Source organism: Monodelphis domestica, chromosome 4, assembly GCF_027887165.1.
Source record: "Monodelphis domestica isolate mMonDom1 chromosome 4, mMonDom1.pri, whole genome shotgun sequence".
Classification (NCBI taxonomy): domain Eukaryota; kingdom Metazoa; phylum Chordata; class Mammalia; order Didelphimorphia; family Didelphidae; genus Monodelphis; species Monodelphis domestica.
This window is the reverse complement of record NC_077230.1, coordinates 441,024,248-441,164,199: the sequence shown is the minus strand read 5'-3', so window position 1 is coordinate 441,164,199 and position 139,952 is coordinate 441,024,248. Positions and strand designations below refer to the sequence as shown.

The following is a 139,952-nucleotide window of genomic DNA, read 5'->3' as shown; positions in this document are numbered from 1 at the left end:
TTTTGTAGCCCTTTGGGCATAGTTCCAAATTGTCTCTACAGTGGTTTCATCAGTTCACAACTCCACAACATATTAGTGTCCCAATTTTACCCCTTCCCCTCCAACATTTACCACTTTCCTTTACTGCCATATTGGTCAACCTGATAGGTATGAGGTAGTACCTCAATGTTTTAATTTTCATTTGTCTAATCAAGAGTGATTTAGAACATTTTCATACGATTATTGATGGCTTTGATTTCTTCATCTGAAAATTGTTCATGTCCTTTGACCATTTGTCAGTTGGGGAATGGCTTATATTATAAATTTGACTTCGTTCTCTATACATTTGAGAAATTAGATCTTTATCAGAGACATTTGTTATAAAAACTTTCCCTTCTCATCTTGGTTACATGAGTTTTGTTTGTACAAAGCCTTTTAATAGAATCAAAATTCTTCATTTTACATCTAATATTCTCTAATTTTTGTTTGGTCATAAATTCTTCCCTTCTCCAAAGATCTGCCAGGTAAACTATTCTGTGTTCCCCTGAATTAGTTATGGTATCACTATATCTAAATCATTCATCCATTTTGACCTTATCTTGGTATAGGGTGTGAGATATTGGTCTATCTCTTCTGCCATACTCTTTTCCAATTTTCCCACAGTTTTTATTAAAGAATGAGTTCCAAAAGCTGAGCTCTTTGGGTTTATCAAACACTAGGTTGCTAAGTTAATTTAACCCTTTTAAATATGTATTTCATCTACTCCATTGATCTACCATTCTATTTCTTAGCCAGTACCAGATTGTTTTGATGATTGCTGCTCCATAGTAGTTTGAGATCTGATACTGCTAAGCCTTCCGAATCCTTCACATTTTTTTCATTAGTTCCCTTGATAGTATTGACCTTTTGTTCTTCCAGATGAATGTTATTTTTTCTAGTTCTATAAAATAATTATTTGGTCATTTGACTGGTATGGCACTGAATAAATTAATTTTGGTAGAATTATCATTTTTATTGTATTAGATTGGCCTATCCATGAGCAATTAATGTTTTTCCAATTGTTTAGACTTTGTGTGAAAAGTGTTTTGTAACCGTGTTCAGATAATTCCTGTGTTTGCCTTGGCAAGTATATTTCCAGGTATTTTATATTGTTTAGCGTGATTTTAAATGGAATTTTAACTCTTGCTGCCAGATTTTGTTGGGTGTAGAAATGGTGATTTATGTGCATTTATTTTGTATCCTGCAACTTTCCTAAAGATATTTCAACTAGTTTTTTAGTTGATTGCCTAGGATTCTCTATACCATCATATCATCTGCAAAGAATGAGATAGTTTAGTTTCATCTTTGACTACTTTAATTCCTTCAATTTCTTTTTCTTTCCTTATTGCTAAAGCTAGCATTTTAAGTAATGTGGTGATAACAGGAATCCTTGATTCACTCCTGATCTTATTGAGAAAACTTCTAACTTATCCCCATTACAGATAATACTTGCCGAAGGTTTTAGGTAGATACTACTTATTTTAAAGAATGACACATTTATTCCTATGCTTTCCAGTGTTTTTAATAGGGATGGCTTTTTCTGCATCTATTGAGATGATCATGTGATTTCTGTTAGATTGTTTATTGATATGGTCAATTATGCTAATAGTTTCCTTAATATTGAACCAGCCCTGCATTCCTGGTGTAAATCCCACTTGGTCATGGTGAATGATCCTTGTGATATATTGCTGTAGTCTCCTTGCTAGTATCCTATTTAAGATTTTTGCATCTATATTCATTAAATTAGTCTATAATTTTCTGTGTTTTTGTTCATCCTTTAGGTAGAACACTACCACATTTTAGGTAACACTACCATATTTGTTTCATTAAAAAATTTGGTAGAATTCCTTCTCTGCCTATTTTCCTAAATAGTTTGTATAGTATTGAAATTAATTGTTCTTTAAATGTTTGATAGAGTTCACTTGTGAATCCATTGGCCCTGGGGATTTTTTTCTTAGGGAGTTCATTATTTAAAGGTTGTACTTCTTCTTTCCTTAATCTGGGCAATTTGCATTTTTTGTAAATATTGATCCATTTCACTTAGGTTGGTAGATTTATTGGTATATAATTGGACATCATTGAACCTGCTCTTTTCCCTTTCACTCTCCTTCCTCACCAGGGTTTTACTTTGTATCACCTTCAGTTCCCCCCTCCTATTACTACCTCCCTTCCCTTGTCTTATTCCCTTCCATCTTCCCTATAGGGTAAGATATCTCCATGAATATGCCTGTTATTCTCTCTGAGCCAGTTATGATGAAAGTTAAGTTTAAGCATTGCCCACCCACTACTTTCATCCTCCCCTCAACTGAAATAGTTTTTCAGGTTTCTTTAGGCAAGATAATTCAGCCCATTCCATATCTCCCTTCCCTTTTCTCTCAGTACTATCTTTTTCACTCCTTGATTTTTTTTTCATATCATTATCATCCTTATCATCTTATTTCCCCACTTTCTGTCCATGTATATGGTCCTCCTAACTGCTCTACTACTACTAAGAATTTTTAAGAATTACAGATATCCTCTTTTCATATAGCAACACACACAGTTTAACATTATGATGTCCTTTAAATTTTCTTTTTTACCTTTTTAGGCATCCCTTGGGTCTTGTATTTGGACTCCAGATTTTCTGTTTAGGTTTAGTCTCTTCATCAGGAATGCTTAGAAATATTCTATTTTATTGAATGACCATTTTCCCCCATGAAAAATATACTGTTTTGCTGGATAGGTAATTCTGGGTTGTAAACCTAATTCTTTTGCCTTTTAGAATATCATATTCTATGCCTTTCAATGCTTTAATGTGGAAGCTACTAAGTCTTGTGTGAGCCTGATGTTAACTCCATATTTGAATTGTTTATTTCTGACTGCTTGCAGTATTTTCTCATTGTGTGTGTGTGTGTGTGTGTGTGTGTGTGTATGTGTGTCTTGAATTTAGTTATATTCCTGGGAGTTGTCATTTGATGATTTCTTTCTGTAGGTGATCTGTGGATTCTTTCAATTTCTATTTTACTTTCTTGTGTAAGAATATCTGGGCAGTTTTCTTTGATAATTTCTTGTATTATGTTCTTTTTTTTTTTTTTTAGCATGGCTTTCAGGTAGTCTTACCTTGTTTCTTCTGGATCTATTTTCCAGACTGGTTGTTTTTTCAGTGAGATATTTCACATTTTCTTCTGTTTTTTTTCCCATTGTTTCTTGATGTCTCATGAAGTCACTTGCTTCTAGTTGCTCAATTCTAATTTTTAAGGAATGATTTTCTTCCATGAACTTTTGAGTGTCCTTTTTCATTTGGCCTATTTCGTCTTGCATTGCTTTAATTTCTTTTTCCCCTTTTCCCATCACCTCTCTTAAACCTTAAACCTCTTGGTTTTTGAAATTCTTTTTGAGCTCTTCTAGAATCTAAGTTATATTTTTCATATTTCTCTTTGTGGCTTTGCATGTGTTTGCTTTGCTTCCACTGTCCCCTTCTGTGCCTGAGCCTTGCTCTTTGTCTCCATATTTTGATTGGGTGAGCAACTAGGTCTAGGCCTAAGGAACATGAAAACTCAAAAGAATGAGAGGCATTAGCAAGCAGTTAATTTGGGTCATGACAAAGGAAACAATGAAGTTAAAGTGATAACTACATAAGAAAATGGTAATCAAGGCACTTATAATATCTAAAACACTTAGGGTACTACTTAAAGAACTATATCATGATTAGGGCAGTGAATAGAAGCACACATAGACAGAGAAAATGATATCCAAAAAAAAATCAAGGTATAAAAATGAGAAATGGAGAGAAAGTTAGGGATAAATGAGGGAAAGTTAGGGATAAATGATCTCACATGAGGAGGCATGTAAGAATCAATACAGTGGCAAGGGGAAGGTTATGTGTGTGTGTGGGGGTGGCCAGTACCTGAACATTAGTTTCATTGGAATTAGTACAAAGTGGAAACAAATCCACACTGGGCTAGGTGTAGAAACCTATCTTACCCTACAGGGAAATAAGGGGAGGAGGGGCATAGACAAAAAAGTGGGTGCACTTGGTGAGGGATAATTAGCCTGACAGGAAAAGGCTGAGAGGAAGAGAAGGTTAAAGGGGATAAAATAAGCTAGAGGGAAACACAGTTGGCAATTGTAACTGAATGTGAACAGGACGATCTCACCCATAACACAGAAGAGATTCAAAGCCAGAATCCTACAGTGTGCCGGCAACAAGAAACGCATTTAGGGCTGGGAGACCCACACAGAATCAAGGTTAGCAGTGGCGCAGAATCTATCGGCTTCAGCCAGTTACAAAAGCAGGAGTAGCAATCATGATCTCTGACTAACCAAGGGAGAGCCAAGGAAGGCAATGACCTCTTGGTAAAAGATGCCATCGACAAGGAGGTAATATCAATATCAAACATATGCACCGAATGGCCCAGAGCATTTGGCAGCAGATTCCCAGCATCCCTGCAGGGCACAAGGAGCTCTTTGCGTCTCCTCTCTCTGTGTTCCCTTAGCACCCATGTCACGGCTCCGGGTGGCCTTTCTCAGTGTCCAGCACATAGCGTGCAGATCTTCTCGGCTCTTTCTGTCCCAGCACCAGCTCTTTGGCTCCAGTTCAGTTGGAAGCGGGGTTAGCTCCGAAGGCGGGCTCGTGAAGGCCTCTCTAGTTCTCATTGGCTGACGCTTCCTGTCAAGCAAGAGAGGGCGTGACTGGACCGGGCAGGTGAAGGCGGGGAAGAGCGAGATCCCAGTCAAATCTCTCATTGGTCTTTCTGAGCGTCATTCCGAGTACTTTAAAGCTTCAGGGAGGGGTGGGGAGGCTTGGAGAGAGGGGGGTCTGCTTCGGAGCCTCCCATTGGCCCCTGCGATGGCCACGGGGCGGGGCGTGCGACGACGTGCTGACGTTGCGCGCGCGCGCTCCCTCGCCACGTCCATTCCTCCTCTCCTGCCGTCCCTCGCGCGTAGGATTCAGCGCCAGAGGAAGAAGCCGCCTTCAGGTGAGGAAGCCTTTGGGGCCGCCATCTTGGGCGGAGCCGTGCCGTGTCGAGCTGGGCGGCGGGAGGCGGGCGAGGAGCCCGGTGGCTGTGCCCCGGCGTGCCTTCAGGGCTCTGCCGGGCCCGAGGTCCGGTCCCCTCTCTCGGGCCCAGACCAACGGCCACAGCGCGCGCCTCAACGGCGGGGTGGCGGCATTCCTGCGCATGCGCGGCGCTGGCCGCTCGGGCGTTTAGGTCTCAAAGGCGCCGTTGCGCGTGCGCGGCTCCGCCCTCTCCGGGCAGTTTGGAACTTGAGGTTTGGAGGCGCGCGCCCGTGGCGGGGACCAAGCTGAGGGACCGAGGCCGGCTCCGGTGCGCAGGCGCAGAGGCGGGGGGGCGGCCCCCCTGGCCCATCGGCTCTGGACCCCAAGCCCCGCCACCCGAGCGTAGTCTAGGAGGGCCGGGGGAGCCGCCGCCGTTTCATCTCCCCCCTCTCCCCGCAGCTAGAATCCGGCCGCCGTCCTGGGCCTCCCGCGCCCAGCCCGAGGTCCGAATGGCCGCCAATGTGGGTGACCAGCGCGGTGCCGAGTGGTGAGTGGGGCGAGGCGGGTGTCCTCCATTTGCGCCCTAACCGGGACCCCCGGCAGGAAAGGGGCGGGGGCGCGTGTCCCCCATCTCCACCCCGGAGTTGTGTTTGGGTCCCAGCCAGGCCGGAGACCTCAAGGAGGGTGGTGAGGAGAGGGGCGGCACAGATGGTTTGGACGGGCAGGGGACCCGATCTCCTATCCCCTGTGAAATTGAGGCCCAGAGCTGGGGTTGGAGGCTCCTTGCTGCTCTAAATTCTATAAGTCTATGAGGTCATTTCCTGTCTCCGTAGGGCAGCTCAGTACAGTCTGGGGAGTGGGCCAGCCCGGGAGAGCAGCATGGATGCGCCCATGCACGAGAATCCCGAGTGGGAGAAGGCCCGGCAGGCCCTGGCCAGCATTAGCAAAGCCAGTGCCACTGGCAGTTCCGCCAAGAACAGCAGCAACGGCCAGGTGGCTACTGCTCAGGTGAGGCTCTGATTGCTCCCCCGAGTGCTGGGCAGGATTGTCTTGTGGAGGGGAGGGGGTGAGGCTCAGACCTGTTGGGTTTGGGGCTCCGCTTGGCCCATTGGCCAGGTCTGAGAATTGGGCCAGACTTGTGGGCAGTCAGAAGACTCCGTCTCTGCTTAGCGGTTTTAGTTGGCTCTGTCGAGGGGAGGTCAGGAGGGGAGAGGGAGTGCCAGGGGAATGGTGGAGGGGCACACATGTAGGACTTGGTTGTTGTCCTCAGAGAGCCTCCAGTCCCGGGGAGCAGAAGGGGAGCGCTCCTGGGAAAACTCCCAGGCACAGGGGTAGGCATGGCATTTGGAGGAAGTGGGGTAGACGCTCTGACCTTTTTACTAAAAGGATGAGCCCTGGTGGCAGGAGTGGAATCATCCTTGCCCCTTCCCCTCTTTTCCCCAAGTGTATTTCCGAGCACCTGGGAGGAGGGTGTGTGTCTGTGTCCCTCACTCTGTGCCCTGCCCCCCCACCTGTGTCCCTTCAGTATGTGGCTCAGGCCGATGCAGCCGCGCTCCAGCAGCAGCAGTATTACCAGTGGTACCAGCAATACAACTACGCCTATCCCTACAATTACTATTATCCTATGGTGAGTGCTGGGGTCTGGAGGGAGGAAGGGAGGGAGGCAAAGTGGAGTCCATGCTGGCATCCCCACTGACCCCCGGCCTGTCTCTTAGAACATGTACCAAAGCTATGGCTCCCCGGGCCAGTACAGCCTGACCACCACCTATGCGACAGCGGCACCACAGCAGGCAGCGACCCCTGGGCAGCACCAGGGAGCCCTCACCCAGGTAAAGCCTTGGGGTCTCAGGATCCCATCTCTGCTTCCCAGGAGTCCTGAGTTAAGAATTTGGGCTCTGGGCTGGGATCAGTCAGGCCATAGTTTCCTTTCTGGAAAGGACCTCAGTCTTTTTTCATTCAAATCCCTCATTTTCCAGATAAGGAGACCAAGTCACAGGGAGGTAAAATGATTTTCCCAAGATTGCAGAGCAAGTAAGGGCAAAATTCCAATCTGATCCTTCTCCCTATTCAGGGCTTTTTCCCCCTCAGTGACTCTGGGAGAGGGGATGATGAGTCTCTGTTAATCCAGCTTTGGCTGCTGTCTCCTCAGGATTTTAAGGGACTCCAGAGCCACGTACCAGAGCCAAAGATTAAGATAGCAGGGCTCTGGATCACATGGTGTAATGGAAGGAGGTCTGGGCTCAGTGCCAGAAGGCCTGGCTTAGAGCCTGGCCTCAGGCATTTATTGGGCTCTTCTGCATTCCCCAGTAAAAGGGGGTTTGGGCCAGGTGACCTCACGACACTTTTAGGGAACTATGAGCTAGCTAAATTTCTGAATGGGAGATCCCTTATTGATAAAATGGGGGCCCTCTTTGCTCTACCCCAGGGTTCTCTTGTGCAAACTTGAAAGCACTCCATCCATTGATAGTGTCATAGATAGAAGCTCTCAGTTCTCAGTCACAGGGAGCGGCATCCTCAGGTTACCCAGCTCCATATGTTTGTATTTCCTGCCTCTTCTTTGGTTTGCTTATCTGTCACGAGGCAGCGATTGAAACCGTTGGTCTCCAAGAGCCCCATCAGCTTTGATTTGTGAAACGGAAGATTGCTCCTGCTTGGGTGGCTCTCCTCCCTTACTCACTCTGCTGCAGCACCCGTGGCTCTTGACCATGGAGAGACAGATCTCTGACCCTGAATACAGACAGACAAAAAATGATGTTTACTTTCACTCACTTTTTATTGAAATGTAGCATTTTCTTCAGCTAAGAATTTTGAAGGCAAAACCCCCAACAATCTTCTAAGAAAGGGATGTAGGCTTTACCAGGCTGCCAGCGGGGTCCATAGGCTTTCTCCCTCAAGCCAGATGCTTAGAGCAGTGGTGCCAATTTCAAATAAAAACAGATCTTTGTGGGTCACATGCTGACTTAGAAAAAGGCAAATTAACATTATGTTATATATCTTATTAATCACTTCCCATTTAGGTTTTCTTCTGTTTCATGCCGCATTCCTAATTTTTGAGGACTAAGTGGCCGGGGCCAAGTTTTGACATCTGGTTTAGTCCATAGCTTTGGCTTTTTAGGTACCCTGCAGTGACCACATGTCTTGTCTTGGTAGCCTCCAGTTCCTGGCATGGAAGAAACGATGTCCTACCCGACCCCTCCTCAGCAGTTACCAGCAGCCCAGCCCCCTCAGCCACCTCCACCCCCACAACACTCAGGCCACAGTCTGGGAAGTGGGGCTCAGCCGGGGTCCTCCTCAGCTCAGCATGGGCAAGCTAGCCCAGTGACGAGTCAGGCGTATGGGCAGCACAGCTACTCAGAACCTCCCAAGCCCAAGAAAGGGCAGCAGCTGTGGAACCGCATGAAACGTGAGTTTTTGGAGGCTTCTCCTTGGGCCAGTTTGGGTGAAGAAGGCCATAATCAGACCATAGCGTGGTTACTCAGACAGTTTAGGAATAGGCAGCCTTTGCCTGTGAGAACCCCAAGGATGAGTGGTATGAAGGGAAGAAAAGCCCCTGGGTTTGGGTTTGAGATTTGACTGCCTTGAGATCTGCTTTGGTACTAGGTGTGTTCTGGGCCCCTTCCTGGAATTGTCTCATTCCCTCATAACCCAGGGCCAAGGCTTGCCCTTCTTTCCCATTTGACTGAGACCCTAACTGGTGTGTTCTTTTCCCTTCTCTTCTCCCCTCCTCTTTGGGAGCTCTGGAGGTTTGTCAAAGGAGAAAGGCTACCTTGGCCCTTATTGTTGCTGTTTCCCCCCTTTCCCAGAAGCCCCAGGGGCAGGCAGCGTCAAGTTCAACATCCAGAAACGGCCCTTTGTGGTCACCAGCCAGAACTTTAGCTCTAGCTCTGAGGGACAGCACAGCAGCTTTGGGACCCAGGCCAGTACGGAGAAGCCACAGAGCCACAGGTGACCTTTTTGCCCAGCTCCCAACCCCGAGCCTGCCCTAGGGCCTTGCGGCCTCTCCAACCTGCCCCCTTCTTCCCGTGAGTGTAGGGGAGGGTGACCTGGAGGGTCAGGGCCAAGCTGAGCTCCCTTTACCCTTCTTCCTGCCCCTCCCCTGCTCCCTCTCCAACAGCATGCCTCCAAACAGGAACTTCTCAGGGAAGCCAGAGGACTGGCCCCAAGACATGAAGGAGTATGTCCAGCGCTGCTTCACCGCCTGTGAGTCTGAGGAGGATAAGGACCGCACGGAGAAGCTTCTCAAAGAGGTCCTGCAGGCCCGGCTCCAGGACGGCTCGGCGTACACCATCGACTGGAGCCGAGAGCCGCTGCCGGGGTCAGTGGAGGCGGGCTGGGGGCAGGGCGCCCGCCTGGGCTTTCATCTTCACTCCTTCCCGCTTGCCTTGCTCCGGGTGTCCTTGGGGAGAGCCGTGCACGAGTGGGCATCCGAGTTGGGCAGCGTTTCCTGAGGGGCAGGACATCTTTTTAGAGGACATCTTGGGCCTGCCTCCATCAGGCTGTGCATGTGTCTGTCCGAGGACCTCCCTAGTGAAGTCTGGTCTTGGGGAGGCAGCAGCCTACCCGAGAGGGTGGGGGGATCCATAGCTGAAGTGGGGGGGAATGACTTTTCTTCCCTCTCCCTTTAGGCTGAGCCGGGACACTGTGACGGAGAGCCCCAAGAAGAAGCGGTGGGAAGCCTCGTCCATCCTTCACCCCGCCCGGGGTGCCGGAGGCACACCTCGGGGAGGCGGGACTCAGCCTCAGCGGGGGGCAGGGGGCACAGGGAGCGCTGGCCGGGGCCGAGGCAGCAGCTTTGCCACCAAATTTGGGAATCGGAACGTGTTCATGAAGGATAACAGCTCTTCCTCGAGCACAGGCTCTCGGTCCCGCTCCTCCTCCCGCTCACCTTCCCGGCATTTCCGCCGCAGGTAACAGGCCGGCTCGGGCAGGAGGGGTGGGTCTAGCTGGTGAGAAGCCCCGTTCTAGGGCAGAGACTGACCTGGGCCTGATCCTGCTGCCTTCTCCCTCCCGCCCCATGTCTCCCTGCAGCGACTCACACTCAGACTCTGACAGCTCCTATTCGGGCAGCGAGTGCCACCCAGGGGGCCGGAGGAACCCGGCGCCCAAAGGCCGGGGCGGCCGGGGCGCCCACATGGACCGGGGCCGAGGGCGTGTGCAGCGTGGCAAGAGGTGAGGCCTCACCTGGTTATTGAGGGGCCTCCCTGGGGGCTGGGGGCGGGAGCAGAAGCGAAGGCTGGAAATGGGGGCGGCCCTGGGACATCCAGCCCATGACTGGACTCTGCCTTCCCGCCTCTTCTCCCAAGTTGGGGTCCAGGCAGCCTCCCTGCCACGTGGACACATGCTCCTCCGGGCCTGGGGCTCGTGCCGGTTGTCCGGCAGCGGGCACAGAGAGGCAGGGGGACAAGAGCTGGGTTTGCTTGTGTCTGACGGTCCTCCTCTCGCGCAGGCACGACCTCGCCCCCGCCAAGCGCAGCCGCAAAAAGCCGGTGGCTGCCATGGAATGCGAGGACCCCGAGCGGGAGCTGAAGAAACAGAAGCGGGCGGCTCGGTTCCAGCACGGCCATTCTCGGCGCCTGCGCCTGGAGCCCCTGGTGCTCCAGATGGGCAGCCTGGATGGCGGGAGCGCCGACCCCGACTGGAACGAACTCAAGATCGTGGGCACCTGCCCAGACATCACCAAACACTACCTCCGGCTCACCTGTGCGCCAGACCCCTCCACCGTGAGGCCTGTGGCTGTAAGCGCGCCTTGCCCCCTCCCCGAGGCCGGCCCCCTCCTCTCCCCTCCCCGGGATTCCCCCCTCCTCATGGCTTCCTCCTCGCAGGTACTGAAGAAGTCTCTGTCTATGGTGAAGTCTCACTGGAAGGAGAAACAGGACTATGCATTCGCCTGTGAACAGATGAAGTCTATTCGCCAGGACCTCACTGTGAGTCGGGGGCGGCCGGGCCGAGGGGCCGGGCAGGAGGGAAGCGGGGCCGTCGCGGTCGCGCTGCAGCCTTTTCCTCCCTCCTCAGGTGCAAGGCGTCCGGACAGAGTTCACCGTAGAGGTGTACGAGACGCACGCTCGAATCGCCCTGGAGAAGGTGAGGGCGGCCCCCGGGCCTTGTCTTCCCGTGCCCTTCCCCCGCTGCTCCTGTCCTCTGACCCGGGCCAGGTGCCCACTTGCCCTCCTTGTCCTCTTCAGGGTGACCACGAAGAGTTTAACCAGTGCCAGACGCAGCTGAAGTCGCTGTATGCGGAGAACCTGCCGGGCAACGTAGGGGAGTTCACGGCCTACCGGATCCTCTACTATATCTTTACCAAGAACTCAGGGGGTGAGCGCGGGCCGGGAAGGGCTGGGCTGGCGGGCCGGGGAGCCCGGAGAGAAGGCGGGGTGCTCATTCCTTCTCCTCTTCCCTAGACATCACCACAGAACTCGCTTACTTGACCCGAGAGCTGAAGGCAGACCCCTGTGTGGCCCACGCCCTGGCGCTCCGGGCAGCCTGGGCCCTGGGCAACTATCACCGTTTCTTCCAGCTCTACCGGAATGCTCCCTGCATGTCTGGCTACCTTGTGGACAAGTTTGCTGATAGGGAACGGAAGGCTGCTCTCAAGGCCATGATCAAAACGTATGTGAGGGCCGCCCAGTCCCCCCACACCCTCATTCCTGTGATCGCCCCCTCCCGTGTGCTGCTCTTCATCTCGCCTCCCCCCATCCCTGGCTGGCCGTCCTGTCCTGTTCCCCGGCTCATCCTTCTCCTCCTCTTCCTCCTCCTCCTCATGAGGTCCTTTTGCATCTCCCCCCTCTGTCCTCCTGTCTCTTCTCTTCCCATCTTCTCCTCTTGTTCCTTCCAAAGCCTCCGTTCGTGTCTGTCCCACGTGGTTCTGGAGTTAGTGTCAAAGCATCGTCATTAAGCGGTTCCTGGGCAGAGTCAGCCAAGGCCCAGGACCTGATTGGGGGGAAGGGCTATGTGCCCCCCGCCTGCCCCCGCCTGAGGGGCCCTCGTGAGAGACTCCAAAGGATCTCATGAGCTGCCTGGTCTGACCCAGACCCCCAAAGCAGTCCCCTTGAACCCCCTCCATGCGTCCTTCCCTGAGAAGTGGTCGTCTAGCTCTGGCCTTCCGAGAGGGCTCAGGGTGCTGGTGCCGCGGAGCTGACGTCTGGCCTCACGAGGCCTCTTAGCAGCTTCTGCCCGTTGCTCCCCGCCCCCCCCAGTGCCTAGCAGAACCAGCCCACTCCCCTTCCTGGGGTGACCCTTCGGATACTTGCAGGGGGCTCCCCAGGACTTGTGTGTTTCAGGGCAAACATCTATGGCTTGGCTAATGGTCCTCCGGGGTCGCCCACCTTAGGCTGTCCTTCCAGTGTGGCTCCCCGAAACGCACCCAGGACTGACTCCAGGTGGGGGCCGACCAGGGCAGAGGAGAGCAGGTGTATCCCCCGCCGCCTCCTTGCTGGATGTTGTGCCCCAGATGGCATGCGTGGTGTTGGCTGTCAGACCCCTCTTGGCTCCTGGGGAGCTCCAAGGCCAGGAAGACCCCAGATCTTTCTCAGATGGACTGCTGTCTGTCTGGACACACCTGCTTCCTTCACTGTGGACCCAAGGGCAGGACTGCCCCTCATCCCCCTTGATCAGTCTTGAACCTAGACTGGGGGGGTTGTGACAGCTGCACGGCTCGGCCATTATTCATCCACCTCCTGGGTTGGATTGTTGAGCAGCCGCGTCACGGGAACTCGAGCGGAGCAGGGGCTGGGGGTGAGGAGCTCACGGACAGGTCAGGGTTCCTTCAAATTTCCCCTTGGACCGCTGGCTATCTGTGTGACCTTGGGCAAGTGACTGACCCTCCCTGGGCCTCAGTTTCCTCATCTGTAAAAAACGGAAAGGTTGGATTAGACAGCCCCGAGGCTCCTATCTAAAGCTGTGCATGCTGAGCCTTCCAGAGAGCCAGCCAGCTGCTCGTGCCTCAGCAGGCAGGCAGCACCTTCGCGGCAGTGACTCAGCCAGCCCGAGAGAGCCCTCTAGGAAGGAGAGGGCGGCGGGGTCGGAGGTTCGCGTTCCTGGGCTCGCTGCCCGCCGCCCGCTTTTGCCCGCTCTACTGGCAGAAAGCCTAAGCCACTGCCATCCTTTGTCGTCTCCAGAGCCAATGGGGCCTTCATCGGCTCCGTCCTCCCCCTCTTCCTCCTTTCGGCCCACTGTGGCTAATGCCCTTAATGTGGTTCTTTAGAAAGGGGTCTGGCGAGGTTTCATATTTTAGTTTAAAAATGCAAGTGAGGAAGGAGGACTGGCTACGGGCCAGACCCTGTGCAGGGCACCCAGCCACCAACTTCTACCCACCCTCGGTCCCCGGGGAAGCTGCTGTTCATCCTCCCCTTCTGCAGATGGAGAAACTAAGGCAGACCTGAAGGGACTTGCTCAGGGTCACACAGTAAGTCACTGCGATTGGATTGGAGCTCGGCCTGGTGCCCTGGGATGCCCCCTGGTTGCCCATGTGAAGCAGCCAGAAACTGGGGTTGAGACCCTCTAGAGAGGCAGCCTTAGACTGTTGAGCAGGGGGGGCCTTGGCTCATCTGGGCGCAACGCCCTCTTGTCTTTGCCTTTCCGTGTCAGAGCCTCTCCGGAGAGGCCTGTAGGGGTGCCCCTAACGAGAGGGGCCTCCGCTCCAGGGCTCCCCAGGCCTCTAACGGAGCCCGGCAGGAGCCCCAGGCCAGGTAGCCATTAGGCCGCCACCTCGCCCCTCTGGTGCACCGGAAGGCCTTTCGCTGGCCTGGGCAGGGTGGGGCACTTCACTGCCTCCAGAGTCAGAACCCCGCCTATTGGGGGGAGGGCAGGGCAGGCGCAGCCAAAGCCCCACAAGTAGCTGTGCGCAAGTGCACATTTGAACCCAGATCTTGTGGCCGAGGCGAGGCCATAGCCGGGGAGCAGTCCGGGGCTTATCTGGGTCTTCCTCGGCCCCTGGACCTGTGGTCGCTGTTTGTGGCTTTCTTGTGAGTTGACCGCGTGTGGTCTGTAATGTGTGCGAGGCTGTCTTCCTGGGGCTGGTGTGCATGCGCGAGTGTGGCCAGCCCCCTCCCCCCCCTCCCCCGCAGCTGCCTGGCCCCGCCCCCAACCCCGCTTCTTCGGCAGCTTGTCTCTCTGCCCCTTCCCCATGTCTGCCTTCTCCCAGCTCCACGGCCAGAGCTGTGCCCTCTGAGGGCCGGGAGCCTCGGACTCCTGGTTCCTTAGCTCTGTTCTGTCTTTGCCCCCCAATTCCCCCACCTCCCTGCACAGGTAAGTGGGAGACGAGGGCGCGGGGGGGTGGGGGTGGGGTGGCCGAGCCGTGGGCTTGGGCGGGGGGCCGGGTCCCTCAGCTGGGACCGGAGGGGGGCGGGGCGGGGGCGGGGCGGCCGCCGATCTCCCGCGGGTCCCAGGGCCCGTCTCTTCCCTCCCCCCTTCATCCGTGTCTCCTCTTGTCTCCATAGCTTCCGCCCGGCGCTGCCCGTCTCCTTCGTGCAGGGGGAGCTGGCCTTCGAGGGCGAGGCCGCCTGCCGAGCCTTTCTGGCCCCCTTGGGCCTGGGCTACATGGGGCCCGACAACACCAGCATCGACTGCCGGCTCAGCGTGGCGCAGCTGCCCACCTTCTGAGCGCCTGCAGGGGGCGGGCTGGGGCCGGGGCCGGGGCCAGCGGGGAGGAGAGGACCGAAGGGCCCCAGCACAGCGTTTACTGGTTTAAACTGGTTTCTATGAGCCACAGACTGGGATGTCCCTGTGGGAGAGGCCCGGCCGGAGCCTTGGCCCCCTCCCCCCCGACACCCCAGGGATTTTGTACAGAGAATTTTTCTACGTTTTTATTTTCCTGCGGGGGCGGGGCCGGGCGGGGCGGGAGAGGGGCGGGGCCGCGGGGGCTGTGGGGCTGTCTGCCCGGGTCTCTGCCCTGCACTAACACTCTCTCAGCGTTTTCTCTCTTTCTCTCCTGAGCTCGTCCCAGGCGCCCGGCCGGTGCCCCGCGCCCCCCCACGCAAGGCGGGGGCTGGGGAGAAGAAGGAAGAGGGGGGGCCTTCAGCCAGCCGTCCCCCGTCCTCCGCACGGCCCACCCGCCTCGAAGAGACTCTTGTCGGCCCTTCCCCCAAGGGGGAGGGTCTCACCTTGTCTGGGGGGCTGGGGGGAGTTGCTTCAGACTGTACGCCTGCCCCCCCCGCCCCGAAACGCTGCTGCAGCCAAGAGGACGCCAACGACCGCCCAAGTCACCGCCGTGGGAGCCGCCGGGACCAGAGTCTGATGCATCTCAAGTTGTATTAAGTTGTCTCCGTGTCTCCCCTCCCCGCCTTCCCAGTGTCTGTTTGATTCCTCCCCTCCCCTCCCCCTTCTGGTTCTGCACAGGTAAAAAGGTCACCCCTCCCCCGCCTCATGGGTCACCAGGTCGCATCATTTCTTCCTTTGATATTTTATTTTTTAAATTATTTCTTCCCTCCCCCTTTCTTTTCACCCCTTCTCCCCTCCCTTTTCTGCCATGTAACTCAATAATGTGCAATGAGATCCAAAACAGCTGGACTGTCAGGCTGCCTTTCCTTTCCAGATGTTCCCGCCCCCTCTGCCCCCTCCTCTCCCCGCCCCTTCCCGCCCCCCTCTTCCCTCTCCCTCCTTCCCTGCCACCGAGGAGTGCTGAGCACGGTTTGAGAAATAAGAGAAAGTTAATTAAAGCGAAAAGAAGAGAGAGAGAGAACCCGCGCCTCTCCTGGCTCTGCTTTCTCGCGGCCCCCCACGGAGCACAGCGCCAGCCCCTCCGCTGCCTGGCTGCCCAGCTCCGCCCCTTCTTGGGCCCCCGGCAGGAACAAGCACGCAGGGCTTCCGAAGGGCACTTTAGCCAAAGTGAGGTGGGGGCCCAGAGCCTGGCCGGGGCGCTCCAGGACCTGCAGTCCCTGCGCCTCCAGCTCCCGCGCCAGGGCCCTGGCCAGGCCTCGGAGGTCAGGGCTCGGGACGGAGTAGATGACCCTCGAGTCCAAGCAAGCCAGACCCCCGAAGTGCAGCTCCTCTGGGGGGTGGAAGCCGGGGGCCCGGACTAGCCGTCTCAGTGCCCCGGCGGCTGCGGCCACCTCCCCGGGCCCTGTCAGGCGCAGCAAAACCAGGGTGAGGTGGAGGGCGTCGGGGTCCACGAGGCTGCTGCCCAGGGAGGGCTCCGCTGCTACTAGGCGAGCCTGGGCCTTGGCCACTGCCTGCCGCAGCCCCGGGTCATTTATCGGTAGGGCCACAAAATGCGTGGGGCGCAGCCCAGGGCAGCATTCCCCTTCAGCTTCGAGTAAAGAGCTGCCGTCGAGGGACCCTCCCTGGCTCTCTCCACTGCTGGTCGGGGTGGGGGCCTCCCCTTGTGGGCCAGGTTCCGGGGCTCCATCTTCCCCCTGTGGGCCGGCCTCCGCAGCTCCTTCCTCTCCCGGGCCGCAGGGCTCAGTCTCTCCGGCCTCAGTGGCTCCGTCCAGAATGGTGGTCCAGCGGCCGGCCGCCGAGCCGAAGACGAGGTCGGTTCGGGAGGCGCGGTCCCACACGAGACGGCCGCGGTGTCGGAAGTAGCGGATGCGGTGCTGGGGCACGGCCAGTACGCCGGGGCCCAGCGCGGCCAGGTCCTGGTCCCAGCAGAAGGCGTTGAAGGGCTCCTCCAAGACGCCACGGAAGCGGTCCACGTAGCCCACGGAGAAGTCGTCGGGGTCCAGCTGCGGGTCCCAGAGGATGCGGTCGATCACCGCCCGAGCCGTTCTCATGGGGGCTTTCTTGCCCCGGGGCGGGCCCGACGGCGGCTCTGGCCCAGGCTCGGCCTGGGCTCCGGGGTGTGGGAGCCGGCAGCGGGCACCGAAGTGGCAGCGACCCTCCTGGTAGAAGCGGCAGGTGGGCGCCGGAGGCCCCGCCTCCTCCATGCCACCGTCTGGGGACTTCGCGGCCGGGGCCCAGGTGTCCCTTCTGCCCTTCCGGCTCGCTGGCCACGCCCCTCCGGAGGCCCTTAAAGGGGCCTCTCCCATTCAGCCAATTCAGGGGTGGGGCGCTCCCTGTACGGGAAGCCGGGAGGAGGCTCCGAAGCTGGAGCGCCAGACTTGCAGGCAGGAAAACCCGAGTTCAAGTGTGGCCTCTGACACTCACTAGCTGGGTCACTCTGGGCAAGTCATTGAACCTCTGTTTGCCTTAATCTACCGGAGAAGGAAACGGCAAACCACTCGAGGATCTTGGCCAAGAAACCCCCAGGGCGGGCAGTCGGGGGCTCAGTGGTCTAGAGAAGGGCCGTCCTGGGTTCCAATGCCGCATTGGACACTTCTGGCTGTGTGACCCTGCGCAAGTCACTTAACCTCCATTGCCTAGCCCTGGCTGGTCTTCTGCCCTGGGACCAATACCCAGTAAAGACTCTTAAGACGGAAGGAAGGAAAGGGAAGGGGAGGGAGGGAAGAACCCTCACCGACACGGTGGTCCACAGGATCACCCAGAGTCCGAGGGGACTTAACGACAACAAATAGGAGCACGAGGGGCTACAGTTGCCACCACCCTGGAAAGAGCCCAAGCGGGAAACTGAGGCCCGGAAGGGACCCAGGCTAGTCACCCCAGCTCGCCTCTCCTCCACCCTCCCGGCCCGTCACTGAGGCAGCGGAGACACCTGGTTGCTATTTCTTTATGTATAAAATGGGGGCAGGGCTGGGTGGGGTGCGGGGGGGGGGAGATGGGCGCTATACATGGGGCGTCGTAGGAAAACTTGGGGTACCCGGCCAGGCCGCGGTCCGGCCGCTCCGCTACAGCCCGATCACTTCGTCCAGGTCCTCCACCGAGCCGAAGGCAGGCTGGGCGGTCAGCAGCCCACCGCTGGGGGCCCTCGGCGCGGGAGCGGCTCCGGCCAGGGCGCCCCGATCCATCGCTCCCAGCACCTCGTCCAGAAGGGAGGGTCCCAGATCCAGGTGGAAGGACAGAAAGGGATCTCCGGCCGGCGACCGGGACTCAGGCTGGCTGTCCGAGGGCCGCGGAGGCTGGGGGGCGGCGGGGGCGGCCAGAGGGGGGCGCGCCGGGGATGGGGCGGCCGAAGGCGCCGGAGAGGGGCTGGGGGACGGGCCAGGGGGGCCCCCGCCGCCGTGGCGGCTCAGGAAGGACGTGTCCCCGAAGGCATCGCCCCCCCGACCCACGTGCATGGTGTGCCGAAAGTCGCCCAGCGGGGCGGAGATGGCATCTCGGTCCAAGCGCTTCTTGGGCCCGGCCGGGCCCAGCTGCTTCAGGATGGGCATCTGGGGGGAGGGAGGAGGGGCTCAGCCCAGGCCTGAGGGGCCCCCAGTTCCAGGCTTCCTTCAGCAGGATGCCCTCGCCCCCCCTCCACGTGTCCCTTGCACCCCCCCCCCCCACCATGTCTCTGCTCCTCCCACCTGGATCCCGCCCGACTGGTTCTCCAGTGCCAGGGGAGGGCTGGGGGTAGAGAGCCCCTCTCCAGGGCCCCCCTCCCCCCCAGGCCCACGTGGCTTCCCCGCCCACGCCTCTGCCTCCCCTTACCCTTTTGGGGGGTCCTCGGGCTTGGCCAGCCCCGCTCTGCTGGGCCCGGGCCCCCTGGAGTCCGCCACCGGGGCAAAAGCAGAGCCAGGCGTCCGAGCTCCCAGCCCTTGCTTCCTCGGGGCCCTGGGCAACCCCCTAGGGAGCCAGGCAGCCGAGCCCCCCGGTACCTGCCAGGTCCAGGCTAGGGTCAGCCCCAGCGGGAGCGGCCCATGGCAGGGAGGCAGGCTACGGCGGGCCGGAGCGGAGCCGACGCCCAGTCTGGCCCCCGGCGGGGTGGGGAGGGTTAAGGCCCTGGCCCCTCCTCCCCTTCCCTCCCTCCCCCCTCCCCCTGTCAGCCCCAAAAGTTTGGCTCTGGGATTTAAAGGGCCAGCTGTCCAGGAATTCCCCCTGGGGTGCCGGCTGCCCTCCACTCCGGCTGAGGGCAAGGGGGAGGGGCTGGAGCGTCTTCTGGGACTCCGGGGTGAAGGCTTGGGAGCTGCCGGAGGAGCCCCTCCCCTGACCCCCTCCCCCCTCCGCTTCCCGGCCTGGAATTTCCTGGAGCCTGGGCTGGGCGGGTAATAGGGCCCAGATTCGGCGGATGGGGCTGGGGGCGGCCTTGGGCAGGATGGAGTGGGAGGAAGAGGAGGCCTTCCCGGACTGGGAGCCGAGCTCTCTCTAGCCCGTGGGCATCTTCCCGGCCCCCCGTGGGCCCGGGGTTCCATGGCCCACCTCCAGCCTCTTCCTGGAAGGCCCCAGGCTTCAGCTCGGGAACTCCCCAGCGTCCCCTGCCCTGGCTTCGGAGCGTGGGGAAAGCCGGGAGAGCCCTTGGATTCAGCTCCAGCCGGGCCACTCACTCCTTAGCAGGGCGCACCTCCTTTTCTCAGCCTCAGTTTCCTCCTTTGCGAAGGAGGAATCGCAGGGGCCTTTCCCAGCTCCATGCCGGCGCCCCGGCCTCTGGCCCCCCGTACAAGTTACTCTCCAGAGCCTGCCCGCCACTCTTCCCTGAGGCAGCAGCCCCAGGGGTCAGCCCTAGGAAGGAAGGGCTGTTCCCCACCAGACATAGCACTTAATGGAGGCTGGAGACCCAGCAGCCTCCCTAGTCGGGAACCCCAAAGCTGGCTCTACTGCAGCACCTCTGCCTCCGACTGGGCACCAGGAGGAACCCACAGCATTTGCTTGTTGATTGATAAAGCCTGTAAGGCTGAGCAATGGGGGCTACCCAGCTAGAAAAGGTCTGAGGTCAGACTTGAACCCAGGACCTCCCATCTCTAGACCTGGCTCTTGAGCCACCCTTTGGAGCTGATAAACTGTCCTCAGCCCCTAATCCTTGAAGGGGCCTCAGACCCAGATGAGGATGGCTGGAGGGACAGATGGACGCCAGAGTTTAGGACATTTCTCAGTACTTTATGAAGCTGAGACCTTGGCCGGGACCTTGGACATGGGGGGGGCCCAATAAGCACTCCCCTGCCTTCAGGCAGCCCCTTAGGACTCCTTGAGGAATCTTGCACCCACCTCCCATCCCCAAGGCCAGTCTCTGCACCTGGTTGGCCCCAGGGTCATTAGGGTGTTGATCCCCTGGCTGCGGGTGGGCTCCCTGGGGACCCCCTTTGGAAGAGAGCCCCTGAATATGGGTGGAATTCCTCCCTCCAGGCTTGCCACGCTTCAGCCACGAGTCCCCCCAGGGCAGCCACCACCAAGCCGGCCAGGACCAGGCGAACCAGGTTGGGGACTGTGTAATCCTGGGAGGTGACACCTGCTGGAATTAGGCTGTTGTTATTGTCTGAGACACACGGAGACCCCAGGGCCAGCCTTGGATGGCACATGGAGGCATCCCATTGGAGGAGGCAGCCTTTCCCCTTCCCAAGACTGTGCACCCAGTTCCCTGGGCCTGGGAACCCCATGAGCTGGGAGGCTTGAATGGCTCACCCATTGGGATGTCCACCTTCTCTGGGGAGATATGGGGGTGTGTGGGAGCTCCTGGGAATGGAGAAGAGAGAAAGGGAAGGCTTGGGGCTTGTTCAGATCCTTTGTTCTTCCCCTCATGGTCCCTGGGAAGGATTCCAAGTCCCACACCCTCCTGTTTACGGATGAGGAAATGAAGGTTCCGGGAAAGGAAGGTGTGAAAGCTGGTGACGTGGCTCGGATGGGGTTTGAACTGGATTCTCCAGGCATGAACCATTCCTAACCCTGTCTAGCCACTCCTCCAGCCCTTTCCCTGTCCCTGGATGCAGCTCCCTAGCAATGACAGCTGAGAAAAGGTCCTTCCTGGAGAATGAGTCAGGGGAACCCTTGACCTGAAACTCACCAGTTGGGGTGGCTCCCTCTGTTGGAGACTGGGTTCGAGGGACTCCTGGGAAAAGGGAAAGGAAAAGGTGTTTCTCTTCTCCCTCAGCTTTGCCGATTCAGAGCTGGATGGGACCTCAGAGATCAAAGCCCAGCTCCTTTACCCCCATTTGGAACTTGCCACCAAATCAGCTAACAAGTGGCAGAGTCAGAATTTGAACCCAAGTCAGATTCCAAAAATAAGGCTCTTCCCCCTCTACCCCATTCCTGCTGGGCCATCCTGAGCCTCCTGCCCTCAATTCTTGGCCCAACTCAGTTTGAGTCACCTCTGATTCACTCGTTTCAATTCAACCCAATCACAGTACTTCCTCCTGGTCAGGAACAGAGCATCCTCCCCATTCTCGGAGGCTCTGGGGTCCCGTCTTTGTCCCTAGCCTGTGCAGAGCCCTTTGGCACCCCAGCCTTGCTCTTTTCCCCATCCAGTGGGAGAGCACTGGAGAAGGGCTGAGCTGGGCGCCCTTTACCTGTAACCTTGAGCTCCAGGGGATCGCTGGGAGCTGTCCACAGGTAGGGAAAGTGGCTGTCGAAGGCGTAGCACAGGTACGTGCCGGCGTGGTCTGCCGCCACGGTGAGGATGGGGAAGCGGGCCGGAGACTTCCCCTCCTGGGTCCTCCAGATGCCAGCTCTCCCCTCCTTCGCTACGGCGAACATATTAAAGCTGAACTGGGACTCGCAGGAGAAGGTGACGCTCTTCCCCCAAAGTACCTCGGGGCCAGGCTGGACGGAGAAGGAGGGTTTGCCATACACGCCTGGGAAGGAAGAGGCTCCGTGTTAGAGGGGAGCCCCTCCTCCGGGTGGCTTATCTGTAAGGGTGGCCCCGGGGGGTTTGTGCGCCAGCCCAGGCTCCAGCTTCCTCTTCCTCTGGCCAGGAGCTGCCCCCAGCGCTGCCCCCTTCTCTGAGGAGCCCCGTGCTCCCCTCCCCACCCCTGGCCCCAGCGCGATCCCCCTCACCTGTCACCACGAGCTCCAGCTGGCTGCTGGGCTTTGACCAGTAGCTCCCGTTTCGGTAGGAGCATCGGTACTTTCCGGCCACGGTGGCTGATGCACTGCCCAGAGAAAATCGCGCCTGGGGCCTGGGCCCTGGAAGACCAGGCTGGTCCCTGTAGTCATCGGAGGTGCCCAGTCGCTCCAGGCGGTACATGTCAACCTCAGGGACACCTTGGCACCACAGGATCACATCTGCCCCCCAGGCGACCATGGAGCTGGGCTTTGCCCAGAGGACGGGTCTGGGGAGTGTAACTGGAAGGAGATCCGAACCCAGAGCTCCATGGGTGTCTGCCACTCCTCCCTGCCCCGCACCAGCCTCCCCTGCCAGCTCAGCTCAGTTCAGACCCCCAGGCCTCCCTCCCTCCATCCTGGGCTGGGGCTTGTCAGGGCTGATCAGGGAGAGCCCAGGGGACTCTGGGAGGGGCCACTCACCCTGATGTGCTGTGATCCTCAGGCTCAGACATAGCCCTGTGGGAGAGGAGCTGGTGAGGGTGAGACTCCCTTTCCGGGGGCTCTGACCCCTGGGCCCTCGGGGCCTCTAAAAGTCATGGCATGCCCGAGCTGGAAGGGACCCTAGGAGTATGGAGTCTCACTGCCTTATTAGTGCGCAGAGCCCGTGGTAGCACGGCCGGAAAGTGACAGCCAGGACTGGACCCCAAGTTTTGGCTTCTGGGCAATCCCCCTCACAATTTCCTTCCTAGCAGGCCCCTCCCCTCCCGGGAAGCTCTCCCATTCTCGGGGCCCCAGGACTCACCGAAGGAAAGCAGGATGGGGAGCGAGGAGTCCATGGTCCTGGCCAGGGCCTCCAGGGAGGTGTGAGGACAGATGGATCCTCCACACCCTGAAGAGGCTAAGCACATTGGGGCCCAGGGGCAGTCCTAATCCCTTGGAAGGGGGGCATTTATCTCCCTGCTCAGGGTTCCCCCACTTCCTCCTGGGATGGCCATTGGCTTCCTCCTCGGATGTGGTGGGTCTGCCCAAACAGATGGAACTGTATCTTCAAGCTGCTCCTTCCCCAGGTCTTCCCCATAGTTGGGGCCTCAGCTAGGAAGCAGGAAGACTACTGTGTGGCCTTGGGCAAGGTCTTCTTTGCTCCTGGCCTCAGTTTCCTCCACTGCACTTCATGTCTTGAGGACTATTTGGACCTAGAAGTCTGTGATTATCTTTACTTGAGTTTTTTTCCCTACCTTTTCCTGGGTTCCTTATACTCCCCTCTTCCTCCCCTTCCCCTGCCCAGATCTCCTTTCCTCTCTTGTCCTCTTGACATCCTTCTCCCTTCCTCATTCCTGCCCTCCTCTCCTTTCCCTCCAGCTTCCCTCCCCTCCCCTCCATTCTGCTCCCTCTTCCCTTCCCTTCCCTTCCCTTCCTTTCATCTCCCTTCCTCTTTTCCCCTCCCCTTCTTTCCTCTTCCTTTCAGGCTCTCCCTCCATCTCCTCCCCATCCCCATCTTGCCCCCTCCTAAGACTTCCCTTCCTTTCAGGTCTCCAGCCCTGATTGCTTTCTGACTCACATCTCCATGGGCTCCAAGGGAACTTGCTGAGAGAAGGTTTTGTCTAAAAGAGGGCTTAGAAATGATCAAGTGTAAGGGGCACACACAGCTGGGCAACACAGTGGTTAGAGCACCAGGTCTTGAGTTGGGGGGGGGACCTGGGTTCAACTCTACCCTCAGACACTTCCTAGCTGTGTGACCTTGGGCAAGTCACAACCCCAGTTGCCTAGCCCTTGCTTCTATTCTGCCTTAGAATGGACACTAAGACAGAATGTAAGGGTTAAAAAAAAAAGATAATTAAATCTAGCACAGTTCTTTTACAGTCAGGGCAACCAAGGCTCAACCAGGGAAGCAAATGCCTCAGAATTATTCACTAGTCCAGGGCAGAACTCACCAGTATGTTAGGGAGGGGCCCAGCAGGTCTTGGAGAAGTGGGTGGATTCTGGAACTAGAAGATATGTTAGGGATCTCCCCATTTTACATATAAAGAGACTGAGGTCCAGAGAGGGGAAGATATTGACCAGAGTAAACTTGTAGAAAACTACTGACAATTTCCCCTTGTGCCACGTCTGCTTCCTTTCCAAGGCGGACACTGCCTTTCCCCAGATCCTGCCTGTTCCAACCCTTAGGTAAGGCTCTGCTTCCTTGGACAAATACATTCCTCCTGGGCTGGGGGATGACATTGGGTGAGTGGTAGCCGCTGAGGAGGGGCTTGTTTAGAGATGGCCTGCTTTCTGCTCTATGCCTGGTCTCAAGGGGGCTGCTGTGGACCTCCTGGGGGATTCTCCCTCCATTTTTCATCTCTGATGAGTCTAGCCTTCCTTTGATGGAACTGAGGAGAGCTCAAGGACCTCCCCTAGCTCCACCCCCTCCAGAACTGGCCCCAGCCAGTTTTCCCTCCCACCAGACTGGATCTAGAGGCAGGAGCCAACTTGCTTCAGGCCAGTTGTCAACACTGCCCCTGCTGCCATCTTCCTCCATCCCAAGCAGCCTCGAGTTTGGCAGTGGGCCACTCCTGGGACCATATAATTAAAGCCTAGGCATGTTGTCTCATGTGACAGCCACACGACTCCTCACCCCACTGGGCGAGATGGGAAATTTTCCCAGAGGGAGATCTCCAGGACCACAAAGTCTCCTAGCGTCCTAGGAGTAACCCTGGCATGGAGGAGGGATATGCTTCTACTTTTTGCTTTGAGCCTTCACTTAAGTGCATCCCATTCACACAAAGCAAATTACAGAGACTATCATTGACTTTAAACATGAAACATGTATTTGTACTAATGTAAGCATTAATGTATAATGAGAAGGCAAAAGCAGGAAGGAATACTTACTTGATAGAAGGCCCAAAAGGGATATTCTAAACAGAATGTTTAAACCTTTGTCATACTCTTTAGGCAATACAGTATCTATGGGGAAGCATAGGCACACTCAGAAACCTAGCAATGACAGGCATGAATGGGGAAGCCCATGCACCCAGAGCAATTCATAACTCTGGACCACTGGCCTTGTTTTCCATCTCTTTAGGAACTGGTCTGCTCGATTCGTTGCCTATTGGGCAAAAGATATTTTTAAAAATTCTATCATCCTTCTGGTCTTCAAAGTTCTATTGGACAAAGTGACTTAACATTACTCTCAGCTACAAGAACAGGGAAAAGCTCTTTTAGCACATTGATACCCTTCATAGCATGCTGAGAAAATGTTAAGCTCTTTTAGTGATAAACGGTTCCCTTAAACCAGAGAATTATTAAGCTCTCTCAGATTTGCTTTGGGACTCTGAAAAGTTTTTCTCTCTAAATGTGCAGCCTTCTCCCAGTTAGCTCTTTCATTAGCAAAAGATTCTTATTTTATCCAATCAACTCTGAGCAAAGCAGATGCAATCCTCCTTCCTACCCTCTCCCTCTCTTCCCTCCCCCTTTTCCCTCCATCCCTTTCTCCTTCTCTGTCTCTCCCTGCCCCCTTCCCTCCAGGGAAGACAAATCTCTGAAAGATTCCCCATCTGTGAGGTTGTAGATAGCATTTGATAGTGAGCTTGCTTTTCCACATTCAGCTCAACGTAATGCCTCTCATCACTGTAGATTTTCTTTGCCAGTTTTGACCAGCTGTCAGTTTCTGCCTTCTGTGCATATGCAGCTCCTGACATCATCTACAGTGTCCTCTGACCCTACTCAGTTTGATCTCTTGCTTCTAACTTTTATCTACTTGTCTCTTGCTTCTCTTCTCTGACTTCAAATGCTTCCAATCAGGACCTTCTCATAAGCCATGATCCATTACTATATGTTCACATGAAGCTAAAAAAAAAATCCCCTTTTTTGTCAAGTAGGACCTCAGTTGTCCTTGCATAAATATCTTGCGGTTCTCAAACATTTGCTTGATTTGTAATTTATCACATCCTTCACTCTTAAAAACCCTGAGTGAATGAGCTGATAGACCACAACACAGTACAACCATTTCAAACGTAGACATTGTTCTGCCTTCATGTAGCTCCTCTCAGTGGGGCAATTCTCTCTCTGGTCCTCAACAGTTTATCTGAGACATAGTATTTGTTTACCATTTGACTTTTATCTATTGCTGTTCATCCTTATATATATTTATGTGGCCTCCCTCATTAGAAGCTTCTTGTATCATTCTCTGCCTTTAAATCTTTGGTGTCTGGTGGAGAGCAGACATTGTATGAATGCTTCTCCATTGTCTGATTGATGAGCCATTGATATATGACTATAGAATGTACAAGGTTCTTTCCATCCTAAAACAATTGACCTTCCAAGGCTTGAAGATAGGAATGACCAGGCAAGCCATGGGATCTCTGAAGATGCCAAAAGGAGACTGTCTTATTTGGGACCAAATGAGAAGGGAAGAAGCCCCTTCCATCCCTCCTCTCCTCTAGGGACTTCACTACTCCACTCTATCCCTCCATTGCCCCCTAATGTGACTCATCGTTGGGAAATTCTCCTTTATCTTGGGCTGAAATGTTTCCTTGTACCATTCTTTCTCTTCACTGCTCAACTCTGCCAAAGGGGCTTCCTCCTGGGACTGAGCAGAACAAGCTTGCCTTTCCTATCCAGAACAGTCCTTCTAGTCTTCTGAACAGTGGTTAGAGTCAGTCACGGCATTATAGAAAGATCACTCAATTGGACCTCAGAGACCCTGAGGTAGAATCTGTTTCTGCTACCTACTCCCTTTGTGATCTGCAGAGATCCCAGTTTTGTTTCAAAGTTTCAGAGCAAAGCTATGTTGGCCGCCATTGACTCTGGTCTTGGGCTCTTCAGAAGGCAGTCCAGGATTTATGAGCAATGTCCAACAATAAATAGGATGTAGAAGATGTGAACAGAAACCATTCTGATGAGAAGCAAAATGGGAAGCTGCCTTGAGGGACAGATGTGGATGCTGTGAGTAATTATTGATCACTTATCAATCTTGTTTGAACCTAGCTTTATGTGCCTAGAAAATTGTCTAACCTAAAAAGCTTACTCTAGAAGTAAGATTGACCTCAGAGAAGCTCCAGGAAAAGTGGGATGGTTATAAAGAGTGCTCAAATTCCAGCCAATACTTGTTTTGTGAAATTGATTATTGATTACCAATGATCGATTTATAGTTGAGAGATTGTGATGTTAATTATCATAATCATAATAACTAGTATACAGAGTATGTAAAGATATAGACATAACCTGTCTGTCTATCTGTCTATCTGTCTATCTATCTATCTATCTATCTATCTATCTATCTATCTATCTATCTCTCTCTCTCTCTCTCTCTCTCTATCTGTCTATCTGTCTGTTTATCTATCTATCTATCTATCTATCTATCTATCTATCTATCTATCATCTGTCTACCTGTATATCTGTATATCGGTCTACCTGTCTGTCTGTCTATTTATCTATCTATCTATCTATCTATCTATCTAGTAACTGTGTCATTGTAACCAGTTTTAAGGCTTTGAAGCTTCAGAGTACTTTAAAAAAATTGATTTATTTAGTCAATTTAGAACATTATTCCTTGGTTACAAGAATCATATTCTTTCCCTCCCTTCCCTCCCCCCACCCTTCCCATAGCTGACTCTCAATTCCCCTTGGTATTACATGTGTCCTTGATCAAAAGCTATTTCCATGTTGTTAGTGTTTGCATTCAGATGATCATTTGGAGTCTACATCCCCAATCATATCCCCATTGACCCATGTAATCAAGCAGTTGTTTTCCTTCGGTGTTTTTCCTCCCACAGTTTTTCCTCTGAACGTGGATAGTGTTCTTTCTCGTAGATCCCTCCAAGTTGGTCAGGATCACTGCAATGTCATTAATGGAGAAGTCCATTACATTTGATTATACTTCAGTGTATCAGTCTCTGTGTACAAAGTTCTCCTGGTTCTGCTCCTTTCACTCTGCATCAATTCCTGGAGGTTGTTCCAGTCCCCATGGAATTCCTCCACTTTATTATTCCTTTGAGCACAATAGTATTCCATCACCAACATATACCAAAATTTGTTCAGCCATTCCCCAATTGAAGGGTATCCCCTCATTTTCCTTTTTTTTTTTTGCCACCACAAAGAGTGCTGCTATGAATATTTTGGTACAAGTCTTTTCCCTTATTATCCCAGAAGGGCTATGGCTGGATCAAAGGGCAGACAGTCTTTTAGTGCCCTTTGGGCATAGTTCCAAATTGCCCTCCAGAATGGTTGGATCAATTCACAACTCCACCAGCAATGCATTAATGACCAGACTTTGCCACATCCTTTCCAGCATTCATTACTTTCCTTTGCTGTCATGTTAGCCAATCTGCTAGGTGTGAGGTGATACTTCAGTTGTTTTGATTTGCATCTCTCTGATGATAAGAGATTGTTTTCATGTTTTCATGTGCTTATTAATAGTTTTGATTTCTTTAACTGAAAATTGTCTATTAATGTCTCTTGCCCATTTATCAATTGGAGAATGGCTTGATTTTTTGTACAATTGGTTTAGCTCTTTATAAATTTGAGTAATTAGACCTTTGTCAGAGGTTTTTGTTATGAAGATTGTTTCCCAATTTGTTGCTTCCCTTCTAATTTTGGTTGCATTGGTTTTGTTTGTACAAAACCTTTTTAATTTCATGTAATCAAAATTATTTATTTTACAACTTGTGATTTTTTCTAGCTCTTGCTTGGTTTTAAAATCTTTCCTTTCCCAAAGATCTGACATGTATACTATTGTGTTCACCTAATTCGCTTATGGTTTCCTTCTTTATATTCATGTCATTCACCCATTCTGAGTTTATCTTGGTGTAGGGTGTGAGGTGTTGATCCAAACTTAATCTCTCCCACACTGTCTTCCAATTTTCCCAGCAGTTTTTTATCAAATAGTGGGTTTTGGTACCAAAAGTTGGGATCGATGGGCTTATCATAGACTGTCTTGCTTAGGTCACTTGTCTATTTCATTGATCCTCCTTTCTGTCTCTTAGCCAGTACCATATTGTTTTGATGATTTCTGCTTTATAATATAGTTTGAGATCTGGGACTACAAGGTCTCCTTCCTTCACATGAAGCTTCAGAGTATTATTGCACAAATCTGATGTCAACCCTCAATATCAAACAAAATGAAATGTCAGTTGAGGGAGATAAGGAAGATGGATGAATGGTGATTCAGTCTGGTCACAAGATTTTTTCCTATGCTAGATTCCAGTGGTACAGGGAGTGGCAGAAAAGGGATCTTCAAGACAATGTCCAGAGGAAAAAATGGATTCTTACAGGCTTGAGGGCTATAGGTTACCTTCAACCTGTTTTAGCTTATCTATGGAAATGGTTTTACCAGGATGTGGCCCCTATGCATGCTACAACTCTGGAAAGTCCCTGGTTTGGGAGAGCACTGTGGGGTTGGTTCTTTTAAATTATTTTTTCAAAAAAAATTTTTATTGCATATTTAGTAATCACTACCACCACTGCCACAAAATTTCAAATAAACAAATACATTAAAAATTATGTGCATGACTAGAAACCCCACATTGTCCATAATTTGTTTAAAAACATGTAAAGTATATATGTTTGCTAATATAAATATCCTCCACTTTTGAGCTCATTTTTTAATGAAAATTTTATTTAATTAGATGATTTAGAATATTTTTCTATGGTTACAAGACTCATATTCTTTCCCTTCCCTCGTTCCACCCCCCTCCCATATCTGACCACTGAGTTTAACATGTGCCATTGATCAAGACCTATTTCCATATTATTAATATTTGCACTAAAGTGATTGTTTAGAGTCTACCTCCCCAATCATATCCCCATCTACCCATGTGATCAAGCAGTTGTTTTTCTTCTGTGTTTCTTTTCCCACAGTTCTTCCTTTGGATTGTGATACCTCGGGGTTCAAGCCTCCCTTGGGGGTACATTCCCTTCCTTTCTCATTTATTTTTTTAAAACAGGATGTGGATAGTGTTCTTTCTCATAAGTCCCTTCAAATAGTTTTAGATTATTGTATTGCTACTAGTAGAGAGCTCCTTTTGAATTTGTTTTACTTGGATTTTTTTTTCTTTTGATTTTGTGGCTGTTTTCATTTTAATGTAATCATAGTATGTATTATGCTTATTCTCTTTTCTTCTGATGTATTTTCTTTATATTTCTAATATTTGTCATTTCTGATAACATAATACAACCCATTACATCCAAATATCACACTCTATTCAGCCATTTCTCCCAGTTACTGCATTTGTGTTGTTTCCAGTTATTTTCTCATTACAAACAAAGCTTCCATGAATATTTTCATACATACACAACTTTTTACCTTGTCAATAATGCCCTTAGGGCCAAATCCTAGTAATGGGATTTAATCTCGTTTTCTAAAAAACAATTCACAGCTGCTCTAGCAATGTAATATTAGGTCTGTTCCTATCAGCATTTGATATGATCAACTTAACCCATCTGGTTCTCAGTCAACATACATTACCAACTGGATTGGTTCTTAGGCAGCAGATACAATGCATTGCCAGGATTATACTTTTTCCCAAACCAAGTCTTTCCAGTTTGAGCATACCCTGTGGAACTTTTGTTCCAATGCCACAGTCCCTCAGGGATGCAGGATTACCTCCACAGTGTGGTAAGTGTTAAAATAAGACTTTTGGAGAATATTTATGTTCTCTAAACCATTGTTTTCCCACCGAAAATTATGTTTGGATTGTGTGTATGCTTGGGTTTGGATCAATTGCTAGCCTCATGGAAGTGGGGAAAGGGGGAATTCTCCAGCTACCTATCATATTGAACTCATCTAAGGTTCTATTCTTCTCCCTAACTTCTTTCTTATTAATTATTTTTTGTTAGATTTATCTGGTTCTGAGAGAGAAAATTAAAGCCCCCCCTATTATTTTTTTAATCTATTTTCCACCTGTATTTCATTAAATGTTTCCTTTAAAAACCTGGATGATATAACTCTTGGTGTATATAGGTCCACTATTGATAATGCTTTATTATCCATAGTACCCCCCAACATAATATATAACTTCCAATTATTATCGGATTTTCAGGTTTTTTTTCAGATTTTTTTCAGATTATCCAATTATCAGTTTTAGCCCCAACTCCATCAGAGATTATGACTGCTATCCCTGCATCCTCTGGATCTTCTGAGGCATATTATTTTCTATTCTAGCTATAAAATTAAAATCAACGTACAATAACTATTTAAAAGATTTATTAATGATCATTGGAAGCCCCTCATCTTCACTCTATGGATATTTCTCATTTTCAGTGTGTATCTTGTAAACAACACATTGCCAGGTCCTGGTTTTTTATACTTTCTTGCCATCCATTTTCTTCCCATGGGAAAATTAATTCCATTTACACTCAGTGTCATAGTTACTAGGTGTGCATCTACTCTGTTACTCTTCACTGTTTGTCCCTCTTTTCCTTATTTTCCACAGTATCTGCTCGATGTCCAATTTCCTTGGGCCAACATGGCTTCAATTCACACCTGTGAGACAGATTCTTTCAAGAGGGTGTTGGCCTATTTGGGTTTTCTAGTCACTGGGATGATGAAGACTCATGGTCAGATGGTCATATAGCATAATTAAGAACCAAACATAAATCTAGTTTGGGGCAGGGGGAAGCATTTTTTCGATTTTATGTAACCACTAAATTGTATTAAAAAATCTATTCCAACTGTGTCAAGAGTCTGATTACTGAGGAACAATTGATTACTATTGTTGGTAGCTGCCAGCTTTGCCAATAAATAGATAAGCTCAGACCTTTTGTGCCTCAGTCTCTCATTATATGAGATTTATTTTGACACTTTTGGGTGCCCTCAGGTCTTGTTTTGGGTCTATCTAAAACTTGTGTTGTGGGTTCCCCAAGCTAGATTGACTTACCTGATGAATACAATTCTAATTGGTCTTCTCTTGGACACTGCCTACTCCCTACTGTTCCAGGAATACTGGCACCTCTGGTGTGAGGATTGCCATGCCCTTTTTGGGGCTGCTCATCCACTTTTGGAGTCTGCCTCTCACCCAACTCTCCCGTGGGACTCCTTGAAGCTATAACATGCCCAGTGACAATATGGTAACCCATCTCCACAGGTAGGCTAAACCAGGTTGAAGGTACCCTACAGGTCTCAAGCCCATCAGTGAGTTAGGGGATGTTAACCCCAGGCTTGTGAAGACTTCCCCCAGAAGAATGGGTGGAGAAGAACAACTGGTTCCAAAGGCCACGAAGGCAGCTGAAGCGTGTGCTATGGAGCTTGGTCAGACCCAGAAGAAGCCAAAGTCATCCCCTGTGCCTCAGACCATCACCGGTCACCTTGACTTTTGTTTTGCCACTGAACTTCAATGACTTTGGATGAAAGGGTGAGGCTGGCACCTTTGTACAACTCAGCCTCACTTAAATCCAATTCAGGGCAAACCAAGATTTCACTCTGTGATATCATTGGCTCTCTTTGAAAACAAAGAGTAACACTATTAAGTACCTACTGTTTGCCAGACACTATGCTAAGGGCTTTATAAATATGTTGACCTCATAGGTTGGCATGCCTTATGGACCATTAGCACACTGGCCTATGATCCAGAGCCCACCAGGTGTCTAGGCTCTGGGGATCCCTGATTTCTTCTGCTTCCCATTTCTTCTCTGTCACATCGATGGGGCTTTAGTGTGAAAGGAAGAAAGAAATGTTTAGCAACTTGGTCAGTCCACATTTTCAGGCCCCTGGGTGATCCTTTTGTCCATGCTTTACATCTCCCCTGGCTACATTTCTACTTGGAGAATCTCAGTCCCTTTGGGAGTCAGGAGGATTAGCCATCTTCCTCCTTCCCTTCTCCATCAGCCCCTGCTCCTTTGTGGGACTCCAACCAGCTACAGCAGCCAGGGCAGAGGAAAAGTGACATCCCCTTCTCCCCTACCCAGTCTGACTCATCTGGCCATTTTGTTTTCCCTGATTCAATCTATATCATGTGACTGGAGGGAAAATAAGAAGGCTAGGATTCCAAATCTTCAAAGGGAGGCTTTCGTTTATTAGTTCTTGAATTACTTCTGGCACATCTTGGCAAAGTGCTGCTTGGTGAAAGGGCCAGTTGAAAAGATGCTTAGATGCCTTCTTAGCCAAAGAGATAAGGCTGAAAAAAATTATTTTACATTTTAGGGGAAGTGAAAGGTATTGCAAAGATTTTATTTTAAAGTAAGATTTAGTTGTTCAATTTTTTAAAAATTAATTTTGGTTAAGTTTTAGTTTATTTAATTTGTTTATAGAAAAAGAATGCTCTTCATGACTTAAAAAAAAAACCCTTACCTTCCATTTAAAAATCAATACTGTGTATTGGAGCCAAGGCAGAAGAGTGATAAGGGCTAGGTAATGGGAGTTAAATGACTCTCCAAGGATCAGACTAGCTGGGAAGTATCTGAAGTCAAATTTGAACCCAGGACCTCCTATCTCTAAACCTAGCTTTCAATCTACTGAGCCACCCAGCTGCCCCTTAAATGTTCTTTAAAAAATAGTTTCCTCAATACACACAAGAGTCTATGGTTAACAGAGGAGAGTCAGTGAAGAGAGTAAAGGCAGATGAAGGCAGAGTGAAGCCAAAGAGGAATAATTGAGTTCAAATTTGTAAAATAGAGGGAAAGATAAAATGAAAAATATTATGATCCAATAAATGAATTTCAGGTTCATAAACATGAAAGTCAGCTCCTTGGGGTGATGGCAAGGTCAAGAGTGTGTCCATATTTTTAATTTGAAATTTTGTATTTAATTAATTAATTTAGGATATTTTTTCATGGTTACATGATTCATGTTCTTTCCCTCTCATCTCTCCCCCCCCCCCGCCCCTCCCATAGCCAATGAGCAATTCTACTGGGTTTTACATGTGTCATTGATCAAGACCTATTTCCATATTATTGATATTTGCACTAGGATGATCGTTTAGAGTCTACATCCCTAATCATATCCCCATCAAACCATGTGATCAAGCAGTTGTTTTTGTTCTGTTTCTACTCCCACAGTTCTTCCTCTGGATGTGGATGTCATTGTTTCTCATAAGTCCCTCAGAATTGTCCTGGATCGTTGCATTGTTGCTGGTAGAGAAGCCGGTTACATTCCATTGTACCACAGTGTATCAGCCTCTGTGTACAATGTTCTCCTGGTTCTGCTCCTCTCGCTCTGCTTCACTTCCTGGAGGTCGTTCCAGTTCACATGGAATCCCTCCAGTTCATTATTCCTTTCAGCACAATAGTATTCCATCACCAACATATACCACAATTTGTTCAGCCAATCCCCTCATTTTCCATTTTTTTGCCACCACAAAGAGCACAGAATGTGCCCATTTCTGTATGTAGTTGGGGTGGAGGGTAGAAATCGGATGCCACAAGAACTGACTATTTATTAATGAGGCAAAACATTCTTGATCCTAACTCAGCTTTCTTTGAACGAGGGAGTGGACATTGAGCTTGAAACCTGGAAGAACTTGAAACTGAGAAAATCTTTTTATGGCTGAGATCTTATCGAGGGAGAAAGGCTCACTCTCTTCCTTTATCCCAGGACAGCAGAGGAGAGCAGGACTCAGTGGTGCTTCTAACTTCTTAGAGATGGACCAGGGAATGCCTCTTGTCTCTCCTGCCTTCCTTGAGAGGCAGACCTTGCTGGACTCAGGTAATTGGCGGCAATCTACTCCCAGCTTCTTTTTAGGTTCAATTGTGAGTATTATATTCTTAACATTATGGTTAAGAATTCTATTTTCAGTACAAGCAGTAGGTGGTGCTGGCAACCAAGGCAGTTTGAATTGCCAAGCTTCCCTAGGGCTTCAAGAATTTGTGCCTGGCTCTGGGCTGTTTAATTCTTTTAAAGCTGCCTTGGGTCAAAGTGTGGGGAGCATCCATCCATGTTCATCTGGGATAGAAAGCTAAAGACCTGGATAGCAGATACTTAAGGGGAAGCCAGGAAGCCCTCTCCTGGCTTAGGGCTAAATTTGGACAAAGGCAGCTATTAAAGAACAGGAAAGATGAATGCTGGGATGCATTCAAACTTTATAAACTGCCAAACACTATAGATCAGAATGTGGTTTATTTAGATGGTTGCCTCAACATTGGAAAGTATTAAAATGTTGATTGAATTTAAAAGTGGGTCAGGGTCCTTCTTTTCCTTTCGGAAAACCAGCTTTCCCCTGGGCTAGCCATCTTTAAAGTGAGCATGGTGTAGCCAACAGTCCAGAGTCTGGGGTCTAGGTCATATTGGAATGGAATGTTGGCTCTGTGTTACAGGACCTCAGGCAAGTCACAGCCTGGCCTGGGCCTCAGTTTTCTCCTGTTCATCGATGGGGTTGGACTGAGTGGTACTCTGAGATCCCTTCTAGTTGGGAGACTGATGGAATCTCTGCCTTCTCTCCATCATTCAGTGCCACTATTCTGTCTTCCTTACATCCACCTCCATCTCACAGGTGAACATTTAGCATCTGACTTTTGGGAGCTGCTCTGAGCCAGGGCAGCCCAGCCCCGAGAGCCCAGCCCTTTGGGGTTCCAGGATGGGGAGGGAGAGGTAAGTTGCCAGGAACCCCATTTTCAAATCAGCCCCTTCTACAGCGTGTGAGGATTACAGTATCTCCCAAGTCGGATGCTCCCTCTAGTGGTCCCTGGCAGGTGTCTCTGCTCTGTGGGCTTCCTCTGTCTATCCTCCCTCAAGCATCAGGGACGGGATGGGATGAAGAGAACCCAGGCACCAGGTATTATACACCACGTGGCTCATCCCATTCAGTGTCTCATGCCCGGCTAATCCCTAATCTGAGACTCTGAATCTTCAAACATCTGTTTGGCTCTCATTTGACTTCTTTGTTTATTTTTTTCTATTTTTTCTGCCAAGGAAAGGGCAGGACAAAAACACTTGATAAGGATTTTGTATAGGGGATAATGAATGAATGAATTCTAGCCACATGGCCCAGTTTCATGACATCCTCTAAAGAACCAGTAAATGTAATTGGGGAGTCACTCACTCCCTTTCAGCAAAATTGGTAGGAGCATATGGAGTGGGGGATGTGCCTCAGGACAGGAAAATAGCAGATGCTATGAGGAGGAGGAGGAGGAGGAGAAGGAGGAAGAGGAGGAAGATGAAGAGGAGGAGAGGAGGAGGAGGAGAAAGGCAACTGACCAAGGAACTTGACTTTTGTTCCTGGCAAAATTCGTGTGTGTGTGTGTGTGTGTGTGTGTGTGTGTGTGTGTGTGCATACATGGATAGATACAGATATAAGCTATAAAATAGCTGGTGAACACCTAGCACCTAGGAGTAGTGAAGGAGATGGAAATTTGATGGCTTCATCCAGGCCAGGTCTTGGTCACCCTCCCTCACATGCTACTGGACTGGCTAGAGGGCAATGCTGTGGAGAGAGTTTATCTTGGTTTCAGCAGAGATTTGGCAATATCTCCCATGATCTTGCAGAAAAGAATGGAGAGATCTAGGCTCAGTGACAATCCAGTTTGGTGGGTTCAGAGTGGGTTGAATGGTTAGACACAAAGAGGACTCATGGAAAGTTTGATATCACAAAGGAGTGCCCCAGAGATCTGTGCTTGGGACAGAGGTTGTGCAGATTGGATTTTAGCTATCTCCTGATTGTACCAATGAAGATACTTAGCTCTTACTTTATAATGAAGCTAGAATTGTAAGCTACAATCTATTTTTAGATTTTAACTACAAAAAGGTGTTAAGTAACTATAAAAGGTGAACTTAACAAAAGAGGATTTAAGCAACCCAAAAAGATAAAATCTAACCAGAGAAGGTGAGAACTAAAGAGTGGGCAGCCCTGGAGAAAAGCATTTGCTGTGATTGGTAGACCTGAAATTTAGGGGAAGTGACACAAGAGAAAAAAGATCTTTTAAATAGAGGAAACAAAGACTGTAAACCTTAAAATTTCCCAGACCCTACTTTATAAGATTGGATTAAGACCATTCCCCATTTGGGCAGTGAACTCTACTTAAAGCAGGAATGTGAGAATTCTACTTTATCTACTTGGGTCTGCCCTAGGGGAACATAAAGTTGTAAACTCTTTTCTGAACAATGAAAAGTACTTAAACCCATACTTTTCTTAAGCTAAGTACCTATAAAGGTCAAGCAACTTGTGAATTTACAAGGAACAAAGAACTGGAAAACTTACTCAGAGCTTTCCTGGTGTGAATTACTCAAAAATCCACACCTTCTTAGGTGTGGACTAAGAATGGGCGGTCCTTTAAAAACATCTACAGTGATTGGTAGATGTAAGGACTTAGGGGAGGTGACAGAGGAGATTTTGCCCTTAAAAATAAGAGCTCAGGGAAGAGCTGGGAGGTCATTCTGAAACATTCAGATGGAGGAGGGAGCTGGTGAAAGCAGCTGAGATGCTGCTGGCCTGGTGTCATTAGAAATCCTTGTTTAGTTAGACCTTGTGGTGAGTGTTAAAAAAACTGATTCTTTTCTTACTCTCTCTCTCCTTCTTTGATTACTCATTGTATTGTTAATTAAAAATCTCTATAAAACCCAATTGACTTGGGTATTTGAATAATTGGGAATAATTCCCTGGCGACCACCTTATATTTGATTTTAAAACCCAAGACACTGTAGTGAAACATATTTCTGCGGTCAAATTTACTCACCCTCTCTTATATCTATCACAATTTATATCTTCCACTATTTTAATCACTACAGTTTAAGACCTCAACTATTTTAAATCTCACAGTTTATGGCTCCCACTCTTTTATCTACAACAATTTAAGCCCCACAACTATTTTAAATCTCACAAGACTGAAGAAAACAGTCAGTCCCCTGGGCTTGGAGTGAAGGATGGAGGAACAACTAGAAGACTGCCACCCAGACTTCTTTAAGACTGTCACCATCTGTGAGTGAAAAGCTGACTTAGGCCCATCGTCTTGAGATTCTCTTCCCTTGGCTGTGACTTAGAAATTCTAACTGGTATCAGAAGAAGCCAGAGGTTTTTTCTCTCTCTCATTCCTTAATATCTTCCTTCTATTGTAAATATTGTAAATAAACTACCATAAATTCCATTTACTTTAGTAATTCATTTTGGGATTTAGAAATTAAATCCCTGACAACCACATTATATATATATATACACACACACACATATATATATATATATATACACACACACATATATATATATATTCAAGTCCAACCACAATTTAAATTTAACAAGGTGTTTAGCATTTTTGTTAATGATTTGGATCAAAGCACAGTTCATGGTGATGATGATGATGATGATGATGATGATTATGATTGCTAGAAGGTTTGCAAAACACTATCCACTATCTCTCATCTCATCCTCACAGAAACTGTGTGAGGTAAGTGCTATTTTTATCACCATTTGATTGTTGTTGTTTAAGTTGTTTCAGTCCTATAGGACTTTTTGTGGTCCCATTTGAGATTGTCTTGGCAAACATACTAGAGTGGTTTGCTATTTCCTCCTCCAGATCATTTTATAGATGAGTAGACTGAGGCCAACAGGGTTTAAGTGCCTTGCCTAGGGTCATACAGCTAATAAGTGTCTGAGGCCGATTTTGAACTCAGATCTTCCTGACTCCAAGCCCAGTATTCTATCCACTTCACCACTTTCCTATCCAACATTTTACAGATGAGGAAACAGAGGCATAGAGAAGTTGTGAGTTGCTTAGTGTCTCATAGCCAGTAAGTGTCTGAGGCAGGATTTGAATCCCTTGCCTTCCTGACTCCAAAGGCTGTACTCCATACACTCAGCTAATCAGATCTGCAAATGGCACAGACTAGTGAGAGATAATGAACAGTTAGGATCCCAGAAGATCTCCACAGGCTACAATGCTGGGCATGATCTAAGAAGATAAATATCAAATCTTAGCTTTGAGTTTTAAAAAAAATAAAGTTTGAGATGTGGGAAGGTGTAGCTAGATATTGTTTTGTCTCAAAAAAATATCTGAGGTTTTTTTTTTGTGTGGATTGCCTACTCAATCTTGGTCAAGACTCTGCCATGATGGGGAAAACCCACTATTGTGAGCTTGGTCAGAATATTCAGAACAGGGAGGGTAACAGTGCTTCTCTGCTCAGCTTCAAGACTGTGCTCTGTCTGTAGCAAAGGAACTGGGGATGAAGAGCCTGGGGAACAGAAACCTTGTGTTATGGGGGAGAGGAGGACATGAGAACTGTCTTCAAGGCCATCATAGGGAAGAGAGCTTAGAACTGTTCAGCTCCATGCCAGGGAGCAGAACCAGGCACCATGGAAGGGGGCAGGGGGTGCTGAAAAGAGCTGTGCAGTGGCAGATTTTGATACAAGGAGGAAATTCCTAATGATGAGAGATTTCCAGAAGGGGACACAGGCAGCTTCAGGTCATGGATTCCCCTTCTACTCCATTTTTGCAGAGGGGATTCCTGATCAGCTGTGGGCTGGAGCAGAGGCCCCTTCCAGCTTGGGATTCTATGAGCTTGGGTCAGGCAGTTCATTTCCTTCCTGGGATGCTCTTTGCATTCCAAGGTCTTCCAATGATAAGCAATTTCCTTTTTAAACACTTGCAAACTCAAATTCTGGGGACCAATTCTCTTCTCTTACCTTTTGATCCACTCCCTCCCATCTCACACTCTTGCCAATGAAGTCCTGCCTGGGAGAGAAGAAGGGAGGCAAAAAGAAGGTGGCACTGACAGCTGGGGTTTGGGGTGATAGCTGAGGCACTCAGATAAATGAAGTGATCATTTTCTGGGCTTGATCAGGAAGACTTGAATTAAAATCTTCCCTCAGACACTTGCTAGCTCTGTGACCTGCTCAAGTCACTGTAGGACTTTTTGTGGCCACATTTGAGATTTTCTTGGCAAAGATACTAGAGTGGTTTACTATTTCCTCCTCCAGATCATTTTACAGATGAGAAGACTGAGGCCAACAGGGTTTAAGTGCCTTGATTCTGTCTGCCTCAGTTTCTTAATCTTTAAAAAGGGAATAATAACACCTACCTACCAGGGTTGTGAGGCTTAAATGAGATTAACCTCTATAACATGTGTTTCTAATATTAAATTCTCATTATTATTCTCATAATTATGTCACAGATCCTCTCTCCAACTTCAGAGAGGACAGGAAAGAAAGTCTGCAAGTGACAGAGCCTGAGTTTGGGAAGTCTAATCTTTCCACCAGTCCTCCTAGTTCTGGTTCTTCTCCCTGATTCCATCAGACCCTCTAGATGGAGGGATAGGAGTGGGATTAGGAGCATGGCAATGTGGGTCAGGGGTATGGAGGCATCACCTTCAGATCTCTTGTCTCCAACTGAGGCCATGTTCTGGGTTATAGGAGAACAGTTCAATACAAAGGATGAACAGGAAGCTGGGAGACCAAGTAGTTAGATTCAGGTCTGTTTGGACAACAGCTGTGAAAGGAGCTGTATGTGTATGGGGGAGAGGGGTGGATGAGGTGGCGATGGTATTATGGGCCCTCCTACCTGTCCTGAGCAGTCCAATCTTAGTTGTGGGGATGGGAGAAGGAAGACAAACCAGGGTTCAGCATGTGGTGGCAGGCTCTGCTGTCTCACAGTCTTGTCTCCTCTAGGTCTCACAAACTCATACAATTTCTTATTAGAAAACTGTGAAACAGGGGATGAGATTTCCTTGTTACCTTCACTGAAGTGTGTCTTACTTCCCAAGGGACCCTGGTCTCTCCCTCTTTGGATCCTGAGCCCTTGAGCTTCCCTCTGTAAGGAACTGCCTTTTAGGAGAGATTCTGAGGAAGGATAGTATAGCCAAAGGTGGGCAGCTGAGGAGGGGATGGAGAGACCAGTGGAAAGGCCGGTGAGGGTTAGCATGAAGAAGAGAAAACTGAGTCATGGAGGAGGATATCACAGTTAATTTCAAACTCTGGCCTCAAGCCTCCCCCAACTCCAGTCAAGAAAACCTGTCTAATCTGCCTTCATCTTTCCTATTGGTTCCCCTCATGACCCTGTTGCCACTTTGGTACAAGTCCTCATCACTTCAGTCCTGGATTGTTTAATAACTACTGGGATGGGGAGTGTGGTGGTGATGGTTGTTGTCTGCCTGGCTCAGGGCTCTCTCAGCTCCAGTCCATCCTCCACTCATCTCTCAAAGCAATCTTCTTAAAGGCAGGTCTGGCCATGTTACTTCTTCTATTCATTAAACTCCCGTGGCTCCCTATCACCTCTGGGATTCACTGTAAAATACTCTGTTTAGCATCCAAAGCCCTTCATAGTTTGGCCCTCTCCCATCATTTTTAGTCTCCTTAACTTCTTAATTTCCTCCATTTACTCCATGATTTAGCCTCTCTGGCCTCCTCACTGTTTCTTTTTTTTTAAACCCTTACCTTTCATCTCAGAATCAATACTATGCAATGGTTCTAAGGCAGAAGAGCAGTAAAGGCTAGGCAATGGAGATTAAGTGAACTGCCCAGGGTCACACAGCTAGGAAGTGTCTGAGGTCAGACTTCTCACAGTTTCTTGACCAACTCTTTCCATTTCCAGATTCTAAGAATTTTTACTGACTCTTCTCCATGCCTAGGATATTGTGAAGATTGGATTTAGCTATCTCCTGATTGTAGCAATGAAGGTACTTAGCTCTTCCTTTATTGGAAAGATTGAACTGTAACCCACAATCTATTTTTAGACTTTAATCCCCCAAAGGTAGTACTCAGTATTTGAAGTAGACCCACCCATTTTAACTACAAAAAGGTGTTAACTAACTACAAAAGGTGAACTAACCAAAAAAAGTGTTAACTAACCACAAAAAGGTGCAAATACCCATTTCATGCATTGAGTGGGAGGTCTGCAACCCACATGTGAAAGAGTGGGCAGTCCTGGAGAGGAGCATCTGCTGTGATTGTTAGATATGAAATTTAGGGGAGGTGACACAAGATCAAAAGGTCTTTAAATAGAGGAAACAAAGACTGAAAAAAACAGTCAGTCACCCAGGCTTAGAGTGAAGGATCAGTCACTGGGAGCTGGAGGGTAGACAGACACTTGAGGAGAGACTGGAAGACGGACACTCGGACTTGGGTGTGGAACTGGACCCCTGGAGGAGTTTGTGCAGGACACCTCAGACTGCTTTCCTTTTAGATGGTCACTGTTGGTGAGTGAAAGGCTGACTTAGTGACCCACCTTTCTGGATATGTGAACCTCCAAGAAAAGGCCTATCATCTTGAGACTCTTTTCCCTGATTAGGGTCTTAGAATTTCTACCTGGTCTCTCTCTCTCTCTCTCTCTCTCTCTCTCTCTCTCTCTCTCTCTCTCTCTCTCTCTCTCTCTCTCTCTCTCTCTCTTTCTCTCTCTCTCTCTCTCTCTCTCTCTCTCTCATTTCTTAATATATTCCCTCTATTGTAAATAAAACTACCATAAATTACATTTTACTTTAATAATTCATTTTGGGATTTAGAAATTAAATCCCTGGTGACCACCAATTAATAATATATTAAGCCCAACCACAATTAAATTTAACAATACTCTCTTTCCTCATCTCTATCTCCTGGCTTTCCTGGCTTCCTTTAAGTCTCAGCTAAACTCGTATCTTCTATAAAAAGCCTCTTCTCGTCCCTTATTAAAGCTAATGCCTTCCCACTGAAATTATCCCTAGTTTATCTTGTCTATATCTCATTTATACATGGCTGTATACATGTTGTTTCCCCCTTTAGCCTTTGAGCTCCTTGAGGGCAGTGGCTGTCTCTTTTCCTTTCTTCATACCCCCAGCACTTAATTCAGTGTCTGGTATGTAATAAATGCTTATTGACTGACTCACTCTTCTACATTTTAACATTCATGGGTAAAAGGAAAAAAATATTCATGTGGTTCCACAGGCCAGGCTTAGGGGTGATGGTGGAAGATCCATGGAGGCAGATTTAGTTCCAGTAAGGGCAGCATTCCTAGCATAGTTAGGTTTCTTTAGGTATTGGGATGCTTTCAGACATAGTTCTTGCAGATGGCACATGACAGCCAGTTAGTAAGATTTCCAAGTGGCTTTCTACTCAGGAAGGAGCTGGTTAGGAGGTCTCTAGATCTGGATGGATGATTCCTTGAAAAACTTCTCTCAGAAAGATGTCATCTCTCAAGACGAGCTCTGGTGCACTCCTCCAGAAGATTTCCTCCTTTTTTCATAGGCTTTTTGCATCCCAAACCTCTTATGAAGATCTATTTGTATCCCAAGATTATTCTTCCTCCCCTGGCTTCTAGTCCTTAGAATACTGGACATTCAGAACTGGAGGAGACTATGGATGTTTGATAGCCTAATTCTTCTAGACTTGGGTGCACTCAAATTCCAACATGGGACCACTTGGACAGGGGATATGGAGGCTTGAGGGGGTGTTGAGCCTTTGACACTGGTATATGTTGGCATCCACCCATGAATTGAACATGGCAGCTATTCAGGGATGGTCTTTAGAGCCAGGCTGTGTTCAGCCTTGGCCATGAATGACTCAATGAACAATTTCCAGGACATATTTCTGAGTCCTGTAAGCAAGGTTTGTGGTCTTCTTGGCCCTCTTCCTTAAACATTTGGAAAATGTTTTCAAAACCCTTATCTGTATGGTCTGTGGAGGGAATGGGTATATGGGGTAGGGGAGCATCTATGCAGACAGGACCAGTGGTGACAAGATGAAGAACAGAAGGGAAAGGGGTAATGCTTCCAAATCAGCCTCTGGAGTACTGCAGCTGAGGGCTCTGCATAAATTCAGAGGAGAGAACACTGAGTCTGGGAGCAGGGCCTTTGATTGTCCCCTGTCCCAGTCTGTGAATAAATAGCTGTCTTCAGAGAGACAGTGACAGGTTTGGGTGATTTGAAAAAGGGAAAGGGGGAAAATCCACTTCTGGGCACTGACAGGGGTGTATACTGCTGGCTAACTGTGGCCTCTCCTACATCAGGGTACTGATCTCTGTATACAGGAGGAGATTAGGGAATGTTTGAAGAGCAAAGCCACTTATTCTCTCAGAGCTTCAGTTTCCTCGCCTACAAAATAAGAACAATCCCATTGTCATTGCCTGGCTCATAACTTGTGAGGAAATTGCGAAACCCTATGGAAGGAAACAGGAGCTTACAGGTTGTTCTCTATTTGTCAGCACCATGGCTAGAGGCAGCAGCCACAGCCCGTTACACATTTGTCTGTTCTGTGGCCAAAGCTGGGCTTTCCCAGAATTGCTGTGTCGGTGGACTGGGGAGGGGGGGGGGGGAAGGGTCACTATTTTAGCTAAAAAGTTTGAGGGTTATATGGGCTATTAACCCAATTGTCTGCAGATAAATAGGCTAAATGTTCAACTAGGTAGATGGCACAGTGGATGGGGCTCCAGGCTGAGAGACCTGAAGATGTGAGTTCAAATATGGCTTCACTTACTTACTAGCTGTGCGATCCTGGGCCAATCTTTTAACCTATTTGCCTCAGTTTCCACATCTGTAAAATGGGAGGTAATAATCACAACTCAGGGCTGCTGTGAGGATCAAATGAAATTTCAAAGTGCCTGATACATATCAAATGCTCTGAAAATCCTCTGTCCCTTTTTCCTTTCCTCTTTCCCTCATTCTTTCCTTTGTTCCTTAATTCTTTTCTTCGTTCGTTCCTCCCTCTCTTCCTCTTGAGGTGTAGGGTTGTTGGTTTTCTACAGGGTCTTCAATTATGAGGCCTTTTAGAAAATGCTGGTTGTATTTGGAGGTATTTATTGCCTCATCCTCCAAAGGGCTTGTTTAGGGGGCCACTGAGAGGCTCAGTGGATTGGGAGCCAGACCTAGAGAGGGGAGGTACTGGGTTCAAATTTGACCTCAGACCCTTGCTAGTGTTCAAGCAAAGGGGATGACCCCTTGTATACACTAGTTGGATGACCCTGGATAAGTCACTTATCCCCATTGCCTAGCCTTTACCACTCTACTGCCTTGGAACCAATACACAGTATTGATTCTAAGATGGAAGGTAGGGGTTTAAAAGAACTTGTTTACGTTCCCAGAGATTGTATGTTTGGGGGCTATTTTTAACTTCACTTTGGTTAAAGGCAGATACAATAAGTGTGTGGGTGTGTGAAGGGGAAGTGGTTTCAGTGGTTTCCCAAACCATCCAGGCAAACAGGTTGTGGTTTCTCCAGGGGGAGGGGGCTATTTCCCAGGGGATACAAAGTGTACCAGAGGGAAGGCAAAAAGGTGCAAGAATAATCACTTCATCAGTCCACCAACAAAGTAGAAATAATTAAGCTCTTACTATGTTCCAGGGCCTGGGTGAAGAGTTGGCCCCCACCAGTCTCTGGCTTCAAGGAACTCCTCTAGGAACAGGGAGACATTATGTAAATGGGCAGGTTCATAGGAGATACATAGAAATATATATATATATATATATATATATATATATATATATATATATATATATATATATATAGAGAGAGAGAGAGAGAGAGAGAGAGAGAGAGAGAGAGAGAGAGAAGGGGGGAGGGAGGAAGAGAGAGAGAAATAGAGGGAGAGACAGAGAAAGAGAAGGGGAGGGAGAGAGAGAAAGAAAGAGGAAAAGGGAGAAAGAGAGGGAGGGAGAGAGACAGGGAATGCATTAACAGCTGGAGAGGGCTCAGGAAATGCCTCCTGAAGAAGTGGGCTGTGATCTGAGCCTTGAAGGGAGTCAGAGAGCTAAAAATGAAGAAGAGGAGGGAGAGAATTCCAGGCATGGGGGGCTGCTAGTACAAAGATTCCATGCTCCTTACTGAACAGAGAATAGTACATAATAAATGCTTAATAAATGCTGGGCTGGTCGAGTGTTGACTGAAATAAAGCTCTTCCCTTTGCCACCATCCTTCAGCAGCCGCTAAAGGCCCCCAACATTGAGAAAGGGAGCCTCCACCCTGTCTTTGGAGCCTTGCAGTGAGGGAGGGCCACTCCTTCACCCCACCCTTCTGAGGCAGCTGGCTCCACTTTGAGAGATGAAATGTTGAGTTTAGAAAAGAGCTCGGTCTCCTGTTTGGTCATAATGAAGAGCTCCTTAAATATGGCCGGAATGGTGGGCTGGAGTCAGACTGTAGAGGGTCCTGCAGTCTGTCCTGTAGATCAGAGGTTCTAAATCTTTTCCATGTTGAGAAACTATTCCTGCTGCTGCTGAATCATCTCTTAAGTAATTCCCCGACTGATAGGGCTCGGTCATTTTCAAGCCTCTTTCCTCCTTCCTTTGTCCTGACAATTCCAGGAATGCTCCCTAATGCTGAGCAGCCTCTAAAATTGAAATGATTGAGATCGAGTTTGTGAGCCTTGTCTTGTCTGGGAAACAGGAATGTATGGCTAACCAAGTTTGTCTGGAGGGCAACATGGTGGCATCCTTGGGTCCTCCACTGGGATGAAGGGGGTGAAGGGAGAAGGTCACTCATTTCTTTTTTTTTTTTTAATATATTTTATTTGATCATTTCCAAGCATTATTCGTTAAAGACATAGATCATTTTCTTTTCCTCCCCCCCACCCCCCATAGCCGACGCGTAAGTCCACTGGGCATTAGATGTTTTCTTGATTTGAACCCATTGCTTTGTTGATAGTATTTGCATTAGAGTGTTCATTTAAAGTCTATCCTCTGTCATGTCCCCTCAACCTCTGTATTCAGGCAGTTGCTTTTTCTCGGTGTTTCCACTCCCATAGTTTATCCTTTGCTTATGAATGGTGTTTTTTTCTCCTGGATCCCTGCAAGTTGTTCAGGGACATTACACCGCCACTAATGGAGAAGTCCATTACGTTCGATTATACCACAGTGTGTTAGTCTCTGTGTACAATGTTCTCCTGGTTCTGCTCCTCTCGCTCTGCATCACTTCCTGGAGGTTGTTCCAGTCTCCATGGAACTTCTCCACTTTATTATTCCTTTGAGCACAATAGTACTCCATCACCAACATATACCACAGTTTGTTCAGCCATTCCCCAATTGATGGGCATCCCCTCGTTTTCCAGTTTTGGGCCACCACAAAGAGCGCAGCTATGAATATTTTTGTACAAGTCTTTGTGTCCATTATCTCTTTGGGATACAAACCCAGCAGTGCTATGGCTGGGTCAAAGGGTAGATATTCTTTTGTCGCCCTTTGGGCATAGTTCCAAATTGCCCTCCAGAATGGTTGGATCAGTTCACAGCTCCACCAGCAATGAATTAATGTCCCTACTTTGCCACATCCCCTCCAGCATTCATTACTTTCCTTTGCTGTTATGTTAGCCAATCTGCTAGGTGTGAGGTGATACCTCAGAGTTGTTTTGATTTGCATCTCTCTGATTATAAGAGATTTAGAACACTTCTTCATGTGCTTGTTAATAGTTTTGATTTCTTTATCTGAGAACTGCCTATCCATTTCCCTTGCCCATTTATCAATTGGAGAATGGCTTGATTTTTTGTACAATTGATTTAGCTCATTATAAATATGAGTAATTAAACCTTTGTCAGAGGTTTCTATGAAGATTTTTTCCCAATTTGTTGTTTCCCTTCTGATTTTAGTTATATTGGTTTTGTTTGTACAAAAGCTTTTTAGTTTGATGTAGTCAAAATTATTTATTTTACATTTTGTGATTCTTTCTATATCTTGCTTGGTTTTAAAGCCTTTCCCCTCCCAAAGGTCTGACATGTATACTATTCTGTGTTTACCCAATTTACTTATGGTTTCCTTCTTTATGTTTAAGTCACTCACCCATTTTGAATTTATCTTGGTGTAGGGTGTGAGGTGTTGATCTATTCCTAGTCTCTCCCACACTGTCTTCCAATTTTCCCAGCAGTTTTTATCGAATAGTGGATTTTTGTCCCAAAAGCTGGGATCTTTGGGTTTATCGTATACTGTCTTGCTGAGGTCGTTTTCCCCCAGTCTATTCCACTGATCTTCCTTTCTGTTTCTTAGCCAGTACCAAATTGTTTTGATGACTGCTGCTTTGTAATATAGTTTGAGGTCTGGGACTGCAAGGCCCCCATCATATGTGTTTTTTTTCATTATTTCCCTGGATATCCTTGATCTTTTGTTCTTCCAAATGAACTTTGTTATGGTTTTTTCTAAATCAGTGAAGAAGTATTTTGGTAGTTCAATGGGTATGGCACTAAATAGATAAATAAGTTTGGGTAGGATGGTCATTTTTATTATATTGGCTCGTCCTATCCATGAGCAGTTAATGTTTTTCCAATTGTTCAAGTCTAGTTTTAGTTGTGTGGCGAGTGTTTTGTAGTTGTGTTCATATAGTTCCTGTGTTTGTCTTGGGAGATAGATTCCTAGGTATTTTATTTTGTCTAAGGTGATTTTGAATGGGATTTCTCTTTCTAGTTCTTGCTGCTGAGCTGTGTTGGAGATATATAGAAAAGCTGATGATTTATGTGGGTTTATTTTGTATCCTGCAACTTTGCTAAAGTTGTTGATTATTTCAATTAGCTTTTTGGTTGAATCTCTAGGATTCTTTAAGTAGACCATCATGTCATCCGCAAAGAGTGATAACTTGGTCTCCTCCTTGCCTATTCTGATGCCTTCAATTTCTTTATCTTCTCTAATTGCTACTGCTAGTGTTTCTAGTACAATGTCAAATAGTAGAGGTGATAATGGGCATCCTTGTTTCACTCCTGATCTTATTGGGAATGCATCTAGTTTATCCCCATTGCAGATGATATTAGCTGTTGGTTTTAGATATATACTGTTTATTATTTTTAGGAATGACCCTTCTATTCCTATGCTTTCTAGTGTTTTTAATAGGAATGGGTGTTGTATTTTATCAAAGGCTTTTTCTGCATCTATTGAGATAATCATGTGGTTCTTGCTAGTTTGCTTGTTGATGTGGTCAATTATGTGGATGGTTTTCCTAATGTTGAACCAGCCCTGCATCCCTGGTATGAATCCTACTTGATCATGGTGAATGATCCTTCTGATCACTTGCTGGAGTCTTTTTGCTAGTATCCTATTTAAAATTTTTGCATCTATATTCATTAGGGAGATTGGTCTATAGTTTTCTTTCTCTGTTTTTGACCTGCCTGGTTTTGGAATCAGTACCATGTTTGTGTCGTAAAAGGAGTTTGGTAGAACTCCCTCTTTGCTTATTATGTCAAATAGTTTGTATAGTATTGGGGTTAACTGTTCTCTGAATGTTTGATAGAATTCACAGGTGAATCCATCAGGCCCTGGGGATTTTTTCTTAGGAAGTTCTTTGATGGCTTGATGGATTTCAATTTCTGATATGGGATTATTTAAGAATTCTATTTCCTCTTCTGTTAGTCTAGGCAGTTTGTATTTTTGTATATATTCATCCATTTCTCCTAAATTGGTGTATTTATTGCCATATAATTGGGCAAAGTAATTTCTAATGATTGCCTTAATTTCCTCCTCATTGGAGGTGCTGTCCCCCTTTTCATCTTTAATGCTGTGAATTTGCTTTTCTTCCTTCCTTTTTTTAATTAGATTGACCAGTACTTTGTCTATTTTGTTTGTTTTTTCAAAGTACCAGCTTCTTGTCTTATTTATTAAATCAATAGTTCTATCACTTTCGATTTTATTAATTTCTCCCTTAATTTTTAGGATTTCTAATTTGGTTTTCTGCTGGGGGTTTTTAATTTGATCGCTTTCGAGTTTTTTCAATTGCATTTCCAATTGATTGATCTCTGCTCTCCCTTGTTTGTTAATATGAGCTTTCAGGGATATGAATTTGCCTCTGATTACCGCTTTGGCTGCATCCCAAAAGGTTTGAAAGGATGTTTCGCCATTGTCATTTTCCTTGATGAAATTATTAATTGTTTCTATGATTTCTTCTTTAGCTAAACAGTTTTGGAGTATCATATTGTTTAATTTCCAATTGGTTTTAGATTTGGTTTTCCATGTACCATTACTAATCATTATTTTTATTGCCTTGTGATCTGAGAAGGCTGCATTCATTATTTCTGCTTTTTTGCATTTGTGTGCTATGTTTCTGTGACCTAATGTATGGTCAATTTTTGTGAATGTGCCATGTGGTGCTGAGAAGAAGGTGTATTCCTTTTTATCCCTATTTATTTTTCTCCATATGTCTATTAATTCTAATTTTTCTAAGATTTCATTCACTTCTTTTACCTCTTTCTTATGTATTTTTTGATTTGATTTATCTAAATTTGATAATGGTTGGTTTAAGTCTCCCACTAGTATGGTTTTATTGTCTATTTCTTCCTTCAATTCTCCTAGTTTCTCCATTAGAAATTTGGGTGCTATATTATTTGGTGCATACATGTTGATTAATGATATTTCCTCATTGTCTAGAGTCCCTTTTAACAGAATATAATTACCTTCCCTATCCCTTTTGATCAGGTCTATTTTTGCATTGGCTTTATCAGATATCATGATTACCACTCCTGCCTTCTTTCTATCAGTTGAGGCCCAGAAGGTCTTACTCCATCCTTTAATTCTGACCTTGTGGGTGTCAACCCGCCTCATGTGTGTTTCTTGAAGACAACATATGGTAGGGTTTTGGATTCTAATCCATTCAGCTATTCGTCTACGTTTTATGGGTGAGTTCATCCCATTCACGTTCAAAGTTATGATTGTCATTTGTGGACTCCCTGGCATTTTGATTGCCTTCCCTAATTCTAACCTTTTCTTCTTCGGCTCTACCTTTTAGTCCAGTGATTTACTTTGAATCAGTCCCCCTTGTCCCCTCCCTTGATGTTTCCCTTTTTAGTCCCTCCCTTTTTGTTCCCTCCCCCTCCCCCCTCTCTTTCCCTCCCTTTTTGTTCTCCCTCTCCCCCTCCCCCCCCTTGGTTTTCCCTTCTCCTTACCCTTGTTGGGTAAGATAGAATTCAAGATCCCAATGGATCTGGATGTTTTTCCCTCTCAGAGTTGATTTCCCTGAGATTGAGGTTTAAGTAAACCCCCCCCCTCTCTTCCTCTCCTTCTTATAGGAGTTTTCTTCCCCTCCCCTTCCCCTGTGAATCTTTGTGTGAGAACCATTATTCTATTTGGTCTTTCTTTACCCCCTATTTATACATTACATTTTCCCCACATATTAGTATACATAGGTTGATATAAATGTAGTCCTTATAGAAGAGAGTTTGAGTAAAAGAAGATAACATTTTTCCCCTTTCCTTAATATTTACCTTTTCAGGTATTCCTTGCTCTTTGATTTTCGGTATCAAACTTTCCACAGAGCTCTGGTCTTTTCTTTGCAAAAAGTTGGAAGTCTTCTATTTTGTTGAATGCCCATACTTTCCCTTGGAAGTATATAGTCAGTTTTGCTGGGTAGCTGATTCTTGGTTGGAGACCCAGCTCTCTTGCCTTTCTGAAGATCATGTTCCATGCCTTACGATCATTCAGCGTAGAACTTGCAAGGTCTTGTGTGACCCTGATTGGCATTCCTTTATATCTAAATTGTCTTTTTCTGGCTTCCTGTAGGATTTTTTCTTTTGTTTGATAGCTTTGGAATTTGGCAATTTCATTCCTGGGAGTTGTCTTTTGGGGGTTTAGTGTAGAAGGTGTTCTGTGAGCTCTGTCAGTGGCTGTATTGCCCCCTTGTTCTAGAATCTCTGGGCAATTTTCTTTGATTATATCTTGTATCACCATGTCCAGTTTGGTGTTTATTTCTGGCTTTTCTGGGAGTCCAATTATTCTTAAATTTTCTCTTCTCCCCCTGTTTTCCAGATCTATCACCTTGTCGGTGAGATATTTTATGTTCTCTTCTAATTTCTTGGTGTTTTGGCTTTGCTTTATTAGTTCTTGCTTTAAAGCCTGGTTTTCTTTTACAGTTTGGTCAAACTGGTTTTGTAGATGCGTGAATTTCTTTTGCATCATTTCCCACTTTTCCTCCCAGAGGGCTTCCATCTTTTTGGTCCTTTCTGATTCAAATTCTTCATGGGTTTGTGGAGAGTTTCTATTTCCTTTGGAAGATTTTGGAGAATTTTCTTGTATATCTTCTTCTATCTGCTCTGTATTTTGTATTTTGGCTCCATAAAATGTGTCCAGAGTCGCCCCTTTCTTCTTATTTTTCTTGGTATTTTGGGGCTTCTGTGCTTCTGTGGAGTTTGTCATCTCTGAACGTGGAAGATTGGCTTTTCTTGTCTTTGTCTGGTGATCAGAGGCTTTAGTCCTGGGCAGATGTTGGTTCTATGAGCGTTCCCTGGGTTAAACTGAATATGCCTCACTGGAACTGGAATGGAAGGGTCGGACCACGAGGCCACACTCTCCCCCTGGCTCGATTTCCGGAAGTTGCCTTCAGAATCCCTGGCCGTGAGGCTGTTTCGTCGGCCTGGGCTGCCGCTTCCCCAAGCTCCGAGAGCACAGACTTTCACTGAGACTTGGATAGCAGGATCCAGCCCGTGAGGCTGTCTTGCCCGCCCTGAGGGTTGCTGTTGTTTTGACCAGCTCTCTGCAGCGGAGGCCCCAGGCAGTAACTTTCACCCGGACTGGGACTTGGGTAGAAGACCCTGAGGGTTGTTGTTCCTCAGACCCTGCTCTCTGAGCCCGGCGCGGCTGCCGCTTCCGGGAGCCTTGGACTCTGCGCTCCTACCCCTGAGGTCCGAGGGATCTCGGGTTCTGGCTTTTAAGGGGAGCCGTACCTTTTGAACCGGGTCCAGGTCCAGGAGGAGGGTTCCCAGGGTCTGTGCTGTTGATCGTTTTGAATTTCGGCGCCTTAGGAGCTTCTAGTTTGAGATCGGTCGGGAAGGGTTTTCCGGAGATCTGAACTTCAGCTTTCTCTAAGCCGCCATCTTAACCGGAAGTCCGGTCACTCATTTCTTCATTTAAACCCTGGAATCCTAGAGTGGAGCATAGATATGGCTGTCTATCATCATGAAAGGATCAGGGAGGGACCATGGAATATTAAGCAGACCTCCTCAGGAATATCCAGGAGGGCTGGATGGAATATTGGGGAGGGCTAAACGATGAGCTTCCCAAACTGTATTTAATGACTCAAGATGCTAAATGAATTTGTCTCAGAGTTTTCTGCATAGTTAAAGCCAGGAGGGTTGATGAGGTCACCAAGAGAGGAAGAGTATCAAGAGAGAAAAAGGCAGGCAAGTAGGTGAGAACCAAGAGAGAGAAGTGTCAAGCAATCAAAGGAAGGCAAGCATATCCAGGAGGGAAGGCTGATTAAGAGTGTTAAAAATGAAGAGCAGAGGACCCCCTACGTAGCTCAGTGGATTGAGAGCCAGGCCTGGAGATGGGAGGTCCTGGGTTCAAATCTGACCTCAGACACTTCCTAGCTGTGTGACCCCGGCCCAGTCACTTGACCCCCATTGCCTAGCCCTTACCACTCTCCTACCTTGGAGCCAATACACAGTACTGATTCCAAGACAGATTGTGAGAGTTAAAAAAAAAGTCATTGAACTGAATAACAAATGGTTCACTGGCGAACCTCTGAGAAGCCAGTCTAAGGTTCGGTGTTCTGCTCTCTTTGATACTACAAGAAACAGTGGATTGTGCTAATTAATTAGTTTCCCATTTAGGGAGGACTATTTTGTGCCCATTTCCAAGTCACACCTAAACTATCCAAGCCTCAGGGGGGGAATGAACTGAAGATGGAGGAAGCCTTCTGCTCTGAAGCTTACAGAATCCATGAAAAATCTCTATGGCTCTAGAACTCCCATCCCAACTAGTCTTGGTCCTCCTCTTCTCAGGCAGCCCCTTCCTTAGTCACATCCTTCTGCAGGCAAAACACCATGAGACCCTGTTTGGCTAACTCAATATGAATAATCGTAAGAACTTGCCGTCACACTCTGCTCAGGAATCCTCTCCCAGATCCTCCTCCTGGCTTTACTGACTGTTCTTGTCCCACTTTCCCATGGATAAAGGGAAGCACTTCCTGGGATCAGATTTTTTAGTCAGGAGTCAAGGAGTTGGGTGCCAATGGTCTTCCGGCCTCCTAACCTCCACTGGGGTCTCCCAGCAGCTGCTGGACCACCCACTCACCTCTGGCCTCAGGCTTGGCTCTTGTTCCTACTGCCTCAGCTCCCTTGTCATCGACTCTGGATTAATACAGCCCCATTAGGTAAAGGGCTCCAGTGGCACAGCCCTGACCATCCTCTGTTCTCTTCTCGGTTCCCAACCTGAACCCATGGCCAGGCTGGGAAAAAAGAGAGATGGCCTTCTATCTACTGCGTCATCTACCAGCCTCTGTCTTTCTGCTAGCTCCTGGCACATGCATATCCTCATGGTGCTCTCCTTTGCCACACACTTGTCTACCCTTCTCCCTCTCAGACCCAAGCTGTCATTGGGGTTCAGCAGGCAGAACCCCAATCATTGTGCTAGAGATGAGATAAGGTAGTTGAGGAAGCAGGAGCAGTCTTTCTGGGGCTGGTCTGAGACCCCTTCTGGGTGCATCTTCTGTTGGACCTCTTGCATGGGCCTGGGCTTCCAGAGACCTTCCTCTGAGGAGGAGGAGGAGGAGGAAGAGGAGGAAGAGGATGAGGAGGAGGAAGAGGAAGAGGAAAAGGGCGGCTCTTCTGGTGTCCATACAGGGTACCTCTGAGTACCAGGAGAAATCGTTTCTGCTAAGATCTAGATAGAGTCTGTGGTGAGGCGAAAGCAACCAGTGACAATGCTTGCCACATCCTGAGGCTCACCCAAGCCCAAGCCCAAGCCCATGCCCTCCCTAGGGCTGGCCCACCCAGGACAGGGCAAAGAGAACACATCACCCTGATTCTCTGGTTTGGATATGTCCAGGGAGATAAGGAAGACATTGGAGAGGTGGATGTGTGAGTTTATTTATTTTCAACCTTTACCTTCTGTCTTAGAATCAATACTATGGACTTTGTCTTGGTTCCAAGTCAGAAGAGCAATAAGGGCCAGGCAATGGGGTTATGTGACTTGCCCAGGGTCACACAGCTAGGAAGCATTTGAGTCCAAATTTGAACCCAGGACCTCCCATCTCTATCCACTGATCCACCTAACTGCCCCCTCCCTTCTCTCTCTTGACAGGAAATGTCTGTCAGTGATATAGTTACCAGCCAGCCCAGAGTATAGGGATTATGGAAGGGGGAGAGAGAACTAGAGATGGTGGGTAGGAGTAATGGGGAGAGTGGGGAGCTCCATCTTAACAGAACTTCTCTGTCTGTGTAACAGACTATATCTGGCTCCCCTACATTATCTCCAATTCTCATCCTGGGGGCAGTCCTGGGGGAGGAACCATAGGTGTGTGGTGCCCTGAGGGGAGAAAGGGACCCTTCCTTTGCTGCTGAGCTCTAGGAGAAGCTCCCTCACTGTCCTGGCCCCAACTTCTAGCAGTAGCCAACAGGCACCGGAAATTCCTTCAGAAATTCCCAGGCCTTTTGGGCAAGAATAGAAAACTGGAGGGATGATTGATTGTGCTGAAAGAGCAGCATGTGTCCAGGCTTGGCTCTACAAGAACTGCCAGAGTGATAAGAAGATGGTCTGTTTGTGGGGTAGCATAGCTGACCAGAGCCTCCAGTTTGGCTTTAGTTTGTGGTTTGGGGGATGTTTCTTTTTTTAAAAATAAGAACAAATTCAGGCTGGCCCAAAGTCCAGATTAATTTCTGCTCCTGGTATAGAAAAAAGTCAAAACTAGAAAATACTAAAGCTGAATGGAAATGATTATTTAATCATATTAGGTTTATTAATCAATGAGTAAATCAATCATTAATAAAGCTAATCAATAATATTAAAATATTCTATAAAATGAAAGCTACGCTGGAATGAGGCCTGTATTTCTCAGTGTAACTTTTCCTCAAAATAAGCCGTCTTCCATGACAGAATACCATGCCATGAGCTGTGTGCCACTGACATGACACCACCACGGTATTTAAGTGTTTTTTACGATCAATTGGATGCTGCCTCATCCTTTCCATTGGCTTCTGATCTCCCAGGTGCAATCACTGAAGCTCCCTATTACCTGAAGTCAGAATCTGAGTTGTGTAATGTTTGCTACTGGGTGGTTGGTGTGTTTTTCCTGTTTTGAAACACACCAGGTAAAGTGGTTTTCTTTTCTCTGTAAAAGGAAAACTCCCCCCTTACTTTGATCTTAAACAGTAAAGATCTTTTAGTGTGCAAAAAAAAAGAAAAGAGAAAATGAGCTGTCCAGTGCTGAAAGTCTTCCAGTATATGTTGGGTGAATACTTGAGAGGAGGGAGGTATTGTAGAAGGGTTACTGCTAGAACATGGATGGAGCCTAAGCAGCTGTAGTACATCAATCAGAGGGGCTGGATGGTGTTGGTGCCGGGGCATAATTGAGGTGTGTTGTGGCTACCTCTGGCTCCAACATGGTGGCCAGATTAGGCTCAGTGAGGGTCCCATTGGCATTGGATTTGGTGACTGGACACTTGGGTGCCTGCCTATCATTGGTCTTTTTTTTTTTGTTGCCATAGAAGGATGTAGATGCTTCCTGATGGCTTCACAGCAACCCACACAGGAACAAAGAATCTTGCCAAGCCAGTGAAGGTTCGAACTACCTCCCCACCATAGTCTCACTCCCCTTCAAATCCCAGAGGTCATTGGAATCCAGGGATCTCTTAGAGACAGTAGGGTGGGCATGGAGCTTGTTTTCTTACTTCCATGGTTCTATGTCTACTGGACTCCTTCCCTTCGAACATTCCCTTGGTCCTATTTTATTTGTATCTTTTTAAATAAATCCTTATCTTCCATCTTAGAGTCAATACTGTGTATAAGTTCTAAGGCAGAAGAATGGGTAAGGGGGTTAAGTGACTTGCCCAAGGTCACGTTGCTAGGTTTGAGCCTAGGACCTCCCAACTCTCTGGGCCATGACTCTCAATCCACTGAGCCATCTAGCTGACCCTATTCCCTTGATCTTATTCCATGAACATAACAGAGCCTTGGCAAAGCTCAACCTGGGACTCCAAAAGGGTTCCATAAGCATTGGCCAGGTGACCAAATAAAACGGTCCTATTTGAAGACAATGCCTGGACCTGGTCACTCCATGTTTTTGGATCTCTTTGGAAAAGGACTTCTCATTTTTGGCTCTCCTACAAATGCTGGAAAATTTCTTGAGGAAGCTACAAGTAGTTAAGTCTATAGAAAGAAGGGTCCTTCCCGGGGGAAGAGTGAATCAGAAGCAGAGAAGAACTCAATGGAAAGGTCACCACCAAGAACAGGGTTAGCTGTGGGGGTAATGGAACTTGGAAGCAGGAAAGGAGAGGGACATAGGACTGCATGTTGGCAATGGAGCAGCTATGCTGGACCCCCTTCCAAAGAGAATCCAGTGTGTGCACTTCTTGAGGGAAGAAACTCCTTTGTATGCCTGCCTCCTTCAAAGCAGATGGGTCACCCCTTTGTCATGTACAGTCTTTATTGTCTGGGGCAAGTGGAATGACCTAGACATAATAGGACTTGAACCCAGAACTTCCAGGCTCCAAGGATGATCTATGGCCTGTTATTCTACTCTGCAAAGCCTTGCAGTATTGTGCCCAGGAGAAGCTTACTAAATGGGGTTTTCTTCAAGGCTCAGCCCAAGTACCAGCTCCCCTACACAGCCTTGCCCAGGTATTAGCTTTCCATCTCCCAATGGCTTTATATATATTTGAGGTCGACTTCTCTGGGTGCACTTGGCATTTCTTCCCCATAGAATAGCCGAGATTGCCCTCTTCTCCATCCAGGTGGAGACCTTTAGCTATCCACAGGTTTGGGACTCCCCCTCACTCCTGGCTCCCTCCTCCCCCAACCCATTCCACAGCCACCTTTACAGGCTTTGGGCCTCCCTGCCACTTCTTCCGTTGCCACCTCCACACCCTCCCTCTCTTTCCTTTCCCACAATTAAGCCTTGCTGTACCATCATCTCCCTCTCACCTCATTTGCCTTGGGTTGAACCCCTGTCAGTGGCCTTTGTGGCCCTGGCACTTAGCACAGCGACTGGCACAGGGTGGATTCTACTTTTTTTAAACCCTTACTTCCCATCTTAGAGTAAATACTGTGTATTGGTTCCAAGGCAGAAGAGTGGTAAAGGCTAGGCAATGGGGATTTGAACCCAGGACTGCCTGGCTCTCCAACTACTGAGTCACTTAGCTTACCCCCAGAGTAGAATTCTTAATGTTTTTTAGCTGGCATGGCCTCCACTGGAGACCCCTAGGAAAGGAGGCAGCAGGATCCAGAGCAGTGTCTGAGAGAGCCCGGGCAGGGGTACGTCTGGAGTCTCTGTCTGGATAGTACTCAGACCCCATGAACACTTTGCTGGTAACCTCTATGTCGTTGCCACTGTTTGGGTTCATGGGGGCCAAGTCATGGCCAAGAGAAGCTCTTCCTGGGAAGTAGGGAGAGGATCTGGGACTGGGGGACAGGAAGACGGAGGCTGCCCTGGGAAGGAGGCAAGTCCCCTGGCTTGGGGACGGGAGAGGTGGCCTGGCAGATTTTAGACGATCAAGCTTCAATGAGATATTTATGACCTAGGAGGAGAGGGGTTACAGAATGCCATCAAGAAAGGCAGTGATGGCTTCCAGGCCTTACATGTGTTCCTGTCATGCCAGGAGATGGTGGACATGTTTCTTAAGAGCTGCCATACTAATAGAAGCGGAGCTTGGCCTTGATATCTGAATAACTTGGCTTCTCAAACAAGATGTCCCCTGCATCCCTCGGTGTATCTTTCTTGGTGTACCAGTCCTCGGCCATCAAAATCCCCATAGCAACCAGAACCAGAGAAGCCAGGCCAACTCGGATGATTTGGCCAAGGGTATGCGAGTCGGAATATAAGTCTGGAGAGACAAAAGAGCCCTGGAGAGTTAGAAAAGACAGCTCCGGGCTGCTGGTGACCCTCGAGGAGGCCCCCTTCTCCCCAGACTGGGCCAGCTTCCCCAAAGTTTCCAGCCACAACTGGTTCTTGAGCCAAGCGGAGCATGCCTGATCCCTCCTTCACACGTCCTGCAAATGCTCAGAGATAGCTTTTCTTCCCCAGGCTAAAAATCCCCAATTCCTTCAGCTGATCCCCATTTATCAAGTTCTTTTACCATCCAGGCCATCCTCCTCTGGACACTGTTCACTTCTTAAACTGTGGCAACCACACATGACACAGCCCTCAAATTGGTCTGACCAGGGCATGGCAGACCCACTCCCCTTCTTTGGGACACCATGTCTAGATACGATAGCCCTAATATTGTCTTCACTCTCTTAATGTCCTGCCATACTCCTAACTCATTTTGGGCTTGTGGTCCACCAGAAACCCCAAATCTTGATCTCCCCAAAAGGAATAAGCATCCAAGCAACATGTCCTCCCATTTTTTTTAACCCTTACCTTCTGTCTTGGTTTCAATTCTAAGACAAGAGCAGCAAGGGTTACGCAATCAGGATGAAGTGACTTACCTAAGGTCACACAGCTGGGAAATGTCTGAGGCAAGATTTGAACCCAGATTCCCCCAACTCCCAGTCTGGTGCTCTATCCCTTGTACTACCTAGCTGCCCAATATTAAACAGCCTTATAAAATTGATGTGTTTTCTTTGAAGTACATAGCACAGGCCACCTAGGCATACATCTCTTCTAAACAATATCTCTAGCAGCCAGAGGGATAACTATGGGGTCAGGAAGACCTAGAACTTCTGTTCTTGGTGCTTACTTACTAGCTGTGTGACTGTAGGCAAGCCAAACGCCCTCTCTGTTCCCTAGGCAACTCTGTAAGAGTGTAAGTCACAAACTGCATATCTGTACCACTGGAAGGCATTGCTGTACACTGGGAAGGAGTTCTCCCCCCAGGAAAATTACAGGTTTAGATATCCATCCCTCCCCAAGCTCCAAATCTTTAAAGGGAGCGCTCATTGTTTCAACCTGTCTAGATCTCTTGGGATCTTATCTGCCATGCTAAGCATTAAGCATCCCTCTGAGTCTTGAGGCACCCACAAGCTTGAGAAAGAATACCTTCTATCCAAGCCATGCTGGAATGTCAAACAGGACCACAGCAAGATCCCCCCGGGCAGCCCATTACGGAACAACTTGAAGCTGACATTTATCCATGCCTGACTACTTTCTAAGTCTGCTCAGTCATTCCTCCTGAAGCCATGGGGCTGCCTTGTCATCCAGACCCTCTTTCTCCACCTTGCCCATGGAATGGAAGAAGCCACCAAATCAAAAGCTTTCCTGATCTCCAGGGACACCCAGCTTAGGTCATTGCCCTGATCTAGAGGCTACGAATCTCGCCAAAAAAAGAGATGAGCTAAGTATGGCACGACCTGGTGATTCACTCATCCTGGCCCTTGGTGATCACTCCTCCCTTCTATGTGTCCTCACAAAGCACACTTTTCACAACACATTCTAGAACTTTGCAAGAAGGTTCCAGGCCCACCTGGTGCCCTCCCACATTCCTGCTCCCCCTCTGGTCCTCTCTATATGATAGCTGATTGTTCTTCATCCCTGTTCTAGCATCCCTTTTCAGTGATCTGTTTTATGGTCATCTTTTGTTTTCTCTGCCAAGGCAATTAGAAAAAATAAATGATGATGACCAATGGGAAGTTGGGGTCCATGATTGGTAGGGTGAAAGCAAGAGAAGGCTGAGCTTCCCTAGTGCCAACAATTATGGGATTTTAGTAATAATAATAATAATAATAATAATAATAGTCAAGTGAGCAGAGCAAAGAGAGCCAGAGACTCACACCTGCAGCATTTTGCCAAAAGCACAAGCTCCGAAAAAAGAGCTCTGTAGTGTGCGTTTATCCAGATTTATCTCCCGAGCCTCCATATGTAAAATGAGGATGTAACTTAAAAGGATGCTGGGAACGTAGCTCAGCTGTGGCAAATTTTCCATCTGCACACTAGATGAGTCCCCCAATCTGGCCCTAACAGTGACGACTGGGGACCATTATGGCTGGCTGATGTATCTGTCAGAGCTCCATCTCCCATGGTTCTGTTGGTGACAGCTGATGGGGAAGATCCCAGTCCCAAGCTCTCTGCTCCATGCTGTCTTCTGTCTTTCCTCTCTTTTGGGGCTTATCTGGACTTCCTTTCTCTTTGAACTGGATCTGATTGCCTGGAAGTCAGTCTTAGCCTGGAGCTCTCAAAGATGGGGACTCAGTGTTATGAGCCAGGGACAGAATTGGGGATGGGGTGTCTCAGCCTCACTCCCTGAAGGAGGGTGTCTACCAGCCCCTGGATGCCCTCCCCTCCTTGAGCCAGGAGAGGAAAATGGGAAGGAATCCTTATCTCCCACCCCTCAAGCTCAGACCCAGGAGCAAGTAAGGGCAGCAAGAGTCTCCATTCCCTCCCTGAGACATCTGAGCCCTGTGGTGATCCCTGGGGAAGGTGGGAGCCTCTGGGACTTGCCAGAACCATTTTGTCTACAGAGGCAGAGAGGATCTGCCATGGCCTTAGGCTTCCTTGGCACCGATGGTTCCTGGGGCTTTCACCTATCCATCTAACCTCCTTTTTCTCAGTCTCTGCTGCTGGCGCATCACTACACTCTCTGCTAACCAAGGCTCTATCCAGTCCTGGGCCCTCTTCTCCCTCTTCATCATCTGGCTTGGGCGATCTCATCATCTCTATGAAAATGACTCCTAGTCTAGCCATCCAGCCCTAATCTTGGAGCTAGAGGACTGCTGGCATCCTGATCTGGTTGTCTTCTGGGCATCTGAGCCCAACACTTCCAAAACAGAGCTCCCTTTCCCCTTCCCTCTCCAAACTGCCCCCTTCCATGTGCAGGGAGCTACTAGTCACGTTCCCATCTCTTAGTTATCTATGACTCCTCCCTCTTCCTCAGCCCCCAAATCCAACCAGTTGATGATGTCATTTGTTTGTATCTACTTCTGTCTCATCTTCTAACAGGACAGGAGAACCTGATGGACAGAGCCCTGGCTTTGGAATTAGAAGATCTGAGTTCAAATCTTGGCTCAGCCAGCCACTCACTACCCATAGGAGCTTGGGCAAGCCATTTGACTTGTATCTGTAAAATCAGGGGCAGGGACTCAGGATCCATCCGCTTAGCCCCCAGCCTCTCTCAGGCCTCCATTGCCTCTTGTCTCAGGAGGCCCTGGTTCATATCTGACCTCAGACACTTCCCAGCTGTGTGACTCTGGACAAGTCACTTCACCCCCATTGCCTAATCCTTCCCACTCTTCTGCCTTGGAGACAATACACACTATTGAGTTTAAATTTTATTAGCTGCATAACCCTTGACAAGTCACTTAACCCTTGAATGCCTTAGTTTCCTCAACTGTAAAATGGGGATAATAATAGCCCCTGCCTCCCTGGGTTACTGTGAAGATAAAGAGCCTGGCTTAACACTTGTTTTTTCCTTCCCCTTCTCCTTCTATGCTTCCTAATGGGGGGAATCATGTCAAAGGAGAAGGGGCTGCCTTGGGAGATTCCCCTTCATTGAGAGCCTTGGGCAGAGGCTGGATGTCCATTGACCAGATTTGGACTTAGCTACACCAGAGTCACCTGAGATTCTCTGATTCTGAGGTCTTAAGAATTTAAGTCAGGAGCCAACTGGGTAGCTCAGTGGATGGAGAGCCAGCCTGAGAGATGGGAGGTCCTGGGTTCAAATCTGCCCTCAGACATTTCCCAGATGGGTGACTCTAGGTAAGTCACTTACCCCCCTCACCCCTCCATTGCCGAGCCCTGACCACTCTTCTGCCCTGGAACCAATACACAGTGATGATTCTAAGACGGGAGGAAAGGACTTGAAAATTTAATTCAACCAACATTTGTGGGCAGGGACCATGCCGGGCACTGGGGATATGAAGGAGCAGCCCCAGGTCACTCGTGCCCTCCAGGAGTGTCCATTCTTCCAGGAAGGTTGGCTGGGAGAATTAAGGGATGGTGGCATGTGCACAAGCTGGTAAATGCAAAGGAATTTCAGGAGCCCCCACAGGTGGGTCAGGCATGGCTCCCTGTAGGAGGTGGAAGCCCCTGCAGGGGAACCACTGGGGCCTTGGGAATGGGGATGGGAGAGAGCCTGCTGAGCTCGAGGAACAGCAAACCGGCAAGTTTGTCTGGAAGACAGAATTGGTGAAGCCAAAAGCTTGTAGAGGGCCTCCCAACAAGGCCACTGAGTCAATTCTGTAAAGGAGTATTATGCCCATTTTGCAGATGAGGAGCCTGAGGTCCAGAGGCGTGAACATGATTTGTTTCGGGACTGTCCAGTGAGGATGTGGCGACAGTGGGATTCGGACTTCCTCGCCTCGGGGTCCAGACTCCTTTGCTGGGGTCATTTGCTGTTACAGGAAAGCCATGAAAGTCCTGCAGGCCATTGGGTGGGCCCCTTCCTCACCCACATCCTCCCTTAAAGGTCCCACTAAAGCTCTCAGCTCCTCAGGGCCCTGGGCTGGCCTGGAGGCCATACTGAGTCCATGGGGCCAAGGGAGGCATCTACCCGCTAGAGTAACTGCCTGGGATGTCCTGCTCAACCGGAATCAGTGAATGAATGAACGAAACATTGAATAAGAGCTGTGAGAATTAGCTTGCTATCCTCACTCAAATGGATCAGCCTTTATTTGTGACTTAATGAGGATCAGTGATGAGATCAGTGAGTTGAGTAGGATAAAATTAAGTTTGAGTTGGTGAATATTATTGGACTGCTGCGTGTCCCAGTGGACAGAGCACTGGACCTAGAGTGAGGAAGAGCTGAATTCAAATCTGGCCTCAGACACTTACTCGCTGTGTGAACCTGGGTAAGTCACTTCACCCTGTTTGCCTCAGTTTGCTCATCTGTGAAATGAGCTGGAGGAGGAAAGGGCAAACACTCCAGTGTCTTTGCCAAGAAACCCCCACATGGGGTCATGTAGAGTCAGACAGGACTGAACACCAACAATGTGGTTAGGTCACGTGTAGTAATGATTATATCACTTCCATGGGTTGTATAAGATAAATGCATTAATTAGTCCTATATTAACTTGTGTTAGAGGCAGAGATTTGCCAGTCCTTCCTGCTCTGCTCCTTGCAGAACAACGCTCCGAAACCCACAGCTGCCTTCTCAGAAATGTTCATTCCGTCCTTGTGTGCTGGAATACAGATGAGTGGAAAGGCCCCTTAAGGATGCTGCCGAAGGACCAGTGGTTGATGGACATCTCCTTTAGCCAATCACAAGAGACCCCACCCTTCTGAAGATGACATCATGAATTGTATTGCCTTGTTAGTGACCCCCTCCCAAGGGCCATACAATAAACAGAGGCATCCTGGACCTCGAGGAAAGTCTTGGATTCAATTGATCAGGGATTACTGGTCCCCCGAATAAATTGATGCATGCTCAGAGCTCTGCCTCAGTTGCATTTTGTTAAGGTTTTGATATTTTTTTTTGTGGCTCACAGAGCTTACTAGAGGGGCAGAAAGCTGGTGGGGGGTGGGAGAAGTGCTGTTGATCCTCTTCTCTGCTTGGCTACCTTGTTCCAGCCCCCAGGGCACCCTCTGTTCCCCTCCCCTGATTTGCTTCTCAGATTGTTGAATTCTCCATTATGTTCCTCAACCATCTTCAGGAATGGTGGTCTGCCCCTCTGCCTGCTCTCTTTCATCCCTTCCTTCCACTATCCCCTCTTCTCAGGATAGGGAGAGATGGGGAACATCCATGGTAGATAGGCAGAGCCTGGGGTGCCTCCTGTTCTGGGCCCGAGAGTCACTCCTGTGCTGCTTTGGGGAGCACTGGTCCTCTGGTGCCCTGACCCTGGGGCCCAGACAGGGCTCTGGCAGAAGAACTCCATGAGAATCAGAGAAACCCATCCACATGTATCTTGGTCCTGGGCTCTGCTTAGAAGCTTAGGGCCAGGAGAGAGCTGGGTAGCTGGAGCTCTTACTCATCTGGGGAGTCTCCTCAAGAAGCGCTTCCTTAGATTCGTCCTCCTGCCTCCAGCTGAGCTCTGGGACCCTTCATGGAAGATCAGAGATGTAGCTGTGGAGTCACAGCAGGTCCTTAGTCTGTCCTAAGCTGCCCCCTCTCAGTGGGGCCCAGCCCAGGTGGTATTAGATGCTGCCATCTCAGACTGTCTCCCATGCCCCATGGCCTGAGCCCCCCACTCCATGTCAAGCCCACATTAAGTCACCATAAGAACCTTCCTTTCCTCCAGTGTCTCCTGCCCCCAGAGGGGACCTGGGTAAGAGGAAGCATCTTAGGCCTCCATCCCAGACTCTTTATCTCGTTCTAAGCTGTTCCTTTAAATGCCTAGAAAACTTTCAAATCCCACACCCTTGACTTAATCCAGGGAGCAACAGGGTTGGGCTGTAGCAGCCAGGGAGAAACAGCAGAGAAGCAGCCATAATGGTTCTCAGCACTAAGGTTTAGTGAGATACGCAGTCTCCAGGGTCACCAGCTCCAGGCAGAAGGCCAGTGGTACAAGTGGAGAAGAGGAGAGGATGTTCCCAGCTGGGAATGAAGAGTTGGTTTGGGGTAAGGGCAGGGTTTGGCCACACTGCTTGGCCTTTCGAAAGCATGGTGGCAGTCGCAGTGGGGCACCCTCCATTGTTCCTCCTCCTTCCCAGACCTAGGAAAGGGTCCTCTGTAAACTTGACCCCAGACACTCATAATCATTCAGCTCTTAACCCTGAATGAGTCTCCTTCTCCTACCCCAAAACTGTCATCTCCCGATCATTTAGATCATGGGATCATGAATTGAGAAATGGAAGGGATCCCAGAAGTCATCTCCTCCATTCAAAGAAGAGGAAATGGAGACCGTCAGAGGTGAAGCATCACATAGGTAGGTAAGGGGCAAGATCTATATTCTGCCCTGGCTCACCTGATTCAAGATGGTGCTTGGGTCTTGCACAAATGAATGGATTCCCAGTGTCCCATAGATTAGTCAAAGATGCCCACTACTTAACCTCTCTCCCTGGGGTCCAGCTCATGACCCTTGACTCCAGGATTCCTCACTGCCACCTGCTGGAAGCATCCCTGCTGACAAGGGGGTACTGCTCTCAGCAGCACTGCCCTGGACAAATGACCATCTAGTCTCAGCTGAAAAATGACTAGTGACAGACATCTTGGTAGAGAGGGAGGGACCTTTGAGTGAATCCCAGCAGCAGGATTTTGGAACCTCAGTTTTCTTAGCTGCAATATAAGAAGGCTGAACTCTCTTGGAAGTAGATCTCTGCCCTGTCCTCATCTGTGGAAGGCAAGCATCCTCCTCTCTCCCTCTTCCTTTCCTGGGACAACAGGGTTTATGCACACAGAAGGTGCTTAATGTGTGGGTGTTGTTTGGACCCAGATTGGAATGAAGTGAAGGTAGCAGAGCATCTCTGGAGAAACCAGCTTAAAAGTTAGGCCAGTGGAGATAGTGCCAGAAGAATCCCAGGGATTTGGCATTCTTGAAAATGGGCAGAAATGGGCATGGTGGGACAGTCACCACATCACAATTCTGCAAATACTCCCTAAGTAATCCTTAGAAGCCTCTGTTGATGATTGAGTCCATGGGGCAGAGTCATCACCAGGGTAAGGACTTCCTGGGACCAGGGTCAGGTGCCCCTTTCTAGGAATGGGACCAGAGGTTGGGCCAAGGGGAAGTGACTTGCCAGCAGGTCATGGAAGGGAGATAATTGACCCCAGGAAGGAGGTGATCACCCCTGGCTTGGTATAGGGTAGATGTCTGACATCTGCAGTTGAACAAGGTTTATGGTTCACCCAGGGAGGAGTTACAGAGTGTTACAGAGGGAGGGCCCCAAAAGGCTGGTAGGGAACCAGGCAGGGCTTAGACAAGGGCCCTGTCCCTGCCTGCATTGTTGTGGGACTTTCCAGGGCTCCTGGCTACATTATAGTTTCTTTTCAGCATCAGCTGGATTTTCTTTGAGAGCTTCTTTCTGGGCTTGATCTCTGTTGTTCCAGTCCTCTGCCAACAGAACCCCCAGGGCAGCGAGCACCAAAGCAGCTAGACCCATCTTGATGAAATGTGTCATCTTGTACTTCTGGAGGATAAAGCCTGAAGAGACAAAAGCACACAAAGAACTGCATGTTGGGAGGGAATGCTCAGAGCTTCCAAACCAGTCTGTCCCTCAGTGAGAATCCCTCCTGGAGAATCAGTCCCTGGTCAAGAGCTTTCCAGTCTCAATTGGAAGACCTCTGAGGAGGGGGACACATCACCCACCACTGGATCCCAAGGCAGCACCTTCCACTCTGGGACAGCTCCCATTGTTAGAAAGTCCATTGTTAGAAAATTCAACCGAAGTCTGCTCCTTTACCCAAATCCCTTCAGATACTTGAAGCCATCTCTCACATGCTGCCTGAGTCTTCTCAACATCCAACATCCCTAGTTTCTTGCATGGTTCCTCAGAGGGCACTAGATCTTTCCTGGCCCTTCCTTCGCTTGATGCCCCCCTCCTCAGCATGTTTTTAATCTTCACTCTTTTGACTCTTCCTGAAGGACTGGCCCCCTGAAAGACTCAGGATCTGCTGCTAGGTACACCTACATTTTGGATCTAAGTGCAGGACTTCCCATAATATCTCTGTTAAGCATCATTGGCCAGGCCAATGACTACCCTCCAACATGCTAACTATCTCTCCCAGGTTTGTGGTAACCTAAAATTGGATATGTCTGCATCTAAGTCACTGGGGAAATAACAACAATAAATAGCAGAGAATCAAGGCCAGATCACTGGGGCACTCCTCTAGAGACTCCTTCCAAGTTATCATTGATCCATTGTTGGTGGCTCTTTGGACCCAGTCTTCAGACCTTTCTGAATCCACTCAACTGGAGGCCCTTCTACATGGACCTCCGGAGAGTATGGGCTTGCTTTATCAAATGCTTCACTGACATCTAAGCATTCCAGGACTTTGGGACCTCCTTATTTTCCCCTTTGATCCCCCTATCAAGAAAAGGAATCTTTAGTCTGGCATGACCTGCTATTGAAGACATCTTGACCCTTAGTGACCACCACATCCCTTTCTAAAAGCTCACAAAGCACTCCTTTCATAATGCATTCTAGAATTTTGCCAGGAAATTCTACTCTTATCCCATATCCTCTCCTCATTTCTGTTTCTCACTGCAATGAGTCTTTCCTCCCTCCTTCTGGGTATGGATTTCCTTTGTGTTCGCAGCAGCTTCTTAGTCCTTGAGATTTGCTATCTCTCCCTTTCTGACTGGGTGCAGAACAAATGTGCTGTTATTGACTCACCTTCAAGAAATTGAAAAGCTTCTTCCCACTCAAAATCCTTTGGGCTTGGGATTCAGCCTCCTTCCTCTCTGTCATCATTCTGGAGTACTCTCATAGACTTAATGAAGGACCCTCAAACAAATCCCTTCATTAGTATCCTCCTCTCTCATGATCTATAGCTATAATCTGCCCCAGCAGCCCAGGCATGGTTCCAGAATCACCCCAAACTGGGCTTCTTCCTTATTTTTATTCTTATTTTCTTAAACCCTTATCTTCCATCTTAGAATCAATACTCTGCATTGGTTAAAAGGCAGAAGAATGGTAAGGGCTGGTAATAAGGATTAAGTGATTTGCCAAGGGTCCCTCAGTTAGGAAGTGTCTGAGACTGCATTTGAACCCAGGACCTCCCATCTTCAGGCTTTACTCTCTATCCACAAAGCCAATGAGCTATCTCTCCTAATGAAATCGGATATAGGAAATATCTATATCTATCTATATCTATATCTATATCTATATCTATATCTATATCTATATCTATATCTATATCTATATCTGTATCTGTATCTGTATCTATATCTGTATCTGTATCTGTATCTGTATCTGTATCTGTATCTGTATCTGTATCTGTATCTGTATCTGTATCTATATCTATATCTATATCTATATCTATATCTATATCTATATCTATATCTATATCTATATCTGTATCTGTATCTGTATCTGTATCTATATCTGTATCTGTATCTGTATCTGTATCTGTATCTATATCTATATCTATATCTATATCTATATCTATATCTATATCTATATCTATATCTCAAGCCTTACCTTCCATCTTGGAAACAATATTGTATATTGGTTCTTAGACAGAAGAATGGTAGGAGCATTTTTTTAAACCCCTTTTGTTCCTATTTGTTGTTGGATAGTCACATCTGATTCTTGGTGATCCCATGGACCATAGTGTCTCTGAGAGTTCCTTCCTCCCTCCTTCTTTTCTTCCTTCTTCCTCCCTCCCTTCCTCCCTTCCATCTTGGAGTCAATACTACATATTGGTTCTAACACAGAAGAGTGATAAGGGCCAGACAATGGGAATTAAGTGACTTTCCCAGGGTCACACAGCTAGGAAGTATCTGAGACCATATTTGAACCCAAGACCTCCCATCTCCAGGGCTCACTATCCACTGAGCCACATAGCTTCCCCCTTCTTCCTTGATTTTCACCCCAGAAATGACACATCTTCTTTCTTCTCCTCAAGAACCCTAGTACTTCTTTCTATTACCCTCTTCTCTAACTGGAGATCTCACCTTCTATTTCACCAAGATAACTTCTGTCCAAAGCTCCCCCTTCCTTATCTTCTGTAGCATACTTTTACTGTCCTTCTCCCCAATATCCTCTATTCCCTTCTCTTCTCTTCTTGATGCTAAGAAGGAGGTGGCCTTCTCTTTGTTAAGTGAAACTCTTCCACTTGTGCCCTAAATCTTATCCCTCCTTTCTCCTTGGAGCTGGTCACCTTTAGTTGCTCTTCTTCACCTTCAGTCTCTATCTTCAACTACTTTTCTGTTGCCTACAAACACACTCCAAGCCATATCAACTTTTAAAAAAACATTAAAGGGGCAGCTATGTGACTCAGTGTATTGAAAGTCAGGCCTAGAAATAGGATGGTCCTGGGTTCAAATCTGGCCTAGACACATCCTAGCTGTGTGATCCTGGGCAAGTCAATAAACCCCCATTTGCCTAGCTCTTACTACTCTTCTTCCTTAGAGCCAATTGGTTCTAAGACAGAAAGTAAGGGTTAAAAAATCCTAAGTTCTGATTTCCTATCCTTCAAGTTATTGACATCTATCCTCCTTTTATTCTTTGCTACATGCTTGGAAGTCCCTCCTGCCACTTCCTCAGTTTTCACTCACTGTTTAATTCCCTCTCATCTGCTCACTCTTTTGCTGAAACTGTTCTCTGAAAGACTGGTTATCAGCAGTCTCTTCCTTGAAAAATTCAATGTCCATTTCTCAAGTTCTTGCCTTTGCCACCTTAATTGGAACCTGTTGACTGCCCATCCTCACAATCCCAACCCCTGACTCCTTCTTTTCCTCTCAAACTCTCTTTTCTTGGTTTCTTCAACATCCACCCCCCCTCTTTCTTCTCTGGTCTTTCTGCTTCTACCCACATTCCTTTCCAGAATTCTTATCTCTTGTCCCCTTACTGTGGGCTCCCCAGGACTCTGTCCAGGGCTCTTTCCTCTTCCTTCTCTATTCATGACCTTCTCAGCTCTCCAGAATCCATGAAGATCTCTCCCACACTGGTATGTTTATCTTTAGTCTCTCTCTTGAATTCTAGTCCCACATTTTTAGTTGCTGTCCAATGTCTCACTGGCATCTCAAAGTCATTGAAATGGAACTCATTATGTCCTTCTTCCAAACTTCACTGTTTCCACTGAGAGTACCATCATCACTCAGTCCCCTGGGTGGGTCACTTCAGGGTCCTCTTGGACCCCTTTCTTCTCCTTCTCTCTCACCTTGGTCACCCTCCCCCCATGTAATATAAATTCTGTCACTGTGACACCACTTGAATCCATCTCCTCTCTATTTACAAATGGTCCAGTGCAATTTCTTTAAAAGGTAATCAGGAAAAAGATGTTCTAAATCCCTCCTGATTAGAGAAATGCAAATTATAAAAACTCTGAGGTATCATCTTATATCTATCTGATTGGCCAAGATGACAGTAAAGGAAAATGATGAATGGGGGGGGGGGGGGGATGTGGCAAAAGTAGGACACTAATGCATTGTTGGTGGAGTTGTGAAGGAAGGAAATTTGGACCTATGCCCAAAGAGCTATGAAATAGGGCATATTCTTTGATTTAGTAATACCACTATTAGATTTGTATCCTAAGAGATAAAAAAGTAGGAAAGGACCTTCTTGGACAAAAATATTTATAGCTGCTCTTTTTGTGGTGACAAAGAATTGGAATCTAAGGGGATGTCCATCGATTGTGGAATGGCTGAACAAACTGGTATATAATGGTGATTGAATACTATTGCACTATAAGATATGCCTTCAAAAAGAGTTGGAAAGACCTACATGAACTGATGCAGAGTGAAATAAACAGAACCAGAAGAACATTTTATACTCTAACAGAAATATTGTGGAATGATCAATTATAAAAGATTTGGCTACTCTCAGTGATACAATGATCCAGAACAATTCTGAGGGACTTTTGACAAAGAATGCTATCCGCCTCCAGAAAAAGGACTACTGGAGAAGGAATGCAGATGAAAGCATACAATTTTTCACTTGTTTATTTGGGTATATGTTTTGCTTTTATAAGATTATTTGCTTATAAAAATTAATAATGTGAAAAACAAACAAACAAATAATGACTTCTGTATCATGATGATGTTTTATAATTGAGGATTTAATTTAAATTAATTTTTGAGAATAAAATGATACAATTGAAAGAAAAAAGGTAACCAGCAAGGGAAGCTAGATAGTATAGTAGAAAGGGTCTCAGGCATGGCAATGGGAGGTCCTATGTTCAAATTTAGCCTCAGGGCTTGTGAAGATGAGACTTAGCTATCTCCTGATTGTAACAATGAAGTTACTTAGCTCTTCCTTTATAGTGAAGCTAGAATTGTAACCTACAATCAAGGTGTTAAGTAATTACAAAAGGTAAATTAATCACAAAAAGGTGTTAAGTAACTACAAAAGAGTGGGCAGTCCTGGAGAAAAGCATCTGCTGTGATTGGTAGACATAAAAATTTAGAGGAGGTGACACAAGAGAAAAAAGTCTTTAAATAGGGGGGAAAAGACTGAAAAAAGACAGTCAGTCACCCAGGCTTGGAGTGAAGGGACAGTCAGTCACTGGGCTTGGCTTGAAGGATGCAGGAGAGACTGGAAGACCAATACCCAGACTTCTTTTAGACTATCACTGTTGGTGAGTAAAAAGCTGACTTAGTAACCCTACCTTTCTGGAGGTGTGAAGCCTCCATGTAAGGCCCAACTTCTTGAGACTCTCTTCCCCTGGATGGGGCTTAGAAATTCTAAATTGATATCAGAAGAAGTCAGAGTTTTCTCTCTCTCTCTCATTCCATAATATCTTCCTTCTATTGTAAATATTATAAATAAACTACCAAAAATTCCATTTACTTTAGTAATTCATTTTGGGATTTAGAATTAAATCCCTGGTGATCACATAATTAATAATATATTATCAATCCAACCACAATTAATTTTAACAGATTGGAGTCAAGGTAGTGGAGTAGACATACTGAAATTTGGAACTACTCTGAGAATCCTCTCAAACCAACCTTAAAATAGCACCTCAAAATGAATACTGAGTATTAGAATCAATAAGGGATTGGAGTGAAGTAAGTTCCTGTTGAAAACAACTTGAAAGGTAGGCAGAGAGGGTCTATTTCACTGGGGTGATAGGGGAGAGACAGGCACTAAGGACTACTACTCATATTTACTGCTCCAGGTTTTGAACCTGGGCATGGGCTAACTTTGAAACCCTGAGTTCTAGCATAAGTCAAAAGCAGAGAACCTTATGCCCTTGAAGTTCCATGCTCTGGAAAAAGCCTGCAGTGAGGCCCCCAAACCCTAGTTCAAAGCAGTCCTCTGTGCCTGGTTCTGTCAAGCCTAAGGGAGGTAAGACCCAGCACTCGTGTTCAAGACTGTGGTGAGGCTCCAAGTGCCAGTACAATCAATCCAGTGTGCAATGTCCCTAGCATGTATAACACCACAGTGAGGCGCTAAGTCCCACCACAAGGTAACTCACAGTACTCTAAGCCCCTTAAGCTTAGAGGAGTTCCTAGAGGAGATTGAATCAGCAGGAGTAACAGTTATGATATCAGATCAAGTTAAAGCAAAAATAGATCTAATGAAAAGAGATAAGGAAAGAAATTACATCTTGATAAAAGGTACTATAGACAATGAAGTAATATCAATACTTAACATATATGCACCAAATGAGATTGTCTCCAGACTTTTAAAAGAGAAATTAAATGAGTTTCAGAAGGAAATAGACAGTAAAACTATACTTGGAGGGGGTCCTCAACCTTCCCCTCTCATAACTAGATAAATCTAACCAAAAATAAATAAGAAAGAAGTAAAGGAAGTGAATGAAATTTTATAAAAGTTAGATTTAATAAATATCTGGAGAAAATAAAATGGTGGAGAAAAAGAAATATATCTTTTTTCAAAAGCACGTAGTATGTACACAAAAATTAACCAGATAATAGGGCATAAGAACTTCTCAATCCAGTACAGAAAGTCAGAAATAATAAGTGCATCCTTTTAAGATCATAATGCAATAAAATTATAATCAATAAGGGTTCATGGAAAGACAAATTAAAAATTAACTGTAAATTAAACAATATAATTCTAAAAAAGGAGTGGGCCAAAGGACAAATACAGAAACAAATAATTTCATCAAAGAGAATGACAATGAGGAGACAACACCTCAAAATTTATGAGACATAGACAAAGCAGTATGTAGGAGAAAAGTTATGTCTCTGAACTCTCACATCAACAAAATAGAGAAAATGTAGATCAATGAATTGGGCATGCAACCAAAAAAAACTAGAAAAAGAACAAGTTAAAAATCTTCAAATAAATACTAAATTGGGAACCCTAAAAATCAAAAAATAAATTAATAAAATTGAAAGTAAGAGAATTATTGAACTAGACTAAGGGTTAGTTTTTATGAAAAATCAATTAAAATAGATCGAGCATTGGTTAATTTGATTTAAAAAACAAAAGAAGAAAATCAAATGACCAGTATCAAAAATGAAAAGGGTGAATTCACCACCAAAAAAGAGGAAATTGAAGCAATCATTAGGAGTTATGTGGCCTAATTATATGGCAATAAATCTGACAATCTAAGTAAAATGGATGAATAGTTACAAAAATATAAACTACTGAGATTAACAAAAGAAGAAGTAGAATTCTTAAACAATCTCATATCAGAAAAAGAAATTGAACAAACTATCAAAGAAATCCCTAAGAAAAAATCCCCAGGGACAGATGGATTGACAAGTGAATTCTATCAAAACCTTAAAGAACAATTAATCTCAATATTATACAAACTACTTGGCAAAATAATCAAAGAAGCAGTCTTACCAAATTTTTTTATGACACAAATATGGTGCTGAAAGCTAAGCCAGGAAGAACAAAAAGAGAAAAAATTATAGGCCAATTTCATTAATGAATATAGGTATAGAAATCTTAAAATACTAGCAACAGGACTACAATGATATATTACAAAGATCATTCATTATGACTCAGTGGGATTTATACCAGGAATGCAAGGCTGGTCTAATATTAGGAAAATTATCAGCATAATTGACCATGTCAGTAACCAAACTAACAGAAATCACATGATTATCTCAACAGATACAGAAAAAGCCTTTGACAAATTACAATATCCATTCATATTAAAAACACTACAAAGCATAGGAATAAATGGACCATAAGTATCCATCTAAAACCCTCAGTAAGCATCATTTGCAATGGGGATGAGGTAGAAACCTTCCCAATAAGATCAGGAGTGAAGCAAGGATGCCAACTCTCACTGCTGGTACTTAATATTGTACTAGAAATGCTGACTAGCAATACGAGAAGAAAAATGAATTGAAGAAGCTAAAGTAGGTAATGAGAAAACTAAATGCTCAGTCTTTGCAGATGATATGATTAATCCTAGAGGAACAACTAAAAAACTGGTTGAAATAATTAATAAAGCAAAGTTGCAGGATACAAAATAAACCCACACACATCATCAGCATTTCTATATGTTACCAAAAAGTGTTGATTCTAGCAGCAAGTGTTAGAAAGAGAAATTCCATTTAAAATAGCTCTATACAGTATAAAATATCTAAGATCCTTGGGAATCTACTTGCCAAGACAAACAAGAATTATATAAACACAATCACAAAAAAACTTTTTACAAAAATGATGTCAGATTCCAACAGATGGAAAAACATTAATTGCTCATGGGTAGGCTGAGCTAATATAATAAAAATGACAATTCTTCCTAAGTTAATTCACTTATTTGATGCCATACTAATCACACTACCAAAATTATTTTATAAAATAAGTAATAATAAAAATTCATCTGGAACAACAAAAGCTCAAAAATATCAAAAGAATTAATTTTTTTTCAGTGTAGGATAGTAGCCTAGCAGTACTGGATCTCAAACTGTAGTATAAGACAGTAATCACCAAAATAATCTGGAATTGTGTTGACATAGATGGGTGGGTCATTGGAATAGATTAGGGGTAAAGCACTTTAGCAATCTAGTGTTTGATAAACCCAAAGATTAAAAACTGCCGAGAAAACTGAAAAACAGTATGGCAGAAACTAGGTATAGACCCTATCCCTTGAGAAGGTCAAAATGGGTGTAAGATTTTAACCTAAAAAGTGATACTGTAAATACATTAGGAGAACATAGAAGAATTTGCCTGTCAAATCTATGGAGAATGGAAGAATTTATTCCAAATAAGAGTTAGAGAACATTAAAAGATATAAAATTAATAATGCAGACTATATTAAATTAAAAAGGTTTTGTACAAATGAAATTAATGTAATAAAGATTAGAAGAGAAACAACAAACAAGGGGAAATTTTTATAGCATATTCCTCTGATAAAGGTCTCATTTCTCAAATATATAGAGAACTAAGTCAGATTTATAAGTTACCAATTGAAAAATGATCAAAGGATATGAATAAGCATTTTCAGATGAAGTCAGAACTATCAATAATCATATTAACATGTTCTAATGTCCCTCTTGATTTGAGAAATGCGAAATAAAACAACTTTGAGGTACTACCTCACCCCTATAAAATTGGCTAATCTGATAATAAAGGAAAATGATAAATGTTGGGGGTGGAGCTGCAGCTAGGTGGCTCAGTGGATTGAGAGCCAGAACTAGAGATGGGAGGTCCTGGGTTCAAATTTGGTCTCAGACACTTCCTAGCTGTGTGACCCTGGGCAAGTCACTTAACCCCTATTGCCTAGCCCTTATCACTCTTCTGTGTTAGAACCAATATGTAGTATTGACTCCAAGACGGAAGAAAGGCAGGAAGGAAGGGAGGGAGGAAGAAGGAAGAAAGGAAGGAGGGAGGAAGGAACTCTCAGAGACACTATGGTCCATGGGATCACCAATAGTCAGATGTGACTATCCAACAACAAATAGGAGCACAAGGGGTTTAAAAAATTTTTGGAGGGGATGTGACAAAATTGGGATACAAATACATTGTTGGTGGAGTTGTAAACGAATCCAACCATTCTGGAGGGCAATTTGGAACCATGTCCAAAGGGCTATAAAACAACACACACCCTCTGATCCAATAATACCACTACTGGTTTTGTATCTCAGATATATTTTTTTAATGGGAAAGAACCCACTTTTACAAAATATTTTTTTTTGCTCTTTTCATGGTGGCAAAGAATTGGAAACTGAAGGGATGGCCATCAATTGGGGAATGGTCAAATAAATTGTGGTGTATTGTGGTGACCCACTCTTATTATGTAGTAAGAAATGATGAACAGAATGATTTCAGAAAAAGCTGGAAAGCCCTCCATGAACTGATGCAGAATGAAATAAGCAGAACCAGGAGAACATGGTACACAATAACTGCAGTTAGCTACTCTTAGCAATAAAATGATCCAGGTCAATTCTAAGGGACCTATGACAAAGAATGCTCTTCACCTCCAGAGGAAGAACTGTGGGAGTCAGAAAGCAGGTCAAAGCATGCGACTTTTCACTTTACTTTATTTAATTTTCTATTTGGGGGCTTTGGTTTTGTAGGATAATTCTCTTACAAAATGAACAACATAGAAATATGTTTTGCATGATAATACATGTATAACTCATGTCAAATTGCTTGCCAGCTCAGGGAGTGGGGAGGGAAGGGAGGGAGACAGACAATTTGGGTCATATAACTTCAGGAATGTATGATTACAGGTAATTGGTAAAATAAAGTATCTTTATAATAAGAAAGAAAAAAAGACATGGAGGCTGATACCACCAATCGTACCCCACTACTGTGAGGGCATGGCCAAGAACACAGCCTCTTACTCCATAGCTTCTCCTCCTTGTATGTGTCTATTAATAAAATATATGGTAATATAGTAATATAGTAATGTAGTATAATTGGTTGTTTCTTTACCCAGATGTTTCAGGGAAGGTGGATTTTTGCCTTCATCACAGAGAGATCAGGTGAGCTTGAGATAAATCTAATTGTAAATTAGTGTAGAAGCCAAATCTTGGCTCAAGAGTTAGAAACTGAGCAAACTGGGGGCTCAGACAGATAATGATGGGCTCCTGATTTTGCCCAGAGTATAAACTTTCTAAATTAGTGGAGCAGAGCAGATAGCTAGGTGGCAGTGGAGAGAGTGGTGTGCCTAGAGTCAGGAAAAGTCCTGTTCCCAAGTTCAAATCTAGCCTCAGACACTTACTGACTACGTGACCCTGGGAAAGTCACTTCATCCTGTTGGCCTCAGTTTACTCCTCTATAAAATGAGCTGGAGAAGAAAATGGCAAACTGCAATAGGATCTTTACCAAAAAAACTCCAAATCAGTTCATTGAAGAGTCAGATACATGACTAAATAACTGAAGGATGGTCAACCAGTCCTTTGGGAGAGGTGACCCATGCTTTGATCCCATCCCCTTGTCCTTTGTATTACTGCTAGTCAGATACTCTTTGAGCCAATCCTCTTGGTGTCTGATCTCATTTCCCTGCAGCAATGGGGGGAAAGCTCAGACCCAATGACCCCCCCCTTTCATACTTATCAGGACAGCCTTGCTCCTATTGCCAAAAGTTGTCTGTAAAGGCAGCAGGCAGTTTGAAAGGGCCACACATGTTTTTGCCTTGCCTCCATTTCATGTCATTCTCCTGAGTTTGCCTGACTCAGTGGATTTTCTTTGAACATCCCTTTGAGGGAATGGTAGGATGGAGCAAAGGCGTTTTAAAGGAGCTGGAGACTTGGGCATGTTGGTGGGCTTTCAGGAAGGAGTCAGCAGAGGGAGAAGAATTGAAGATTAGAGAGAAGGGATGATGTGGGAAGTGGGTAGAGAATCACTGAGGGAGGAGTTAAAGGATTGTCTGGCTGCTGTGAAGGCTTGATTAACATTAGACATCAGATTTAGGGGAGACCTGAGCAGCTCTCTGGTGTGCCATGAGGAGACACTAGAGGACTTCAGGGAAGGTGTTAAAATTCTGTTTTAAAAATTAGTATTTTTCTGTGTGACCCTGGGCAAGTCACTTGACCCCCATTGCCTAGCCCTTACCACTCTTCTGCCTTGGAGCCAATACACAGTATTGACTCCAAGATGGAAGGTGAGGGTTTAAAAAAAATTAGTATTTTTAAAGTAGTAACAGTAATACTGTGGAATGATGAACTGAGAAAGACAGCTACTCTCAGCAATACAATGATCCAGGTCAGTTGTGAAGGACTTGGAACAAGGAAGCTCTCCACCACCAGAGAAAGAACTGGTAGACTTAGAATGTAGATCTGAACATACACTTTAATTTATCTGTGTTTTTAATTTGTGTTTTGTGATATTCGGGGGGTGGTTTTTGTGAGTATTCTTTCACAACAATGGCCAATATGGAAACAGATTTTGCATGATCATCTGTGTAGAATCTAGATCAAATGGCTCACCATCTCCAGGGGATGGGGGGGAGGGAGGAAAATTGGGTCTTATAATTTTGAAAACTGTTTTTAAAAAAAAACCATTTTAGGGGGAAGCTGGGTAGCTCAGTGGATTGAGAGCCAGACCTAGAGATGGGAGGTCCTAGGTTCAAATCTGGCCTCAGACACTTCCCAGCTGTGTGACCCTGGGCAAGTCACTTGACCCCCATTGCCTAGCCCTTACCACTCTTCTGCCTTGGAGCCAATACACAGTATTGACTCCAAGATGGAAGGTAAGGGTTTAAAAAAACCCATTTAATTAATTAATTTAGAATCTTTTCCCATGGTTACATGATTCATCTTCTTTCCCATTCCTTCTCCCTCCCCTTTCCTGTAGCCAATGAGCAATTCCACTGGGTTCTACATGTATCATTGATCAAGACCCATTTCCATATTATTAATATTTGCAATAGAGTGATTTAGAGTCTGCATCCCCAATCATATTCCCATTGAACCATGAGACCAAGCAAATGTTTTTCTTCCGAGTTTCTACTCCCACAGTTCTTTCTTTGGATGTGGATGGTGTTCTTTCTCATACATCCCACAGATGGAAACTGTATGTTGACAATTGTTATTACATATAATTGGGAAAATAAAATATTTTTTACAAATCTTAATAGTGATAGAATCTATAAATATGCAAACAAAAAGTTTACTCCTTTCCAAACTGTGCTCCAGACTTTCCCTATCTTGCCTGGAAGCTTCCTCTAGCCCTGAAATCAGAAGCCTCTCCCTCTGATTTAGGAAAGTCTTTCTAGGACCTCCCTTTCAAAAGGGCATCAAGGTCAACAAGATCTCATTTCTGTTCAGGTTGCATTCTGTACTTCTCCACTATGTCCTCCTGATGGGGAACTCATCATCCCCATCCTCTTTTTAGTTCTCTTTTATTTGTGGTCTTCCTACATTGGAATGTAAGCTGTTTGAGGGCAGGCACTATTTTTCCATTTGTTATCTGTGTAGCACCAGGACTTAGCATGGTGCCTGACTCAGAGTAAACACTTAAGAAATGCTTCTCTATTTACTTACTGAAAAGAGATTGGTAGAGACAGAAAGCAAAGAAGATGCTAGTGTCATTTTGGTGAAGTTTAAGGAGAGATGCCTATTAACTATGAATATTTGAATGTTTCTTTTTTATATTTTTTCCTAATTACATGTAAAAATTTGTTAACATTCATTTTTAAAATGTTGAGTTCTAAATTCTTTCCCTCCATCCCACCTTTCCTTCCCTCTTCCCTCTATGAGAACATAACTATTTGACATAGATTTTATGTTTTATATGTTTAATATATTTTAATATAATTTTATATATTTTTATTTAATATTTATATTTTCCTGGATTAGTCATTTTATAGAAGAGATCTCAAACAAAAATGGAAAAACAGAGAAAAACAGTATGTTTTGTCTGCATTCAGAGGCCATGGGTTTTAAGAATATTTCTTTCTCCATAATATAACTTGCATTTGAAGTCCATGTGTTATTTTATTCCCTGTTTTGGTTCTGATTGTGTTTGTGGAGGTTACTATGAATTTTATAATAAAATTATTGAAACACAAACAAAATTCTTCAGCATCAAAGTGATCTTTCTATCATGTTTTGACCAGATCATGTCTGCTTAATAAATTTAGTGGCAGGGGCAGCTAGGTAGCACAGTACCAGCACTGGAGTCTGGAGGACCTGAGTGCAAATCTGGTGGGACTTAGAGTCAGGAAAACCTGAAATCAAATTTGGCCTGAGACACTGTCACCTCCACCCTACAGTAAATTTCAGTGACTCCCTATTACCTCCAGGATCACAAATAAAATCCTTTCTAACTTGAAGTCCTCCATAACCTTGTCCCTTCCTCCCTTTCTAGCCTTCTTACATCTTCCTATGTCCCACAACCCTTATACTCTTTGGTTCCAGTGACACTGGCCCTTTTCCTGCTCCTTGAAGACCATGTCCCATCTCCATCTCCCAACATACTTTCCATTGGCTCTCTCCCATACTTAGAATTTTCTCCCTGCTTGTCCCCACCTCCTGGATTCTGGCTCCCTTCAAGGTCAGGCTAAACTTCCCCCTTCTGCAGAAAGCCATTTCTACCTCCTCTCCATCATCCATCCTTTCCTGTAGACCCATTCATTCTTCCCTCTGTTAATTCTTCCCCAGTAGTACTCTCTATGGCAAGGTTACACATCTGTGTTGACATGGCATCTCCCCCATGAAAACGGAAGTGCAGGGATGTTCTTTTGACCCTCTTTGTATCCCAACACTTGGCATAGAGCCTGGAACATTGTTTTTGTTGTTGTTTGTCCTTCATTTCTGAAGACCAATGACATCAGGAGGGTGATGCTTTGACTTGTGCAAGAATTAAACTGAAGTGAGGCAGGAATGCATGAAGTCATCAGGCTCACTCTCTCTTCCAGAGTCATCCAAGTCCAATGGCAGGACAAGAGCCAAGATGGCTGGGCATCATCTGCATGCAGCAGGTGACCCTGGCTTCTTTGATGTCTGACCAAGCTCTAAGGGCTCCACAGCTCCTGCTTCAGCTACATTCATGGCTGTCACAACAAATCGTTCACACTTGTCTATTCCACTGGGAAGTCTTCCCGTGCTTGGGGTAGACACCCCCTAACTCACCTTGTGGCCCCTTGCTTACCCTCAGCCTGTTTAGCCTCCTGCCCACACAGCCAGTTTCCTGGGGGGTGGATGCTGCTCATGCTCCAGCTTCTTGGGGCCACAGGTGAGAGCTGAGTGCCAGGTGGACACCAAAGGTGGATGAGCAGGGACTAGTTCCCCAATGCCTCTGGTTCTTGACTTGACTCAAGCTTTTGCTAAAGTGCTAAAGCCTCCCTCACCCCAACAAAAGGAGTTTCTCCATTTCCTTTCTAATCCTTGTTTCTTCTTCTTCACATCCTCCATTATGCAGGAAATAGTGCTCTTTCCTCCATCATTGCCTCTGTGGTTTCTCCTCTCCTTCCTCTCTCCCACTATTTACAAAGAAGAAGAAAGAGGAAGGAAAGGCCATCATGGGAGGGATCTGCTCCCAGGCCCCCACCCCTCTCCCCAGTCACTGGCTCTTCTACTTCTTCCTTTCTCTTCTTGGATCCCTCCCTTTCTGATCTGCCCTCCCAGGTCAAGTGGGTTTTGTTGGTGACTCTCCCTCCCTCCTCTGCATTCTCCCTGTAGCCTCTTCTCCCCCTGCTTCCTGGTCCAGCTGAATGCATTTCCCCATCCAACTCTGTGTGCCCTGTGTGTCCCTGGGTCTGGCCTGGCCTTCTTCCTTCTTCTTGTACCTAATTCTTAGCCCCCATGCCCACAAAACCCCATCTGCCTTGAACCGGAGACCACAAGGGAAGGAGAAGCTGCTTGTTCCCTTTAGGGGATTGGGAGTCATTACTGGGCTGGTGCCTCCCTGCCTGAGCGTCTGGCCAGAGCCCAGGGGTGCCATGGCCCCCACAGTCACTGCCCTGCTGTGCTTTGGTGAGTGCTGGGATGGGGGGTCCATGAGGGCCCTGAAGGGGGGGCTCTTGCAGCTTTTTCAGTGGTCATTCCAGCCCATCCATGCCTTTTACAAAGGAGGGCCTGAGGTCCAGAGGGGAAACTGATGTTCTGGAGGGCCTAGTGAGCAAGGTTGGGGGGAGAGGAGGGGCTTCTGGAACCCCCCTGACCCGTCTGGGTCCAGGCTCTGGCTTCCTTTTTCTTTCCTCTCTGGGCTTGGGTAGGAAGGAAGTGGGGAGCCAGGTCTAATGGGGGTCTCCTCCAACAGGACTGTGCTTGGGCCAAGGGATCAGGGCTCTGGCAGGTAAGCCCCTGTCCCTACCCCAAGCCCTTCTGAACCTGCTCCCCATTTGGCCCAGCCTGGGCTGCTGGGGAGGAAGGACTTGGGAGTCTGGGTAAGGCTGAGGGGAAGTCAATGGGAACATGGAGGGGACCCCCTGCACCTCTGGGCTCTGTTTCTCTTCTAGAGCCACTCCCAAGACCCACCCTCCATGCTGACCCAGGCCCTCTGGTCCCCAGGGAGACACCTGTCACCCTGAGGTGCCGGGGACATCCCGAGGCTACTTGGTACAGGCTGATGAAAGGAATAACTAAGATTCAGGGTAATCAAGGAATTGGGGCAGAGGCGCAGTTCATCATCTCCTCCATGACAAGAGACACTGCAGGGCGTTTCCACTGCCTCTACTGGATCGGGTCTGCCTTGTCAGAGCCCAGTGAGCCCCTGGAGGTGGTGGCGACAGGTGAGTCAGGACCCCCCAGGCTTGGCTCTGCCCCTCAGCCCAGCCCAGCTTCTACCCCATCCCCCTGCGTCCTGCCCATAGCCCAGCCTGGGCCCAGGTCCCCGGGGACCCCAACTCTCTGTTCAGTGCCTGTGACAGCTCAGTGTGTGTGTGTCTGTCCGTGTGTGTGTGGTCTGTCAGTCTGTGTCTGTCTGGATGTCTCTCCCTCTCTCTATCCCTGTCTTTCTGTCTCTCTCTCTCTGTCTCTCTCTGTCTCTGTCTCTCTGTCTCTGTCTCTCTGTCTCTGTCTCTGTCTGTCTGTCTGTCTGTCTGTCTGTCTGTCTGTCTGTCTCTCCTTCCCTCTTTGTCTCTCTGCATATCCAAACATAACTTTCCCAACAAACTCTTCACTTTCTCCGTTTGATGCTTCGCATTCAGGCTACTACGATCCGCCCGGGTTGTCAGCAGAGCCAAGCCAAGACGTGGCCTGGGGACACGATGTGACCCTCCGCTGTCTCTCAGTCCAGGGAATTGACCGCTTCGTGCTCTACAGAGTGGAAGGCGTTAACAGCTCTCCGTGGAGGGACCCGCAGTCTCATCCCGACTTCCTCATCCGGGCTGTGGCTGCCCCTCATGAGGGAAATTACAGCTGCTACGAGTTTCACAGTCAACATCCTTACGCCTGGTCGCTCCCCAGCGCCCCCCTGGAGCTCAGGGTCACAGGTGAGGGAATCCCTCCCCTCCCTTTCTTCTCCACGTCTCCCACCGCTCCCCGCTGGCACTGGGACCCTCCCTTGATGCTGGGGGTCCAGGAAGTCTGGGGAGGGGAGGACTCTTGGTCCCCGGGGGCTCTGAGGGAGGGAGCCCAGAGTTAGCAGAGTCGGGGGTGAAATGGCACCTCGGGGCTCTCCTCTCCCTCCCTGAGACCCTACCTTGGCCATGGAGGTGGGAAGCCCCAGCCTCTAAGGCTCCTCAGCTCTCCTTGAAGCCCCTGCACCTCTGGGCTCTGATTCTCTTCCAGGGCCACTCCAGAGACCCACCCTCCATGCTGACCCAGGTTCTCTGATCCCCACCCCCACCCCTGGAGCCCCTACTCCACTGTCAGTGACAGCTTTTCCCCTCCCCAGATGCTACCTCCCAGGATTACACCAAGGGCAATCTCATTCGCCTCAGCCTGGCTGGGCTCATCCTCCTCATCCTGGGAGTCCTGCTGGCAGATGCCTGGCACACTGGAAGGAGGTACCAAGGAGCAGTCCTGGCCTGATAAAGCAGGAGGGCAAAGCTGAAGGCTGGGGCACAGGTGGACCCTTACAAGTCACTGAGTATCTGGGACCAGTTCTGCCTAGCCTGGAGAGAGGAAGGGCCAGCACATCAATTCTATGTGCCCTGGAGCCTGGCTCTAACTTTCCTTCCTGGCAACCCAGCCCTCCCCCTTCCTCTGCTTTCCTCCTCCCCCTCTGCTTCCTCCTCCTCTTTCTCCCCCTCTTCTCCTCCTTGATCCCTACCATCAGTTATGAATCTTTAAGACAAAGAGAGCAGATTAAAAACCAGAATCCTACTAAATGTTGTTTACAAAAAATACATTTGAGAAAGGGAGACACACACAGAGTAAAAGTAAGAGGATGGAGCAAAATATATTGTGCATCATCTAAAGTAAAACAAAACAGAAAAAATGAGGAGTAGTAATGATGATCTCAGAAAACAAAGAGAGACACACATTTCCCAAGAAGACAGAATCCTTGGAGTCCCTGAAACACAGTTACCACCTGCCCTTGGACTTCACTCTCTTAGCCCTGGGTTCAAGTCCACTACTGGCTTTTCTGAGTCTAAGGGCTTTGCACCTCTTCTCAGATAGCAGGAAAAGGGACAAACAGGCTCCTAGCTGTCTTCTCCACTGTGGTGGAAGAAGCCCTCCTAGACTGTAGCTTTCAGCTACCTCAACTCATGGACTTTAGACTTCTGATCCTGGACCCAGCAGCTACTCATGGGGAGTGTGCTCTAGCTGGGATGAAGGGGAACTCCTAGCGGAGAACAAGTCCCAGAATCCTAGAATGTAAGACTTAGAGATGAGTGGCACTCCAGTGTCTATCTGGTCCGATATGAAGCTAAAAACATGATCCCCTGCATACACTAGACAAATGGTCATCCAGTCCCTTCTAATTACTTCCAGGGGTGGGGAACACCCTCCCTCAATTCTTCACAATTCTAATGGTCAATGGGGTTCTTTCTGAAGTCCTACCTGAATTTGTCTTTTTCTAATTCCTACCCAATGCTACTTGGACCAAGTGGAGCCTCTCTTTCATGTGTCCAAGTCTTTAGAGATTTGGACACAGTTATGTTCCCTTGTTTCCTCTTCTGAAAGCTAACCACATCCAGTTTCTCCCACTTGTGCCCAATATGGCATGAGTTCAAGACCCTTCACTGATCTTGTTGTCTTTCTTTGGCCTCTCTTCAGTTAACTGATATTTTTCCAAAATTGTTGAGCTCAGAACTCACCACATGCTCTCCAGGTGGTCTGATGAGGAAGAAAATGGACCTCCAATGGCTTCCTCAGGCCTGGAAGCCATGTCTTTCTTAAAAGAATCAGAATTGGAAAATCATCCGTAAACAAACACATTTCTGAACATGGAGGGAAATCTGTGAAACTGTCAAGCTACTGCAGATAGTTTGTTTTATTTGAAAATCCATTAAATTTTATCAATTGCCTTATTACTATGTACATAAATTAATTTGTATTCAATTCATGAATTGTTATGAATTAACATACATTCAATTTTATGTTTAGAGCCAATAGTGACCTGTTGTTCCTTCTTGGACTTCCTACAGGTTTCTTCTGGGTATTAAAAAATAATAATAAAATGCTTCTTTGACATTATTTCCTCTCTTCTTTTTCTCATTATTGTCCACTTCCCACCTGATCTCCTTCTCTCCCCATCTCTACTTCCTGACAGATACAAAGTCTTCTTTCTAACCAAAACGTAGCCAAGCAAAGCCACTTGGGTTTGTGTTGGTCGAGTCTGAAAACATGACTCTTTCTGGACACTTCTAGGTCATCCCTCTGAGCCAAGAGGTGGGGAAGGCTTCATTATCAGCTTCTACGTCCCACTGGGTCATTGCCTTGAATAGAATTCTGAAGTCTTTGAGGAACATTTTCTTTTACCAGGTGTGTCATTATGTCGATTGTTCTCTAGCTTTGCCTCCTTTTCCTCTGCCTCTGTTCAGACAAGCTCTTCTCAGCTCTCTCTGAATCCATGCCTTCCCTTATTCCTTAGGATGCCATAATATTCTCTTACTCATCCATAATCATTTGGTGGAAGGAACCAAGTATTTATTAAGATCTACCATGTGCCAGGCCATGTGCTAAGCACTTTTCCAACATCTCTTTTTGTTAGGGAAACTGGGCAGGAGGTGGAGCCTGGGATCCTGGTGCCTGGTGAGGGACCTCTGAGCTTCAGCCCCATGTTTGTGTTGGTCCCTTTCTGAGGGGAGGAGAGATTGGGCAGGAGCAGATCAGAGGACCTGAACCAGGTGCTTCTTCCCTAGCCCCAGCTGGTGATGATAGAGAGACTAAGCTCACACTAGCCCAGGAATCAGGCCATAGCATGTGCCAGGGTGCCCCCTCAGAGCCCCCTTCCATCCCTCCACCCCAGCACTCCTGGGGACAGTTTAAAAGCAATATATATAGCATTCATTCCATTATATATTACTATATGATATTTACTATATCTATATACAATGTTATTCTTAAAACAACCCTGGGGGTTATCACTATCTCCATTTTGCAACTGAGACAATTGAGGCAGATGCTAATCCAGACTTCTATCTAATTCCATATTTGGCTATCTTCATTCAGCCATTCCACAATTGTGGAAGTAGATAGATGTCTGGAGTGGACAGAGTTTTAAGCCCGAGTTCAAATCCTGACTCCAACACTTATGAGTTGTGTGACCTGAGTGAGTTAACTTAACCACTGCCTGCCTCAGTTTTTTCATCTGTAAAATGGGGATAATATCAGCACTCATCTCTCAGGGGTGTTATGAAGGTCAAGTAAGACATTTGTAAAGTCCTTAGCTTAATGCCTGGCACCTAGTAAGCCCTGTATGCGTGGTTACTAACTACCAACTACTCCTTCCATGCTGCAACCAAAAAGCCTCTATAAGTATTTTGTACATATGAATTCCTGCCCTTGTTTTTAAAAACCTCTTTGGGGTATACTGGAGGCAATTGTTAAATTTCAGTGTAAGCATTTATACCTCTATAAACTGGGGCATGAATTGGTGGTCTAGACTTGGGAAAGTGATGGATAAAATACCCATAATGTAGATCCACCTTATAAGGAGGCAGCTGGGTACTCAGTGGATGAAGACCCAGAGATGGGAGGACTTGGGTTTAAATCTGGCCTCAGACATGCCTTAGCCGTGTGACCCTGAGCAAGTCACTTAATCCCCATTCACTGCCTAGCCCTTGCTCTTCTGATTTGGAACTGATAACTTAGTATCAATTCCAAGACAGAAGGTAAGTGTTTGTAGGTAGTGGGGATGTAGCCAGTACACATTATCTATGATACAAATTATTTATGATAATATATATCAGATATTATGTGTTAGATAATAGAATATTTTCAATGATAATAGAAATGGAACTGAATTTACAAATTCATCTGGGTAGTATTTTGCACTAGCATGACCCAGCCATGAGCAAGTCAGAGGGCACATGGTGTAATAGATAGAGAACTAGCTTTAACATCAAGCAGACCTGGTTCAAGTCCTGCCCCTGTGTATATCATCAGTATCACTCTAGACAAAATCTAGTGTTCTAGGCAACTCTCTTAGACTAGAATTTGCACAGAAGGGGCCCACCCGCAATGGCAAGAAGGCATTTCTTCACCTTAAAGTTTACTAATCTAATGACATCACAAGTCTTGTCCCTATCCCAATGATTGTCTTTACAGCCAGTCTTTTTAGATGAATTTATATAATTCCTGTGGTCTTGGCAATTGGGTCCACAGATACTTTATAGATCCTCCATTAATTCTAAATGGAGTTTGTCTTTTATTACTTTTCTATTGGGTTTCATTGATAGTATAAGCAAATGCTGATTATTTGGGGATATTGTTTAGTGACCTATTAGTTCATGGAATTATTTTTATGGTTAATTATTCCTATCATTATTTATTATTATTCATTATATATTATTACTATTTTATATTTATAATGTATGTTAATTTAATGTCATATTTATACTAATTTTATTTGTCACTATGAATAATAGATTTATATCAATTATTAATTATTTCTTTTAATTTTTAGTTGACTTTCTAAGGTTTTCTAAAGAAACTAAATATCTACAAAAGAAATTGTTTGTCTCTTCTTGGCTTATGCTGTATTCACTCAATTCCTTTTGCTGTCTTATTCTTCTAGCATTTTTAGAGTCAAGTAATAATGATGATAATAGAAACTTTCCTTTAGCCTGATCTCATTAGACAAATCTCAGCAGGAGTCAGGCCACTCTAATGAATAGCTATCAGCTCAGGGCCCTTCCTCAGTTGTTTTATTACAGATTGGACACATTTCTGGCTTTACAGAATACTATAAATTTGGAGTGAAAGTGACTGGTCATGTTTGTACAAAAATATTCATGGCCACACTTTTTGTGGTGGCAAAGCATTTATTGACCACCTACTGTGTGCCAGACATTGTGCTAAGCCCTAGGGACATAGAGAAAAGAAACAGACAATCCCTGATCTCAAGGAGTCTTAGGTCTAATGGTGGAAGCAACCTTCAAACAACAATGTACAGGGAACATCTAGACCATGAATGACAAACCTTTTTTGCAACCCTCCTTACCTCCATCAGGGAGGGAAGAGACAGTCCCATTGCGCTGCTGGTTAAAAAGGAGCAGCTCCCTCTGGCAGTCGTGCCATAGGCCTGCCAACAATGATCTAGAAAAAGAAACTGGAAATAACCAAGAGAAGGAAAGATCTAGCTTTAAGAGAGATCAAGAAAGGCTTCCTGTAGAGGGAAGATTTTATCTGGGACTTGAAGGAGATCAGGGAGGCAGGGGGGAAGACATGGGAAGGGTGAGCATCCCAGGGTTTTGTTAAAGGTAAAATTTAGGGTTGAGACTGAATATGTATTTGAGTTGGTTGCCAGGGATTTAAATTCTAAATCCCAATGAAATACTCAAGTCAGAATGGAATTTTATGGTGGTTTATTTACAATAGAAGGAAGAAATTAAGAATGAGGGAGAGAGGGAAAAGAGAAGAAGATCTGCTCTAGCCTGGTCTGAGCCGGGGGGAGTTCAGAGGCCTCAGCCAAGGGGCTTTTCCAGAAGATTAAATCTAGCTCAGCTTCCAGCCACAAGGCCTCCTCCAAGATGAGGGGTCTCCTTGGAGGCTGGTGCCTCCAGAAAGGTCAAGGAAAAGGGGAGTCAGCCTTAACATTCACCACGTGATCATCTCAGGGAAGTAGTCTCAGGTCTCCTGCTGGAGCTCCTCCAAGTCAAGTTTCACTGCCAAGCCCCATCTCACAGGAAGTGATGCAAAATATGAAGGCAGTTCTTTATGTCACTTCCTGTGCCTTACATGTACCAATGATGGCTTAAACTTGGCTTTGGATAGCTGAGGGAGTTAGTCTGTTGTTTCTGATTTGTTACTTGCTAGCCCACAGGAGTCAAAGACCTTCCTCCCCCACACTTAATCCTTAAGTATGGGTGTATACGTTCCTGTTTTCTAAAATTCTAAAGACTAAGCATGATGGAGTAAATCTAAAATTCACAGCTTCAAAATAAAGGAATTTCCTGGCAAAACCAGCCATTTGACATTTGTTTCTCTCTCTGATGTCAATTTAAAATGTTTATTAATCTCTCCAGAAAATCCTCAAAATTGATTTTGGAGTTTTCAGATTTCAGACTCTAGAAATACAGCAGCTGACATCAGCTGATCTTGTTCCTTCCCAGAGTCACAAATTGCTTGAGAGCGAAATCCCACTCTCCAGCCCCCCCCAGCTTTTGGCTACACTACTGGTCCCAGGTAGTTCACTTTAGGTTCTTATGTGAAACAACCTAGTGCCTGCTTCTCCAGCCTGTACCTTCCATGAGGTTGTTTTAACCCTGACTCCCTCTACTCCTTGGGTACCTGGGCACCCCAGGAATTGGAGGACAACCAATATTGCAATCTTCTTGCCTCCATGAAAGACCTTTTATTACTACTACTTTGATGGTCTTCTTTAATTCAGGTTAAAGAAACTTTTTAGGTGCTTAAGGACTCTTTCCTTTGGTTTTTGGTCCTTTTCTCTTTTCTCCAGGTTAAAACACAATTACTCATTCATTCAATAAAATAGCCTTAAGGAAAGGCATGCCTCAAGGGCCAAAGAGGAGGAGGCCAGCAAAATATTTTTGAAGGAAAAAAAAAGTTATTTCCTATTTTTTTTTTGAAAAGTTTGATTTCCCTGACACAGTGGGCTTCTCTGAATGATGTTATGGAATTTAATTGCCCAGTAAAGGAAAAGTAATCCTAGAAGGAATTAAAATAGATCCGGTTACACCTTCTTGAGTAAGAAATCATCCAGCAGAAAATCTTACAAAAAGAGAAATTCCCTGAAAATCTGACCACTTCCCTCTGCAAAAACACAAAGTCCCCTCACAGTGTTAATGCAATGGATTTGAGATCTTGAGGGGAAATTGTGCTCCTTTTTTTTTAATTGAAAGTCTGACCACTATCCTCTGCAAAAACACAAAGTCCCCTCACAGTGTTAATTCAATGGATTTGAGATCTTGAGGGGAAATTGTGCTCCTTTTTTTTTAATTGAAAATTTTTATTTAGTTAATTAATTTAGACTATTTTTCCAGGGTTCCATGATTCATGTTCTTTCCCTCCCCTCCTCCCACCAATCCCCTCCCATAGCCAACACACAATTCCTCTGGGTTGAACATTTGTCATTGATCAAGCCCTATTTCTGTATTATTGATATTTGCACTAAGGTGCTCATTTAGTCTACATCCCCAATCATATCCCCATCGACCCATGTGATCATACAGGTGTTTTTCTTCTGTGTTTCTGCTCCTACAGTTCTTTCTCTGTATGTGGAGAGTATTCTTTTTCATAAGTCCCTCCAAATTGACCTGGGTCATTGCATTGCTGCTAGTAGACAAGTCAGTTACATTTGATTGTGCCACAGTGTATCTGTCTCTGCCTACAATGTTCTCCTGGTTCTGCTTCTTTCACTCTGCATCAATTCCTGGAAATTGTGCTACTCTCAAAATGCTGATGTGTAAGGATAAGAAAATAATGGGATTAGAAAGGAAATGAGAAAACAGAATGAATCTTAAGAATCATTCATTCAATCAATCAGTATTTATTGGGAGTCTACTTAGGGGCCAAGCACTATACCAGGCTCTGAGGAGTGAAAAGGCAAAAGATTGTCGCTGAAGTTCTGTAATTCTGAAATCGGTTTGGGTTGATAAGTGAAGAACTTGGAAAAAAGAAATCAAAGAATGAAGCTTATTTAAATGGACACCAGGCAGAATCCAAGCCCAAGGGGACTAAGAAAATCAAGTTCGGAGAAGTTCTTCACACAAGAAATTATAAACCAGAAATACACATTATGGGGTTAGAACAATCCTGATTCACCAGGAGTCCACTACTAAGGAATTACAGGGCACCCCAAGAAACTTAGAAATTTACTTGGGAGATGGTTGGGAGGAAGATTTGCATGTAGAAGTCTGCCTGCTTCAAGTAACCAAAGATAGAGTTTTTATTGGTTGTAGGAGAGAACTGGGTACATGACAGAAAATATGGCAGAAGGAGCCATGTAACTTCCAGGAGACTTGGGGGACATGTGATTTATAAGGGCAGGAGTCTTGGGGGGAAGAGGGCTTGAGGCTGATGTGGTCAAAGATGGACAAAGTTCTCTATTGTGAACATATGCAGATCTCAGAAGTGTGGGATGCACGTGCCATCTTGACCATTTACCAGTGATGATCAGGGATTTTGTGTGGCCAGCCTGGTTTCAAGGAATCCTTCACATGTTCCCGGAACTTCTGGGTTTTTTGCATCCCACTCCATTTCCTCCTCTCTTTATTTCAGGGACCCACCACACACATATAACCATTTTTCTCTTTAATAGGAAGCAAAGTCAACAAGAGAAAACATACTTGTGGCAGTTGGAGATGGATCTGAGATTTTCTAATGATTCCTAAACTTCATTCCAAAGATATTAACTTAATTAATAAATGATTGTTTTGGAAATGTAGTTGGGATCATGGCCTGCCTTTCAGAACTGGTTGATTTAAAACAGCTTCATATCAGGGTCAACAAATTATTTGGGGACAATTATTGTTCATGATGAAGATGATCTGTGCTCAGAATCATAACCAATTGTATTGGGCTTGTTTCTGGGAGATCAGGAGCAATAATTAAGAAGGCCAAAAAGTGGGGCAGGTGAGATGAATTCTTGGAATCTTTCCCCTCTAGGCAATTTGGAAAAGTATTCAGCTGGCTTAGTATTATGAGATTGATAACGAGAAGTCATTTTGTGTGTGTGTGTGTTTTTAATTTTAAGCTTGTTTTACGTTTTTGCTCCATTTCGAAGTTTCTTGCATTCCAATTAGGGAATGGAAATAGAAGGTATTATTGACTCTGGGACCCAGAGACTTGGGTATATGAGGAGCCTGAGGTTTGAGCGATTGAGATTCAAGCTCTCTAAGAGCTTTATAGAGAGCTATAAAAGCAGAGCTAGTTCAAGATATCCAGAGTACAATGACAAAGCCAAAAAGACAGAGGGAGATAGTCAAGGCAGGAAGGGATTATTAAGCTTTTACTGTACCAATCACTTTGCTACATGATGGGGAAACAAAGACCAACAAATGGTCCTGGCCCTCAAGAAGCTCACATTCTAAGGAGGGAGATGATGTCTGAACAAATAATGGTGCACATAAGAGTCTGCAGAGAAAATGGGAGGTAACTAGAAATCAGAAGGTGTGAACTTGAGTTAAGAGTTTGTTCATCATAGTAGGGACCATTCTAATCAAGCTTTAGCATTGTAACTAAGCTTGAAGGCTTTGAAGTTTGGAATATTAGTGTGCAGACATCATGCCAGCTCTTGATAATCAAGCAAAACAAGATGGTAGTTGAGGGAGAGAAGAAAGATGGATGACAGATGATTCAACCTAAGCTAAGATGTGTTTGTAGCACTGGACTCCATTAGTACAGGAATTGGTGGATAAGGAACCTTCTGGAGAATGTTCTGGAAGGTTGACTAACTCTATGTCTCCCTTCCTAATGCCATGAACTCTGGAAAGTGCCTGGTCTGGGAGAGCTCTGTGGGCTTGGTTCTTACAAAAGGACATTGGTGTATACAATAAGATAACAAAAAAGAGGCAAAGACCTACTGGTATAAAAATATTTCTAGCAGCTCTTTTTGTAGTGGCAAAGAATTGGAAAATGAGGGGATGCTCTTCGATTGGGGAATGGCTGAACAAATTGTGGTGCATGTTGGTGATAAAATACTACTGTGCTCAAAGGAATAATGAGCAAGATGATTCCAGAAAAAGCTGGAAAAATATGCAAGGACAGATGCAATGAAATAAGCAGAACTAGAACATTGTACACAATAACAGCAATATGTGGCTATGATTATGTGTGAAAACTTGGCTACTCTGGACAAAGCCATGACTTGGGATGATTGCTGAAAGACTTACACCAAGGAATGCTATCCACCTCCAGAGAAAGATTGTTGGAGTTGTCTTTCACATCAGTGTATTTATGCTTCTACTTTGGGATTTTGCCTATGTCTGAGTGTGTTCTTACAACAATGACTAATATGGAAGGGTGTTTGGCATGACAATCAAAATTAAATATAAAAAGGACATTGGCTTAATACGGGTTCTATGGTCTCCATGACTGGTGAAGACTCATGATCAGTTGTAGTTAAGCAAAATTAAGAATCAATCACAATCTTAGCTGGGGGATGTGGGGGGGCACATTTCTGGACCTTGTCAAATCCGTCAACTGTCTAGAAGAGCCAGTCTGTGTCACGGACCTTTCATTACTGAGGGACCATTGATTTCCATCCTTGGTGATTGCTAGCCTTGCCAGTAAACAGACAAAGGTGGACCTTTTGTGCCTCAGTCTCATTATCCCAGATTGATTTGGACAAAGAGACTAGCAGGTGGGGAAGTGGAAAGGCCTCCTTCCTGCATTTTAGCTGAGTCTTGAGGAAGTGAGGCAGGAGAGAAGAGGAGGAAGAGATTCTCAGGCATAGAGGGTAGTCAGTGAGAATATAGAATGATGGGAAATGGAGCCTCCTTACAAGGAAGTCTAAGGAGGTCAGAGCAGGTAAGATGCATATGTGAAGGAGAGGAAAGAATGAGAAGGGAGGGAGGGAAGGAGGCTTTCTGAGAGGCTTCAAAGCTCAACCAAGAAGTTATCTTTGATCCTGGAGGCAATGGGGAGTTTGTGGGTCAGACAGCTAGAGAAGATGAACAGATATGTAAGAATGAGAAATTGTGAGGCTGTTTGTAGCTTAATAACTTTATTAATTCAAAAGTAGTAGGAGGAGGAGGCAGGAGAGGGGAAAATAGGTACTCAGCTGGTAAATCTGTGGCCTCCATTGTGGGCCTCCTCACTACATTCCACCATGGTCCAGTCAGCACCATCCACAGCACATCCCAGATCCCCATTTCCTCCTTGTCTCACCTTATACAGTCTTTTCTCCAGCCACTAACTCTTACATGTCATCCACAGTTTCTTAATTTGTCTGGGCCACCAATGGAGGCAGTCAATGGGGTATTACAGGGAAGATCGTCCTGCCCTCCTGATCTTGTGAATTTCTTGACTCCTTTCCAATGGCTGGTCCAGCCTCAATTTACTTGGTGGTATCTGGCCTCCACTCCAGGTGATGGGAGATGACATCACAAGAGTGACACAGAAAAGAGAGAAATTTACTTCAGACAGATATAAAGAGAGGGAGAGAGGGAGGAAGAGAGAGACAGATGGAGAGACAGAGAGATAGAGAGAGACAGAGCCAGAGAGAGACAGAGTCAATGAAGCCACCTCCTGCCCATTATACAGAGGAGAAAACTGAGAACTAGGGAGGTGCAGAGACTGGGCTTGGTCACAAGACTAGTAGGGGGTAGAGGTTGCCTTCAAATTGAGGCTTCCTCCATCTCCTTTTTTGGGCTTTCTCTGATTTTACTTCCCCTTCCAACTCCCAAGGAACTCTACCCTCTGCCCCAGGGTTGATGTGAAAACCACAAGGAGGAAGGGGCTGCCCCCTTGACCAGAAGCTGGAGACTGGTTTGGGCTGGCCCTGGCCTCATTCTGCCTCTGGCATTGGGTCTGCTCTCCCACCAGCACCTGGGACACCATGGCCTCCAGACTCTCTGTCCTGCTGTATCTGTGTGAGTCCTGGGGGAAGAGGTTCAAGGCCTTTTAGAAGACTCTCAAAGCTGGAGGCAACCTTAGGCAAACTGAGTCCAGCCCCCTCAGCCCACTTTACAGAAAAGAGCACTAAGGCCAGAGGGAAGGCAGCCGGGGCTCCTGGGGTCTGGCTGCGGCCCCTCCAGTTTCATGGTAAGGATGAGGGTTCTAAAGGGCTGCGTCTAACCCAGAGCCTCTCCTCTAGGGCTGTGTCTGCAAGAGAGGGCCCAGGCTCAAGAGGGTGAGTCCTTTCCCCACCAAACCCACCCAGCAAGGCCAACTGCCTCCAAGGCAGCCGTGGGGGAGCACAGGTGTGGGAGGGAGAGTGTCGGCTGGTGAGATGCAAAGACTCTTAGAGGGCCCAGGGGTGCGGGTGCAGGTGTGGAGGGGCCGGTCAGCTAGGCAGGGGGACCCTCCGGGACTCTGGTCTCTTCTTCCCTCCCAGGCACCTTCCTCAGACCCTCCCTCAGGGCTGAGCCCTCCTCTGTGGTCCCCCAGGGAACCCCTGTGCGGCTGTGGTGTCGGGGGTCTCCCACAGCTCATCTCTTCACTTTGAGGAAGGCAGGACCCGGCGGGTACGCGGACATATACGTGGTCATTCCTCCAGCCGTTGGAATGGAGGCCGAGTTCCTCCTCTCGTCTGTCACGGCCAGCGATGGGGGGCTTTATAAGTGCTGCTATAGGAGCCCATCGGGCGGCTCCGAGGACAGTGAGCCCCTGCAGCTGGCGGTGACAGGTGAGAGCAGGCAGGCGGCCAGAGGCGGCGGCGACTCCTCGGTCCTCCCTGCCTCCCCTCCCTCGCGTGCTTCCTCTGGGGCTGCTTCCCCCTCGGGAGGCGGGAGAGCCGGCTCTGATCTCAGGGGACCGGCACGCGGTGGCTCCCTGGGGCTGGGGCGGGCGGCGGCTCTCCTCGTGTCTGCCCCGCTCCGAGCCAAGAGAAGGGCGTGGCACTGGCCTGGGCACAGGGAGGGCAGGGAGGCTCTCCGCCGTGACCCAGCGTCTCCTTCCCCAGGCCGATTCGGCAGACCCTCCTTGTGGGCACTGCCCAGCCCTGAGGAGGCCTCGGGGCACGAGGTGACGCTCCAGTGTCAGTCGGAGCAGCGGCACGACAGGGCGGTTCTGTACAAGGACGGAGGCCCGGTGGCCTTCGGCGTGGCCCGGAGGCGGGAAACGGGGTCTCAGACCAACTTCTCCCTCCCCGCCGGCTCCGCGGCCCGCGGAGGGACTTACAGCTGCTACAGCTTCCACAGCGGCTCTCCCTATGAGTGGTCAGCCCCCAGCGAGCCCCTGGCGCTCGGGCTCATGGGTAAGTGAAGGCCGGCGAGGCTGGTGGGATGGGCAGGGCAGGGACGCTGAGGCCGGGGACAAACGCAGAGACCCTCCCCTCCCCCGACCTCTCTGCTTCCCCGCCGTCAGCCCCGGGTCAGTCCTCCCTCAGCTGCGTCCTAGAAGGGGGAGCCCGGAGAAGGGCCCGGGAAGGCTGCGGTCTCGGGGCTGGTGCCTCTCCCTCCCCCGGCCCTCTCCAGGGTCCCTACAGATCCCTCCCTGCTGGCTCTTCTGGGGACCCTCCGAGAGCCACAGCTTTCCTCCCTCCCGTCCCTCCCGTCTCCCTCTAGGGAAGAAGGTGAGGATGGTGGGCAGGGGACGTGGAAGGGGGGCGGCCGCTGCCCAGGGAAGAAGGCGGGAGGGAGCCGCAGCCCCTTCTCTCCCCTTCCCCAGGAGCCCCCGCGCTTTCTGACTCTTTCCCAGCAGAGGCCCCGGGGGGGAATCCCAGGCCTTGGCCCGGATGAAGAGCCCCTGTTCCTGCCATCCCTTCCCTCCCGGCCTCCAGGCTTGGCTGGCAGGAGAGGGAACTCTGCGCTCCTCTCAGCCCAATTTCCAGGAGCTGGACGCTGGAGAGATGTGCCCCCCCCCCTCCTCTGTCTAGCGCCGGGTCCCAGGGACCCATCCAGGATGCTGAGCTCGGGTCCTGAGGCCCTGACTGGCCCTCAGCTCTCTGGAGCCAGGGAAGAGGCCCTGAGGAGGATTCAGAGGGTCCCCCTTCCCCCTCTCCCCCCCAGCTCCTCCTGGGTGCTCTCAGCCTCTTCCCTCCCCTGTGGAACAACAGGAAGAGTCACAATGGCAGAGCCACCAAGTGTCAGAGCACAGTCAATTCCCTCTTTGACTGAAGCTCCTACTATGTGCAGGCTCCTACACTGTGCTCAGTGCTGCGGATACACAGAAGGGCAGAAATCATGGTTCCCAGGAACCCCCAGGTCAGTGGAGGGGATGGGAAGCAGTATTGCACACATAGGAGAGCCACAGAGTATTGGAAGCCACAAGTCACAGGGCAGCCAGGCCAGGGGAGAGGAAGGCCTGAGGGATGGGGCTGGGAGAGCCCACTTGGGCCCCTGGAGCCTGGGGGGACCCAGTGCTCACCCATATCTCCAGACTAATGAGCCCTGAAGGCTTCTCAGGTCAGCAGCCTGGCCTGGGGGTCTGAGGAACCTGGGAGTGGCATCCTGGGGCTCAGGGAGGGGAGGCCTGGGAAAGGGAGGCCCCGCCTCCATCTCAGTGACAGCCTCTGTCCCTCAGGTGCTGCCTCCCAGGATTACACTGTGGGCAACGTGATCCGCCTCAGTCTGGCTGGCCTGGTGCTCCTCCTCCTGGGCGTCCTGCTGGCTGAAGCCTGGACCAGCCGGAGGGGACCCTGAGAAACCCCCCTGGGGAGACCCTGTCTAAGCAGCCAGTCTAGATAGACAGGAAGGCAGAGCTGGGGTTCAGGGAATGCTGACCCCCAGCAGTCACCAGTCTGGAGGAAATGGCTCTGCCAACACCAGAGGGGTCACCCCGGCCCCTGGCCCCTGGTCCAGCCTCCCTTCCTTATACTCTGACAGGAGCCAGCGCCTTCCTTCCTCCCTTGGGCTTCTGCTTTGTCTCCCTCCCCCTGACTCACAGGCTTGCCCGGACCCTCTGCCCACCCTGCCACCAGGGAGAACAGCCAGGACAGCTGAAAGCAGAGAGGACTGTGCAGGCAGAGACCAGGACAGCTCCTGGCCCAGGGACTGCCTCACTTTCCTCTTCACAGCCCCTGAGGTCACTCTAGAGAGTGTGGTGGGGGAGGGGGCATGGCAAGCCCTGGCCAATGAGGGCTCACTCCTTGGAACCCTTTCAGGGGCTCTGAGGCTGTTCATCCATGGTGGGGCCATACTTGGTCAGCACACAAGGTCCGGATCTCCACTTTGTGCCAATGTCCTGAGACGTCTCTTCTCTACTCCTGTCCTGGCCAGCCCCTGCTCCCTTCTAGGAGTCCTTGGGGAGCTCTTAGGGCACCCTATCCAGGATGGCTTTGCTCAGGGCAATCATGGTCAGTCTGGAACTGGCCAGTCTGGAGACCCTGCTTGACTAGATAAAGGCTGTGCATCTGTCTATGCATATATATGTAGATATATATACCAAATTGGACAAGTCAGGGGGAAAGGGGCTAAGAGAAATGACAAGGTTCAGAGAGAATGTAGATCCTGGAGGTTAAGAGTTAATAATGAGAAGAAAAACAGACTTTTGAAGAGGGTGGGTGGGGCACTGAGCCTGAAATCAGGATGAGTCATCTCCCTCAATTCAAATACTGTCTCACATACTTCCTAGCTGTGTAAGCCAGGATCAGTCACTTCATCCAGTTGGCCTCAGTTTCCTCATCTGTAAAATGAGCTGAAGAAAGATATGGCAAACCATTTCAGTATCTTTGCCAAAAAACCCCTAACTGGGGTCACAAAGAGTCAGACAAGAGTGAGACTACTGAACAAAAACAAAAGTGAAAAAAGAGAATGAGAAATAAAAAAGGATCAGATGCCAGGGAATGTGCAGTTAGAGCAATGATAATTGTGTATGATGAACTCACTCGTAAAATGAAAGAGAATAACAGAATGTGTTAGAAGCCAGAATCCAACAATATGCTATTTATGAGAGACACTGCAAAGAAAAAACACTCAGAGAGTTAAAATAGTGGTCCAGAACTGAGTCTATCATGCCTTAGCATGTAGAATAGTTGCCATCATGATCTTGGAACAAAGCAAAAATAGCTCCAACTGCAAGAGATAATCAAGGAAAGTGCATTTTGCTAAAAGATAGCACAGATGGTGAATTAATATTAGCACAGAACACACATGCCCCAAATGGCATCCAAATTCTGGAAGGAAAAGTTACATGAGTTATAGGAAGAAGTAGATAGTAAAACTATACTAATGGAGGACTTCAATGTATTCCTCTCGGGGCTGGATAAATCTAACCATAAAATAAACAACAAACAATAAAGGAAATGAATAGAATTTTAGAAAAATTATATATGATAGACTTCTGGAGAAATGTGAATAAATACAAAATAGAGTATATGAATTTCTCCAATGTAAATGGCACCTTCTCAAAGATTCACCATATATGAGACAAAAATTTGTCTCATATATAATGATAAATAATAAAATGATAAAAACATACCTTTTGGGGGTCCATAATGCAATTCAATAAATAATCTTGCAAGCACAAATTAAAATTAATTGGAACTAAATAATTTCATCTTTAAGGAATGAGTTGATCAAAGAACAAATCATAGAAACAATTTTGTGAAAGATATTGATAGCAATGAGACAATATATGTCAAAATTTGTAGGATACAGCCTTTGAGGGTTAACAAGTTTCTAATGGCTTTTGTATATATAATTGCCTTGAAACATGGGGATTAATCTGATAAAGCAGTGACATATGCTCTGGAAGTTCTGCACAAGAACATTTCATGGTCAGAGAGTCCTTGCAGATAACAGCCTGGCACATGTTATCACGGTTACATCCTGGTTTACATTCCAAGCAGAATTTCCTGTCTCTGTCCAGTTTTCCCACATTGCTCACCTCCCTTCTTCCTTAAAACACTATGAAAGCTGCATTCTTTTTCTCCTCCCCCAGCTAGGGTCTATCCAACCCCCACACATGTGTAACTTCTCTCACACAATGGAAATAAAACATTTTTGTTGCAGAGCTGTTTGGCAGATTGGTTTATCAGGATAAGGAAACTGTTGTGTGTGGTTCTAAGGATGACAGAGCCAAAGAAGTACTGGGGGGGGGGGGGTGTATCTCTGTGCACTTATGTCAATAAAAAAAGAGAAAGAACAGAGCAGTAAATTTGGAATACAGCTTTAAAAAACCCACAAAACCTATAATAACAAATTTAGAACCTTCAAACACTGAAATAGAAATCCTCAGAAATCAAATGAGGGACACTAAAACAATGAACTAATACATAAAACTTATAAATAGATAAATTATTGGCTAATGTGATTTTAAAGAGAAAACCAATTCTCTCCTATCAAAAAATTTTTTAAAAGGTGAATGTAACCAACGAAGAAGAATTAAAGTATAATTAGTAAGTGGTGAATAAGGTTACAAAGAAACCTGAATTCAGAATAAGTGGATAGTGGGTGAAGTTACCAATGTAGGAAATACCAGGGAGAAGATTCAATTCTATAATACAAGACAAGGCCTTTGGGCAATGTTTCTCTGCCCTATTGGTGAAGGATGGAGTTACAAATGGAAGGATTTTGAATTTACTAGAGGGTGGGAAAGTATTAAACCCAGGCCAGTTTGATTAAGTGTTAAAAGTAGAATTAAAATAAAATTTCATTTTTATAGCTGCAAAAAATGACAAGCAGGATGGTTTCAGAAAAAGCTGGGGAGACTTATATGAACTGATGTACAGTGAAGTAAGAAGAACCACAAGAACATTGTACACAATAATGGCAACATTATGAGAAAAATCAACCGGGAAGGACAGCTACTCTGTTGATGCTGCAGCTGAGACTAGTCCCTGGTCACAGATTGCCTGGAGGAAGATCGTACCATTCCCCAACATCTCTGGCTGAGATACAGACTTTGTTATGTAAAAACAAGTTTTATAATCCCTTCTCAAGGCTGTACCTCCCAGATCTGTTTGAATCCCTTTCCCTCTGTCCCTCCTGGGTACCCCAGCATCCAGATGCTATGAAGAACTCCAAATTATAGCCCTCTCACTTCAATTAAAGACATTTTATTATTATGATTTTGATAGTTCTTTTTAAAAGTTGACACGACCAATACAAAGATCCATTCCAATTCTGAAAGTACTCATAATGAAAATTGCTATTCACCTCCAGGGAGACAAATAATGGACTCTGAGTGCAGACTGAAGTATATATTTTTTCTCTTTATTTTTCTTGATTTTATTTTCTTCAACATGGCTAATGTGGAAATATGTTTTTCATGACTTTATCTATATGTATATATATATATATCATGGCTCAAGTATTTTTTGCCTTCTCAATGAGCAGGGAAGGGATGGACAGAAGAAAAGAATTGAGAACTCAAAATAAAAATGTTTAAAATTTTAAAAGAAGAAAATTGCCTGTTTGTAGCTTTTTGTAGAAAGTGTCCACTTTATAAAGCTGTATCTATTTTTCATATACTTTAAATATGAGATCTCTATCAGAGAACCTTCACGAAAATGTTTTTCCCTATTGATTTCTTTTCCATTTTCAATGCATTGATATTTTTATTGTGATCAAAATTACTCATTTTATTTTCTGTGATCCCCTCTTTCCTTTGGTGATGACTCTTCCCCTACTCACCGCAAAATGTATCTTCATGGTCAATCTAATTTGAGGTGAGCTTTTTCTAAGTCTTGTATTCATTTAGAGCTGATGTTGGTTTTCAGTGTAAGATGCTGGTCTATACCTACTTTCTGCCAGATCACTTGAATTTTTCCAGGATTATGTAGTGATTACTAAGTCATGGACCCATAGGTGAGGTCTTTGGGTTTGTTGACTAAGGGTTCTCATACACATTTTCTTTTGTCTAATATACCTGATTTCTTCAGTCTATCAGTCTCTCTGGTTTTTTGTCTTTTAATGGTGGTGGACAAAATCCTTTGGATGACTACTGCTTTATAATCTCCCTGACACAAAACTGTAGTCCTATCCATTACAACATAATGCCTTCGGCTACACTGTTCTGAATATGCATTTGAATGTGAAAAGTGACCAAACTCTCCAAGCCTTATACATAGTGATTCAATGCTTGTAAAGCACTTTACAAATATGGTCTCCTTTGATCCTCTCATGGACCCTAGGAAGTAGCTATCATTATCTCCATTTTATAGATAGGAAAACTCAGGCAGTAATAGATTAAATGATTTGCTCAGGATCATACAGTTAGTAAATATCAGCAGTGTATGAGGTAGTTAGGGAGGACTAGCATCTCTGGTATCAAGGTTTGCCAAGTCCTTCTCAGGGCTCCTGATCCACTTTTACTGTCTACCTGTTAACCAGCTCTCACCTGTGGCTCCATGTGGCATACCCAGAGGTTAACCCCAGTAAAACTGCCTTAACAAAAGAATTAAGCCAGGTTGAGGGTAACCTACAGATGTCAAACCCCTTAGTGAGCTAGTGAGTGTCTACCCCAAGCATGTGAAGATTTCTCCCCATAGAATGGGCTGATGGGAACAATTCATTCCAAATGCCGTGAAGACAGCCGAGCAGGGGGTGCAGAGAGCTTGGTAAGACATAAAGACACCGTGGTCATCTGCTGCATCTGGGCCATTACCAGGTGTTCTAACTTGTCTTCCAATGGACTTTAATAATTCTGCAAGAGAGGACTTTGAACAACTCTGCCTCACTTAAATCAATTCAGGGGCAAGTCAAGACAATGACCTGTGCCATCATCAATTCCCTTCTCAATCAAGGGTGAATAATAATCAGAGAATTTATTTGAACTTGGGTCTTCTGCAGACATGGAATTCTATTGATGGAGCCATCCAGATGCCTAAAGAAATCATTACTAAAATAAATGTCCAGCAGATTTAAAAATATTTATACTAGGATTTTTTTTGTGCCAGCAAAGAACTGGAAACAAAGTGATGACTATTCATTTGAGGATTGGCTAAAGAAGCGATGCCAGATAGGAATGCTATAGAATAGTATAGAGGAGTAATGGCAAATATTAGAATTTCGGAGAAAAATTCTTTGCCTGGATAGGGCTTTATGCACAGTATGAAGTTCCAGATGTCCAGTGAAGTCTGTGCTGCAGCATTAAATAGATCAATATGTGTACTCTTTAATACACTTTCTCCAATGAACGGTCAAGTATGAGCTCTAAGTGAAAGTCTTCCCATAATCTTTGCTTTTATAAAGCTTCTTTCCAGGAGGAATATTCTAATGTCCAATGACCTCCTCTTTCCAGGGAAAAACATGCCCCCATCAACCACATTCTTGAATGTGAATCCTCTGATTTAAATAAGAGACAATGGTGACTTTAGACCTTCCCTCATTGAGTCCATCTAGAACTTGTTCCCAGACTGAAGTTTCTATTTCTGGCAATCACTGTGGGGTAGCTAGGTGGAATAGTGGATGGAGCACCAGGCCTGGAGTCAGGAGGACCTGAGTTCCAATTCAGCCACAGACACTTACTAGCTGTGTGACCCTGGGAAATTCATTTAACTCACGTGGCCTCAGGCTCTACATCTATAAAATGAGCCAGAGAAGGTAATGGCAAAGCACTCTAGAATTTTTGCCAAGAAAACCTCAAATGGAGTCACAAAGAGTCATATGGGATTGAATAACATCTCTATATGCTATTTGGATCTCTTTCTTTATTTATTACACTGATAAGATTTCAATCTAACATGAATTCTCCAATGGCAAATAAGGAATGGCTGTTGTCTAAAGGCTTTTCCACACTGATTACATTCATAACTTTTTTCCCCAGTGTGAATTTTCCGATGTTCAATAAACTTTGTGTTCTGGCTAAAGGCCTCACCCCCTTCATTACCAATATAAAATACCGAATGCGAGGGAATGGTGAAGAAGTTTGTTAAAATAGAAATGTTTTTATAAAAAATTCTCTGACTGCTAATTATGAGAATTATAACATTTAACCTGGAATAATATGTATTGAATTTATACTTTGAGCCAATTTAGCTTCAATAGACCCTAGATTTTTGCCTTAGGGATTAATACACAATATTGAATGATCAATTGATAGATAGATAGATAGATAGATGGATGGATGGATGGATGGATGGATGGATAGATGGATAGGTAGGTAGGAAGATAGATAGATGATAGATAGATAGGTAGAAAGATAGATAAATGGATGGATAGATGGATAGATAAATGGATGGATAGGTGGATATATAGATAGATGGATAGATAGGTAGAAAGATAGATGAATGGATGGATAGATGGATAGATAGATAGATAGGTATATAGGAAGATAGATAGATGGATGGATAAATAGATAGACGAATAGCTGAGCAGATAGACAAATGGATGGATGAATAGATAGATAGGTAGGTAGGAAGACAGATAAATGGATGGATAGGTGAATAGATAGATAGATGGACAGATAGGTAGACAGATACATGAATGGATAGATGGATAGATCGATAGATAGATAGATAGATATCTGTACTCTGGAGGCTTACAGTAGCTGGTGTTTTTCTGGATTTTGAATGAATTATGTATTCATGATGTGTATAATGTTGGGAGGTAGGTTTTTTTTTTTTGGTTTTATTTCTGATGATTGATTTTTGCTACAGGATGATTTAAACTAGAAAGAGTAAGATGAAACCTTGAATTGCTTAATAAATATAAAATGCCTTTATTAAGTGCTAATGTGATAATATGAGAAAAATAATAACAATCACTGTATCTTTCCCTCAGCTGATTCAGAAAGCTTGCTATTTGAGGTAAAATCCCTTGAGATTAGAATTTGATATTGTTCTGAGTTTGGAATTTAGGCATAATTATCTGAATTATCAGTAAATTACCATTCAAGGAAAATGTCATTTACTGCTCAAAGTGAGAATTGCTGCTGTACCTGGGAAAGCTGAGCAGACAGCCTTACAAAGATAATGGCAGGATCCTTTTGACTCTGTTTCCCCATTGTGCTATTTCCTTTTTGTGGGGTTTTCCTTAATGGACTTCCCTGACCAGCAGGGTCCCACAAGGGAAGGGGCTCACCTTTGTGATGGGACCCGAGGAGAGGTAGGAACCGAGAACCAGGGTGGAAATGAAAGACACCGACAAATCAGTGGTTGGATAGGGCAGGCAACCCCTATGATTTTCCTTAAGGCGGAAAATGAGGATAATGGAATACAAGGTGGTTGAGGAGATTAAGATAGAGAATGAAGGCCGAGATGGTCACAGCCTCGGGGAAGGAAAGGACTTGGAGGAAAGAGAGAGAGAAACTGTGATCCTAGCTAGGGAAAGAACCTTCCTAAAAAGAGAGAATTCCAGGGGTTGCCTTGCTTTTATTGATGAGGAGGCAGAGGGATGCCTCTAATCACGTAACAATTACATCACATATCTTAGATAATCATGATTGGGTGGTACAGTGGAGGGAACACCTTTTGGGCGCGTAGGACATAACCGCGCTTTCCTGGGCAAGTCTCCGAACATGTTAATGGACTTGTGTTGGGCAATAGGTCTCGTGATCAGGTCAAGGTTACCTTCACAAACCTTATCGGTAAAGCCTCATGCTTGGAGACACAGTAATAATACAGTCATTTATATTTCATAGATGTGAATATGCTTGGGATGCTACACTTTTTGAACAGGAAGGAATGTTTCCTACCTCATTGGTCCTGAGCCCAATTAGGATGCCCTCTGAATAATAGGGAACACTACATGATTGACTATTCCAAAACCTTAACTGACTCTGGTGGGGAACTGAACTGAGCTAAGGAAGCTTTATCCTATTCCGGTCAGTCTGTGCTCTTGCTATTCTTACAACCAGGGACCTCTCCCCCTTCATAGCAATTTCTATAACCAGGACAGGTGAATTGTAAACGTGTTTTATAAATAAGGAGCCTTATTGATGCAATTCTTCATTATCTCTGAGATCCTGCAATGTGATGAAAGTTTGAAAGCTTCATTGTTTTTCTATTTCCTATTCTGTACTGAAGGTCACTCTTTCTTCCTTCTTTTAAATTTGTATTTTCTTTCATTTTCATCAATGTTGTGTATTGGTTCCAAGGTAGAAGAGTGGTGAGGGCTGGGCAATGGGAGTTAAGTGACTTGCCCAGGGTCACACAGCCTCTAGTCCTCAGGTCTGGCTCTCCATCCACTGAACCCCCTAGCTGTCCCCCGATTATATTCTAATAATTATCTATTTGAAAAAATGGTCCCTAAAATCTCAAAATTGGATTCAGGTTTTTCACATCAAATCGCTTTAATAAGTTGTGATGAACAAAGCGCTTGTCAGGCGCGTGAATGAGAGGGGAAAGAGGGGCGGGCGGGCGGGCGGACGGCAACCGGAGCCCCGAAATTCGGGAAATTGTTCTTACATGTAATTGGGAAGAGAAAATCTCTGACTAAAAAAGGTGCGATTACGTTTGAATCATGGCTCCCCCGAAGATATGAAGAGACAAGCGGGCTCGAGTTAGAAGCACCTGCGCAGTCACACCTGGCGTCGGAGAGAAGCCACCGAGGTTGTGGACAGGGGCCGGGCCTTCCCGGAGGCGGAGGGAGGAGACGGGCGGGGTTAGGGCCCCGGAGGCCACGCCCCCAGAGGGTAGCCGGGACGCGGAGCCGGAGCTGGCCAGGGTGGGGGCGGGATTCAGTCCTGGAGGCCCCGCCCACGGAGGGCGGGCTGGACGCGAACGCGCAGCTGGTTAGGGGGAGGAGCCGGAGGCGGAACTCGGCCTGGGAGACTCCGCTTACCGCTGGTGGGCAGGACCCGGAGCTGGTGCCCGCCCGCTGGGCCTCCAGCCCTGGCCCTGGTCCTGGCCCTGGCGCTGGGATCGCGCTGCCCCTCTCCCTCCCTCCCTCCCTCCCTGTCTCCGCTCCGCCTCCCGGAAGCGGCTCTGTGCAGGCGGGTCCTAGGTAGGTCCGAGCGGGCGGCCACGCGGCGCTGCGCGGCTTTCCTGCTGCTGTCCGGCTGCCCGGACTGCCCTTGAAGTCCCCCTCCCCCTCTGACCTCCTGCTGCGCGTCCTCCGGGAGCCCCCTCCGGCCCCGGGCCGCCTCTTGTCCAGCCCCCCGGCACTTCCTGCACCTCTCGGGACGCCAATCCCCAGCTGCACCATTAGGTCCCCTTTGGCCCTGAGAGGGACCCAGGAGTGCCGGTCTTGGCCTCCCCAACAAGGCCCGGGGGCCCGTCGCCTCGCCCCCAGATGATTGTCCCCCGACAGCCCTGCCTCGCACCCTGCCCGGCCCCCTCTAACCGGACCCGGGGCCCTCATCTGGGTTCCTCACCAGACCCCGGGCATCCAGCTCCTGGCATCCTCCAAGCCTAGGCGCCCAAAGGGGGCCCCGGGAGTCCTCCTCGGCTCCGAGGGAGACCCCAGGGCACAGCCCCCCCGCTTTCGAGGCTCGGCTGCCCCCGGGGACCCTTCCGTCACTCTGATGCCCTCCCCTCCCCCAGCTTTGTTACTGTGCCTGGCTCCCCAGCCCCTACCTTACCTTGGCCTCCTGCTTCCCCGCCCCTACTTTCCTGCAGATCGGTCTGGGCCGCCCCCGTCCAGACATCTGAATCCCAGACCCTGCCGGCTTCCCTGCGCCATTCCTGGCAGCCCCAACCTCATCCTTGGCTCTCCTGGATCTAGCTGTGGGCTGCTGTCTAGATTCGGGTGTGAGTGGCCGCCAGGGCCCATTTCCAAGGCTGACCCTACCTGGCCGGCCCCCACTGGCTGGAGTCTCCCCTGGAGGCAGAGCCCAGGGTGTCCTAACTGGGGGACCTCCGCCTCCTTTAATCCCTCTAGGCCAGCCTCCTGCCCGGGAAGAGAAGGGAAAGTCCTCTCCCACCTGGGGATCCGTCTCCCTCCCCTGCCCAGCCTGGAGAGGACCGAGGGCTGGCCCAAGCTTGGAGCCCGAGGGAATGGACCCTGGGAGCCGCAGACCCGGCGGGCAGGTGAGTGCAGTGGTCAGCGGACTAGGGCCCCAGCAGCCCGTGAGGCCAGGCTGCCAATCTCTTATCTGGGGAGTTTCTTTCTAAAAATAGGCCCGAAAGTGACTGCAGTAACCCTTTGAACCATTGGGCCACTCGGCGTTCGAGGCCCACCATGGCTGCCCTCCCATGGCTTGCTCTGTTCTCTCTCAGAACTGACTGTCCAAGACAACCACTTCAGCCCTTAGGCCCCATTCCGGGCCCTCCTCTCCTTCTGCCTGCCCAGCGCCCGGCCTCACGCCCCCTGGGAACCTCCTCCTCCTCTTTGTTCTTTGGGCCAGTCTCTCCCTTCTAGCCAAGGCCGGTCAAGGAAAAGCCTTCCCACTCCCGGCCTGGAGCAGAGCCTTCCCTTCCAGTGCCGTCTGCCGTCAGAGCAGGAACTGTAGCCCTGGATCTCTTCTGGAAGCTTCCCAGGCGTCTTGGAATCCTCCCCCTTCCCCAGGGCCCCGGGCCAGGCCCTCTTCAGAACTTGTGTGGCTAGAAGAGGCTGGGAGCAGCATGTCCTAGTCTAGTGGGGAGGCATGGCGTCCGGCCGGGGAGAGGGGAGATCTTCTGGGGGCCCAGGCTCCAGGGGCTCCTCGCTAGGGGATAGGCCTTAAGGTCCCCGGGGACACAGCTACCCAGCTATACAGGCCCACAAAGATGCCTGGGCATGCTTGGATACATCTGTGTGTGTATACATGCGTGTGTAAGTGGGCATGCTTGAGTATGTCCTAAGAGAATTGGAAGCAGTCTTGAAGAAGAGCAGCATGCCACCCACACAGGAATACATGCCTATATACATCCACATACAGTACTACAACATAGGTACTAAAAGTGTTATGTAGAATAACTAGCATTTATTGTGTACTTTTGTGGCCAGCTCTGTGATAAGCACTTTCCACCGATGGTCTAAGTGGTCCTCCCAAGAGCGTGGGAGGCAGGCGCCATTATTAGCCCATTCTAAGTAAACTGAGTCAGAAGCAGAAGGAAAGGGATAAGTCAACAGAGGTAATGTTTTTTCAAAAAGAAAGAGGATCGTTCAGACGGTCAGAAGACTTCGTCTAGGCTGTGCTTCAGATCAAAGGAAAGATCGTCTTCTTTCTCAGACAGATAATTAGGTATTTTAAGCTCCCGTTCTTTGCTTCTCTGACCAGAAGAAAAGGGAGCGAATAGTTTGTGGATTTCTGCAAAGTCCTAGGAATTTTCTTTTGTAATAGGGCAAGGGAGGTCCAGAGGGAGACTTTGCATACCAATCCTAGAGGCATCAGTCTGAAAAGCAAAGAAATAGAATCATTGATAAATGTTTTCCTCAAAATCTACTTTGGACAATTCTTACAACAACTCTGTGAAATAAGGACTCTTATTATCGTTATTTCGCAGTTGAGGAAATTGAGGCAAACAGTGGTCAAGGAACATTCCGGGGACCATGCAGCTAGTAAATGTTTGGGTCTGAATTTGAACACGGATCTTCTGACTGCAGACCCAGGAATCTATACTGAATCACCAGCTTCCTCTAAATTGGGATCGTCTTCCCAAGCATCCATTTCCCCAATTTCCAACCTCCTACCACCACCACCCCAAAAAAAGAAAGAAAAGAGATTCATTAAAGCATTTGTTTTAATTCCCAGAAGGGAAAGATGCAGCCAAGCCAAACCCCTTTGAAGGGAGCGTGTTGATATGGTCATTCATTTTTAAAAAGAAGCTGAACAGAATCGGGATTCACAATTTCACTTCGAATCCATCTTCTTTCCCTTCTGCCTCGTTTCTGGGGATAGTTTCCCTTTTTTAGGGTGATTAGAAAATTGAGAAGAAATTATACAAATAAAGGTTCCTTGACTTCCTTCAAGATTCAGCTCAAATCCTCTTTTCCTTATCCAGGCAGATTTTCTGGTCCCGGAGTCGCTGGTGCCTTCCCCTGTGACATGAACGTCTGTCTCCTCTTCTGTGTCTTGTAGGCAGCTGGTGGCCTAGTCTGGAGTTAGGAAGAGCTGAGTTCAGATGTAGCCTCAGACGCTTGCCAAGTGGGTTGCCCCAGATAAGTCGTTCTTTCTGCCTCCATCTGCTGAATAATAATGGGGATGGTAATAGCACCCCCTCTCAAGGTTGTTGTGAGCCTAAATCATCCATCAAAAACACTTACTGAGGGTCAACTGTGGCCCAGGCTCTGTGTTTAGTCTTGAGGGTAGAAAGGCAAAAGATGGTCCCTACCCTCAAGGCGCTTACAGTCTAATGGAGAAGACAACGTGTCAACAAAGATAGACAAAGTACACGTAGGAATATACAGTGTTCTTAGGAAATAAGTCAAAGGGGGAAAGCGGTGGAATTAAGAGAGGCTGGGGAGGACTTCTAGAAAGCCAGGTTTTAGTTGGCACTTAAGGAAAGCCGGGGAGGTCAGTAATCAGCCAGGGAGAGCATGTCGGGCATGGGGAACAGCCAGAGAGCATGCTCAGAGGCAAGAGATAGAGCATCTTGTTCTTGGAACACTCAGGAGACTGGATTAAAGAGTACATCCTGGAACGTGTAAGAAGGCCGGAAATGGCAGAGGGGGCTGGGTTAGAAAGCGCTTTGGATGCCAAAGAGCATTTTGAATTTGGGCCTGGAGGCCAAAGGGATCCACTGGAGTTTGTTGAGGGGCTGGGGGGCAGACCGGTACTTTAGGAAAATACGTTTGTGGCTAAATGGAGGACGGGCAGGAGCGGTGAGGGACGTGAGGCAAGTTGGACCCCACCACCAGCAGCAACAACTGCAGTAATCCAGGTGTAAGGGTTCAAGGCCCTCTGCACCAGGCTGGACAAAATGCTCTGGAAATCTTAAAGCACCCAAGGAATGCTAGCTTATTTCCTCCCCTCAAGTTTCCCCACTGGGACCTTTCCTCTTTTTACCTTTGGATCCGGAGCCAAGCTTGGCCCATTACAAGTATTCAGTGGATTGATCCTTGCTCTTTCCCTTCTCGGCTGGAGTCGTCTTTCTCCTCTTCATCGTCTTCATCTTCAGCAGTGTGGCCCTTGAGGCTGCCTATGGCACACAACTGGAGAGTTGGATGGAGCTCAGTGACACCTATTCCTACCAAATGAATCCCCACTAAGACCCAGAAGTGTGAGTCCAGCCTCTGCTTAAGACATCCAGGGATGGGAGAGCAGCCTGCATCCCCCCTTGGGAAAGGTCTTGTTGGGAAGTGGTTGGCTTCAGTTCTTTTTGGAAATCTGAACCATATTGGACTCTCAGGAGCTTTCCCATACCATTCCTGGTTTTGCTCTCCAGAAAGCAACCCAACAAGTTCACATCCCCTTCCCTGTAGGATTGCCCCGTCAGATATCTGAGCGCGCGTTCTTGTGCTCTGGTCACCCGATAGAGTCTGCGTGGTGGAGAAGTTGATCAGAAGCCATGGGAGAAATGAGATGTGATAGGTGGGCTCTTTCCTCAAGTGGAGGTTTGGAGTCCCCGGCCCCATCCTCTGATCAGAGGCAGAGGGTAGTGATGGGGTACAGAACCAAGATTGATGCAGGATGATGGGGTCATCCCAATAATGAGTTCCTGGCACATGGAGGGTAGGGGAAGTCAGTCAGAGATGAGGCATTTAGATGGCTCAGTGAATTGAGAGGCAGGCCTAGAGATGGGTTCCAATGTGGCCTCAGTCACTCCCTAGCTGTGTGACCCTGGGCAAGTCACTCAACCCCCATTGCCTAGCTCTTCCTGCTCTTCTGCCTTGGAACCAATATACAGTATGGATTCCAAGATGGAAGGTCAGGGTTTTATTTTTAAAAAGGGAGGCAGAAGTCTGAAAGGTAGTACAGCCGGGTGAGAAATGGGATGTGTGAGCTGAGCTCTTTCCTTGAGTGGAGGTTTGGAGTTCTGGCCCTCCTGACAGCAAGGAAGGAAGTTTGGAAGATTCTGTTGGGAGTGAGTTAGGCAACCACTTTATCGCCACTGCCTTAACACACTGCAGAGCCTACACTGAGGGCAAATGCCATCAACTAGAGAACGGAAGCTAGCGAAGAGGAAAGGCATGTAAATTCTTGGGACGCTCACAAAGCAGGAAGAGACGGCGCCATTCCTCAGTCGTTCAGAAGAGAAATCATAGGAATAAAGGGAGTCAACGGTGTCACCCTGATTTTTTAGGAAAGGGCGAAGGAAGGTTATACACAGGGGGAGAATCACATGTCAATAAAATGAACTTATTAACAGAGAAAGGAAAGGTAAGGGAGGCTAAGGGGAAGGGTTTGCATCTGACTTACCCCAGCTATTAAACCCATTATCTAACTACCCAAGTTTCCTAAGGGCAAGCCCATCAGGGAACCAGATTTCTCACACACACACACACACACACACACACACACACAGAGTCCTTGGTGGCTCAGGTACAGGAATCCAGCTGAGTCCTCAGATGTCTCAGGAAAGAGAGGCTCCTCCAAGTTTCCACTCTGTCCACCAGAGTATATGGAGAACTTCCTCTCACCCTGGTTTGATGGTATCCAAAGAGGCTGCTTGCAAGATGTCCCGGAGAGGCCAGGAGGGGTCAGATCTTCACTTTGCACGCTTTCCTTTCAGCTCTCGACTCTCACTTGAAACTGCTTCTTCCAACAGCTTAGAACCCTGACCCACTAGCTCTTGGAATCCAGGCCTGTCAATCATACTCTTGCTACAAGGGCGAAATACGGGGTTTTAACGAAGAAATCAAAATGATGAAAAAAGCAAAAAGAAGTTTTTCGGCAGGATGAAGACTTGCTGCAAAATAACAGGAACTCAAAATAAGTGAGTCACACACTACAGTGGAAATGGAAGACCAGCCCATTCCCAGCACACTGGCCAGACTTGTGGTCTACATTGAGTGGTCAGAGAAATAGATGGCTTTTCCCACGGACCAACGTATTTCCACATAGGGCCAACGTGGCAGTTATGTCACTCATCAGATGGCTGCAACTTTCTCTTGACACTTGTTCTCACGAAATCCAATCTAGAGCCTTTGATTCTCATTAAGAAGCTGCCAATGTCTTTCTCGTGAATTAGATCAAACTCCAACCTTGGATAATCCAATATTTATTACTAAATGGTTACTCTTATTTCTAAATATCAAAATGACTGACTATGTGCCATTAACAAATGAAAGTAATTATGAAGCAAAGACAGAACATGTTTGTGTTATGGTCTATCATGCCTAGAGTCACCTCAAGCCCCCAATAAAACAGTGGGTCGCTTCTTCACTTGCTTGGAAAGTCTCATGCCACTCAGTTCAGTGCAGATTGTGATTGATATCTCTCTTTTTTTTTTTAAACCCTTACCTTCCGTCTTGGAGTCAATACTGTGTATTGGCTCCAAGGCAGAAGAGTGGTAAGGGCTAGGCAATGGGGGTCAAGTGACTTGCCCAGGGTCACACAGCTGGGAAGTGTCTGAGGCCAGATTTGAACCTAGGACCTCCCGTCTCTAGGGCTAGCTCTCAATCCACTGAGCTACCCAGCTGCCCCCGTGATTGATATCTCTTAAGAATACTTAATAAATAAGTTGGGGGAGACAGCTGGGTGGCTCAGTGGATTTAGAGATGCAAGGTCTAGAGATGGGAGGTCCTCGGTTCAAATATGACCTCAGACACTTCCTCTGATCTTGGGCAAATCTCTTTCTCTTTTTTTTAAAACCCTTACCGTCTTCTTGGAATTAATGCTGGGTATTGGTTCCACGGCAGAAGTGTGTTAAGGGCTAGGCAGTGGAGATTAAGTGACTTGCCCAGGGTCACACAGCTAGGAACTGTCTAAGATTAGATTTGAATCCAGGACCTCCCCATCTTAGGGTCTGGCTTTCAATCTACTGAGCCACCTAGCAAATCTCTGAATCCTCATTGGCTAGCCCTTTCTACTTCTCTGCCATGGAATCAATATATAGTATTGCTTCTAAGACAAAAGATAAGGGTTTAAAAATAAACAAGATGGAAAGTAAGGGTTTAAGGGGGGAATGCTTAAAAACAGGTTGTGGCATATGATTGTGATGGGGTACTGGAAGAAATAACAAACAGGCTCATTTTAGAAAAACAAAGATCCACATGAAATTATGAAGAGGGAAATCAGCAGAGCCAAAAGAACATTATATGCAGCCATGGAAATGCTGTTTGAAGAATGCCAACCTCCCCAGAAAGAATTGATAAATAGAAATAAGTAAGACATAGTTTTATACATACATATGTATCTTTTTGTCAGAGAGAGAGAGTTAACTGGCTATTTTAATGTAACAATTTTTTAAAAAGAATGCTTTTCACATTTTCATCTAGATGAGACTTTATTTCAACCACTCAGGAAATAAACTAGATCTTTTGCTTTTCTTTATTTTCAGTGAACATAGTAACTCCAGCCCTCCCTTTCCCTCTCACTCAGAATCTCACCAGCTCTAAATGGAATTTTCTTCATACCATAGCAGAGGCAGAATTTCCACGTCACCTTCTCTCTTTCTCCTCCAGAGATCCTCCTATATCTCTGATACAACACATAACTTCTCTGGTCCCACAGGGATTACTTAATTCCGACCGCAAGTATAAAATGCTTTTCTCAGTATTCCAGTGGGTTCCATGTGACTCTGGTTCTAGGTGTTGGTTCTGCCATTCATGAAGGGTAGAACCATTGGGCAGATCCCTTCAATGCTTCAGTCTTCCCTCCTGTAAATTGATGAGAATTGGACCAGATGAGTCCAGAAGTTTCTTAGCTCTGTGTCATGCTTTCGTGGTTTAGGTGTTGGTGACATTCAAGGATGTGGCTGTGGACTTCACCCAGGAGGAGTGGCGCCTCTTGGACCATTCTCAGAAAGAGCTGTACAGGGAGGTCATGCTGGAGAATGCCTGGAATCTGCACTCTGTGGGTAAGGACCATTTCCTCTGGTAACTCTGAATCTACTGGCAAAGGGACTGCCTTCATCCCCTCCCTAGTGTGCAGGGTTTCTAGCATTTATTAATTATTAGAAAGGCCAGTGGGCTGATCTCTTGTCCCCGAAGGCCCTCCTGCTACCTGGTTTTCCTGGAAGAGGTCTTTGCTTTGTGTAATAGGGAGCTGGGGCTTTCCTTTGCTGCTCTCATAGCTGTCCCTTACAGGTTCTAGGGAGCTCGAGGGCCAAGATCAAACAAGCGCTGAAGAGTCTCAGACCTGCAGCTAATCTCAAAGCTTCTAGCTGGTCTAACCTCTACCTGAATGGTGACTTTTGTCTGCCAAATTTCTGAAAGCTGCTTATGCAATTTTCCCCTAAAGCTGGCTGGTGAAGAGAATCACCTACCTGCCCAATTAGCCCCTTCCTCCTGGGGTTGGCTCTGGTCTTTGGAATGTTCTTCATTAATAGGAGTAAATTGGTAGCTCACTGCTCTTCCTCTTACCCTCAGAAGCCCACGGTAGCACGTGTATCCTTGTTCTTCCTTCATACTTCCTCATAATTCTAGCCCGGATAATAGGAAAGGAAGGGAAGGGAATAAGCAGTTATCCAGACCCACTATGTGCCAGGCACTGTGCTAAAGCTTTCTTTACAAATATTATCTAATTTGATCTTGATCACCACAAGCTTTGGAGTTAGATGATATAATCATCCCTGTTTCACAGTAAAGGAAACTAAGATAGAGGCTAAGTGACTTGCCTGGGGCACTTGGGTAATAAGTTTCTGAGTCTACATTTAGACTTGAGGCTTCCTGAAACCAAGCCCAAGGCTCACTCCGCTATGCAAGCGGCTGCCTCCTCATTTAGATAAAGGAATCTATGGTATCTCCCATTTTTCTTTTTCTTAATATGCCTTACCTTCTCAGGTTCCAAGGCCGAAGAGTGGAAAGGGCTAGGCAATGGGGATTAAATGACTTGCCCAGGGTCACACCGCTGGGAAACATGTGAGGCCACATTTGAATTGAGGACCTCGTGTCTCTGGGCCTGGCTTTCAATCCACTGAGCCACCTCTGCCCCACAAGAAGTGGAGAAAAAAGAATTTTCTGATTCCAAATTGACTTCCCAATAATCTCCTTTGTACCTTTCACCAAAGACCAGCAGTGACTAGGATGGGAACCATCCTCGAGGAGTCCTGAGAACCGCCCCGTGACCCCCCTTGCATGCCCGCTTTCTCTAAGGAGAGCCAAGCTGCAGGTGTCTGGCTCTCCATCTTTACCCCTTCCTTGTTCCCCATGCCCAGGACTTCCAATTTCCCGGGACCATGTGATCTCCCGTTTTGAGCAAGGGGAAGCACCCTGGATTCTGGAGAGAGAAGGCCCAAGCAGCTCTTGTCCAGGTGGGTGAGGCGAAGGCCAGCGCAGGCGGGCTGCTGTCCCAGAGGCCGTCGTGAAGGGGGTGCCGGTTTGGGGGCAGAAGGGCCTGCCTGGCAGTTCCTTTTCAGGTCCTTTTTGTGCAGGGATCCTGGGAAGTCGCTGGGCCTCTGACCCTCCTCCTCCCCACCTTTGAAGAGAAGGCGATGGACGCCTGGGCCTTTCTCTTCCCTTCTCGTGACAATCCGTGCTCCGCCAGATCCTCTGTTTGGAACTTGAGGACGAGGCCCTCTGCGGAGCTTCAGCTGTAGAGTACGCGTCCTTTTCAGACTGTCCTCAGTGCCTGCTACACGCCAGACTTGTGCCAAGGGCCAGGGATTCAAAGGGAGGCAAGGGACACCCCTCCGCTCCAAGAGGCCCCAGGCCGGAGCAGGGGCTTCGCTTAGGGAGGCTTGGAAAGGCTTGCTGGGGGATGCGGCCTTCCGCTGGGGCTCCACGGAAAAACCATGGAATCTGGAGGCGGCCTTTAGGGCTGACTCTAGCCTGTACAGAGGCAGGGGTGAGAGGGAGGGAAGGCTGGAGAGGCAGGAGAGGGGCAGGCCGTGAAGGGCGCTAAGCCCGAGGGGAGCTCTGTCACGCCAGCGCAGAGATCGGGCCGGGGCCACTCATACACAGTACTGAGTCCAAGGCAGACGGTGGGGATTTTCGATGAAAACTAAGGAAATCCACTAGACTGAAGAACTGTGAGAGACGTGGAGGACGTTCACACCAGGAAATCCTGAGAGGCAGGGCCAGGGCTGGGCTTGTGGAGCCATTGTGGTGCCCCGCGATGCTTCTAGGCTGGCTCGGGATGGCTCGTGGTTCCCAAGAGCCTGTCATCCGCGCACACATCTGTAATATCTTCACGGGGTGCAGATGGGCCTTCACAGTAACCTGGGAAGGAGGCAGCTGCTCCGGAACCTGCCCAGGCCCAGGCCCCTCTCGAATTTCAAGCCTTTCTGGCTTTGGGGAGACAATTTGATGTCATGTTTGTAACAGTTAAAAGTGATGAGCTAAGAAAAATCAGATTTATTTAAAAAACCCTTCCCCTCTATCTCCGATTCCATACTAAGTACTCGTTCCAAGGCAGAGGAGTGGTAAGGGGTAAGTGACTTGCCCAGGGTCACCTAGCTAGGAAGTATCTGAGGGCAAATTTGAACCCAGGACGTCCATCTCCAGGCCTGGCTCTCCATCCCCTGAGCCACCCAGCTTCTCCTTGGATGTTTTTAATAGTCCGTCCACATGCATTTGTTAAATACCTGCCTTGGGCCAGGGCAGTGAGAATGCCAAGAAAAGGCAAAAGAAAGTCTCTGCCCTCAAGGAGCCTTTAATTTCCCAGTTTTAATAACATTTTCTTTTTCAAAATCAGATTTTGAAACAATTTTTAACATTTAAAACATTTTTGAGTTCCAAATTCTCTCCGTCCTTTCCACCCTCCCTCTCTGAGACTGTCAGTAATCAGATACAGATTTTACGTTAGTCATTCTGTGGAAGAGATCACAAACAGCTAGTTTGCCCATCCCCCAACGGATGGATATCCCTCAGTTTCCAATTCTTTACGACCACAAAAAGAGCTGCAATAAACCTTTTTGTACAAATAGCCCCCCCCCCCCATGAGGAAAGAGGCTTGAAAAATGTATTCTTGTTATTATCGCCTTCATAGAAATCAAACAATACGGTCAGCGCATCCTTAGGGATAAACCTCTCAGATTGAGAAGCGGAAGGCGGAAGCGGCACTTGGTCAGAAGTAACCCGAGTTTCGTGTAAGCACGGCGTGAGCCTGAAAAGCACCGAATGCTGAAACCTGTGCTTGCTTCTCGTCCCAGAGGAGATTTCCTTGTTGCCTCTTCTTTTTGATCTTGGAGGTTTGCTAACAAAATGGGCCAATTCCTATCTGCCCCGGTCTTGGTTAAAGACTGGAGCTCGAATGCCTCGGAACTGTTTGGCGGCGCCCTAAATGGTTCATCAAAATGGGAAGAGCTGCCACAGGACTAAGAAATAGTGGCGCGGGCTGCCCCCGTCCTCACTGCAGGATGATAGCCCAGGGGCCAGCATCGGACTATTTTGGGCTGTGTGAGCAATGGATAGTTTTTTTAAGCCTGTTTATTACAGAATTCAAGGGGTTCTTTTTAAATTAGGGAGCCGAAGCGTTCCAAGATACATTTTTCAAAATAAGTTGATAATGGCTGTCCTAAAAAATGGGCCAGACCAGAACGGTATGTAGGAAGCCTCAGGCGAATGCAGAAAATGAGGTTGACACAGGCATGATGCGGTCTTGGGCATGGCAACAGGAAAAAAAATCAGACAAAAGGGATGGCCAGGGAGCTTAAAGTATGCTGATAGACGCACGTGATGAAAGACGGGAGCATTAGTAACATATTGCCAGACATGGCTGTCGAATATGAAAACAAATAAGAAGGGCACAGCTTTGAAAGTTACTACAAGAACAGAACTGTTTATCAGCTTAGCATGAGAAATTTGCAAAGAATGACGCTTAATGCATCAAAACTGGTCGATAAAGAGAACCCAGAAGAATCACAACCTAATAAAATGTATAAGCAACAACTGGCATTGGAGGAAAGGATTGAAAGGGCAATGGAGGGTGTAGCTAGGTCGCAGAGTGAATTCAGAGCTAAGCCTGGAGCTGAGAGATCCTGGGTTCAAACCTGGCCTCAGATACTTCTTAGCCATGTGACCCTGGGCAAGTCACGTAACCCCCATTGCCTAGCCCTGACTACTCTTCTGCCTTGGAGCCAATACACAGTATTGATTCCAAGATGGAAGATAAGAGTTTAAAGAAATAAGCAAGATGAATTTAACTACAGAATGGGACAAGAATTATAGCTTTAAAAACTCTATCTGAATTGGAATTTCAGAAATGTCTGAAATGAAAAATTATTATTTTTACAGTACATTTCTCATATTATCCATTTGGCATTCATTCAAAATTGTGTAGCAATGCCTCAAAAAGGATTCTACAGACATGGCCAGTGCAGTACTTGATTGGGCACTTATTCAAACTATTGCTTATAGCCTGGTCTCACCACTGCTCCCTGATAGAAACAGGTGAACATGGCAATAATAATATGTTTCTTTAAGAAAAGCTGAAATAGAGAAAGTCCACCTAGCACCATGGACAGAGCTCTCCCAGTCATAGGCTTGGCTTTTCATTTCACCAGCAGCCATGTTGGTCAGGTCACACCATCATTCTGAGATCCTGGTCCGAGTTGGGAATGTAATGCTGGTCTTGCCTGTGTTGTAGATTTGTTGTGAGGATCTGTTGTTATTTTACGTGAAACTCTTTGCACAGGAAATCATTCCCTCGGTGTTAGCCAATGGCATTTGCACATTATTGATTTTGCCCATTTAAGTTTGAAGACTCTTCTCTATCCCTAGAAATAAATATAAACGAGCTTATTTTGGGCCAATGAAGGGAAAACTATATATTTGTGTCTTAATATACATCTGTGTCCCTCTGTATGTGTTTCTTTGTTTCCTTCAGATGGAGAGACTAGACTTGAAATGTGGCCGACTACTGCAAAGCTGAGCTCTTCTGTGAAAGAATCAGAACAACAAAGACTCATGACTGGTGGTCACTTCAACCTCAATCTGGGAGAAATCTGTGACTTTGATATCAAGCGAGAGGAAAAGCAAAAGGGTCGCTGCGAATCTGATGGGGATGGAAAGAGTGTCAGACAATATTCAGTTCTAATTCAATCAGATAAATTGACCTCAGAGAATGATTGTTATCAAGATAGTCGATATAGAGAATTCTTTATTGAACAGCTAGAGCTTGTTGAGTCTCACGAGAAACCTCCTGAATTGCAAACTTATCAATGTAATCAATGTGAGATGGCCTTCAGCTTGAATTCAGACTTACTTAGACATGAGAAAAGTCACACTGGAGCAATGCTTTATATATGTAATGAAGGGGAGAAGGCCTTCAGTCTTAACCATCAGGAAATCCCCAATGGAAAGAACCATTATGGATATAATGAATGTGGAAAAGCCTCTAAGCTGCAGTCATCCTTTGTTCACCATCAGAGAATTCATCCTAGAGAGAAATCTCATGAGTGTCATGAATATGATAAAGCTTTCAGTGAAAACTCATTCTTTATTGTACATCAGAGGAGCCACATTGGAGAGAAACCTTTTGAATGTAATCATTGTGGAAAGACTTTCACAAAGAGTACTAGTCTTGCTGAACATCAGAGAATCCACACTGGAGAGAGACCTTTTGAATGTAATCAGTGTGGAAAGACTTTCAGATTTGGCTCCAATCTTACTCGTCATCAGAGAATCCACACTGGAGAAAAACCTTATGAATGTCATCAGTGCGGAAAGAATTTCAGACAGAGATCCAATCTTGCTCAACATCTGAGAATCCACACTGGAGATAAACCTTATGAATGTAACCATTGTGGAAAGACTTTCACAAAATATGCAAATCTTACTCACCATCAGAGAATCCACATCGGAGAGAAAATTTTTGAATGTGATCATTGTGGAAAGACTTTCACAAAGCATGCGAATCTTACTCAGCATCAGCGAATCCACACTGGAGAAAAGCCCTTTGATTGTAGTCAGTGTGGAAAAGCGTTCAGATGCAGTTTAGGTCTTGCTGTACATCAGAAAATCCACACTGTAGAGAAAACTTATGAATGTAATCAGTGTGGAAAGACTTTCAGATTCAGTTCCATTCTCACTCGTCATCAGAGAATACACACGGAAAAATCTTATAAATGTAATCAATGTGGAAAGACTTTAGGGAACAGTTCTTCTCTTTGTAAACACCGGAAAATCCACACTGGAGAAAAACCCTATGAATGCAGTCAGTGTGGAAAGAGTTTCAGACAGAGAAACAACCTTGCTCAGCATCAGAGAATCCACACTGGAGAAAAACCTTATGAATGTAATCAATGTGGAAAGTCTTTCAGAATCAGTTCTTGTCTTGCTAAACACCAGAGAATCCACACTGGAGAAAAACCTTATGAATGTAATCAATGTAGAAAGAGTTTCCGACAGATTTCCACTCTTGCTCAACATCAAAGGATCCACACTGGAGAAAAACCTTATAAATGTAATCAATGTGGAAAGTCTTTCAGAATCCGTTCTCGTCTTGCTAAACATCAAAGAATCCACAGTGGAGGAAAACTTTATGAATGCAATCATTGTAGAAACAGTTTCACCACCAGCTCCAGTCGTGCTCGACATCAGAGAGCTTGTCCCTTGAATGAATTTTCGGATTTCTAACAAACTCTAAACTCTGTTGGAATGCTTGTCTTCATTTTAGCGATAAGATTTCTATCTAGTATGAATTCCCTGACGGGAAATAAGGCATGAATGTTGTCAGAAGGTTTTATCACATTGATTATATTCATAAGGTTTCTCTCCAGTGTGAATTTTCTGATATTGGTTGGTAGTTGTCCTTCCTATTAGAAGAGGACCAAAATGACATCACTGTGTTGGAGTCAGTGTACAGGATGGCTTACCATGGCTGATCAGACCAGTGTGATCTCAGAAGGCTCTATCACAGGCCATATACAAATAGCCCAGATAAACAATTGGGATGGACATGTCTCTGAATTTGTGGATCTCAGGTTTCTTTTTTGAGGTACTGCAATTCTGCTTTGCTCACAGAGAACGCCTTCTTTGATGTGATCATGCCATGTTGGATGGCCCTATAGGGCATACCGTGTCTCTCGTGTCTCACAATCAATAGCACATTCTTCATAGAAACTTTTACAATGTCCTTTTGCTCACTTCTGATCTCCATGTGAGTGCTTGCTTTGTGTGAATTCCAACCTTCTGGTGACAGTCATCCCTTGTTTCCCTGTGGAGGATTCTATTTACACTAGAAAAAAGATTTCTAAAAGCAATGATTGTAGAAGAGTTTAACATGGAGTCCGTACTTGACTGCACTTTGGAGAAATTATGCTGGAGATAAAGCTTATGGTAAAGTAAAACTTCTCGCTTCGGTGAACGATGTAATTAGACATCCAAAATTTTGCACTGTGCATAAAGCCCTATATAGTAGGACTTCATTTTTATTTGACCAATATATTCCAAGACCCTTCCCATAAGTTGAAGATCATGCATAATAGCAAACAACTTTATTTAATAAGTCTTTTCTTATGCGAACATACCTAGGCACTTTAAGACTTTTTGTAGGCTTAGCAGAGCTACCAGCATCACTAGTTTGGTACTTGGGGGCCATTGTTAATAACTAAATAAGATAGAATTAATGAAACGGAGAAGCACTGGTCTGACGCAGACATGACTTGTTACAGGTGAGAACTCCGGACAGAAGAGTCATGGAGATGCTAATGTTTGGTGCAAAACAATGTGATGACTCACACTAATGCTTCCTTCTCTGAGCAAGAACGAGCACGATTGGGTAAATCTGAGATCTACTTGGGAAAATGGTGTGAATTTCATGTATAATTAAATTTTTAAAAAATTTGAGTATTTTTCTGCCATTATTTTTTCTTATTGCCATTCATGAATACCTGAATTTGCATGTGTTGAGTTTGTGTAAAATGGAGTCCTACTGTAAAAGCAATGAATTTTTCTCTTAAGTATTATTTTTCAGTCCTTAATAATATACTATGGTATTTATATACTATAGCTTCTTCATCCATTCCCCAATTGAGTAATACTTCTTTACTATTCTTTGTTGACACAAAAAATTCTGGTATGAATATTTTGGTAACTATTGGACAGTTTAAAATTTTATTATGAATAGTAGAGGAAAAATTGGGGAAAGAAATAAAAGCAGCAGAAGAAAATCATAGCTGGAGAACAGCAGCTAAGTAAAGAAGCACAAAAAGTACTGAAAATGATATTTTCTTAAATATTTTCTTAAAAATCAGATGGGGAGGGGGCAGCTGGGTAGCTCAGTGGATAGAGATGGGAGGTCCTAGGTTCAAATCTGGCCTCAGACACTTCCCAGCTGTGTGACCCTGGGCAAGTCACTTGACCCCCATTGCCTAGCCCTTACCACTCTTCTGCCTTGGAGCCAATACACAGCATTGATTACAAGACGGAAGATAAGGGTTTAAAAAAAATCAGATAGGGAGAGGGTGAAGCTATGTTACTCAATGGTTTGAAAGTCAGTCCTAGAGACAGGAGATCCTGGGTTCCATAGGGCTTCAGGCACTTCCTAGCCATATGGCCCCAGGCAAATCACCTAACTCCTGTTGTCTAGCCCTCACCACTCATCTGCTTTGGAACCAATATACTATATTGATTCCAAGACATAAAGTAAGGGTTGTTTTAGTATTATTTTTAAAAATCAGAATTGTCCAGATAGTAAATGAGACTCAAAACTTGACTGAAGAAAATAACTTCTTCAAAATTAGTCTTGGTCAAATGGAAGCTAATACCTCCACAAGATATCAAGAAACAGAAAAGCAAATATGAAAAACAAAAATGAAGAAAATATGAAATTTTCATAAGGAAAACAACTGAGTTGTAAAGGAGATCAAGGAAAGATATTTTAAGAATTGTTGAACTACCTGAAAAAAATTGCCCAGATAAGACATATCAAGAAATTATAAAGGAAAAACTTCTTTTAACCCAAGGGCAAAGTAGGAATTCAGGGAAGCCCCCATGTACTTCATGAAAGAAATCCCCAAATGAAACCCAGGAATATTATAAACAAAACTCAGAACTCTTAGGTCAAAGAGAAAGTATTGCAGGCAGTCAGAAAAAGGAATTCAAGTACCATGAAGCCATAATCAGGATCACAAAATTTAACAGCTATCACTTTGGAGGGAATGGAACATATAGAAAATTATATGCTGGCCTACAAATTAGGTAGGATGAAAACAAAGAATTTCCTGCCCAGTTTATCAGCATACTCTTCGAGAATGCGTGTTAATCTTTGATTAAATGGAAGACTTTTAAATATTCCTAAAAAAGTCTAGAGCTCAAGGAACCATGACATTCAAACACAAAATTACAGAAAAGAATAAAAAGATAACCATGAGTGAGAAATCATAAGGGACCTGAAAAAGTTAAAACGGTTTCTATTCCTATGTGGGAAAATGACTCGTATCCCCAAAGAGCTTAATGATCATTAAAGTAGTTAGAAGGAGACTAATTAGAAAAAGGGTATATGTATGAGTCTATTGTGTTCAAACTACCTCCAAAAAATAAAATTGAGAAAGAGGAATCCACTGAGAGAGGAGACAAGGGAGAGGAAGAATGGGAAAAATTATATGAGAGGTATGCAAGGAAGAATTTTCATAATGGAAGGAAAATAGGTTCAAGATGGGAGGTGTATATTTTTGTGTTCGCATGTGACATTGGGTGTGTGTGTGTGAATACACAGCTGGGCAAGTAGGAGGGAAAGAGACTGAGAGAAAAGGTGAGGGTAAGAGTATAGTCAGAGACGTTAGGGTTAATGATTAGAAGCAAAACAGTTTTGAGGAGGGGGCAGGGTTTAAAAGGAGAATAACATAGAAATACACAGCACTCCTGATTGGGTATGCAATGAAATTACCCATATAATGCTTCAAAGAGGATAGCATAATGGATTATAAATCCATTAGATTTATAGAATATGGAAAATATCAAAATTCGCCTGGAGGTGCAAAAGGTCAAGAAAAAGAAGGTAATGAATAAAAAATTTGAAGGTGGCCTGGCAGTACCAAGTCTCAATTCATACCACAGAGCTTTGATCATTAAAACAATTGGGTTCTAGATAAGAAATAGAGGGGTTATGCAGTGGAACAGGTCAGGTATATGATATGTCAAAGCCAACTAGCATAGTAACCTAGTATTTGATAAACCCAAAGATGGGAATTCTTGGGGAAAGGACACCCTCTTTGTCAAAGACAGATATTTAGAATCCTAGAAAGCAGACAGGCAGGAATGGACTTTGATCAAAATCTTATACCATTTTCCAAGATAAACTCAAAATAGATATATGTGATTTAGAGAAATAGGGATCATCTTAGGCAAATAAGTAAACTCTGAAAGAAACTACCTGTCGTATCTATTGGTAGAGGAAAAATCTATGACCAAACAGAAGGAAAAGTTCATGGGAGATAAAATGGGTGTTTGTGATTACAAAAATTAAAAAGGTTTTATACAAACAAAACCAATGTAGCCAAAATTACAAGAAAATTAGGAAACAGAAAAAACAATTAACTTTAGTCAACTTTTTCAGATGATGGTCTAATTTCTCAAATATGTAAAGAACTGGGCCAAATTTGTGTATTCTGTAGTTGATAAGTTGTCAAAGGATATGAACAGTATATTTTGGAGGAAGGAATCCAAACTATTAATAATCATATGGAGAGTGTGGTCTAAATTCACTAATAATTAGAGACAAATCTGAGATACCATCTCACATCCATGAGATTGGCTAAGATGACAGAAAGGGAAGAAATGATATCGTAGTGGGGATGTGGGAAGGTAGGTATACACTGTTGGTGGAGTTATGAACTGATCCAAGTGAGCTGGGGAAGGATTGGAAGTATATGCCCAAAGGGTATACACTGTGTACTCTTTGCCCAGCAATACTGCTCCTTGGTCTATTCTCCATTGAGACTGAAGAACAATGAAAAGAATCCATATGTACAAAAATATTTGTAGCAGTTAAGGCAAACTACCTTTAATGTAAACAGAAGCTTTACATATGTCACGAAGTGACCTTCCCATCATTCAGTTCTTCTGCCTCCAAAGACTGATCTCATGAGTAAACTCCAATAAACCCAATAAATCCTAATAAATCTGCACAAACATAACCCACACTGGCATGGGCTGCCCTGCTTTCTCCAGTATCCCTGTGTTCTCCAGGAAAGTCTATCCTCCTTTCCCCTTAAAAGTGGCATAATCATGGCAGAACAGGTGCTCACAAATAGTTGATTGTCTTTGTCACATGAGAGGACTTGGTCAGGAGGGAGAAAGAGGATTAGTCTCTGTAGGTAGTAAAGTAACTCAATATGACTCAAGATCCAGGTAGGTCTGAGCTGGATTAACAATCACTGCCATTTCCTTGGGGTCTCTCCCCCCACCATCCCTGACTTCAGCTCTGAGAGGTCTCAGTTATTCAGTACATCATTTCCTCACTTTAGAATTGGACAACCTTTCAGCAACTTCTCCCCCAGGGCTGATGAAATTTCATGACCTTCCCCAAAGAGAAGATCCCACAGTTCTTACTTTGTCATTTCTCCCAAAACTTCATGGTGTTAAGATGACAATTCTATCAATATATTATGTTAATTTATATTTATTTAATAAGTAATAGAAAGCAGGCCAGAGAAAGGAAAGGCATCCAGCCACATGTGGTTGGCCATTCCCTTAAACCGTCTGATCCCTGAGCTGGCCAGCTCCACAGCCAGACTTTGGGCATGTAGCTCACCCTCACTGGCACTCTCCTAGTCACCTCCTTCCCCTACCCAGCTGTGCAGCTCAGGTGAGCCAGCCTTCTCTGTCCACAGTTCCAAAGCAAAAAAAACCCCAAACCTACTTCCTTCCCCTACTCCAATCTATGCTCTTTGTGATGTCCCTTTCCTGAGCCCTTCTGATTTGGCAGACTCCAACCTCAACTCCAATAAGAGGAGGGTCTTCTGGACCCTAGGAGTCACCACAGGGAGCTTAGTTGGCTGTACAGCAGCTGGGCATTGCTCCCAGCACAGCACAGTTGGAAGGACTCCAGTTTGCCTCAGAGATACCCAAAAAAAGGGTATAGACTAGTGTTAATTTCCAAGACAGATAAGGAGAGTTTACTGGGTAATTAGTATTTTTCTCAAAGATTATTATTATTATTATTATTAATTTTAAAGTAAAATCTACTCAGGTAAATACGTATCAGTGTTGAAACATTGGAACCATAAGCTTAGCGCTTGAGTCATCATTTCATCCAAATCTGTCCTTTGCATCCAAGTCCAAAAAGGAGTTAATTTTCCAAGGATGTAATTGCACCACTCTTTAGAAATCATTTTTCAGATTAACGACATCTCTGATACAGTGGTCTCTCCTGAATCGCAATGTGAGAAAAATCCAAATACGTGTAATGCTGGTACGTGTTGTAGATTTAAAACATGAATTACCAGATCAACAACCATCAGTTGAATGCATTTCTGAAGTGTCTTACATGGGAAAATCACTTTGTTTATCCATTTGCCACTGCCTACTGATTGAATTCAGAGGAATTCAGGTTCGATGACATTTCATCCCCATTAGTCTTTGGCTCAAGGCTGAATTTTAAGTGCAAGTTACGTTGACTCGGCGACCCATTGTTCTCACCCCACTTGTCAGCCAGTGTTTGGGGAAGCATCTTCCTACCTGAGATATTTGGACTACTACCTGCACATGGTCAAACTCATGCTTCCTTTGAGATAACCGAAGATGCAGGACGTGGATCTATGCGAATTGTCTTATCAAACACTGGCCCACCTTGAAACCATCTGGTGGTCACCAGTGATCAGCCCATCACTGTGAAGGATTTGGATCAACTCTTGGTGATTCTCTCCATCCTGTGTTTTGCCTCCTTAATCTGGGTAAAAACCCCAAGAAAGATTCTCCTTTCAATGTCATTTTGCGTTGAGGTCTGACCTATCTTTAGAAGGTCCAGTATCCCAATTTCCTAATTCCTAAATCCCAAATTCCGAAAGGGAGAAACAGATGACTTTAAATGAGCCCACCTTATTTAGTTATTGATTCACTCATTCATTTAAAAATGAATTTTATCTTAGAATTAATATTGCGTATGGGTTCCAGGGCCAAAAAGCAGTAAGGGCTAGGCAATTGGAGTTAAGTGACTTGCCCAGAGTCACATAGTCAGGAAGTATCTGAGGCCAAATCTGAACACAGATCCTCCTGAATCCAGGCCTGACTCTATCCACTCATCCACTTAGCTACCATTAAAATTATCCACATTAAAATTTAGATGAGGAGAAACCGAGTTCAATAAAATCTGTATTTGTAGTTGCAAATGGCATATGGAATCCCAATATTCCCAACGATGATTTATTGCCAGCACCTCAGAATATAGGGTCCTCTCTTTCAGTGAGCCTGCTGCCCACGTTTTATGTTGGAAATCTTTCTGCTAAGAAAGAAGAGGGTGTGAGTCCCAAAGCAGGGGAGGGATCCAGCAGAAGGGACTCTCAGAGACGACCAGTCTGGTGGGTGGTGGCCCCAGTAGAATACTAGTCCTCAGGTGGCTTTTAGAGGTCTGGGAAGAGTCTAGAGTGGGAAACCAGTTCATTCTCATGTGGAAGGCAAGCCACTTAATGGTGGGCAGGTTTTGGGGAGGAGAGGGAGGACTTTGGTCCACTGAGACAAACACCCAGAAAGGCAGTGGGTTGACATTAGAAGGTCCTCTCCTCTCCTTACCCAGGCTTCCTTGTGCCCCCTTCTTTCAGAGCCTTTAAGCCTCCTCCCCTGCCAGGGGTCCAAATTCCAGACTAGATTTTTGTCTCCAATTCTCAGGCTTTTCCTACTCATCTTCTAAAAAAAAATAAAATAAAAGGTGTAGGAGAAGCCTGAGAATTGGAGACAAAAATCTAGTGCACCCTATGGTCCTTTCCAAATCTAAATGTATTCTCATCAAAAGTACATTCCTGGGGGCAGCTGGGTAGCTCAGTGGATTGAGAGCCAGGCTCAGAGATGGGAGGTCCTAGGTTCAAATTTGGCCTCAGACCCTGGGCAAGTCACTTAACCCTCATGGCCTAGCCCTTACCACTCTTCTGCCTTAGAACCAACACATAGTATTGATTCTAAGTCCAAAAGGTAAAGATTTTATTTTTTTAAAATTAATTTATTTAGGTTGAAATCTGGCCTCAGACACTTCCCAGCTGTGTGACCCTGGGCAAGTCATTTGACCCCCATTGCCTAGCCCTTACCACTCTTCTGCCTTGGAGCCAATACACAAGCCAAGACGGAAGGTAAGGGTTTAAAAAAAATTAATTTATTTAGTCAATTTAGAACATTATTCCTTGGTTACAAGACTCACATTATTTCCCTCCCTCCCCTCCACCCACCCTTCCCGCAGCCAACATGCAATTTCACTGGGTATTACGTGTGTCCTTGATCAAAACCTATTTCCATGTTGTTGGTGTTTGCATTAGGATGTTCATTTAGAGCCTGCATCCCCAGCTATATCCCCTCAACCCATGTATTCAAGCAGTTGTTTTTCTTCTGTGTTTCTACTCCCACAGTTTTTCCTCTGAATGTGGATAGTGTAAATTTGTGGAATTTGTGTAAAGTGTAAATAGTGTAAAAATGTGGAAAGTGTAAATCTTTCTTGTAAATCCCTCCGAGTTGTTCAGGATCACTGCATTACCACTAATGGAGAAGTCCATTGCATTTGATTGTACCACAGTGTATCAGTCTCTGTGTACAATGTTTTCCTGGTTCTGCTTCTTTCGCTCTGCATCACTTCCTGGAGGTTGTTCCAGTCTCCATGGAATTCCTCCACTTTATTATTCCTTTGAGCACAATAGTATTCCATCACCAACATATACCACAATTTGTTCATCCATTCTCCAATTGAAGGGCATCCCCTCATTTTCCATTTTTTTTTCTGCCACCACAAAGAGCGCTGCTATGACTATTTTGGTACAAGTCTTTTTCCTTATAATCTCTTTGGGGTACAAACCCAGCACTGCTATGACTGGACCAAAGGACAGACAGTCTTTTAGTGCCGTTTGGGCATAGTTCCAAATTGTCCTCCAGAATAGTGGATCAATTCACAACTCCACTAGCAGTGCATTAATGTCCCAACTTTGCCACATCCCCTCCAGTGTCCATTACTTTCCATTGCTGTCATGTTAGCCAATCTGCTAGGTGTGAGGTGATGCCTCAGAGTTGTTTTGATTTGCATTTCTCTGATTATAAGAGATTTAGAACACTTTTTCATGTACATATTAATAATTTTGATTTCTTTAACTGAAAATTGCTTATTTGTGTCCCTTGCCCATTTATTAATTGGAGAATGGCTTGATTTTTTGTACAATTGCTTTAGCTCTTTATAAATTTTAGTAATTAGACCTTTGTCAGAGGTTTTTGTTATGAAGATTGTTTCCCAATTTGTTGCTTCCCTTCTAATTTTAGTTGTGTTGGCTTTGTTTGTACAAAAACTTTTTAATTTGATGTAATCAAAATTATTTATTTTGCATTTTGTGGTTTTTTTCTAGCTCTTGCTTGATTTTAAAATCTTTCCTTTCCCAAAGATCTGACATGTATACTCTTCTGTGTTCACCTAATTTGCTTATAGTTTCCTTCTTTATATTCAAGTCATTCACCCATTCTGAGTTTTTCTTGGTGTAGAGTGTGAGATGTTGATCCAAACCTAATATCTCCCACACTGGTCTTCCAATTTCCCCAGCAGTTTTTATCAAATAGTGGATTTTGATCTCAAAAACAGATCTTTGGGCTTATCATAGACTGTCTTGCTGAGGTCATTTACTCCAATTCTAGTCCACTGATCCTCCTTTCTGTCTCTTAGCCAGTACCAAATTGTTTTGATGACCACTGCTTTATAGTATAGTTTGAGATCTAGGACTGCAAGGCCTCCTTCATTTGCATTTTTTCATGATTTCCCTGGATATCCTTGATCTTTTGTTCTTCCAAATGAACTTTGTTATGTTTTTTTCTAATTCAGTAAAAAAAGTTTTTTGGTAGTTCAATGGGCATGGCACTAAATAAGCAAATTAATTTGGGTAGGATTGTAATTTTTATTATGTTAGCTTATCCTACCCATGAGCAACCGATGTTTTTCCAATTGTTTAGATGTAGTTTTAATTGTGTGGAAAGTGTTTTGTAGTTGTGTTCATAGAATTCCTGTGTTTGTCTCGGGAGATAGATTTCTAAGTATTTTATATTGTCCAGGGTGATTTTAAATGGAATTTCTTTTTCTAATTCTTGCTGCTGAGATGTGTTGGAGATATATAGAAATGCTGATGACTTATGTGGGTTTATTTTGTATCCTGCAAGTTGGCTAAAGTTGTTGATTATTTCTACTAGCTTTTTGGTTGATTCTCTGGGGTTCTTTAAGGAGACCATCATATCATCTGCAAAGAGTGATAGCTTTGTCTCCTCATTGCCTAGTTTAATACCTTCAATTTCTTTTTCTTCTCTAATTGCTACAGCTAGTGTTTTTAGTACAATGTTAAATAATAGAGGTGGTAATGAGTATCCTTATTTCACTCCTGATCTTATTGGGAATGCATCTAGTTTATCCCCATTGCAGATGATGTTTGCTGATGGTTTTAGATATATATTGTTTATTATTTTTTAGGAAAGGCCCCTCTATTCCTATGCTTTCTAGTGTTTTCAATAGGAATGAGTGTTGTATTTTGCAAAGCCTTTTTCTGCATCTATTGAGATAATCATGTGATTTTTGTTGGCTTGCTTGTTAATATGGTCAATTATGAGGATGGTTTTCCTAATATTGAACCATCCTTGCATTCCTGGTATGAATCCTACCTGGTCATAGTGAATAACCCTCGTGATCTCTTGCTGGAGTCTTTTTGCTAGTATCCTATTTAAGATTTTTGCATCTATATTCATTAAAGAGATTGGTCTATAGTTTTCTTTCTCTGTTTTTGACTTGCCTGGCTTTAGAATCAGTACCATATTTGTGTCATAAAAGGAATTTGGTAGAACTCCTTCTTTGCTTATTCGGTCAATTGGTTTGTATAATATTGGGATTAGTTTTTTGAATGTTTGATAGAATTCATTTGTAAATCCATTTGGACCTGGGGATTTTTTCTTAGGGAATTCTTTGATGACTTGTTCAATTTCTTTCTCTGATATGGGATTGTTTACATAATTTATTTCTTCCTCTGTTAGTCTAGGCAATTTATATTTTTGTAAATATTCATCCATATCACCTAGATTGCCATATAATTGGGCATAATATTTTTTAACGATTGCCTTAATTTCCTCTTCATTAGAGGTGAGGTCTCCCTTTTCATTTTGAATATTGTCAATTTGGTTTTCTTCTTTCCTTTTTTGAATTAGATTGACTAGTACTTTGTCTATTTTATTTGTTTTTTCAAAGCATCAGCTTCTTGTCTATTAAATCAACAGTTCTTTGGTTTTCAATTTTATCAATTTCTCCTTTGATTTTTAGGATCTCTAATTTAGTCTTTATCTGAGAGTTTTTAATTTGTTCACTTTCTAGGTTTTTAATTTGCATGCCCAATTCATTGACCTCTGCCCCCCTCTCTTATTTGTTAATATATGAACTCAAGGATATAAATTCCCCCCCCCCCCCGAATACTGCTTTGGCTCCATCCCATTGATTTTGAAAGGATGTCTCATCATTGTGATTTTCTTCAATGAAATTATTAATTGTTTCTATGATTTGTTCTTTAACTTAACTAATTCTGGAGAATTATATTGTTTAATTTCCAATTAATTTTTTATTTACCTCTCCATGTATCCTCACTAATTATTATTTTCATTGTATTGTGATCTGAGAAGGTTGCATTTATTATTTCTGCTCTTTTTCACTTGTTTGCAATGCTTTTTTTGCCCTAGTTCATGGCCAATCTTTGTGAAGGTACCATGTGCGGCTGAAAAAAAGATGTATTCCTTTTTGTCCCTATTTATTTTTCTCCACATATCTACTAACTCTAATTTTTCCAAGATTTCATTCACTTCTCTTACTTCTTTCTTATTTATTTTTTGGTTTGATTTATTTAGTTCTGATAGAGGAAGGTTCAGGTCTCCCACTAGTATAGTTTTCCTTTTGATTTCATCCTTGAGCTCCACTAGTTTCTCCTTTAGAAATTTGGATGCTATGTCATTTGACACATACATGTTGAATACCGATATTTCCTCTTTGTCTATACTGCCTTTTATCACGATGTAATTACCTTCCCTATCTCTTTTAACTAGATCTATTTTTACTTTGGTTTTGTCAGATATCATGATTGTGACTCCTGCCATATTTTTATCAGTTGATGCCCAATAGATTTGGCTCCAACCTTTTACTTTTACCCTATGCATGTCTACCTTCCTCATATGTGTTTCTTGTAGACAGCATTTGGTAGGGTTTTGATTTCTAATCCACTCTGCTATTTGCTTGCGTTTTATGGGTGAGTTCATTCCATTCACATTCAGAGTTATGATTACCAACTGTGTATTTCCCAGAATTTTTGATTTCCACTCCTAGTCCTGCCTTTTCTTCTTTCACTATTTCCTTCTACACCAATGTTTTGTTTTTAATCACTCCCCCTAATTCCCACTCTTATTTTACTTCCCTTTCTACCCCCTTTTTATTCCCCTCTTATTTCTTTTAGTCTTTTTAAACTACCCCCAACACCCTCTCTCTCCCTCCCTTGTACTGCCTCCCTCCCCACCAATCCGTTTGTTACCCTTCTACTTCCCTATAGGGCACAAATCAGTTATCTGCCTCAATGTATTTGATTGTTCTTCCCTCTTTGAGTCAATTTCAATGCACATAAGAATTGAGTATTTCCTATCTCCAACCTCTTTACCCTTCCAGTGTATTGATATTCTCTCCCTCCTGCCATGAGCTTCTTTGTGACATATAAATTTAACCCCATTTTCTTTCTTTTCCCATTTCTTTTAGTATTAACCTCTTTTCAAAGCTCTAGTTACACATATATGTATTTATGCATATATATATATATCTATATACACATTTATGTCTTGGTATTTCATCCTAATCAGTTTGTCACTGTTCCCTCTAAGTGTAATTCTTCTAGCTGCCCAGGTGGTAATAACAATTTTTTTTAAACCCTTACCTTCCGTCTTGGAGTCAATACTCTGTATTGGCTCAAGGCAGAAGAGTGGTAAGTGCTAGGCAATGGGGGTCAAGTGACTTGCCCAGGGTCACACAGCTGGGAAGTGTCTGAGGCCAGATTTGAACCTAGGGCCTCCTGTCTCTAGGCCTGACTCTCAATCCACTGAGCTACCAAGCTTCCTCTGGTAATAATAATTTTTAAGAGCTACAAATGACCTCTTTTCTCATGGGGTTACATATCGTTTTAAGTTATTGGGTCTCTTAACTTTTTTTCTTTTTTCCCTCTTTCTTAATTATCTTTTGATGATTCTTTTGAGTCCTGTGCTTGGGTATCAAATTTTCTGTTCAGGTCTGATCTTTTCTTTAGAAATGCTTGGAATTCTTCTATTTTGTTAAATGACTATACTTTCCTCTGTAAGAATATAGTCAGTTTTGCTGGGTAGTTGATTCTTGGTTGTAGACCTAGTTCTCTTGCTTTCTGGAATATCATATTCCATGCCTTTCGGTCCTTCAGTGTAGATGCAGCCAGATCCTGTATTATCCTCAATGTGATTCCATGGTATCTGAATGATTTCTTCTTAGCAGCTTGCAATATTTTTTCTGATTGTTCTTGAATTTGGCTATAACATTCCCAGGTGTTTTCAGTTGGGGATTAAGTACAGGAGGTGATCTGTGGATTCTTTCAATCTCTACTTTTCCCTCTTGTTTTAGAATATCAGGGCTGGATAATTTCCTGTAGTATTATGTCCAGGTTTTTTCTTTTGTCATGGTTTCCCGCTAGACCAATGATTCTTAAGTTGTCTCTCCTGGAACGATTTTCTAAATCTTCTGTTTTGAATGAGGTACTTCATATTTTCCTCAAATTTTTCATTCTTTTGATTGTGTTTTATAGTGTCCTGCTGCCTTGTGAAGTCGCTTGCTTCTAGTTGTTGTATTCTAGTTTTTAAAGACTGGATTTCATCCCTGGCTTTTTGGTCATCCTTCTCCTTCTGGTCTGATTTTCTTTGCAGGTTATCTTTCATTTTCTTTGCCTCATCTTTCATCTTCTTTGTCTCATCTTTCATCTCCTTTGCTTCATTTTTAAGTTGATTAATTTTGGCTTCAAGACACTGTTTTCTGTTTCCAGATGACTTCTTTTGCTTTTTAAGTTCTTTTCCCAGTTGTCGCTGAGGTTTCTGTTTTTTTTTTTTTTGGCGTGGTGTTCCCTCATTCTTTTCTGTTCCATTTGTTTTGTTCATTGCCTGTATAGAAGCTGTCGATTGTAATTTCTTTTTTATTTTTCTGTTGTTTGCTCATATTTACCCCTTCTTTACTCCCTATAGTTGCCTGCATTTTTGCTCCTCTCATTTTTTTTTGTTGGTTCTGTGGTTTTGGGCTTTTCTGTCAGTCTTCACCCTTGGAGCTTAGTCAGTGAATCTCTCAGCACAGTCTAGGGGGGAGGGGTGTTGGAGCTTGAGCTTCCCTGCCCTCTGAAGGCTTTGATAGGATTAAGTCCAGCTGGGTTTAGCTGGATGTGCCCTGAGGCCAAAACCTTGGGAAGGGGGGGCAATATGGAGTGTCTCTGCTGCTGCAACTAGGCTGCCCGATCTGGGCTTCTTCTCCAACTGTTTCCCCACCACCTGTGTTTGATGCTCTGAGCCTGGCACAGCTTTGCCCACAAGGTACTCCTTCCAGACCAGAACCCTTGCCTACCCAGAGGTTACAGCTGCTGCTGGAGGCTTAGCACTCTAGGTGGAGGAGAGGCCTAGGACCTTCTTTCTTCCTTCCCCTTAAACCTGAGTGTTCTCAAATTCAGGCTTTTTTTTTGGGGGGTGTACCTTTTAAGTTGAGTCCAACAGGAGGGTTCCTAGGCTTTGTCTTGTTGGTAGGTTTGATTTTCAGTCCCCTAGGAGCATTTAGTTTGTAATCAGTAAGGAAGGGTTTGCAGAGGTCTGTACTTTCACTGCCTCTATGCCACCATCTTGACTCTGCCTCTCCAAAGGTAAAAAAAAAGTCCACTTGTATATCTCCAAAGTCTCTTCTAGGATTTATGTAAATTAAATATCAAGGGGATCCCAGTTCCAAAAAGACTCACCTCATTAGGTAGGGCTCCATTGAGTCACAGAATTAGGATTGCTAGCACGCTGAAACAGCGGCTGACCAATAGAATCTCCAATAGGTGGTGTGTCTGCTAAGATGAGAACTGAAGCAAACCCTGGCCAGTTAGAAACTGGGAGTGGGAGGGATTAGAGGAGGTTTAAAAAAGCCAGTGGGAGAAGCAGGAGGGTGTCTTGGTCTTGCTTTTCTTCCTCGATTGACGTTGCTCCATGGAAGTACTGCTGGCTCTATCTTAGAGATCTCTATGAAGTGACTTTGACTTGGGATTGGGCCCAGGTGGCTGAGGCAGTGAGTGCAAGGCACAGCACAGCTTGGAGACTTTTAATTAGACTGTTCTTACTTTTTCTCTTTCACTTTTACTAAAAAATAATCATAATTCAACATACAGTTTCCTAGGTTAATTTTGATCAGTAGAGATTTCCAAGATGGAAGCCTAACAGGACCAAATCTGAGACTATCAGAAATGGTAATGGTGCAAACTATCTCATGCTAGTTAAAAACAGAATTTGGACAGATTACGTGCTTAATATTGTTATGACTAAAATCCTGGGGAGACTGTCTAGTAACTTATAATTATTTGTTAGTAAAAGTTGGACTTAGAGAAAAAGAGATGGTCACACAATCCCCTGGCCACCCCTAACTAATCTGAACATCCCTCACTAGCCAAAAGCTGTCCTGCCAGCAAAATTCTAGACTGAGAGCTCCAAGAGCCCCAAAGTCCCCAAAGTCCTTGTCGTTTCCTCAGTCCCCCCTCATCTAAAGCCATCGATGTCACTTCTTCTGGGGCTCCCAGTGATTTGGGCTGGCAGTGGGCAGTAGGAACAGGACCCTCCTACTCTGGAATCTTCCATTCCTCACTGGATAGTACTGGTTAAACATCAACGGCAGAACCTGGAGTTTCAGCATCAGTCAAGGCTGAATTACAGACTCTTCAATTATCCACTCTGTGTACTAGATTAGTAATGTTCCATGCTAGGCATCGGCTTTGTACCCATTCTGCTTTATTAATTGCTTGTACTGCTTTTAGAAAGAATTCATTGCCTACAGTACTTCTCCAGTGTACTGAAACCCACCTCCCACCACCATATTCTCATTCCAGAAGGGCAATAAGACCTCCTTGGCCCATGTTGGCAAATGATGACAAGGTGAACAATGGAGGAACATCAACCTGTGCACTGAGGACTCTGGCATTCCAGAACAATCCTCCAGTCTTGCCTCATTCCCTGTGGACCTCCACCTGAGTTTGGAAGGGAGGCGCCAGGCTACCAGACCCCAATAAGTCTCCCAACCTTGATCCACAGGGTGTGGAAGCTGCCTTTCTACAGCAGAGCTATTACTCCATACTATTGGCTGCAGAGAAGCTGCTCTACTAGCCCCTGGGCGTGTCCACCAGTCCTAAGGCTTCCTGATTAGCCCTCAGACTATTCCACTTGCTGTGATACCCCATGAAGCCTCTTCTTCAAATGAAATTCTTCTCTTTCTCCTGGACTGAATGGAGGTTGGGTCTCCCATTCTTTGGCCCAGACCCTGCTCCAGTGTGTTTCTCCCATGTCAACTGGTTGGACAATGTTGATCTCAGCCGGGGTCAAAGGCCAGTCTTCCAAATGCCAAGAGTCACAGAGCCAAGAGGCAGGTCTCTTTCTGGATGCCAGGGAGCCATGAGGCCTCTGGAGTTCTCCCATGGTACCCATTGTAACAGTTAAAATTTAGGGGAGACGGGGAGACTGAGGCAGGTAGAAATTAGTTTCTCTCTGCAAGGAGTATTATATTTTTTTGAGGTTTATTAAAGGCTAAAGATTAAAGAATATACAAGTAAGAAACATGTGCCTAGGCCAGAGGCCTAGACAAATTAACCTCACATCACGCAAGAGCCGAGCCTGCTCCAAACGGAAGTCCAAAAAGAGCCAAGAGCCCCTCCAAAGCCTTTGAATCAACTTAAATATCTTCTCGGTCTCGGCCCAGGTGAGATTACAAGGCATTCTGGGGAAGTGGAGCAAAGGCTCATGGGGATTGTAGTCCTGTATTCGAGTCTATTTTTTACACCATACACACCCCATCAAAGGCTGGAGCAGTATGGACAAAATGGGTTTTCGAAAGGAATAAGGGGTTGAGTTTGTATTCAATTCACTCAGCATATAAAAGGAAACGAATACAGAATCTGGTGTTCTACAAATGCAAAGATCTCAACCGTCTGGACTAGACTTACTAATCACTATAAAATTCTGGAGAAACTGGCAAGCAGTCTGGCAGAATCTAGGCATAGCCTAACCTCACACAGTTTAGACCAGGGTTAGTTCCACCTGGATCATGTCCCATAAGAAAGGTCACTTCAGACAAAGCAGAATTACCATGCTGAGGGGTCTAGCTGTAATGCTGGAGAGGGGAAAGTGCATCACTAGAGAAGGGGGCACGACAGAAAAGAACTTGGGGCATTTTTATCCCCTGAGGAAATCAGGATATCTAAAATGCAAAAGAGGAGCAATAAAAGGGGGAATGATCTGCAGGAAGTTTCTCCAATTAAAGTCTCCTGTCCAGGATACATAAAGAAGGGATGCCCATTTCTAAAAGTGAGCTACTCCCTTAGACAGGTTTCAAGGGAAGAAATCCAAGTCATCAGCAATCATATTTAAAAAATGTGCCACATCTGTTAACACTAAACCAAATCACTTATCATTGGATAGATGTTCAGACTGGTAAAAGTGAAAAAAAAATGACAATTTATTGTTATAAAGGAAAATTAATTTGGAGCCTTATTACCAGCTTTATAAGCATTTATTAGGGAGAGACAGACAGAGAGACAGACAGACAGACAGGAAAAGAGACACAGAAGGGAGGGGGAGAGAGAGACAGACAGACAGACAGACAGAGAGACAGAGACGGGGGGGGGGGGGGGGGGGAGGGAGACAGAGACAGAGAGAAAGGGGAGAAAGGGAGAGAGGGAGGGAGGAGAGAGAGAGAGAGAGAGAGAGAGAGAGAGAGAGAGAGAGAGAGAGAGAGAGAGAGAGAGAGAGAGAGAGAGAGAGGGAGTCAGAGGGAGACAGAGACAGAGACAGAGAGATAGAGAGACAGAGATACAGAGACAGAGAGACACACAGAGATTGAAGTCTCAACCTTTCCAACTTTAGGGATAGATCCAAATCTCCATCGTAGCTGGATGGCTGAGGTTACGATTGCCAGAGATCAAAAGATAAGGCAGAGAGAGCAGAGAGCAGATTCAGAGACTATTTGTCCAATGGTGGAAGCAAAAAGACCCTCTTCTTCCCATGCTTGCTTTTTAACTCAACTGCTGACTGTGACACAATGATGCTTGGGATGCCCACGCTAATGCCTAGGACACCAGCATCAAGGGAGATAGGTGGCCAGACATGACTCGTGACTCTGTGACTCCTATGTCTCAACACTAGGGTACGCAGGATCCAAGTCCTCTAAATCATTTACTTCACACACAATCCAACATTGGAGGGAATGTGCAGGCATGTAGGATGAATGATCATGTTCCTGTACTGTCCATTGTGACAATGGAAAGTGCTGAGAGACTGGGTTCTGGTTCAGAAAAATCAATTTACTGACCAGTTTAGCAACAGCCAATACATTAGCTGGTCAGTGCTCTCTCTCTGTGATCAGACAAATTCATTCAGCATTTTGAGTCATTAAATGCAATCTTAGAAGATTATTATTCAGCCCTCCCCAAGCCATTTATAATTGGTGGAAACTAATGGGGAGTTGGGCCAATATTCTCCACTCCCTCCCTAATCCCTCCAATGAAGACAGGAAAATCACATGCCTGACCATAAGATTCCAATATCTAGATGATGAAGTGTCTGGTTTTGCCTGGTAAAGAGTGACTTTCCTCATTCTCCCCAATGGGAGACTCAAGGATGGCCCCCAGACATATCTGGCCCAAACTAGTTTCTATATACTAGACAAAATGGGATTTAAATTCTCAATCTTAAATGCTTCCATTTTACAACTCGATTTGGGGCAGGGAGCACTCCTAGGTTTGTCAGGACAAAAGGAATGAGGAAAGAGGATTGAAAAATCCAATGATAGAGTCCTTTTAGTAATTCAATAATATAGTATTAAGAATAAATCTTCTTACCATGTCAAAAAAAGGTGAATGTCTCTTCCTGCCCTCTGT

The 139,952-nt window shown here is 45.8% G+C and overlaps 6 protein-coding genes and 2 long non-coding RNA genes across 24 annotated transcripts; 3 read left to right on the top strand and 5 right to left on the bottom strand.

Moving 5' to 3' along the window:
* The first annotated feature begins 4,831 nt into the window (after positions 1 to 4,831).
* Positions 4,832 to 15,493, top strand: LENG8 (leukocyte receptor cluster member 8). 10 transcript variants are annotated; one of them, XR_008911681.1, is made up of 16 exons: positions 4,832 to 4,976; positions 5,456 to 5,543; positions 5,830 to 6,004; positions 6,441 to 6,623; positions 6,712 to 6,825; positions 8,147 to 8,399; positions 8,800 to 8,941; positions 9,111 to 9,311; positions 9,622 to 9,903; positions 10,025 to 10,165; positions 10,443 to 10,731; positions 10,819 to 10,920; positions 11,009 to 11,077; positions 11,179 to 11,308; positions 11,395 to 14,239; positions 14,431 to 14,563. XR_008911681.1 is itself a non-coding variant. In XM_056796636.1 (16 exons), the coding sequence occupies exons 1-16, from the start codon at positions 4,847 to 4,849 to the stop codon at positions 14,591 to 14,593; spliced, it is 2,670 nt and encodes an 889-aa protein (XP_056652614.1). In that variant the 5' UTR covers positions 4,832 to 4,846; the 3' UTR covers positions 14,594 to 15,493. The 10 variants fall into 10 exon arrangements, 9 of the variants coding, with proteins under 9 accessions (XP_056652614.1, XP_056652612.1, XP_056652611.1 ...); XM_056796636.1 differs by having other exon boundaries at positions 11,395 to 11,602; positions 14,431 to 15,493; XM_056796638.1 differs by having other exon boundaries at positions 4,833 to 4,976; positions 6,522 to 6,623; positions 11,395 to 11,602; positions 14,431 to 15,493.
* Positions 15,377 to 17,513, bottom strand: LENG9 (leukocyte receptor cluster member 9). The gene has a single exon (XM_001376942.5). It carries the CDS (start codon positions 16,954 to 16,956, stop codon positions 15,640 to 15,642), a length of 1,317 nt encoding a protein of 438 aa, XP_001376979.4. The 5' UTR covers positions 16,957 to 17,513; the 3' UTR covers positions 15,377 to 15,639.
* Positions 17,514 to 17,578: 65 nt separating this feature from the next.
* CDC42EP5 (CDC42 effector protein 5) lies at positions 17,579 to 18,746 on the bottom strand. The gene is made up of 2 exons (XM_056796642.1): positions 18,455 to 18,746; positions 17,579 to 18,195 (listed from the first exon to the last, which is right to left on the bottom strand). The coding sequence occupies exon 2, from the start codon at positions 18,193 to 18,195 to the stop codon at positions 17,713 to 17,715; it is 483 nt and encodes a 160-aa protein (XP_056652620.1). The 5' UTR covers positions 18,455 to 18,746; the 3' UTR covers positions 17,579 to 17,712.
* A 1,012-nt stretch (positions 18,747 to 19,758) lies between these two features.
* Positions 19,759 to 22,649, bottom strand: LOC103098335 (platelet glycoprotein VI-like). 2 transcript variants are annotated; one of them, XM_056796640.1, is made up of 7 exons: positions 22,518 to 22,649; positions 22,196 to 22,231; positions 21,728 to 22,015; positions 21,241 to 21,525; positions 20,739 to 20,783; positions 20,360 to 20,410; positions 19,759 to 20,189 (listed from the first exon to the last, which is right to left on the bottom strand). In XM_056796640.1, exons 1-7 carry the CDS (start codon positions 22,621 to 22,623, stop codon positions 19,993 to 19,995), a joined length of 1,008 nt encoding a protein of 335 aa, XP_056652618.1. In that variant the 5' UTR covers positions 22,624 to 22,649; the 3' UTR covers positions 19,759 to 19,992. The 2 variants fall into 2 exon arrangements, with proteins under 2 accessions (XP_056652618.1, XP_056652619.1); XM_056796641.1 differs by having other exon boundaries at positions 19,759 to 20,186.
* A 35,242-nt stretch (positions 22,650 to 57,891) lies between these two features.
* LOC130454006 (uncharacterized) lies at positions 57,892 to 59,680 on the bottom strand. Its single transcript, XR_008911682.1, has 2 exons — positions 59,376 to 59,680; positions 57,892 to 58,221 (listed from the first exon to the last, which is right to left on the bottom strand). It is a non-coding gene; the product is annotated as an uncharacterized LOC130454006 (long non-coding RNA).
* A 6,344-nt stretch (positions 59,681 to 66,024) lies between these two features.
* On the bottom strand, positions 66,025 to 67,319 carry LOC103098165 (uncharacterized). The gene is made up of 2 exons (XR_466699.2): positions 67,264 to 67,319; positions 66,025 to 66,346 (listed from the first exon to the last, which is right to left on the bottom strand). It is a non-coding gene; the product is annotated as an uncharacterized LOC103098165 (long non-coding RNA).
* Positions 67,320 to 81,298: 13,979 nt separating this feature from the next.
* On the top strand, positions 81,299 to 85,276 carry LOC103097887 (platelet glycoprotein VI-like). The gene is made up of 5 exons (XM_007492465.2): positions 81,299 to 81,664; positions 81,951 to 81,986; positions 82,150 to 82,422; positions 82,840 to 83,124; positions 83,529 to 85,276. The coding sequence occupies exons 1-5, from the start codon at positions 81,403 to 81,405 to the stop codon at positions 83,663 to 83,665; spliced, it is 993 nt and encodes a 330-aa protein (XP_007492527.2). The 5' UTR covers positions 81,299 to 81,402; the 3' UTR covers positions 83,666 to 85,276.
* An 8,553-nt stretch (positions 85,277 to 93,829) lies between these two features.
* On the top strand, positions 93,830 to 122,451 carry LOC103097702 (zinc finger protein 883-like). 7 transcript variants are annotated; one of them, XR_008911680.1, is made up of 6 exons: positions 93,913 to 96,125; positions 107,575 to 107,723; positions 114,452 to 114,578; positions 115,878 to 115,973; positions 116,094 to 116,259; positions 119,489 to 119,627. XR_008911680.1 is itself a non-coding variant. In XM_056796632.1 (5 exons), the coding sequence occupies exons 1-5, from the start codon at positions 95,435 to 95,437 to the stop codon at positions 116,141 to 116,143; spliced, it is 1,113 nt and encodes a 370-aa protein (XP_056652610.1). In that variant the 5' UTR covers positions 93,912 to 95,434; the 3' UTR covers positions 116,144 to 116,259. The 7 variants fall into 7 exon arrangements, 6 of the variants coding, with proteins under 6 accessions (XP_056652609.1, XP_056652610.1, XP_056652606.1 ...); XM_056796632.1 differs by lacking the exon at positions 119,489 to 119,627 and having other exon boundaries at positions 93,912 to 96,125; XM_056796628.1 differs by lacking the exon at positions 116,094 to 116,259 and having other exon boundaries at positions 93,921 to 96,125; positions 119,489 to 122,451.
* The last annotated feature ends 17,501 nt before the right edge of the window (positions 122,452 to 139,952 follow it).

What these genes read in the sequence shown, in the direction of transcription:
- LOC103097702 (XM_056796628.1), top strand. Translation starts at nt 95,435, where the DNA reads ATGGAGGCCGAGTTCCTCCTCTCGTCTGTCACGGCCAGCGATGGGGGG. An exon ending in GCCGCAGACCCGGCGGGCAG is followed by an intron (nt 107,724 to 114,451) that starts GTGAGTGCAGTG and finishes TTCGTGGTTTAG; the next exon opens with GTGTTGGTGACATTCAAGGA. An exon ending in CTGGAATCTGCACTCTGTGG is followed by an intron (nt 114,579 to 115,877) that starts GTAAGGACCATT and finishes CCCCATGCCCAG; the next exon opens with GACTTCCAATTTCCCGGGAC.
- LENG9 (XM_001376942.5), bottom strand. Translation starts at nt 16,956, where the DNA reads ATGGGAGAGGCCCCTTTAAGGGCCTCCGGAGGGGCGTGGCCAGCGAGC.
- LOC103098335 (XM_056796640.1), bottom strand. Translation starts at nt 22,623, where the DNA reads ATGTGCTTAGCCTCTTCAGGGTGTGGAGGATCCATCTGTCCTCACACC. An exon ending in GAGGATCACAGCACATCAGG is followed by an intron (nt 22,016 to 22,195) that starts GTGAGTGGCCCC and finishes ATCTCCTTCCAG; the next exon opens with TTACACTCCCCAGACCCGTC. An exon ending in GAAGGTGGACATCCCAATGG is followed by an intron (nt 20,190 to 20,359) that starts GTGAGCCATTCA and finishes GCCTAATTCCAG; the next exon opens with CAGGTGTCACCTCCCAGGAT.
- CDC42EP5 (XM_056796642.1), bottom strand. Translation starts at nt 18,195, where the DNA reads ATGCCCATCCTGAAGCAGCTGGGCCCGGCCGGGCCCAAGAAGCGCTTG.
- LOC103097887 (XM_007492465.2), top strand. Translation starts at nt 81,403, where the DNA reads ATGCATTTCCCCATCCAACTCTGTGTGCCCTGTGTGTCCCTGGGTCTG. An exon ending in CCTGGAGGTGGTGGCGACAG is followed by an intron (nt 82,423 to 82,839) that starts GTGAGTCAGGAC and finishes CTTCGCATTCAG; the next exon opens with GCTACTACGATCCGCCCGGG. An exon ending in CCTGGAGCTCAGGGTCACAG is followed by an intron (nt 83,125 to 83,528) that starts GTGAGGGAATCC and finishes TCCCCTCCCCAG; the next exon opens with ATGCTACCTCCCAGGATTAC.
- LENG8 (XM_056796633.1), top strand. Translation starts at nt 4,847, where the DNA reads ATGGCCACGGGGCGGGGCGTGCGACGACGTGCTGACGTTGCGCGCGCG. An exon ending in GAGGAAGAAGCCGCCTTCAG is followed by an intron (nt 4,977 to 5,455) that starts GTGAGGAAGCCT and finishes CTCTCCCCGCAG; the next exon opens with CTAGAATCCGGCCGCCGTCC. An exon ending in CGTGTGCAGCGTGGCAAGAG is followed by an intron (nt 10,166 to 10,442) that starts GTGAGGCCTCAC and finishes CCTCTCGCGCAG; the next exon opens with GCACGACCTCGCCCCCGCCA.